The sequence below is a fragment of the Maylandia zebra genome, linkage group LG1 (assembly GCF_041146795.1).
Source record: "Maylandia zebra isolate NMK-2024a linkage group LG1, Mzebra_GT3a, whole genome shotgun sequence".
Lineage (NCBI taxonomy): Eukaryota > Metazoa > Chordata > Actinopteri > Cichliformes > Cichlidae > Maylandia > Maylandia zebra.
In genome coordinates this window covers 36,660,442-36,804,620 of record NC_135167.1, presented here as the reverse complement: position 1 = coordinate 36,804,620, position 144,179 = coordinate 36,660,442, and the positions used below count along the sequence as shown (strand labels likewise).

At 43.0% G+C, this 144,179-nt stretch overlaps 4 protein-coding genes across 5 annotated transcripts; 2 read left to right on the top strand and 2 right to left on the bottom strand.

The window, feature by feature from the left end:
- Window positions 1-43,035: 43,035 nt before the first annotated feature.
- Window positions 43,036-45,746, bottom strand: cartl (cocaine- and amphetamine-regulated transcript-like). Its single transcript, XM_004566390.4, has 3 exons — window positions 45,275-45,746; window positions 43,890-43,967; window positions 43,036-43,304 (listed from the first exon to the last, which is right to left on the bottom strand). The coding sequence occupies exons 1-3, from the start codon at window positions 45,530-45,532 to the stop codon at window positions 43,197-43,199; spliced, it is 444 nt and encodes a 147-aa protein (XP_004566447.3). The 5' UTR covers window positions 45,533-45,746; the 3' UTR covers window positions 43,036-43,196.
- Window positions 45,747-52,565: 6,819 nt separating this feature from the next.
- iqgap1 (IQ motif containing GTPase activating protein 1) lies at window positions 52,566-95,239 on the top strand. Its single transcript, XM_004566364.6, has 37 exons — window positions 52,566-52,842; window positions 53,910-54,012; window positions 73,013-73,169; window positions 73,268-73,345; window positions 74,747-74,823; window positions 75,765-75,832; window positions 76,428-76,541; window positions 77,042-77,220; window positions 77,521-77,608; window positions 77,696-77,853; window positions 77,934-78,018; window positions 78,090-78,253; window positions 79,050-79,210; window positions 79,316-79,440; window positions 80,429-80,592; window positions 83,879-83,969; window positions 84,042-84,209; window positions 84,864-85,006; window positions 85,090-85,260; window positions 85,357-85,440; window positions 85,521-85,592; window positions 85,879-85,948; window positions 86,028-86,392; window positions 86,634-86,797; window positions 86,880-87,104; window positions 87,258-87,398; window positions 87,481-87,565; window positions 88,494-88,726; window positions 88,839-88,971; window positions 89,119-89,221; window positions 91,210-91,345; window positions 91,439-91,526; window positions 91,901-92,110; window positions 92,189-92,355; window positions 93,316-93,438; window positions 93,550-93,658; window positions 93,752-95,239. Exons 1-37 carry the CDS (start codon window positions 52,797-52,799, stop codon window positions 93,863-93,865), a joined length of 4,962 nt encoding a protein of 1,653 aa, XP_004566421.1. The 5' UTR covers window positions 52,566-52,796; the 3' UTR covers window positions 93,866-95,239.
- Window positions 95,240-97,000: 1,761 nt separating this feature from the next.
- On the top strand, window positions 97,001-143,413 carry crtc3 (CREB regulated transcription coactivator 3). Of its 2 annotated transcripts, XM_076885607.1 has the most exons (15): window positions 97,001-98,244; window positions 102,485-102,595; window positions 109,920-110,051; window positions 114,066-114,124; window positions 123,715-123,777; window positions 127,662-127,765; window positions 133,225-133,263; window positions 133,344-133,429; window positions 134,753-134,802; window positions 135,502-135,722; window positions 138,316-138,551; window positions 138,833-138,994; window positions 139,469-139,552; window positions 139,885-140,092; window positions 140,974-143,413. In XM_076885607.1, exons 1-15 carry the CDS (start codon window positions 98,113-98,115, stop codon window positions 141,177-141,179), a joined length of 1,893 nt encoding a protein of 630 aa, XP_076741722.1. In that variant the 5' UTR covers window positions 97,001-98,112; the 3' UTR covers window positions 141,180-143,413. The 2 variants fall into 2 exon arrangements, with proteins under 2 accessions (XP_076741722.1, XP_076741723.1); XM_076885608.1 differs by lacking the exon at window positions 123,715-123,777.
- LOC106675243 (E3 SUMO-protein ligase ZBED1) lies at window positions 106,014-107,332 on the bottom strand. Its single transcript, XM_076885611.1, has 2 exons — window positions 106,917-107,332; window positions 106,014-106,762 (listed from the first exon to the last, which is right to left on the bottom strand). The coding sequence occupies exons 1-2, from the start codon at window positions 107,085-107,087 to the stop codon at window positions 106,346-106,348; spliced, it is 588 nt and encodes a 195-aa protein (XP_076741726.1). The 5' UTR covers window positions 107,088-107,332; the 3' UTR covers window positions 106,014-106,345.
- Window positions 143,414-144,179: the final 766 nt, after the last annotated feature.

Genomic DNA, 144,179 nt, shown 5'->3' with positions numbered 1-144,179 from the left:
TGCAGATCTCAAAATGCTGGTGTGCCCCTGATAGTTTTATTACAGAAGCTCTCTCATTCTAGTCTAAACAACAGTGTCTCAGTAACTTTCCACCAGAGATGGTCCCCTCTTATCTACTTTTTCCCAGGCAACCGTGAGCGAGAGTCTGCAGCTTTCTACTCCCCTGTGTCCACTTAATACTACTACATGACTTTATAATACTTATTAATAAAAAAGCATAGCAATATTGAAGCACTGCAAATCATTTTATCTCAACAGTGATTAGATCAGAACAAAATAATAAGCCGTCCTTGCTCTGTCGAGACACTTACAGGTCAACTGGAGCATCCTACAGCTGACTCCAAGAGTCAATCATCTTTGCACCAAGTGTGACAAGAGTGTGTTTAACACAGCAGGAGGCAGCTCTGGTGTTCACACCATGGTCATAATTATCTGACAGACGGTTTTCTGTAGCAGTAACCTTGAACAGTAACAACACGGCCCAATTAGACATGACTCAAAGAACACGCCACTTTTCCTGTGTCCTGGAGCAAGACGTGCAGGTCAGCCTTAAATAAAATCTTAAAGATTCAAAAGCGAGCTCCAGCAAATGTCCTCGCCTCTTTTTGTTATCATTTGCTATTAAACAGCTTTGACTGCCTCCTGTCACAATGACTCTCCTCACTCGATCTGTCACATTGGTATTTTTGCATTTCACACAATGTCTGTAAAATGTCCTTATTTGACATAATCTGTATCATTAACATAGGGAGTATCTGTTGCAAAGCTGTGTGGGTGGAGGAGATGATTAATGCAAAGCCTGTCAGTTCCCACCATGAAATCATAATGCTTGGTCCCTTAAAGGCTGCCCGGTACACTAAAGACACAGGATGTTTCGAGCGTGGGCAGCAGAGTCTGTTTTAAACTGTCTGTCATGTTGCAGAACATTTCAAGCGTGTTAAAGGGATGATGAAGCAGCTTTGATCTTCCCTCACTGGGATTAATATTTCAACTTTTATGAAGTGCAAAAAAATGTTAAAGAGCAAAATATCAAAGGAGAGAGATAATAATGACATTGCATGAATAATAAAGTATTCATGAGGGAAAGCGTCGTACTCCACCTTTTTCTTTGGAACCGAGAGGACAAAAGGCACAGCTCCGAGTTCACTGGATCGGTAAATAACATATACTTGGACAAGTTCAGTCTGTCAGCCCAGCATCCTTCAGATTCGCTCTCGTGCGTCACTGTGAGGTAATTGAGGGTGTGGGTTCGGGACCTTTCTGCTTCTGTCTGCCTACACGGCGTACATTTGTCCTTAAATAATGCACACTATTCTCTCTGCTGTAATTGCAGTGTAGAGAAACAGTGACGGCTTTTTCGTTTGGCTTTTTTTGCAGCAATGATTTCCCCTCATCTCTGCAGCTTCTCTGCATGTGTGTGTTTTAGACTCATGCATACAGCTGCAACGCGTCTATAAAATCTCATCATTAACTGCACTTTAAAGCGTTTCTGTCCTTTGGAGTTCACGGCTCGTAACATTTACGCCGAGTCTGGTTAGGACTTTTAGAACCTTTTAATCTGAGCTGATTAATTATTAGCCTGTTAATCAATTAGTCCACAATTAACCAGAGTAATTAGAAAACGAGTCAGCAACAAGCCTATTGCTCAAAAGTTTGTGAGTACTTTGAAATGTCCTAATTTGTGAACGATTTTTTAAAATAATATTGAACTGACAGAAACATTTATGATTTCTAATGAAATACCTACAGTGCAATTGCAGCAGCACATTATGTTGCATCATTAGAAAAACCCTGTGAGACACACCTGAATACTGCAGTAAATATTAAAGCAGCAATAAAACGTTGTTACTGAGAGTGTGAAGAATCAGCCTTTGTTGGTTTCACAGCACTTTTGCACGTTTGTTAATGAACCAAAGTGTTGAACAATACTGTCACATTTTCGGACTTGGTCACAGCAGATGGCCCCGCCCCTCCCTGAGCCTGGTTCTGCCGGAGGTTTCTTCCTGTTAAAAGGGAGTTTTTCCTTCCCACTGTCGCCAAAGTGCTTGCTCATAGGGGGTCATATGACTGTTGGGTTTTTCTCTGTATGTATTATTATAGGATATACTGTATAATATAAAGCGCCTTGAGGTGACTTTTGTTGTGATTTGGCGCTGCATAAATAACATTGAATTGAATGATGTTATTAGTGGAAAAGTTAAGAAATGTTCAACAGTGTCTTGATCCTGAGAGCTACAAGGATATCTCAGACAGATTTCACTAGACTTCACAAACTTGTGACATATTAAAGCAGGGGTGTCAAACTCCAGGCCTCGAGGGCCAGTGTCCTGCAGGTTTTAGATCTCACCCAGGGTCAACACACCTGAATCAAAGGATTAGTTCATTAACAGGCTTCTGGAGAACTTCAAGACATGTTGAGGAGGTAATTTAGCCATTTAAATCAGCTGTGTTGGTTCAAGGACACATCTAAAACCTGCAGGGACACCGGCCCTCGAGGCCTGGAGTTGCCCACCCCTGGTCTAGACAAAATGTCAGCGGGGCAGCAGAGTCAGACCGTGCTCCTGTACTAAGGTTGCTTATGCAAACAGCTGATTATGAACCATGCTCTGGTGAAAACATCTTCTAGTAGCTCCTTTTAACAGTGGACAGTGAAGCCAACGTGGAAGTGACTGAAACCTGCAGTGTTTTTATTTGTCAGCAGAAGCAGCTCCTAGCTGCTGTAGACGTCCACAGGAAACAACCCTCAGCTCCCTCGCTCTGTGACGTTGTTAAACGTTTTCCTGATGTCAAGTCAGGTGGCTTTATTGTCTTTGAAACCATGAGCAGTGGTACAGCGCACACTGAAGTCAGACAGGGTTCCTCCAAGACCACAGTGCTACATGTAGCAGACAATCAATGCAGTGCAACACCAGACAGAACAGAGCAGAAACAAGTGCAATAGAAAAATGCAACAATGACAGCGGGTTGTGCAAAAGGTGTGTTTATGGACTCAATCCAGTTTCATAAAATTAGTAAAACATGCAGTACCTATCACGAGTAAACTCATTCAAAACACAATGATGGTGGCGGCTAAAAAGCTCCAGGCTTCCCAACAGGATTTCACGAACCTGTGGGTGACGTCGTGGCAGCCCATCCTTTAACTACAGTCTATGCCTTGAGACCATATCCTGTTTTTATCCAAATCCGATCTTTTCTCTAAACCTAGTTAAGTTGTTTGTTTGTCTAAACATAGGAACCATGTCCCATCAGATGGGATTTGTTGGGATCCACGTTCTGGATACTTATGAAGGTGTCTAAACAATTTTTGTGGATCCAGTCGGGCCAAAAGACTAAAATTAACATTGAGAGAAGACTGAGCAAGCGACAACATGTAAGCATTTAGACTCACAGTTTCTAAAGAGTTGATGCCATCAGGAAGAAAAAGGTAGAGGATACCAAACAGCTGTAAATTTTCTTTAGTGCCATTCTCAGTTAAACTACTGATGGCAAAAGGTGAATTGTGACATCATATGTGTGTGTGTGAATTTAGTTTTCAGTTTTAATTTTATCCCATTTGTCCAAAACAAATGTCTCTTTTCAAACTAATCTAATCTGCTAATACAGTCCTGACCACTGTAATATTAACTCTTACTGTTAGAAATATCATATGTGGCCTCTTAAAGTACAAAATTCAGCCACTGAAGATGAGTCAGTCTCTGCCTACATAGATGGTTATTTGTTCAACATTCATCATTAGTGTCATATTATGTAACAAACTGATAAATCATTAAAATTTTGCAGTGTCTTAAATGCACCTGGGCTCCCCGGGGACTTAAATCAATTCCAATCTGAAGTTTCTGTGATTGTCAAAAGTGGATACAAAGTCACTGCTTGCCAGTCAAGATGGGAAAAGAAGAAAAATCGATAAAGTCTGAACTATTGCAGGCTTTTCACAGCCATAACGTGGCAACTGGAAGTGACAAGGGAGGTCAGATGGAAGAAGAGACCGGGCTGCACAGTGTTGTACAGACTGACTGTCTGCACCACCTTCGTTTTATTAATGTTTAACACAGAGCAGCGTGAACAAGCAGGCTGTGCTTTTCAGCAGTTTTCCAAATAAATGCCAAACAACGGTCTTCTTTTAAAAGGAATCCTGTTGTGTTGTGCTTCAACACAAACAATATGCTGTCTGATACAGTGGCAGCAAAAAAAAACAATAAAATATTTTTGGCAACACTTCCATGACTTCAGTTGGGATCATGTGTTATGTAAAATTTGTTCATCAAATGTTTTTAAAAAGCATTTTGCATAAGAATGTGAAGAATTGCATTTTGTTTTGCTTATTTTTAACTGACATTATCCATAAAAAACAAGATAATTATGGCATTTATGGCTTCAGTGTAACAAACTGGAACAACAGCATACACGTTTCTTCTGCCACATTTTGTGTTTTTCCATCACCATGAGTTCCAATACTTCTGTCTACTCACCATACATTTTCTCCTTGCCTTCCTGAATAATAACGTGAACATTTTCTTTGTGAGAATGATCAGAACGAGCCGCCCAATTTATCCTGTGTAAGCCATTCTGCTTGTAATCTGAATTTCAAATTCTGTGTTCATTTTACGGTTTTTAAGACTCTGTTTGATCTTCAAGGAACACCAATCCAGCCAAACCTCTCAGCAGGAGAGCTGCTAGTGCGTCAAGTCGGACAGAAAAAAGCGGAGTGGTTAACCGCGACCACTGGAAGTTTTTTAAAGATAGATTCAAATTTCTTAGTTGAGAAGACAACGAGGAGTGAGGTCAGAAGCAGAATAAATCGGTATTAAAAACATTAGGAGGGGAAATGGCACTCAAAGAAACATTAACTGAAATATATCACCTGCACGGTGGCACGGTGGTCAGCACTGTGTGGAGTTTTCATGTTCTCCCCGTGTTTGCGTGGGTTCCCTCCGGGTACTTCAGCTTCCTCCCACCGTCCAAAGACATGCAGTTAGTGGGGATAGGTTAATTGGTTAATCCAATTTGCCCATAGGTGTGAATGCGGGAGTGAATGTGAGCGAGAATGGTTGTCTGTCCCTGTGTGTCTGCGACAGACTGGCGACTTGTCCAGGGTGTACCCCGCCTCTTGCCCTATGACAGCTGGGATAGGCTCTAGTGGCCCCACAACGCTGAAAAGGTCCCTAAAGAACCAAACAACACCACCCATCCATCCTCTTCCACTTATCCTTGTCAGCGTCGCAGGGGGGCTGGAGCCCGTCCCAGCAGTCTGGACGAGGGGGAGGGGGGGTGTACACCCTGGACAGGTCGCCAGTCTGTCGCAGACACCAATGTTCACAAGCTTCTGGTTTGCCAGCCTGTTGTTGTGCATGTGTCTGTTAACATAGACTGAACATCTGATTTGCTTTTGCTGTGTTCTACTGGATGCACATGTTTTAACCGTGTCCATTTAATCCCTGAAAGCTGAGATTGTAATTGAGATTAAAATTTGATTAATTGTAATTTGCTAGAGTTAATGATTGAGCCATCAGCAGTAATGTTGTGCATTGCATAGGTAACAAATATGTTGGTTGAAAGTTGCTGAATCTTTCAAGCTTTTGAGCATTTGATTGGTCCGTACATGGAAACAAGTTACAAGCTATTTTTAACCATTCATTGTAAGCACTTTATCTGCTTCTCATTTGTGGATAATTTGAAATCATCATTTATCCGAACTTTCATGTCTTTGGATTGTGGGAGGAAGGGTACCCACAGGGAGAACATGAAACGTCCACACAGAGAAGGCCCCGGCTGGCCCACACACCTGAAACCAGACCTTCATGCTGTGAGGAAACTGTGTTAACCACTGCACCATGTTTATGTTCCAGTGACGATGGGAATCTCTCCCTATTTATTTAGAATGTAATTTCCAAATAGCCTGAAGGAATTTCACATCTGGTTGTCACGATGCAAGAAGGGCTTTGACTAAAATCAAAAGATTGTGAGTAACTGAAACACACTCTGGCTCTGTTTTTGAAGGAACAACTACATCAGCTGTTCCAAAGTCCACCCTGTATTCCCTTCATTTGGCATAAAGATCTTCAAAGACCAAATCTAGCCTTAAAAATTTAGAGCAAATGAGCAACGTGTAGTAAAATAATTACAGTTCTTGTGCTAAGTTTCCATGGGAAAGGGAACAAAAAGCTGTGAAAACTATTTGGCCTGTGCTCGGGCTTTAAAGTATCTACTGGAGGGCAGGTGGAGGTAGGACAAACAGTCTTATCCACTAATCGCTTCCTGTCATGTCCTGTGCAGTGTGATGCTTACCTCATGATGCAGCTGGATTCTCATGAGATTTGTAAAGTCATGAGAGAGAGCGTCTTCTAAGATTCTAAGTGTTTCTATTCAAACAACAACTCTTCTGTTAGGAGTGATTGAGGTTATATTTCCTCCCTCTCTTTCTTTTCCTCAAATATCGACTGTTTTTTAATGAGAACTGATGTGTGATTAAAATGTATTGAGGGTCAGCCGTACCCTGAGGTCTCAAACAGACTCTCTGTGAGGTGCATAAGCAGCAGAACTTTAATCAACAGAATCGGTCTCAAGCATGAAAAGCATCACAGCTGAAGGAATTGGAAGTCATCATAGAGATGTCAGCTGGCTTTAGCATACACAACTTTATACTCAGGAACTTTTAAACAACATCTCTTTTACTTCATTTTTGGAGGGAACTGGACATGCTGGGAGGAAAATTACTGGGATGCACTTTTACTCCTAAGCTTGCTAGCATCCCTGCCAGCAACTTTACACACTATGGGGCAGTGGTGCGGCACATAGGTGTGCTGTGAGAAATGATCAGGTGTGCTGTGGAAGATTATCTGCTTCCACCTGATTAATACTCTAAGCGACCAGCATGAGTAACAGGCAGAACAATTACATTCTCTTCCACTAGAGGGCAGTACAACTACCTGCTCTAATTCAATGAGTTGCCAACTGCCAGGAAAACAGAAGAAGATGAAGATGAAATGACATAATAGTCATGCTGTAAGATGAGGCAGTGCTAATAGCAATAGATAAATATTTGAAAATTAAAAGTGTTCAGTCTGAGCTGGTCCTGGTCCTAGCATGAGTAGTGGTCAGAAGAAAGCAACAAAGGTATACTGGGGACAAACCGAGCCAATTCTAAATTATCCAAAACTAGTTCATGCATTTATTACTTCCAGGCTGGACGACTGTAATTCATTATTATCAGGAAGTCCTAAAAACTCGCTGAAAAGCCTTCGGTTAATCCAAAATGCTGCAGCAAGAGTCCTGACAGGGACTAGAAAGAGAGAGCAGATTTCTCCTGTATTGGCTTCCCTTCTTTGGCTTCCTGTTAAATCCAGAATTCAAAATCCTGCTCCTCACATACAAGGTCTTAAATAATCAGGCCCCATCTTATCTTAATGACCTTGTAGTACCATATCACCCTATTAGAGCACTTCGCTCTCGCTCTGCAGGCCTACTTGTTGTTCCTAGAATATTTAAAAGTAGAATGGGAGGCAGAGCCTTCAGTTTTCAGGCCCCTCTTCTGTGGAACCAGCTTCCAGTTTGGATTCAGGAGACAGACACTATCTCTACTTTCAAGATTAGGCTTCAAACTTCCTTTTTGCTAAAGCATATAGTTAGGGCTGGACCAGGTGACCCTGGATCCTCCTTTAGTTATGCTGCAATAGACGTAGGCTGCTGGGGGGTTCATGATGCACTGGGTGTTTCTTCTTCACTCACTATGTGTTAAATGGTAAATGATCTGTATTTGTTTAGCGCTTTACTTGGTCCTAAGGACCCCAAAGCGCTTTACACTATACACAATCATCCACCCATTCACACACTGGTGATGGCAGCTACATTGTAGCCACAGCCGCCCTGGGGCGCACTGACAGAGGAGAGGCTGCCGGACACTGGCGCCACCGGGCCCTCTGACCACCACCAGTAGGTGGCAACGGGTGAAGTGTCTTGCCCAAGGACACAACGACCGAGACTGTCAGAGCCGGGGCTCGAACCGGCAACCTTCCGATTACAAGACGAACTGCCAACTCTTGAGCCACAATCGCTCAATCGCCTTGAGCCACAAAGGTTAACAGACCTCTCTGCACTGAATCATATCTGTTATTAATCTCTGTCTTTCCTCCACAGCATGTCTTTATCCTGTCTTCCTTCTCTCACCCCAACCAATCACAGCAGATGGCCCCGCCCCTCCCTGAGCCTGGTTCTGCTGGAGGTTTCTTCCTGTTAAAAGGGAGTTTTTCCTTCCCACTGTCACCAAAGTGCTTGCTCATAGGGGGTCATATGATTGTTGGGTTTTTCTCTGCATGTATTATTGTAGGGTCTACTGTATAATATAAAGCTCCTTGAGGTGACTGTTGTTGTGATTTGACGCTGCATAAATAACATTGAATTGAATTGAGTTGTGTTATACCTGGTGTTCTTGGGTAAATGATCAATATGCTTTTTGTGACATTTTTGTTTGGTGGTGTGCCGTGGGATTTTTCTAGTGTGAAATATGTGCCGTGGCTCCAAGAGGTTGAGAAACACTGCTATAGGTTTATCCACTTAGACTTAACTAGTGTATAACAGGTTTGGATGACTTCTATAAGAAACTGAAAGGACATTTGTGTAGCATGAGTGTGACAACAGGTAAAAGGTGATTAAATGGATAATTTAAATATTTTCCAAACAGTGACAGCCCCAGGTGGCTCCAGGTAAACCATGTGATACATCGGAATGATGTTGCCTCATGTCAATGATTTTCATAGCATTTAGGATAAAGTGAGATTTTAACTCCGGACCAAAGTTGCCAAACCAGGCTACAACACCATATCCAAAGATTTTCCTCTACTGCACAGTAAAACATTTTTGGATTGGACAGAATTGAAGCTGTTGGTTCTGTAGAACCTGTGTTCAGCATTTCTCAGGTTAACAATCAATGTCCAGTCTGTGGAGAAAGCACAATGCCGGTGAACTAGAACAGACCATCAAGTCCACACCATAACTTTTAACAACCAAATTCAGCCATTATGTTTGCCTGAGTGGATGCTTTGGGTTTCTGATGTCCTACTGAAGTGAGCAAGCTCCTCTCAGCCTAGTGCAGGTTCAACAGGTGCTGTGCTGTCCTGCATTGATAGACAAGCTGAATACACTCTGTAATCTTATCTTCCACCTGTTCACACACAGTATTATCAGTGGTAAATATTGGCAGTGGATGCATGCGGCATGAGGAATCATAATCCATTAGGCTGGGCCCGTTTTACAGAAAAAACTACACTGGATAAAGATCCATAACGTATGCATTACTATTGCTTGTAGGCAGAGATCTGATCAGATTTATCCCTGACATTTATGCAAATAGTGGGATATTTTTACATTTTCGTGACCACAATCAGTGTGGACAGATAAAGGAAGGCACAGGTGTACCTAATCCTTTGTGTCTAGAGTGATGAGCAGCAGATGTTTCCTTGGAAGACATGTCAGATGTTTCCTATATACAGAATCTCATAGTCAGCTGTTTCCCTACAGCTGAGAAAAGGTAAAAGATCTAAAGTCCCCTGAGTATAGAGCTGAAGTTATATTTGAGCAGAGCAGATATACTTTGATTGGACAAAAGTGCTCCTCATTGTTCAGTAATGTCAGGAAACTTGTAAAATGTGCTGACATTCACTTCTGGAGTCACTTAATAAAAACACTTCCTCAGCACAGACTTAGCTAAGCTCAGTTTTCTCCTCATGCTTTCAGCTTGTTCCTCCTCCTGAGTGGTTCAATGGCAGCTGTTTCATTCATCACGTTACGTCAGAGAGGGGAAAGTTGGGCCTGTGCTCACTCAGTCACTGCCATTTAAAGCTGTAACCAACCACACAGTGACATCAATGTGGCAAAGGTCAGTGATTTCTGTCCTTGTGCAGACACTGAAAACATAATTGGTTTAAGGAACTCAGTAATCCTGGAAAGGGTCAAAATGAATATATTATCACCTGCTGGGTGATAATCAGCTACGGGAGGGATGCAGCACACGTTTCTATGGTTTCTATGGTTTATGATACTACTTGCAAGAAACATATAACTTTCACTCATAGTCACTTTGCTGACTTGCAAAATATGGTATCTCCCAGATCTGGACAATGACACAATGATTGAGGTGCAGACCTTCAGAAACAAGAACAAAACAAAAGTATTGCATTAACTGTTTAAGAAAAGCCATTTTTATACATGGTGCTCATTTTTGAAGCTTAAAAGTAACTGGGCGATCGATTGGCCCGGCCTGTTACCTCATTAATCTAGAGTTCATTCCAAATTTGAAACTTGCATTTGGGAGATGTTTAACTCTCAATATGAACTCCAAAGAGATGCTGACGTAACATTAGATTAGATTGAAAACCCAAAAATAAATCATCGGAGAGATGGCACACACTTCTGTTCAGTTTTATTTATACAACAACATTCAGCTCTTTATACTATAACACAGCTAGGGGTGGGTTTGAAAAATTATTATTTCCCAATTCAAATCGATTTTAGTTTGAGTAACGTGATATCAATTCATTATTCCTGAATCGATTTGTTTTGCCAGAAACGCCAGAATATCAGGTAACAGTTCACAAAACTATTTCAACAACCGCCAAACAGCTAAAACAGCAACGATTAAAGAGCAGGTCAACGGAAAAAGACGTAAACACCTACACGGACACGCCGTCGTCGCCGACCGCTCACAGATCCTGATGCTGCAGGTTTCGTCACTCTCTGACCAAAATTCACTGAACCAGCAGCAAAACAAGATCCAAACTTCATGCTTGATAAACATTGTCATGAATTTACCAGTTTACCATCTCAAATCTCTGTATTATTCACTTGTTTATTATCTATTATCTATTGTCTATTATAATGTCAATGCAGCATCAGGTAAGGTTCATATGTTGATTCGTGGTTTTATTCAGTTTTTTAATTACTGCAGAATATTTTTAATGTTATCTGCTATACGAAGCCAGGAGAGGAAAATCTGCTTCAAGTTTTTCTGTTTTATATCTTTAGTTACTTTGACACACCTGCTGTGATGCTGAGAGAGAACTGTGACGATACCCTGCCCTAAATACAGAAGAGGAAACCTCAACATTCATATGACCCCCTATGAGCAAGCACTTTGGTGACAGTGGGAAGGAAAAACTCCCTTTTAACTGGCAGTAGATCAGAGGAATAGGGAAGGATGTGTCTGTGTGTTTCAGTTTGGTTTAGCTGTAGGCCTGAGAGTGTGTGATTGTGTAGCAGGAGAGGAATTTATGGACACTGGGGGTCTGCCTGTCATAAAAGGAGACAGGAAGCTACAGTTGGGGATGCTGATGCTGATGCTTGTCCCTGAATGTAATAAAAGCTCATAATTGTCATAACTTAGAAGTAGGTTTGCAGGAGACTCTCCACATGCTTAGCTGTAAGAGTAAGACAACAAGAGGCCAGTGGGTGTAGAGTGGGGGTCTCAGTGCTTGTAATCTGTTAACTATGTTTTGTAGAGGAATTTGGTGTAGCTTGGATGAGGGGAGATTGACTTTTATGACCAACAGGAAGTCACATATACTGACACGCACATTCATTCACGTACACACACACACACACACACACACACAGGGCCTTGCACGTCTCCCCTTCTAGAAGGTGCATGCGTAACTGAAGATGGTTTTGTGAAATGACTGCTGAGCTTGGTGTCGTCTCTGGAGGCCTGAGGAATAAAAAAGAACCGGGGTGAAACTGCTTTACCTAACACCTCTCTGAGTATACTCTAGGAGGAGAATATTCTAGGACTTTTGAAAACTTTAGGAGAGGGCAAATCAACAGTCTGTTAAATGCTTAAAGAAAATACACTGGCCAGCTCAGAAAGACCCAAAGGCCTGAAAGATCAGAGACAAAGTGGATAATTACAGAATTCTTTCTGTGCTAAAGCATATAGTTACGCCAGGGAGCCAGGTGTATCGCTGTCTACAACCCAGAGACGCCTTCATGTTTTAAACCTTCAGTACACAAGGTTTAAAACAAGGTGCACACCACTGATGATACTGACGAACAAGAAGGAAAGGTCAGACTGCACAAAACATCCAAAATAACACACAGTTCTGGAAAAATTCTCTGCACAGATGAAACTAAGATTGACTTGCACCACAATAATAGGAAGAGAAAAGTTAGCAGTTTTTATTAATGATGTGATCAATTCTGCTATATTCTATGTTCAGATTCAGCCAAGTGCTACAAAATTGCTCAGACAGCACGGAGCAAACGGATAACGACCCAGAGTATACTGCCAAAGCAAAGAGTCTCAAGGCAAAGACATGAGATATTCTTCAGGGAAAGTTACCTGATCTCAACCACAACAGAGCTTCTCAGTTACTGAGAACAAAACTAAAGGCTGAGAGACGCATAAGCACTCACACTACACCCATTGTACACTCAGTGTTACTTTTTTCATGATGTGCTGGTCCACTGAAGCTGATAATGGTAGCAGTGTGAAAATGGTAGCACTGTGGTGAAAAGCAATATAATCACTATACATGACTGTAATGCATTATACATATAATATATTATATTAAACAAAATTCTATGTAAAGGATAGGACTAAGCTAAATGAAAGGGCTGCAGCCTCTAACTGTGAGAGCATGGTCAGGCTCCAAAATGAGACCAAAGTTAGACAAATGGTAAAACAGAGAGTGTAAGATAAACAGGGATGAGTTAATGTTACAATTAGAAGGGCAACAAGTTCAATTGTGGCAGGTAAGTGTTATGTAATGAGCGAGTATAGATATTAATCTAATACACGTGGGCAGAATTTAAACTGTGCATGCAGCTTAAGTAATGCCACGCAGAAGAGAATGAAAATATTAAAGTGGGATTAAGGTAAATTTAGACTTTGCACAGCCTGTGGTTAAAAAGACAGCAAAGAAAGCTTCTCCTCGTCTCAGTTCTGCCTGCAGAGGCGTTTGCCTGAATGCAGCCAGTAGAAAAGTATATGGCTCGGGTGAAACGTGTCAGCAGTGATCTGTTTCGCCCCAGGCCTGCATCATTGGGTGTAGATGACCTGCAGGTCTGTCTAATGAGCTGTTATATGCAACTCCGACAAGTACAGTAGCATTAAAGAATGTTTAGTGTATGGCATTAAAGAGTGAATTTCCTCAGTTGCTGAGGTGGTTGCTTTCTGCAGTGGAGATGTGAATAGTTCAGGCCAGGGCCTCAAAAATATACACATGAAGATATTTGGAACTGCTGACTCATCCCACAAAAGGCCAGTGGAGCCTGAGTGGGATGGAGTTAGATTCTGAGCTGATTTTGTCTTATCCACAATAATCTCCTTGGATCCACAGAAATGACACCTTCACGTTTTTTCAGGTAGGCAGAGTCATCCTCATTAGAGACCAAGGCTACCACCGCTGAGTCATCGGCAAATTTTACACTGGTACTGGAGCTGTGCAGGAGCAGCACTATTAACGATGCTGCAAGCATCATCACCTGGTGTCCCCACCTGTGGAGTGCAAGTCCATGACACAGTCACAGAGGAAGAGGCACAATTTCAGACCCCTCAGCTTGGTGCACAGGCAAAAGGAACTACAGTAGTGAAGACTTTAATGACAGTATAGCTGCAGAAGGAGAGAGTTGCATAAATGTCCCTACAATGTTCACATCAGAAATAGTAGAATGAAAGACTGTAGCAATGAAACCAAGTGGATTTCAGTTAGCCTTCAGTTTTCTTCCAAACTACAGGTTGCTTATAGTCCCCAGCCTGCTGCAGCAGAGGGCAGCAGAGCTTCCTTCCTGTTAAAAGGGAGTTTTTCCTTCCCACCCTCATCAAGTCCTTGCTTGTACGGGGCTGTGTAATCACTGGATTTTCTCTTGATTCTTTGTCTTTGTTCATGTTGTTTAATATTACAGGGTCACCTTGAGGCAACAGTTTATGTGAATTGGTGCTGTAAATAAAAATTGGTGCGACAGGACAGAAAAACCAGTTAATGCAGTAACTCTGCAGTATTTCAAATGCTAGTACTAAAGTTTTCTATGCTGCTAATTTTTGCTGCATTGCTAATTTCTTCGATCTTCCAATGATAATCAAATTTCTGCTCTCTCTACACTGCCTCGGGCACCAGTATCAACGCCCATATAGATTATGGGAATTATTCTTAACCCTGTCATGCATGAATTATGGCAAAATCCATCAGGATTTTTTTATTCATCTTGAAAAAAAGATTTTTGAACTTTATTTTTTAAACATGTATTTTTCAAATAGTTTTTACATGTCCACTTAGGTGGACAACATCCCCTTTGGAGTAGGTGGCAGGTATGGAGGGACACATCAGTGTCCAATGTAGTGATTTATGTGCAAGTACACCATCAACACTGACACAAGAACCTTTGAACAGCTGCCCACTGTAGTGACCACGGCGTGTGAAAGGGTTAAAAGACTCAAATTAAATATATTATGTGTACAAACGCAGACATCTACATATACATGCGTGTTGTTGATATGTAAGCGTACGTCATTGTTTATAAATAAGTGTTTTTGGTGCAGTGGCTCTCTGCAGTGGGGTGACTGGAATGTGTGGTCATGCATATCTATAGATATGATGGACAGTGATAGTGCCTGTAACTGATTACTTGGTCTTACACAATAAACGTGTAGCTTGTAAAAAAGAACAACTAGTATACTCATTTCTAATATTAATTTCTTTGGTGTTTATGAACAGGTGTTTTTGCCGTCTATATACAGTGACACAGTGAAGATAAAAAGAACAACACGATGAATTTAAAGTTGTGTCTGTGTTTTAATTCATGCCCAGAAGTTCAAAGACAACCTGAACTTGCAAAGAAATATGAGTGCTGATCTACAATAATCATGTTTGGTGTCACCACATAAACCCATGTAAGTAACATTACCCATACTGTTGGTTTCATCTTTTTCATTTAACACTTAAGTGCAAACACAGCTGTTGAATTCACTCTGCAGAGGGAGAGACGATGCACATATCAGACTGATCACCTGCCTCGTCCCTGAGCTGATAGAGTGGCAGAGCTGAGGTTTTGGTTCAGCAGAACTAGTTTGACCAAAGGGGAAACGAGCAGCCATCCAAAACTGCAGCACGAAGACAGACGGACAAGAGCAAGCACGTCCCTAAAGAGCAAAACCCAAAAATCGCTTCTAGTCAAGTCTGGACTGTTTAGAGATTCTTGCCACTTCCAAGTATGGATTTCAAAACCGACTTATACGTGCTTTTCTGTCACAGCTCGGTTTAATAAATAAAGCCTGGAAGTCTGACCTCAGAACCAGAGCTGTGGTCTCACCCCATCCTGAACAAATGAATGTTAAAACTGAGGTTTGTTTAGGTTAGACGTAGTCACAGTGAAGATGTTACGGAAACGTCTGACATCCCTTTAAATGAAAGGACACCATTCTTCATAGTCACATTTGTGTGTGGACACACCTTCATACCTCAAATCCAAATAAACTTGCTCGGTGTGAAATCGGTGAATGGTTCAAATTAGGTTCAACTCTCAAAAACCTGTCACCTTTTCTGTTTGAATGCTCTTTCAGTGATGATGCAGAAACAACACAGACACTGCAGAGGGAACGTTTGAACACATTTAGTATTAATAGGCATTTCCTGTTCATATTAAATAAATCCAGCTTCACCTGTTATTCAGGCTCCTGGCATCAAAGTCAATGTTCAATAAACCAATCAGTGCAGGGTGGTCAGGTTGTATCTGTTACACATGTGTTGTGAGGAAATAGTCAGCGCTTCTTTATTTACGAGCCAATAAAACATTTCTATTCTCTTCCCATTTCTACACCACTTCATAAAAAAGGAAAAAAACTGTCCAACAAGCTCCTAAAACTAATTAGAGTTCCTAAATAATTAATCCTGGAGTGCAAAGTAGCTGTTATTAGAGCTGTTGTAATGACTCACATTAGTCACCCAGGTTTTCTTTGTTTGCTGATGGACCAGTGTAATGTCTTTCTGCTTGACAATCAAACCAGAGTAATGTGCCAGCGGGAAAAATTACTTCAGGATCAAGAGGTCAGAAGTGACCATCTTTAATCTCCTGTTGTCCACTGATAAGGGAGTCGTGCCAGACTCGCTCCCATACGTCAAAATGAAACCTTTATATGAAGAAATGAAAGCACAGTTATTATTCAGCCGGCTGGAAGTGATGATTAATGCTTCATATGAGGAATTATTACAAAAAACACACCAGCTTTACATCACTCCTGATATTAGAAATGCTGAGATTGACATTTCGTAATGTCAAAGCAGCGACTTCTTTACTTTTAAAAACATGCCACTTTTCTTTTTAAGTAGTTTTCATAACTGCCGGGACCTTCACAGGTCATTATAAAAGCTTCAGTTTGGCACTTCCTTTGGCATATTCACATATATAATTACAGTTCCAGTTACAATTGTGAAAATTGGCTGCATAACGTACAAGATGACCATATAAGGTTTTTCAGAGTTCACACTTTGAATCATTCTTACTTTTTGAGACGCAGCTGAGTGGAGGTGTGAGCATCTGGCTTAAAACAAGACATATTAGCTGCATTTAACCTTCAGTTACTCTTTATATAGTTAGGTAGGAGTCAGGCCATGTTTCTTTTTAGCTGAAAAACATTACACCAGGTAACCTGCAGTGTTGAAAACTTGTTTCCCGACAATGTTAGCTACCCTACAATCCGTCCTGCTCTGTAGTAAAATCAGCTACATTTGACTGTCCTGTTGCTCCCATTGACATTTATACAGCCTATTTAAAATCTAAAACTTAACATTGTCCGTAGCCTGCTGCTGTTACCACTGTCCTGTTTGAAATGGAAAGAGAGAAGCTGGTTATTTTGTCATATGTGCCAATATGATACCCAGAAGCAACATTCAGGTAAAAGTGTAAGAACAAATGATCTGTCAATAAAGGATAATGTTGGATCAGTGTTTCAATATTTATATCTTTTATTAGATGTACATGTGGTTGGGTTATTTGCCTTTTGGTTGAAAGTACACTGAGAGAGGACTTTTTTTTTTACTAGTGATCTTAATAATATTTTTTTTTCACATTAATGTAATTTTTTCATCTAATTGAATACAATCTATTTGTGTATTATTGTCAGTCCAAAGAGGGAAAGAGGTATGGGGGGAACGTGAGGAGAGAGTACAAGGTCAGGAAGAACCAGGTATGAAAACAGACAGGGACACCTGGCTGAGAAGGACCATGGGTCAAAGCAGACTCCAGCACCTGGCTGTGATGTCAGTTGAGAGAGTTGAGCACCAAAAGTGACAGATTTGCCAACTTCAAGGTGAGGCAACATAGGTTAAAATAAAATGAAAAAATCTGCAGAGTCATAGTAGCATCTGCAGTAAAGATCTTTTCATACATTGTACCATTGGCGACATTGCTTCCATTTTTATACATTTTTTTAATCAATATTTTGTACATTTGTACATTTCAAGGACTCTATTTTTGGAGTGTATTTTTATGTATCTGTATTATATCATACATACACTTTAAAAGTGAATCTCTGTCCAAAAAATGCACTCAGTTTACTTTTTGCTCACTGTGAGCATCATTTTCATCATCAGTTTGTTTGTTTTTTTATTCCAATCCATTCTTCTTCTGCAGCATTTAAATAACCTTTATCAGATTTGATGGTTTTGTTACAGACTTTTAAAAAGTGTTTTGCTTTTCTTTCACAAATGTGGGATTAAATTGTGTTAAAATGTACAAAACAATGATGTCATGTTTTGTGATGAGGACCCAGGCACAGAGAGACTTGATGAATTTAAGAATCTTTTGATTTAATAAAGAAATTTGCAGACTTGCACAGAGATGGTAAAATGATGATGACTGATAATGGAGATGAAGACAACAGACGATGAGGACAGGGAGGAACAGGGGTTTAAATGCACCAAGGAGACAGTCAGAGAGAACTCGGGAGACATTTAAGGATGCAGGGACTGACAGAGACGGGGAAGAAGTCTCATCTTGAAGTTTATCTTGCCTGGCTGGGCAGCTCTCTGGGTGCTCAGCACCCCCAAAGCTCTGATCCTAGAATCGCCCCTGCTTTCAGTTATATCACATGCACTTCATCTGCAGATGACGTCTGTCCAACTATTCTAGATGTTCACATTTTCAATCCTTTAAGATTGCTGAGACATCCTGTATTCATTGTGAGACAGTGCACCTGCACCACGGGGATAATGACTCTGTACTGTGTTACAAAAGTGACAAATGAATTTTAAAAAGCTGCCCTTTGTTCCATTCTCTGTCAGTGAGCCCACACTGCTTCAGTAATAGAAAGCATGTAAAGCTTTTTTATAGCACTGTGAACGAGTATTTGCCCCCTTCCTGATTTCTTTCTTTCTTTTCTTTTCTTTTTTTTTTGCAATTTTGTCATATTTTCTGACCATCAAATTAAAAGATTAAAGAAAAAGTGTGGTTAATCAATGCTAATTTATCATTTCAAAGGGGGTATTTTGCATTTATTCAGGTTATCTTTGTCTACTATTACCATTTGTTTGATGATCTGAAAAATGCAAATGTGAAAAAAAGTGTAATCCAACCCTTTCTAAAATAAAGAGCAGTCACAAAGTCCTTTACAAAGGGATCAGTAAGAAGCAGCCTATGTCAGAGACAAAACACAAACACTACAAACACTGTCTGTGTTGAAGCTGCTTTTTAAAAGTGTGAACACGTTTTGGAACGAATGTGCAGAAGGCACAATCCACAACCGACGGTGAACCTTAAGAAAGCCCCTGTTTGAGGACCTGAAACCCAGAGATGGAGCAGTTGAGTAATGCAGGAGGGGCCCTCACCTCGTAAGGCCGTACAAGTAAGAACCCTGATGTGTCAAGATTTATGAGTGAGTTGAAAGACTTACAGCAGCAGTATGAACAGACTGGAGGTGACTAACATGTGCTTTACTCATACAAGAAAACAATAATCCAGTATCTCCAGTTCACTTTTTGAAACAACAGTCTTGTTTAGCAATATTTCATGTGCACAACGGTGTCATTTTAAATACACATCTAAACTAAGAAACAGAACTTTTCAGAAGAAAATGTTTGCTGACAATGAGCCATGATCCCTGATCGACAGGGTGAATGGGAAAACTGACACCCAGTAAAACCAGTGTCTTCTAGCACCAGTAAAACTACTCTTCAGGGCTTTGTTAAATAAATCTGAGAGTTTTTTCATTGTAGTAAAAAGATTCATGTGATGGAGTTGCAGCAGATGGCCCCGCCCCTCCCGGAGCCTGGTTCTGCTGGAGGTTTCTTCCTGTTAAAAGGGAGTTTTTCCTTCACACGGTCGCCAAGTACTTGCTCATGGAGGGTAGTCTGATTTGTGGGGTTTCTCACTAGGGCAGTTACTTTATGATATAAAGCACTTTGATTGCTGTTGTGATTTGATGTAATATAAACCAAACTGAATTCAACTTAATTAAATTCAAGTAAAGTGTCTGGAAACTGAAACACCGAGCCACTGCTGATAACCACTGCAATCCAAATATGCTTCCATCCATACAAAAGCATGTCACGTTCCTGGGTCTGTTGACCCAGCGTTTTGAGTTTTAGTTTATTTTGATGTTTATGGTTTATTTTTTAGTTCATTAGGTTATCTAAGCTCATTTGTTTATTTAGATTCCCCTTGTGTCTTCTACCCCTGTGTTTTAGTCTCCCTTTTCCCCTTAAATGTTCAAGCTGCATGTCTTTCACTTCCCCTAATCACCCTTGTGTGTATTTAGTCTGTGTGTTTCTGTTCATTCTTTGTCAGGTCGTCTGTTGTTCATGCCAAGGTTTTCATGTCATGTTTCATGTCTAGGTTTTTCTTGTTGTTTATTTTGCTCTTCCAGTTTAGGTTGATGTTGACAGTTTACTTCAGTTTGCCTTGCCCTTTCTTTGTACCTTTTTTTTTTTTTTACCAGCCTTATTAAACGGCTCGCTTTTTGTTAACATTCAAGTTCTGTTCCCTGTTCCTTGGAGTCTGCGTTTTGGGTCCTTTTTTTTCTATTCATACAGTCTGCCTCCCCCAGACTGTGACAAAGCAGGCACTGAGTGCTGAGCCGATGCAGGATTTCTTCTAAACAAACACAGCAACACCAGATTTAAGTGACTGACACGTGTTCACACAGAGAGCAGAGCCTAATTAGTGAAATCAGCTGCTGCACTGATGTGACAGTCCTGGAGTGTGGTTTCAAACATTTGTTCAGAGTCCTGCTGGTTCTCTCTCTGCTTTCAGCCACATGACCCAGTCTGATTAGAGGGGAAATGATGGACATTTGTTAAGAAACAGCACCATCTCCTGGTCTCTGGAAAAGCTTTAAAGGACAATTCCTAGTTGTTGTGGCCATTTGTAGCAAGCGGTTGCATCCTTCTAGCAGCTGTTTCATTGACAAAATAAAACTGCGGAGATTTTGATCTTTATAGCTCAAACAGGAAGGTGCATCTACGGCTCTGGTAGAGGAAAGCCATTCACTTTAGAAACAGTCTGCTTATGAAAACAACTGCTCCATGATCAAAACTTGACCTCTCTATAAGATCGTTGTACCAGTATCTTTCTAGTATTGCCATTCCCCATTAAGAGTTTAGGCAAGTTAAATTAGCATCATCGCTTTGGATGCTAAAAAGAGAGACTCATTCAAAATGCTGTAGGCTTACTGTATCCACACATGTGTCCTCACTTCCTGGGTCTGACTCCATCATTTCTCTTTGAAAGTGAAACAACTGTTTGATCTCACTAACTTCTTCAGTACTTTGGTTATCCTACATCACTTGAAGCCAGTGAATGTACTGGTATGTGTCACCACTCATCCTAGACCTGAAGCTAGTAATAAGGAACAGCAAGTGACTGTAGTGATGGAGCCAAACAGACTACAACAGGAGAGAGAGAGATGATCTGTGTTTGTCCCAACTGAAGGTTCTCGTTGCGTTTTCTCTCCTCTACCTCCTTCACCTCCACATTTCAACAGGACCAGTGTTCATCATTCCAGAAAACTCCTCAGTGGTCCTGCTCTTTATCATATCCACTCCATCATCATCATTTCAGTATGATGTGTAACAAAGTAACAAAGTGGTCCTATCACCTCAGGCTTCTTAAATGATTCTTATTTTTTTCCTCATTGTTCACTTTGTGTCAAATTAATGATTGAAGTAGCTGTTGATGGCCTGTGCCACACAGTGATCCGTGTTATTTGCCAGATAATTGCAGTAAAACAAAACAAGTCCCCAACAGCTCAAATCCTGTCATGAGGTCCACTTTAGTGGGTCGGATTACCAGAAGCAACGCCTAGCAAAGAGCTCCCAGCTACAGTGGCCTGTGCTGCTACACTTGTTAGTCAAGGTAGTCATTCCCTTATCTTAAAGCATTAACAGAAGGGTGAATTATATAAAAACATCACCCGTAAACTTGTTATGAAGGCAGAAATTAAACTAGGAGACTAAAAGGGTCTTTTTATAAGGCTGTAAACATGTTACGTCCAAGATGGTCTGATACGGAGACCTTTCATTTTTACAGTATTTTGTCATTTTACTTTACTGTGTGTGTGTGTGTGTGTGTGTGTGTGTGTGTGTGTGTGTTCCTGTCTAGCTATCTTTGTGAGGACTGAAATCTGCATTCTACTATACTTGTGAGAACCAACAGTCACTTGTGAGGACAGACGCACCGGTCCTCACAAGTTTGAAGGCCTTTTTGAGGCTCAAAATGTGGTTTTAGTGTCAGGGTTACAATTATGGGGCTAGGGAAACCATTATGTCAATGAAGATAGCTGATAACTAAGATAGCTGAACAGGCGTGTGTGTAAATGGACTGATGGACAGCGCTTTTCTACTCTCCCGGAGTGCTCAAAGCACTCTATACAACATGCCTCATTCACCCAATCACACCCACTCATGCAAGCACTTCTACACGCAAGTGCTAATCTACATTCACACACAGTCACACTCCAATGAACGCATCGGAGGGCAAGTTGGAGTTGCCCAAGGACACTTGACATGCAGACTGGGGAAGCCTAGGATCAAACCACCAACCTTCCGATCAGTAGCTGATCTGCTCTACCACCTGAGCTGTTTTTATGATCCTTCGGCAAAGAGTCAACACAGCCATTTCTCTTGGGCCTGCGACTTTATTCTCTCAGGTAATCAGGTCCAGAAGAATCTCATTAACATCTGGTCTATGCAGTGATGTTGGTGCCAGACACAGATTGTGTTCCATTTCCCTGCAGGTTATTGGTAATCCAATAAAATTATCTGCAATCAGAGCAGTGCTCCTGGGAACTGGGGAGTAATTGCATTTTCTTTCTTGTTCACGACTCTGATGTTTTATGTGTCTGTCCATAAAACACACTCAAGCAAAAAGATCGAAAATGAAAATGAAGGTTGGACGCCCAGAGGTATAATTGAATAACATCTCATTCTGATGGATTTCCATTTATGTTACTGTGGTAGCACAACGGAAAGTATGGCGGCCAGTTTTGGGGTTTTGCCCACAGAGCTGCATGATGGATCATTTTCATAAACCTCACAGCAAAACGAATGTGAATAGAAACAGATTAATAACAGAAGAAGTCAAAACTGCTGTGTTTCTCATGTTGAGAGTAATTAAACCGCATTTTATAATCGTGTTTATTAGATTGTTATATAAGTGACATATTTTATTTCATATTTTTAGACTTAAAATCACACACATCGGTGCCAAATAGCCCACAGCTGTCCTGAGGATGAGATGCTTCCCTTTCGTCTGCACTCAGTGTCGGTCAGTTCACATTATATTAAACTGGTAAAAATGGGAATAAACTCTGTGGGATTCATTTGGCATTCACACTTATTAGTGTGCACTTCTAACACTAACAGCTGTGCTGCTGCTCTTCTCTTCAGTGCTTGAGTCCATCCTACGTCTCTTGCACCACATTTGCAAATATTTCTCAAAGAAACCACTCTGCATTATTTTGAGTGACTTTCTATACCAGGTGCAGTCATAAGGTTTGAGAAAACCACCCATAAAGAAAAAAAAAAACCCAAACCCAGTCCTGATTGAACTTCAATTATCCCCTTCAGGGAGGGCATGTCCTTCCATCACTGCTGCCGTTTTCCCTTGAAGACCGTGGAGATCCCATCTAACATCTTTGTGTTATGTTTACACATACCTGTGGGGTGGGCTCTCTGATGGGGTAAGAGATTAGTGAAATCAAAACATCCGTGGACTTAGAGGCTTACCTCAGCTGTGCAAAGCAGCAGTGCAGTACTGCACATAGATGCAAGATGGGACGCATGCAGCTGGCTGAGATAGCGTTCAGGTACCCCTCCATGTGTCATGACTTAGAAAAATAGCATCAGTTAAGGAGCTGTTGAGTGATCAACCGACAAGAAGCAGAACTGTAAAAATGACTCTGCACACATACACATCTTATATTTTCATTTCATACTATTAGTCACTGCAGCCCACACAGTGGGTGCATATATGACAGATAAAACTGTGGGACAGAGGGAGTTTTCACTCTCTGGAAGATATGCAGTCTTTACTAAACTCTGGAGTTTACAAGGTGGCAGCCACTGGAGCTGAAACTAGTAAACATGGAGGTGCTACAGTTCCCCGAGTGGCCAGTGAGTCTGCTTCCAGATGTCAAAAACTTCCTCCGGGATGAAGACTTTTCAGTGACATATTATTGCTTGTAGACTTCTGATTGGCCAGCATTACTGTTTGCTGAGGGATGCATCACCACCTATTGCTATGGTGACCTCTTGACATGATTTTATTTATTTATTTTGCATTTTCATGTGAATTTGCAAAAGATCCTTGTGTGTTAAGCACATTATCAAAATACTGTATGTCTCTCCATTATGTGTAAACATTCACGATCATCCATGTGTGTGAATCAGAGTCCAGACTCCCCATCAGTCATCAGGTAATACTGAACGAGTCTTTTCACTGAGGAGGAACCTCGTACTATTCTATGCTTCTGTCTGGATTTGTGCCTGGCCCACTGTGACATCAGAGCACTGGTGCATCACTAATCCTGTCCAAACACTGAGTGCAGACAGGACCTTATAGCTCAGTGTAATTAAATCACTCCACTAATTGAAAATGAAAGAAACTCTAAAGAGTCGTGAATCAAGTTTTTCACCTGCCTCTACAGTTCCCTTCAATCCTACAGAGCTACTGTCTTTATAAGAAACTTTGTTTTGATGTAATGACCAAAAACTTTTGTATTTTTTTCACTTTTGCTGCTCATTAACCACATTTATTTCCACAACAGGTGTCAGAAAAGCTCCCCTAAGCCCAGTGTGCACTGCCTGCTCAGCATCAGATGGCAGACAAAGTTAGCAGCTAACTGGTGAAGACAGAGGATTAAAAACACAAAGATATTTCCCCGGGGAGTTTGTGTAGAGTGAAGCAGTATTTGCTTTACATGTGTCACATGGCCAAATACACAGCTACAAATGAAGGCTGCTATCCGACTGTTGTTAGTAATCACTTTACAAGCTGGTAACACGTACTTGTCTGGTTCCACTTGTTTCCCTTCTCACATGTGGTCGGAAAAATCCACTATAGCTATGGTAACATATAAAAGTATATCGCCAACGTGCTGGAATTGTCATCCATCCATTTCCATCCATTCGCTTCCGCTTATCCTTTTCAGGGTCGCGGGGGGCGCTGGAGCCTATCCCAGCTGTCATAGGGCGAGAGGCGGGGTACACCCTGGACAGGTCGCCAGTCTGTCGCAGGGTCAACACACAGGGACAAACAACCATTCGCGCTCACATTCACTCACACATTCACACCTAGTGACAATTTGGATTATCCAATTAACCTATCCCCACAAGCTGCATGTCTTTGGACAGTGGGAGAAAGCCGGAGTACCCAGAGGGAACCCACGCAAACACGGGGAGAACATGCAAACTCCACACAGAAAGACCCCGGCCTGATGGTGGAATTGAACGCAGGACCTTCTTGCTGTGCGGCAACAGTGCTAACTACCATGCCGCCGTGCTGCCATAGGCTTACAGCACCAGGTATTCCCAGGCAGTCTCCCATCCAAGTACTAACCAAAAAGCGCTTTACAATGCCACTATTCATTCACTCTCACATTCATACACTGGTGGAGGCAAGCTACAGCTGCCCTGGGGCAGACTGACAGAAGCGAGGCTGCCATATCGCACCATCGGCCCCTCTGGCCAACAATAGTAGGCGGTAGGGTAAAGTGTCTTGCCCAAGGACACAACGACCAGGACAGAGAGCCCAGGGATTGAACCAGCAACCTTCCAGTTACAGATGCGCTTCCCAACCCCCTGAGCCACATTCACCCCATATGAAAAGTTTCCGTTTTCAGCATTAACCACAATTTTAGTTTTTTTTAAAAAAAATGTCTGTATATAAAACAGTAATAATTTTGAATGAGCCTCTACTTTTTCTACATAGAAAAGGACTGAAAAAAATGAGAAAATTAGACTTTTTAAAAATGAATAGCTGTAGGTGTTAATTTAATGATAAAACTGACATGTGGTTTTATGTTACTGTAATAAATACTTGCTAAGCATTACAGATATACCTTCATTTTGTAGAAGGCCTTGACTCGGCTGGTATGCATGAGTTTGCAGATCATTGTTGGATTTATCAAATGTGTAACCAACTGTGAGTGTGAAGACAGCCTGAAAGGCAAAAAAACAAAAAAGTAAAAAACCCCATAATAGGGGGAAATCAGCTGGTGATTTATCTTATAGAAGGGTTAAGACTAACAGCTGAGCCCCGTCTGTCTTCTGGACAGTCACTGAATGACACTTAAACTGCTCTCATCTCAGACAGGATCCTGGATTTGAAGCTGTAAACTGAAGGGCTGCTGGCTGTTGAATGTTGTGAGTGCACAGGTTGGAGGTTAAAAGAGAAAAACTAATTCTGAAGTAAGGTGGATAAAGTAGTATGGAGTGTCTCCATCAGGGAGAGACTGGTGAATGGAACAGACTTTGATGGGCATTAAAAAAAATAGGTAAAAAAAAAAAAACACGAGATAATCAAGAAGATGAAGAAAGTAGAAAGTAGAAATGCTGGGAGACATAGGCAGACAGCAGAAAGAGAGGTCACAAAAGCTTAGAGTGAGTCCTGTGTAAGGCTGCACACTAAGGAAGGAGAAAAGGAGGTATCAACAGGCTGGACAGACAGATTGAGCGGGTAAGGAATAGGTGAGGGTGGTAAAGGTCAGCGATGGAAGTCAAGAAGACTTCATCGCTGCCAAAGGTACTTTACCTGTCACAGTGACTGTGTGGCTGGCAGAGGTTGGACCCAAACACAGGACTCAGAAACTCAAGGAATGAACTCATTGGTCTTTTTATTAAACTAAAATAAAATACAAAATAACAAAACCAGGAAAATCAAACCTTTGCATCTACAAGGAAAAGGTACTTTGAGGGAGAACACATGGAATATGTGTGTGTGTGTGTGTGTGTGTATATATATATATATATATATATATATATATATATTCCAGATGCAGACGGACAAAATGGTGGTGGCTAACCAACCGGACATAGTGGTGGTAGACAAACAGAAGAAGACGGCCGTAGTGATCGATGTAGCGGTTCCGAATGACAGCAATATCAGGAAGAAGGAACACGAGAAGCTGGAGAAATACCAAGGGCTCAGAGAAGAGCTCGAGAGGATGTGGAGGGTGAAGGTAATGGTGGTCCCCGTGGCAATCGGAGCACTAGGTGCGGTGACTCCCAAGCTAGGCGAGTGGCTCCAGCAGATCCCGGGAACAACATCGGAGATCTCTGTCCAGAATAGCACAGTCCTGGGAACAGCTAAGATACTGCGCAGGACCCTCAAGCTCTCAGGCCTCTGGTAGAAGACCCGAGCTTGAAGGATAAACCGCCCGCAGGGGCGTGCTGGGTGTTTTTTTATATATATATATATATATATATATATATATATATATATATATATATATATATATATATATATATATATATACATATGTATACATACATACATCCATCCATCTTCATCCGCTTTATCCGAGGCCGGGTCGCGGGGGCAGCAGCCTAAGCAAAGAGACCCAGACCTCCCTCTCCCCAGCCACCTCCTCCAGCTCATCCGGGGGAATACCAAGGCGTTCCCAGGCCAGCCGAGAGATATAATCTCTCCAGCGTGTCCTGGGTCTGCCCCGGGGCCTCCTCCCGGTGGGACATGCCTGGAACACCGCGCCCAGGGGGCCTCCTTGTCAGATGCCCGAACCACCTCAGCTGGCTCCTTTCGATGTGGAGCAGCAGCGGCTCTACTCTGAGCCCCTCGCGGATGGCCGAACTTCTCACCCTATCTCTAAGGGAGAGGCCAGCCAACCTTCAGAGGAAGCTCATTTCTTGTATCCGCGATCTCGTTCTTTCGGTCACTACCCACAGCTCGTGGCCATAGGTGAGGGTAGGGACGTAGATGGACCGGTAAATTGAGAGCTTCGCTTTTACACTCAGCTCCCTCTTCACCACGACGGACCGGTGCAGCGTCCGCATTACTGCAGCTGCAGCCCCAATCCGTCTGTCGATCTCCGGCTCCCTTCTCCCATCACTCGCGAACAAGACCCCGAGATACTTGAACTCCTCCACTTGGGGCAGGAACTCATCCCCGACCCGGAGTGGGCACTCCACCCTTTTCCGGCTGAGAACCATGGCCTCAGATTTGGAGGTGCTGATCCTCATTCCCGCTGCTTCACACTCGGCTGCGAACCGTTCCAGTGCGAGCTGGAGGCCCTCACCCGATGAAGCCAACAGAACCACATCATCCGCAAAAATCAGAGATGAGATTCTGAGGCCACCAAAGCGAAAGCCCTCCGCCACTTGGCTGCGCCTAGAAATCCTGTCCATAAAAATTATGAACAGAACCGGAGACAAAGGGCAGCCCTGGCGGAGCCCATCACCCACCGGGAACGAGTCCGACTCATTGCCGGCAATGCGAACCAAACTCTTGCAACGGTTGTATAGGGATCGAATGGCCCGTAGCAATGGGCCAGACACCCCATACTCCCGCAACACCTCCCACAGGACACCCCGAGGGACACGGTCGAATGCCTTCTCCAAGTCCACAAAACACATGTAGACTGGTTGGGCAAACTCCCATGCACCCTCAAGTATCCTCGAGAGGATAAAGAGCTGGTCCAGTGTTCCGCGACCAGGACGAAAACCGCATTGTTCCTCCTGTATCCGAGGTTCGACTAACGGACGAACTCTCCTTTCCAGCACCCTGGCATAGACTTTCCCAGGGAGGCTGAGGAGTGTGATCCCCCTGTAGTTGGAACACACCCTCCGGTCCCCCTTCTTAAATATGGGGACCACCACCCCGGTCTGCCAGTCCAAGGGTACTGCCCCTGATCTCCACGCAACATTGCAGAGGCGTGTCAACCAGGACAGCCCTACAACGTCCAGAGCCTTCAGGAACTCGGGGCGGACCTCATCAACACCAGGGGCTCTGCCACCAAGGAGTTGTTTAACTGCCTCAGTGACCTCGCCCCCGGAAATTGGCGGGTCATTCCCCTCATCCCCAGACTCTGCTTCCTCCTCGGAAGACGTGTCAGTGGGATTAAGGAGGTCCTCGAAGTATTCCTTCCACCGCCTGACAATTTTCTCAGTCGACGTCAGCAGCGCTCCGCCAGCACTATACACAGTACAGGTAGAGCACCGCTTTCCCCTTCTGAGACGCCTGACGGTTTGCCAGAATCTCTTCGAGGCAGTCCGAAAGTCTTTTTCCATGGCCTCTCCGAACTCCTCCCACACCCGAGTTTTTGCTTCAGCCACTGCCCGAGCCGCATTCTGCTTGGCCTGTCGATACTACCTCTGGAGTCCCACAGGCTAACCAAGCCAGATAGGACTCCTTCTTCAGCCTGGTGGCTCCCTTCACCTCTGGTGTCCATCATTTGGTTCGGGGATTACCACCACGGCAGGCACCAACCACCTTGCGGCCGCAGCTCAATGCAGCAGCTTCGGCAATGGAGACGCTGAACATGGTCCATTCGGACTCAATGTCCCCAGTCTCCCTCGGAATGCTGTTGAAGCTCTGCCGGAGGTGTGCATTGAAGATCTCGCGGACTGGGGCCTCTGCTAGACGTTCCCAGCACACCCTCACTACACGTTTAGGTGCACCAGGTCTGTCCAGCGTCCTCCCCCGCCACCTGATCCAACTCACCACCAGGTGGTGATCAGTTGACAGCTCAGCCCCTCTCTTTACCCGAGTGTCCAGAACATATGGTCGCAGGTCTGGTGATATGATTACAAAATCGATCAGCCTAGAGCGTCCTGGCGCCACGTGCACTTATGGACACTCTTATGTTCGAACAGGGTGTTCGTTATGGCCAAACTGTGATTAGCACAGAAGTCCAATAACAAAGCACCGCTCGGGTTCAGATCAGGGAGGCCGTTCCTCCCAATCACGCCCCTCCAGGTCTCGCTGTCGTTACCCACGTGAGCATTGAAGTCTCCCAGCAGGACAACAGAGTCTCCAGGTGGAGCACCTTCCAGCACCCCGCCCAGGGACTCTAAGAAGGCTGGGTACTCTGAATTGCCACTCGGCGCATAAGCGCAGATGACAGTCAGGACCCGTTCCCCAACCCTAAGGCGCAGGGAACAAACCCTCTCGTCCACCGGGAAAAACCCCAACGTACCGGCAGCAAGGGGATATTAGAATACCCACCCCAGCCCGCCGCCTCTCACCAGAGGCAACTCCAGACTGAGACAGAGTCCAGCCCCTCTCCAGGAGACTGGTTCCAGAGCCCAAGCCATGCGTAGAGGTGAGCCCGACTATATCTAGCCGGTACCTCTCAACCTCACACACTAACTCAGGCTCCTTCCCCACCAGAGAGGTGACATTCCATGTCCCTATTGCCAGTCTTGGCAGCCGGGGGTCAGTCCGCCAGGGCCTATATATATATATATATATATATATATATATACACATATATACATATATACATATATATATGTGTGTGTGTGTGTGTGTGTGTGTGTGTGTGTGTGTGTGTGTGTGTGTGTGTGTGTGGTCCGCGTCAGGTGATGAGGAACCAGGGCACCCTGACGAGAAGTGGGCTACTGGAACAAGAAGGCATCGGTGGGCAAGAGACGAAAACAGGGCGCTGTTGGAATGCTACTACGCAAGTAACCCCGGCGGAAGGGGCTACATGAATAGGATGATTCTTCTATGGATTCTTCGATACCCAACATCCACAATAACGGCGAAACAACTAGTAGCTCAGTGTTCCAACATTCGAAAGAAGGGACTGCTCTCACAGCTAGAGATTGACGAGGTACAACATAAATGCTACGGCAAGGAGGAGTCAAGGTTCAAGGTTCAAGGTTCAAGGTTCTTTATTATTTGTCACATGCATAGTTATACAAGTATAACACACAGTGAAATGTAGCCTGACACGCTCCTCGACATGTGCAAAAATTGGGGGGGGGGGGGGGGGGGGGGGGGGGTGTAGAGGAAGAACATTATATATATATATATATATATATATATATATATATATATATATATATATATATATATATATATACAGTGGGGCAAAAAAGTATTTAGTCAGCCACCGATTGTGCAAGTTCCCCCACTTAAAATGATGACAGAGGTCAGTAATTTGCACCAGAGGTACACTTCAACTGTGAGAGACAGAATGTGAAAAAAAAATCCATGAATCCACATGGTAGGATTTGTAAAGAATTTATTCGTAAATCAGGGTGGAAAATAAGTATTTGGTCACCTCAAACAAGGAAAATCTCTGGCTCTCACAGACCTGTAACGTCTTCTGTAAGAAGCTTTTCTGTCCCCCACTCGTTACCTGTATGAATGGCACCTGTTTGAACTCATCATCTGTATAAAAGACACCTGTCCACAGCCTCAAACAGTCAGACTCCAAACTCCGCCATGGCCAAGACCAAAGAGCTTTGGAAGGACACCAGGAAAAGTATTGTAGACCTGCACCAGACTGGGAAGAGTGAATCTACAATAGGCAAGCAGCTTGGTGTGAAAAAATCAACTGTGGGAGCAATCATCAGAAAATGGAAGACATACAAGACCACTGATAATCTCCCTCGATCTGGGGCTCCACGCAAGATCTCATCCCGTGGGGTCAAAATGATCATGAGAACGGTGAGCAAAGATCCCAGAACCACACGGGGGGACCTGGTGAATGACCTGCAGAGAGCTGGGACCAAAGTAACAAAGGTCACCATCAGTAACACACTACAACGGCAGGGAATCAAATCCCGCAGTTCCAGACGTGTTCCGCTGCTGAAGCCAGTGCATGTCCAGGCCCGTCTGAAGTTTGCCAGAGAGCACATGGATGATACAGCAGAGGATTGGGAGAATGTCATGTGGTCAGATGAAACCAAACTAGAACTTTTTGGTATAAACTCAACTCGTCGTGTTTGGAGGAAGAAGAATACTGAGAAGCATCCCAAGAACACCATATCTACTGTGAAGCATGGGAATGGAAACATCATGCTATGGGGCTGTATTTCTGGCAAGGGGACAGGACGACTGATCCGTGTTAAGGACAGAATGAATGGGGCCATGTATCGTGAGATTTTGAGCCAAAACCTCCTTCCATCAGTGAGAACTTTGAAGATGAAACGAGGCTGGGTCTTCCAACATGACAATGATCCAAAACACACCGCCCGGGCAACAAAGGAGTGGCTCCGTAAGAAGCATTTGAAAGTCCTGGAGTGGCCTAGCCAGTCTCCAGACCTCAACCCCATAGAAAATCTGTGGCGGGAGTTGAAAGTCCGTGTTGCTCTGCGACAGCCCCAAAACATCACTGCTCTCGAGAAGATCTGCATGGAGGAATGGGCCAAAATACCAGCTACTGTGTGTGCAAACCTGGTAAAGACCTATAGTAAACGTTTGACCTCTGTTATTGCCAACAAAGGTTATGTTACAAAGTATTGAGTTGTATTTTTGTTATTGACCAAATACTTATTTTCCACCCTGATTTACGAATAAATTCTTTACAAATCCTACCATGTGGATTCATGGATTTTTTTTTTCACATTCTGTCTCTCACAGTTGAAGTGTACCTCTGGTGCAAATTACTGACCTCTGTCATCATTTTAGGTGGGGGAACTTGCACAGTCGGTGGCTGACTAAATACTTTTTTGCCCCACTGTATATATTAGGGGTGCAACGATATTCGTATCGATATTGAACCGTTCGATACAGTGCTTTCGGTTCGGTACGCATATGTATCGAACAATACAATTTTTTTCAATTTTTTTTTTTTTTTTTTTTTTTTTTTTTGTGTCCCGTTTGGATCTATAGCCATCAGAATTGTTGTCTTGAGGCCAAGAAAGATGCCAAGAGGATTTATTTTAAGTGGATCATCATATTGGTCCATTTGATTGACCTTTATTATAATTATGAATTTATTTTATTTTCAGTTGCAAACGGGACAGACATGACTGTGGGATAGGACAGGGGGAAAGAATGAAAGAAAGAGGGGGAGAGAAAGAAAGAAAACCAAAGGGGAGGAAAAAAAAGAACAATACAAAATTTGTAATTTATTTTATCAACTTTCCTTCTGACGATGCTGTCTGTGTTGAGCGCTCAGTGAATCTGCATTTGACTACTCCGCCTAGGCTCGAGAGTGCAGCCTAGGCGGAGTAGTCGAACGCAGATTCACTGAGCACTCAACACAGACAGCATAGTCAGAAGGAAGAGCGCAGGGCAGAAGTGGACCTCCCCACCCTCATTCAGATCTGGCGTTTGGAATTATTTTGGTTTTCATGTGACGTATGACCCTGAAGGTAAGCGAGTCATGGACTAAAGTAAAACAGTATGTTGGATGTGCCATGCAATGCTCAATTACATGGGTGGGAGCTAGTGTGTTAGCGCAGTTAGCTCGTTAACGTGTTGGCCGTCTAGCCCCTCTGTATAGGGTAGCTCGTTAACGGAGATTTGCCGTGTTGTGGCGTTAAGGTTATTTCAACGAGATTAACCTGAAAGCACTAGTGGGAACACAACGAATATGACTGCACATTTACACCGACATCATCCTAGTGCAAAGACAAAAACAACAAGCATGCTACTAACTTTAGCCGAGTTAGCACAGACAGCTGTTAGCACAGGATTCTCCTTATGGAGACCTGATATGTTTAATATGCTGCTGAGAATATAGCCCAGAAGAAGCGGATAGTATAGCTTTTATTTTGGAAAGAGACATTTCTCTGTAATAAACTCTCTTTTCCAAAGATGAGTGATTCCTCAATCAGATACAGGGCTCGCAATATCGCTAGCTTGACGTCCCGGAGCTAGCGATTTTTTCAGTCGGGCTACCAAAATCTATCTCTGCCCTGCCTGTCGGGCTATTGTAGGAAGGAAAAATATATGTCAATGCTTTTGCATTCTTTCAGAAATGTAGCTGGGTAATTATGTCATTGGGTGAGCCACTGTCAATATGTGACATATTGAAATCGTGTTTGAATTTGCGCTTGTTTTTTTGCTTTCACTTTGCAATCGCGCGAACTGTGTATAGAGAGCGACAGCACTGATCTGTGAGTGATGATAATTTGTGCACCAATTCCTCTGACATCGTCTTATTAATTGTTAGCTTACTATGCAAACATGACAAGTGAAATCTCCCGCAGCAAGCTTAAACATGTGAGAGGTTGATCGCGCAGAGAATCGCTGAGCTTATGTGAGTGCGTGTGTAAAAGCAGCAGGATTTATATTTGACTACGATGACCTGGATGACTGAGAACCTTCACAGACAGATATATATTTTAGTTCTGCTGAGCCAAATAAGACAGGTCAGGGTGAAGAAGTGACAGCCAAAGAAAAGCTTACCACAAAACGGAGAAGTTATGACAAATCAGACTATAAGGCAAAAAGAAAGTGCAGCTTTATGGTTTCATGGACAAAAGAATTTCTGTGGCTGCAATATGACGAGCTAAAAAACAACACGCACAAGGGTTAGGGTTAAATTTAAAAACTGTACTTTTGTGTTAAAATATATATTTATAATTTTAATAAATGACAAATTAAAAAGGCATGAACATTTTTTTTTGTATTGAAAAAATATCGAACCGTGACACCAAAGTATCGAACCGAACCGAACCGTGAATTTTGTGTATCGTTGCACCCCTAATATATATGTGTATATATATATATATATATATATATATATATATATATATATATATATATATATATATATATATATATATATTGTTACGACCCAGTGATGTGTGTGTTGTGTTATGCTTCCCACGGGGGGGATGGCTGTGGGTATCTTTCCCCTTTTTCTCTCCTAGGAGGTGGAAACCTGGGCGTGGCTGCTGGGTATCCGGGTGGAGTCTCTGCCTGTCCTGTGTGGATCCTGTGTGGATAATTGATGAACCACCTCCGGTACTTAAGGACTTAACGACAGCCACCTGGAAGCCCTCCCCGAGCCTCCACCACTCAACCAAGAACCTGTGTGATGATCTATGTTAGTGCAGTGTAGAGTTTTGAGTGTATATCTGGTTGGGATGTCTACTTGGTTGTAAATAGTGTAAATAGTATATCTGGGTGGGATGGCTATTATGTTGTAAATAATTGTAAATAGATTGTCAAGTAGTGATCACGGGTTGGTTCACCTGATATATCACTGTCACTGCCGCAGCCTAGTAGGCGTGAGAAGCCGTTTTCTTTTGTTGAGCAAGTTTTCTCCTGTTTTTCGTTAGATAGTTAGGTAAGTGACTTGTCTTTTGTTTTGGCTTCTTTTTATTTTGGTGTAGGGAAGAGTAGGGATTGTTTTATAGGGAGTTTTGTTTATTGTTTTGGCATTGCTCACTGCCGATGAAAATAAATGGCTGCTTAAATACTTGAAAAAGGTGTCGTTGTTGGGGTTTGTGCGTGGGTGGGAAGTGAGTGGGGCAAACTATTTGTTACGTTTATTTACTTGCCGGGACCAGAACGTAACAATATATATATATTTAACCTTCCTGCCTTCTTGGGACCTTTTTGTGCCACTGCTATGTGTTAAATGGCTGCCATTTCCACTGTGTTCAGTGGAATATAACCAAACTTGCCACAGGATAGTTTTTACCTGTCAATGTTAATATTCCAGTGTGAATTCCTTAAATCAGCCTAAAATGGCTGAGCAGCAGAAATCCCCACACCCATCACCCTGGGGACCATTTTCTGCCCATTGACTTCCATTATAAACGCTATTTTTCAACCCCAAATTATCATCATATGATTTTATTTTTTCTTCTTTTCTTGGATGTCAATGAAGACTCAGGGCCTTGAAGTTTTAATTTTTAAATTGCAAAAAAAATGCAAAAAAAATAATGGCAGGTCAAAATGTATGTTGGTGCCGATCTTTGGTCCATCTAAAGGCCTACTTATAATGACAATCACATATTACTTCAACTGGTTTTTTGTGGAAATATTTAGTTTCGTTTTTTGGTTTTTGGGGCTTATAACACAGGGCGCTCATGTAATAACACTGGGATTTGAAGGGTTAAAACAACGAAAATATAATTAAAACTTTACATGAATATTTCAGGGAGAAGTAGTTTTACAAGGTTGGCTAATTTAAAGTGGAATAAAATATGGATATATGGTCTTTTTATGGCGTGGCTGAGAATGGTCCCTAGGGTGATGGGTGTGAGTTTTTTAAAGGATGGCAGGAGGGATATATATATATATATATATATATATATATATATATATATATATATATATATATATATATATATATATATATATACACATATAGTATATACACTGGGTGAATGTGCAGTAGTAGCAGCAAGCAGGTGAATTCTGTACATTAATATGAATAGATATCTGACTATTTTACAGGATAGACAATATAAACATATTTAAAATTAAAGGAATTGAAATGTACATTGTGCCTTGGTTTAGTGTCTGGAAGAGTCCTGTCTCAGTCAATTATAGATGCTGTGATGATGTGAGAGGGCGGGTGTGTGTGTTTAGGGCACGGATGGCTTGGGGATAGAAGCTCCTCTTGAGTCTCTCTGTCCTTGCCCGGAAGATGCGGAACCTTCTACCAGATTGCAGAAGTTGGAACAGTTTGTTGCCAGGATGGGACGGGTCCTTCAGTATCTGCGCTGCTCTAGTCCGGCATCTCCTGGTGTAGGTGTCCTGAAGCGGGGGGAGAGCAATCCTGCAGCAGCGTTCTGCTGTACGGATCACTCTCTGGAGAGCTTTATGGTCCTTCACACAGCTGTTCCCAAACCACGATGTCATGTTCTGTGTGAGGATGCTCTCCACAGCGCCTGTATAGAAAATCCTGAGGATCTTTGGAGAGACCCTGAACTTCCTCAGTTGTCGTAGGTGATACAGGCGCTGCCTAGCCTTTTTGGTCTGGACCTGAATGTGGGCAGCCCATGTCAGGTCTGAGGAGATGTGGACACCAAGATACTTGAAGGACTGCACCCTCTCCACTGGAGCTCCATTGATGATAATGGGCTTGTAGTCTCTGTGCTGACCCCTTCTGAAGTCCACCACCAGCTCCTTGGTCTTGCTGACGTTCAGCTGGAGGTGGTTGTCCTGGCACCATGATGCCAGATTCTTCACTTCATCCATGTAGGCCGCCTCATCGTTGTTGGAGATGGCACCCAACACCACTGTGTCGTCAGCAAACTTCACAATGGTGTTGGAGCCATGGGTGGCCACACAGTCTGAAGTGTAGAGGGAGTAGAGCAGTGGCGAGAGGACACATCCCTGAGGTGCTCCTGTGTTGATGGTGATGCTGTTGGAGAAGCACCTGCCCACCCTCACCACCTGAGTTCTGCCAGTGAGGAAGTCCAACACCCATGCACACAGACGGCTAGTCAGGACGCCAGGTCAGGGAGGAGATATCATCACCCCCACCCGAGATTGGCTACATAGCCCCAAGTGCGATAGGAGAAGGATCGTTGAGTGCGAGAGGAACTGACCTGAAAAATAGGATCATGGCCAAGCTTGACGCGGACCACACACACACACACACACACACACACACACACACACATATATACATATTTACCCTCAGAAGGTCTGCTAGATGATGTTAATGCAGCACTACGGACAATACCTACAACCACGATTACCGACACTAACAAGCTGATCTACAATACGGCAGCAGTGATCAGTGAGATGCTTGGCTACAAGTTGAACAGCCACAAGGGGCAGTACCCTCCATGGAGAAGGAGGCTAGAGGGCAAGATCAAAGTAGCACGGATATATCTGTATATGTATATATGTAAATATATATATATATATATACATATATATGTAAATATATATATATGTATATATATATATATATATATTTACATATATATGTATATATATATGTAAATATATATATATACATATATATGTAAATATATATAGGCGCTCGTGTATAGCGCCTAAATACGTTTATGTAGATATATGTTTTCTATATTTTAAATGAAGCTTTTATTGAGTGTTTTTTTGTAAATCCCTTTTCCATTTGAACTATTTATGAATGGATTAATAGCTCATTTAGAAACATTTATACTTCCTAATTTTTGCTGACAATCCAGTGTTTAAATAATAAATTGCTTCATTAGTGTATAAATAAGTATTAGACATCAAAACTTAATTTATGAATGAATATAAAGTGAATAATTGTTTCACAATTAATAATTCATTCTTAAAATACTTTATGTTAATGTGCGTGACTCTCCATATGTACCGCGCACGTCATGCATCAACGTACTTTGTGTGTAACTGGGACACACCAGCCGCTTTAACAAAAGCCCATTATGTTATACAGTGGGCCTGATAATGGCCTGAGGTAACTCTGAGGTAATGTTAGATACTGATAACATTACGTAGGTCAAAAACTTACATCATCACGAGCACTGCTCCATGTGATCTAGTGATCACTGATCCTGATTCTGATCCTGATCCTGATCCTGATTCTGATCCTGATCCTGATCCTGATCCTGATGGGCTCAGTGAGCACTGTGGTATTTAAGGCTGCCCTGGATTATTATAGCTAATGCAGGGATGTTGTGTATTTCATCTGACAATCTAATCTACACAAATGTAGCCAGTGATCATTAATCATGTAATTCAGATTAAAGTCAGCATGAACACATTTGCTCATTTCTTGCAGGCAGATGCATCTCTTCTGCTCTGTGGCTGCCATTGCTGTAAATGTATGAATTATAACATGAATAAAACTTTCTAAAAAAAGAAAATCCAAGCCAAGTCATCTACATAACATTTTGCAGTTGTTCGTTAGTCCCAGATCTAAAAGCACACGCAGCGATGATGTGTTTCTTACAGACTAAAGACTTTCAACATCACAGACAAAGAATAATAGTGACTTTTATTTCTTTTTATGTTTCATGTGAGTCATTGTAGCAGTTAGTTTATTATCTTTGAATCACGCCATCTAGTCGGGAACGGATCACATTACCTGGGTGGGGAGTGGAAACAACAGCTTTCTGTCTGCTGTAAAACAGCTCTCTCTATTGTGCTTCACAACTGTACAAAAAAAGAGCTTTTTTCATCAAGTTGGCACCACTTTAAGAGAACCCAGGGGAGTCATGAGGCTGGAAGAAACCAGGACAGAGTGAATGTGGTGTAACAGATTTAATGCTGGAAAAAAAACCTTATTTGAAACATCACTGGGGTTGTGACGACAGCAGCCACTGTCCCAGTACAGTCCAGCACACAATAATTTTGGGCAATAGGACACAGATATATAGATTCCTTATCAGGCAGGATGTTGCTTTAATAAGAACTTTAACAATATTTCCAGGTGCTGAAGAGTATAAGGGCACCACAGAGAGCGATGTGAAGTCTGAAAACTACAAACTAAAACAGTGTGTGAAACTGTGAGCTTTCCAGACCTTTTTAGTCCTCCTGCAGGCCAGATTACTACTCCGAGGCTACATTAGGCCCTGCTACTGGTAACGGTGGGCTGTTAGCAGAAGAGAGGGCCTCCTCCGCAGTGATGTCAGAGACATGATACAGTCATACAGAATATCATCACTTCAACTAAACATGGTTCTACAATCTACTGAATCGTGGGGTGTTCTTGGTTTTTCACAGACCCCTGTGAAAACATTTACGTGGCTTACATTTTAAGTCAGTGTGGAAGTACCAAAACATGTGGTTCCTCTAATGAGACTTCAGGCTAATTTTAAAAGGCAGTGCATCTCCCATGTTACATGTTAAAATTCACAGGTAAGGTTGCCTTATTGGGGACACATGGTACACACTGTTTGCAATAATTAAAAACAGAAGCTTTTCATCCACTGTTGATTGACTTGTTTTTTAATGCAGGTTAAATTTCTTCAGCCGTTGGACAGGGGACGCATTACAGGGCTGTTTGTCTGCTATCTCTTCAACAGAAGCAGAGGAAGCCAAAGAACTTTAAATGAGCTCCTCGGTTTTTCATGGCGGATTAGGAGGATGAATGAAAAGCATGTATCTGTTGGCTGCAGGCCACATGTTTGCAGCATTACTGTACATATCTTTGGCGCAGCTGGACAGTGTGCTTTTATTTGTCACAGTTTGTGACTAAATACAGCCAAATATTATGAACACACTACATTTGTTCCAAGCTGTGGTTAAATGTGTCACGCAGCAGGGTGCACAGGCTCTGGAAAGAGCAAGAATAAAAGTTTAGGAAAGGGCAGTTATAAATAAGCATTTATAAATGATGAGCCGTCACGCTGATTTGTTTTTCTTTGGTCTGTTTCCACTTTGGGCTTAATAAGCATGTTGCACTTGGCTCCAGCCCAAGCAGCATCAGCCAGCAGAGGGTCTCCATCAACCTTTAAAGCCACAGTCCTGCAGGAGTCCAGTGCAGGAGCTGTTTAATGGCTCCTGCACTGGAGGGTTAAAAACAAAACATGAAGACAACTGCTTGTAGAAGTTATGTGACACACCCTGTAATACACTGCAGAAATATTCTGCTTCAAATTCTGACTTATTTTATAAATGAATATCTACCAAACAGTATATTAACAATATAATAATAACAATGATCCAGATAGACTGTGTGGAAGAGGCTTCCCCTCGTCAGGAACACAAGTTGTCCTTGTGTCTGCAGCACTATGGGGGGTTTAAGCCTTTTAACTCTTAAAAAAGTAATCGTTGTACCCAATCACTGCAGCTCACAGGCGGAGCCAGTGAAGGGTAAAAGGCTGTACACGGTGTGGACGTTGTGTCAGGCCACATCTCTTACTGAGTCCAGACATTTTCAGTCTCATTGCCACAGGTATCAACTCCAGCTTGTAGCCATGCAGCCGTTGCCAACATGTTTCAAAGAATGTGTTTTTGAATTCTGGCATGGTCCTGTAAGACGGTGCCACCAGTTTGTGAAATTTAGATGTTTCACAGTCGTTTAGGAGCAGCTTAGCCAAGAAGTGACTGATCATATAAAATTATAGAGTTTTGTTGCAGAGGTGTATAGTGCATACAAGTTGCCAACGCTCTGCTGACTCACTAACTGCAGATTTCCAAACACAAAAAGTGTGTGCCTCGAACATCATAGCAGGGTTTCCATTGCCAAACAACTCCTGTAGGTGTAATGTGTAGTTATCTACACAGTGTACTTGGGTGGTGATGCTAATAGAGCAAAAACAAGAGTGAATATTGGGTTTAAAGTAATCATCTGCATTGAAATATGATTCCAGATGATTGATGGTGTTGTTGTGATTCTGCTGGAAATAATGAACATCTTCACTATCATTCTCATTGTCATTGTATATTACAGTTTGTGTTTGTGTGTTTATAGACTTTTTTTTTTTTTACTGATTTAAGTGCTCATTTTCAATTCCCATGAATATTCCCAGAAATATATAAAAACAACAACAAAAGAGCTCTGAGTCAATGGTAACTGCACAGTATGTCGTGCCTGTTATAAGCTGTGGTTACTTAGAAATGGCAGTGTGTGCTACCAACTTTATTCTGGCAACAGTTCGTCTTTTAATCGTCTTCTTTGTTACACGAAGTTAAAACACCTTTAACACACCTGACACTAATGTGAGTCTAAGTTGTATTCTGTTTACATTATACATGCTTCCCTTAGGCAGCATCATTAGAAGACATAGCATAAATTTTCACTGCTATGCAGATGACACCCAGCTCTATCTATCTATGAAGCCAGATAACACACACCAATTAGTTAAACTGCAGGAATGTCTTAAAGACATAAAGACCTGGATGGCCGCTAACTTTCTGCTTCTTAATTCAGATCAAACTGAGGTTATTGTACTCGGCCCCGAAAATCTTAGAAATATGGTATCTAACCAGATTCTTACTCTGGATGGCATTACCTTGGCCTCCAGTAACACTGTGAGGAACCTTGGAGTCATTTTTGACCAGGACATGTCCTTCAATGCACATATTAAACAAATATTCAAAGGAGCTTGCAAAGAAAAGCGTCCGGACTTCTTTAAGTTACTTGAAGACGTTTCACCTCTCATCCGAGAAGTTTCTTCAGTTCTAAGGTCAAATGGTGGAGAGTCCCAGATATAAACCTAGTGGGAGTGACCCCCCACAGAAGGACAAAAGGACCCCCTGATGATCCTCTAATCGCCTGAGCCAACGTGTCGAACTCGGCGTGGGTCCCAATCAGTCAGAGTTTCGGGTGAGTTCATTGTGAAACCTGGCCCCACCTTATCATGCGAATTCCTGAGGTCAGATGGCCCAGGATGTGAGTGGGCGTTAAGGCGTCTGGGAAGGATCTCAAAACTGGATTATAGATGGCAGACAGTTGGTGTCGTAAACCCCCGCCTCTGTTCAAAGATGGTCGCTCACAGTGGACATAGATGGCTTCTTTCACTCCTCTTTCAAACCATCTGTCCTCTCTGTCCAAAATGTGAACATTGGCATCCTTGAAAGGGAGAGAGCAGATTTCTCCTGTATTGGCTTCCCTTCATTGGCTCCCTGTTAAATCCAGAATTCAAAATCCTGCTCCTCACATACAAGGTCTTAAATAATCAGGCCCCATCTTATCTTAATGACCTTGTAGTACCATATCACCCTATTAGAGCACTTCGCTCTCGCTCTGCAGGCCTACTTGTTGTTCCTAGAGTATTTAAAAGTAGAATGGGAGGCAGAGCCTTCAGTTTTCAGGCCCCTCTTCTGTGGAACCAGCTTCCAGTTTAGATTCAGGAGACAGACACTATCTCTACTTTCAAGATTAGGCTTCAAACTTTCCTTTTTGCTAAAGCATATAGTTAGGGCTGGACCAGGTGACCCTGAATCCTCCCTTAATTATGCTGCAATAGACGTAGGCTGCCGGGGATTCCCATGATGCATTGAGTTTTTCCTTTCCAGTCACCTTTCTCCCTCACTATGTATTAATATACCTCTCTGCATTGAATCATATCTGTTATTAACCTCTGTCTCTCTTCCACAGCATGTCTTTATCCTGTCTCTACTTCTCTCACCCCAACCGGTCGCAGCAGATGGCCCCGCCCCTCCCTGAGCCTGGTTCTGCTGGAGGTTTCTTCCTGTTAAAAGGGAGTTTTTCCTTCCCACTGTCACCAAAGTGCTTGCTCATATAGGGGGTCATATGATTGTTGGGTTTTTCTCTGTATCTATTATTATAGGATATACTGTACAATATAAAGCGCCTTGGGGCGACTGTTGTTGTGATTTGACGCTATATAAATAAAACTGAATTGAATTGAAGTTTCTACATAAACAAATAAACCAGCGTGTCAGTACATTATACTTTTAAGGCTTTTCCCAAGTTTGAAACCTCCTACGTATGCATTCTCCACTGGCCCGAAAGGCCTCTGAAACCAGAATAAATGTGTATCGTTACTGGACACACTCCAGCTACATTGAAGAGCTTGAATTTGCACAGTGCTGTCCTTCCAGCTGAGCAAACTTCCTGTGTAGTGTAATGGCTGCAGTGCCAATAAAAACGAATCCAAACAAGCTTTATACAACATGTTCTCATCTCCAATATAAAAACACACAGTAACCTGAATGACAAAGGGCGAGCGACACGGACCAAGAAATAACAAAAAAAACAAATTATATGTTGACGTGTTTATTGAAGATGAAACATTTACATTAAACACAACATATTCAGTACTGTCAGCAGTACAAAATCCATGCTTATCCTCAGGCGACAACTGTTTAACAACAGCTATGACTATAAATGAAAGGGTTGGTTTATGGGAGCTGTGCTGAAGGATGTGTTTGGCATAGCAGAGGTGACAAATTAAAGGAGAGCCCTGGGCGGTTTAGATGCACTTGAGGAGGTAGGAGTTGCAGTTGGCTCCTCTTCCACAGTCGCAGAGCTTCCCGATGCGAGGCCCGTACTTCATGGCACACCGGTTCCCCAACCCGCACTGAGGGGAGCAGGAAGACACAGACTTGTTACTCTGAGCGAGTTTACTTATTTATCTTTGAATGTGGAAACAGCTGCAAAAAGAACTATGAGCTTTCACATCTGTCAGGGAGGATATTTATTTTTTATTCTGTTATTTGCGCACAAAAACTTCATTACTTTGCGAACAGTTATTCAATTTATTTAACAGAAAGAAGAAGATGAATCATTCTTCAGCGCTGTAATTAAATGCCATCCATTACCTCCAGCTGGGCCTGTAGGAAACAGGCTGACTTATTTTGTGTGAGGAGACAGGAGGATTGAAAGCTGTTTGCAGCTTTCCAGTTTCCCTCTCTCAGCTAATTGGAGTTGGGCAGCAGCCTTGATTAGTCTGTAATTGCACTGAATGAAAGAGTGTTGTTGGCATTCCCTTGTTATCTTTTAATTACTGGCAGGTATATTTTCCATACGCTTTAATTAAACAGCAGTGGAGTGATGTACGCAGTACATATTAATGACTCGTCTTACAAGCCGAGACTAAATGACGTCCTTAGAGCCACGGTGCATTAATGTTAAAACCGTGGGGGGGGGGGGGGAGTGACGTTACCAGTGGGATGCTTCCTCTTTTCTCAGGGGAGGAGACTTGATTATGGTTTCTGCCCAGGAGCACGTCCAGTGCCTCTAGCTGCTCAGCACAGAACAACAGAAAAAGTTTGATTTAAATAACATTCATCCACTTTTTGATACTTTTGCACATTTATTCGTGCTCAAACTTTTTAATGAAGCCAGAAGATACACAATAAAAACAAAAGTGTCAAACTAACTGTGATAGAGTGTTAACGCTACACTATGAGCTGTGTTACCCTTTCAGTCAGTTTCACTCAGGTTAGAGTTAAATGTTAAACGTGTTAGCATTTGTAACACTGCACTGTCAGCGTTATTCATGTTAATAACACAATTATGTTACAGAGTTACTACTAAGACTACAGTGAGATAATTTTTTGATACTGTAACTTTATTCCAGCAAACTAAAACATGTCCAGGTTCATTTGAATCATATGAATCATGAATTTATGAGTTTATATGTTTGCAGTTGGAAAAAAAATTAGACACATGACAAAGGATACAAATGCAATTAAATAGAAAGAACGCAATTTACTAAATTTCAACTGAACTCTCTGAAAAGCTGTTCAGCTTTTATAATAAAGCTTTTGTTTATTATGCTTATCATGCCATATGCTAAATGGCAAAACGTTCATAACTAACCACAGCAACAACTTATGATGATAAACAGGCAAAACAGACAAAAGTGACCATTATAATCACCTCTCAGTTTGACGTTATTTACAGCGTGACTATTAATATAACGAGCCGTTGTGCAGTACATGTGTTGATAATTTAATGTAACTTTTTTTTTCTTTCTATTAAAAAAAATACTTCATCATTATTCACGGATCAAAGAAAAACATGGTTCTAATTATTGACAACGTGAGCCATCATTTTGGCCACCAGAAACCACCGAGGGTCAAGTAAATCACACTTAAGTTTCACGAAAAAAAAAACAAACAAAAAAAAACTGTGACGTGCAGCTGCATCCCCACTGAAACCCAAAGACATACAGCAGACAGAAAAGCAGCTGATGTGACAGTTAACAGTTGCTGTCATAGGAAATCCGGGAATATTGCATAAGTCTGCAAACTTTTACTTCTGTTTATTCTGATTGTGTTTAAGCAGCGTGGAAGTGAGAGAATCGCATGCAAATGAAATGCGCTTTATTTGGATCCTACGTGTTTATGTTGATTTGAGTATTTGTGCCTCACAAACAGTTTATACCTCACATGTAGTTTACAGCATCCGTCCAGAATTCTGAGTTTGTACTCAAAACGATATTTTCTTTTCTTAGTTATTTGGCGTCTCTCAGCTTTATCATTAAACTGCTCCCTCCCTCACTGTGGCCTTCCTCCATAAACTCACAGCTCTGCAGATACTCACCAGGTCTCTGTCTACAGCTGCTTCTTGTTTCTTCTCTCCAAAGTCTTCTGCGGAGACTTCCCGTGATGCCTGGCCGTGGCACAGGACGGACAGCAGGCCGACGAGCAGCAGCCCGCGGAGCATCCCGGAGCTATCCATGGTGCTGGTGGCGGTGAAGCGGGAGGGCGGAGGTCCCAGTGGGAGGCAGCAGATTAGAGGCTGAGGAGCACAGTGTCGCAGCAGGTCTACAGGTGACTCTCCCTCCACCCTCCGGACCATGTCCCCTCTTATACCGGTTCACACAGCCCCGCCCGGGAGGCCGCTGCGAGACTACCATACCGGAAAATACTGAAGGGGGGGGGGGGGGGGGGGGGGCAGAAGCACGAGAAGCCCACTCTCCTCCCTCTTTTGGTTAGACCACGAGGAACTCACACATCATGTGTAAACACACACACACGTTTAAATGTCTAGAAACCTCATCCCTCCAGCATCATCCCTGATTACCTGCTTACTTCATTTCCTGTGTGATAAAGGAAGGAGGGATTTTCATTCTGAACGTCTTTGCCCATCAAAATAACTTTTACTGTTGTAGCACCGCCATGTATCACAACGAAGTTATCATTTAGTCACATCAAATTACATCCTGAATAAAATATTCATATTTTAAATATTTATTTTCATATGAATTGTGTTGTAGGGCAGGTACTTATATATAAATATATATTTTAGATTACATCAGAAAACATCACACACAGTTGAGAGAATTACCTTCAACACCACTGTGTGTAAAACTGCCACTTCTGCATTCTTACTTCAAGTCTAACAAACACAAGTAAGAAATTCTTCCTCGGTAAGAAGAGCAGAAGCGTTTTCATGGAGCTGTGGCCTGAAACGGCCCTGGATCAAACTGTTATGGCTGGATTATTTCTCCTTAACTCTTTAGGCAGAGGTGAGCAGTGTTACAGTTTATATCCCTGCTTCCACCCTGCAGAGGCCCTCAGTCTCCTCCCAGTCACCTGTCTGACACACCCACTCCACCTTATCCCAGTTTCTCTACCTGCACCTCACTCATCATTCCTTTGTTTCCTGTAAACTCACCTCTCACCCTTTCAAACATGTTTAGTCGCCTGTCTACCAACCTGACTGCCACCCAGCAAGATCATCTTTTAAATAATAATTTGCGGAGTGCATCAGAGCAGTGACAGTACAAGAAGCAATACAGGCCAAAAGATCCATAACTGTTAGAGGCTGAGAAGCAGAAGCAAAAATGAGAGCCTCTGTGTGTGTGTGTGTGTGTGTGTGTGTGTGTGTGTGTGTGTGTGTGTGTGTGTGTGTGTGTGTGTGTGTGTGTGTGTGTGTGTGAGAGAGAGAGAGAGAGAGAGAGAGAGGGGTTTGGGGTCAATACTATTGAGCGTTTATTTTACATTACACTGACAAAACAAAGACTGGCTCTCTGTACTGATGATACAAGTCGGTGAGAATTACAACCCCACAAATAGCTGCAAGTCATCCTGCTGCAGATGTGACAGCCTGTTAACTGTGAATACTGTAAATGAAGCCATTACTCAGGCTGTTGGCCCCACAGGAAAGATGTGCCCCTGCAGAGTGTAGAACAACACCGATCAGACCCAAACCTTCAGCCCATTGATTTACATTTCTGCTGAGTGTGTGTGTGAGTAGAGAAACAGCTCATCCAGTGTCAGGGGGGCCTTATTGGAGCTCTGCGTCTTTTAGTAAATAGAGCTGTGTAGGTTACAACCTTAGGGCATGGTGATGCCTTACAGCAACAAGGACCTGGGTTTGAATCCACCATCTGACCCAGCACCACCCGGGACTGGCTCCAGCCGCTTTCCTACACCCTGAATAGGATAAGTGGAAAAGAAGGGATCAATTGGAGGAATATTATTTTTTGAGTGCACCATTATTACTAGTTTATTCATGTCCCACCCCCCTTTTTTTTGGGGGGGGGGGGGGGGGGGGGGGGGGGCATAATAAAAGCTTGTTGGAACGTTTGACTGCCTTTTTAAAAAGTTGCTTCAACTCTAAACAAACAAGCTTTTTTATCCATGCTTTGATTTTTCCAGGCCCCCTTTTCCAAAGAAACTTGTCATTGCTGTCCTGGCTGATTTTGGAGAACGAAGACAAACTTGACAGTGATTTCCACGTGTGTTTAAATAAGTATCAGGAATATTTAAGTGTTTCTACAAGGAGGATGACACAAAAGCTATATTTTTGAAGTGTATTTGGCCACAGTCTTAACAAAAATTGTACCATAATGGTTGTTTTCAAGAGACATTTTGACACGTCACAGCAGGACCTGATAACACTGACAGTGGGTATAATAGTGATATTAATCAGGTGTGGGGAAGCTGTATTTATGAAATTCTTTTTTTTTTTTTTTTTTTTATTAACATTTTAGAATCACTATACAATACCATCAACTTCAGCTATCTTTCAGTACATATATATTTTTCTTTTTTTCTATATTTAAACAACTAAAATATCCATACAATAAGAAGAAAAGAAAAAGAAGAAAAGAAAAAGAAGCAAAACAGGAAACAACAAACAACATAAATAAAAAATACATAAGGAAAAAGAAAAAGGAAAGAAAAATAAATAAATAAATATAGGGAGTGTTTTTGTTTCCATTAATGTAACTAATATTTCCTCTAGTCTTCTAGTAGTTAACAAAGTCAAAATCTAAAGCAAAAGCAAAAACTGCCCTGCGTTTTCTAATGTAGTCCATCCATTTCTTCCATCGTGATACAAACAGGTCCCTCTTGTAGTTCACATCTGCTGTCATTTTCTCCATTCTGTAAATGTCCAATGTGATGTTCATCCACATGTTCATAGTTGGGCTCTCTGAAGAAAGCCATTTTTTGTGATGGCTTTTTTGCCAGCTGCCAGTAAAATATTAAACAAGTATTTATCGTTCTTTGTCCATCCTTCTGGCATAAGTCCAAAAAATAGAGTTTTACTTTCCAAAGGTAAATATCTTCCAAATGTCTCTTGTATTGCTGCATGTATTCCCTTCCAATAAGTTTTAATAACATGACAGTCCCAGAAAATATGATAGTGATTGCATTTGTATTTCCACAATTTCTCCAGCAAGAGGGAGGGTTACCTTCATAGTGAGATTTTTGGTGAGGTGTAATAAAATATCTTATCAGGCATTTCCACCCAAATTCCCTCCAGCTCTGTGAGCTGCTACATTTCCATTGATATGCCCATATTGTTGTCCATTCTTCCCCCTCTATCTCCATTCCTCCCTCCATTTCCCATTTTGTTTTGATATACAAGGTTGAGTGTAATTTCATATTTGTTAATCCTTTATAGAGGTCACCTATAATACCTCTATTTTTATTTGAACTATATGCCCTTTTAAATACGTCTAGCAGCTGTTTACTTAATTCAGCCTTAGCTTTTATCGTTTTATTGACAAAATGCCTCATCTGTAGATATCTATAAAAATCCTGTGTTTCTAATGAATATTTATCTTTCATTTTATCAAAACTAATTAGTCTCCCTTCCTCCATTACCATACATAAAGCTGTTAATCCTTTATATGTCCAATCTTTGAATCTGGTGTCCAATTTATTTGGAGCAAAATGTGTGTCATATGCACACCACTTAAGAACTGCTATATCCTCTTCTAGTTTATATTCTTTTATTACTGTTTCCCAAATTTTAAAAGTCAACTTGATCCATGGATTTTCAATAGTTTTTATTAAATTTTGCAAGCTTCTGTCTGCTATAATAGCTTGTATGGGGATGGAAGTCAGACCCTCCTCAATGGCTTTCCATTGAGCATCGTATGAAGGATTACACCAGCATATCATAGGCCTTAATTGTGCTGCCCAATAATATTCCCTAAGAGAAGGTAAGCCCCACCCCCCTTTTCCTTTGTTAAGTTGTAGGGTTTTAAATCTAATTCGGGGCCTAAAGGCATAAAAGAAAAACAACACAGGACATATTGGAGGAAATTAGGAAAACAAGAAATGAAATAAATGATTTGACCACATATGAAATTTAAAAAAATTAATGTTTCTTAAACAAAGGTATTATGAGGGAGGATCAAAAGCAATGAATGTATTAGCCTGGAAACTAAAAAAGAAAATAGCAGATAATACAGTTCACAAAATCAAACATCCAGTGACAAAACTAATAAAAAATAAACCAATAGAAGTTCAGAGTGCATTTGAAACATTTTATAAGACTCTTTATGCTAATAACACAGAGAGTAGTATAGTTGAAATTAACAGTTTTTTAGCTTCTCTTGATTTACCAGTACTGAATGAAGAACAGAATAAAACTTTGATTGAAGATATAACAGAAAAGGAACTAAGAATAGCAATAAGTAAAGTTAAAATAAATAAATCTCCAGGATCAGATGGATATACGTCAGAATGGTACAAGGAGCTAAAAGAAGAATTAATACCAGTGATGCTTCTAACAATGAATTGGATCCTAAAGAAGGCTCAAGTACCTTCTAGCTGGAAAGAAGCGATTATCTCTGCCATCCCAAAAGAAAATAAGGAAAAATTAGAATGTGCGTCATATAGACCAATATCTGTTCTTAATACAGATTACAAGCTGTTTACATCTATCATGACTAGACGACTAGAAAATTTCTTACCTAATCTAATTCATAATGATCAAACAGGTTTTATCCGAGAGCGCCAAATACAAGATAATGTACGACGGACATTACAAAGTATTAATCATATTCAAAAGAATGAAATAGAAGCAATGGTAATCAGTATCGATGCAGAAAAAGCATTCAATTCAGTTAATTGGAACTTTCTTTACCGAGTCTTGCATAGATTTGGCTTTCACAAAAATATAATTAAGACAATACAGGCACTTTATGATAACCCTACGGCAAGGATTAAAATTAATGGCTACCTATGGCTGTGCGTGCTCACCATTATTATTTGCGTTATATCTGGAACCATTGGCTCAATATATAAGACAAAATAAAGAAGTAGAAGGTATTAATATCCATGAAAAGGAGCATAAATTAGCCTGCTATGCAGATGATAGTTTAATATTTTTGGGTCAACCATCAAATTCTTTACCTAAATTAATGCAATCATTTGAATACTTTGGTCGACTATCTGGATATAGGGTTAATATGAGTAAAACACAATTGCTTAAGTACAATTATATTCCATCAGAAGAAATTAAAAATAAGTATCAATTAGCATGGCAAACAGAGTACTTTAAATATCTAGGAGTCATAATACCGAAGGATCTTACAGAACTATTAGAACGAAATTATTTACCAATACAAAAAAAAATTAAGGAAGATATAGCGAGATGGAATCTAATTCCATATTTAAGTTTATATTCGAGAATAGACTCAATTAAAATTAATATTCTTCCTAAATTATTATATTTATTCCAAACATTACCAATAGAAATTAACCAGAAACAGTTTAATGAATGGGATAAAATTTTGTCAAGATACATATGGCAAGGAAAATTTATGAAATTCTTAATTCAGCATGAATATAAATATCTGTTGTTTGTTGTTTGTTATCATTATTATCGTCCACATAACAGAATCTATTCCTAACGGCGTCGACGACATGCTTCAGTCTATCACAATAATACGTTTTAAATACAATTTTATGAAATATTTTAGAAAAAAAATGTAAATGGTTTAACGATAAAGCTTTCATCCTTCTAAAGAAGACTGTGTGTTTGCATCGATTCCTACAAGCTGAGTCCAACTTGTGTCTGCTTTTCACCATCGTTTGATTGGAACTGTAACTCAACAAAAGCTCTGAGCTCCAGCGAGTCGTGTGTGTGTGCACCATGGGCCTCGTTTTTCAGTGAATGTATCGGCCACCGAAACTCAAAAGTCTGCTGCTGACAGCGGCCTCTCAGGGGAGGCTTACTGCACTGCTGGAAAACCCCTTTAAATTTAGTAACAGAGAAAAATGAGTCAGCAGCTGACCTTGTAGTTATGCACAAAGAAGGAATTATAAGAAGGCTTGTTGTTCTGTGGTTTATTAATAAGAGTTATCGCTCTGCTCTGCACTAACGTAACACTTCTATCATGTCTGCTCACAATGACATTTAACTAAAATTGCTCACATAAGAAGATCTTTACTTTAAGTGCCAGCTTGCGACTGATAAGTGGACTTGAATTTCCATAGAAACAGTATAACTGCAAGTTTGTTTGTTTGTTTGTTTTTTGTTTTTTTTTTAATCTGATAACTGTTTTAGCCAATTAGCCTGTGAGACTTTATACAAACATGTATTTTATCTTATTATATAGATAGGTAGATATGGTGGTTAGCACTGTTGCCTCACAGTAAAAAGATCCTGGTTTGAACCGTCCAGAGTCTTTTTACGTCTTTGCACATTTTAAAATCCAAACTTATTAAAACGTGACTATTATGGATCAAGCTACCCAGAAGTATTTCAGTCATTAAAATCATCTCCCCTGCAACATTAAAGTAACACACATATATAAATATATTTTAGAGTGCCTCACAATTACCACATGTTTGCACTCAAACCAAGGGTCCAAATACTTTGTGAAACAATGTGAATTCAAAGGAATGTTTAAACTCGTGTGCAGTGCCACAGACGCACTCCTGCAGCCTGATAATAAAGTATTTATAACATTATACATACATAAAAAGAACAAATACATTTGTCACAAACCTAATATTTCACTGTGGTTTTTCCCTTTTGGTGAAAGACAGAAAAAGATTCTAGCGGTTGTGCACATTCGCCAACCATTTTTATCATTGTCATTCTGATTGTATTTGGTATGTTATTCTAGTTTATCTTATTTTATTCTATGGGGGGGGGGGGGGGGGGGGTTTTCTTAATTTTTGCTGCTCTTAACTTTGCACTGTCCACTTTCTGCTGTGAACAAACAAATTTCCCACGTGTGGCACTAATAAAGGTTTATCTTATCTTATTGTGTCTATTACTCCAGCTTTCTACTGTAAATACATCGTTATCCCAGTAACTGAAAGTCACAGCATCCTTCCCCCCCCCCCCAGTGTTTGTTGCAGATGAACACTTGGGTCAAATCCGCATTAACACATGCTGACTTATATGTACTGCCCATGATTACAGGTTGGACGGGAAGGTTCTTGGAAAATGCAACATTTTGTCATGTCATTGCGATTTCCCCGGTCCCCTGGGGTCCCCGGACCTCCGCTTGGGAACCTCCCTGCACTATCCCGCCTTCGAGTGGACGGCAGGGGGCGCTGCGCCTGCAGCTTGGCCGGCCCCAGGCTGCTAAACCGTGTTTCCTGAAACGCATACTTCAGGATTATGAAGAACACACCCAGTGACATCAGTGAGGTTTGAAGAAGAAGAAGAAAAAAAAGCTCGCAACTCAAACTGTGCAGAGGAGGAACAAGAGGGCCGAAAGGTCCTGTGCGCTTTTCTTTCGGCTCTTTCTCGGCGTGTTGCTCTTTTCAAAGTTCTGTTGAGTTTGGGACTGAAGTTGCGCTTCAACTTTTCTTCGTGACTGCAGTGGAGCGCAGAGAGTCGCGTTTCTCGACAGAGGAGGATGTCAACTTCAGAGGAGGGAGACGGGCCCCGGCCCAGATATGGCTGTAAGTTATGCGCTTTCCCCCCGTGCTCACCTTGAGATGCCAGGCAGGAAGGCTTCCTTTAACCGCACACAGCCCCGGACCACAGTGGACACTGCGCTCACGCAAGACTCCTCCAAAAGTCCCGAAACAGACGTTGTATGTTAGTAGAAAGCGCTCACGGCGAGCTTGGCTCTTTATTTCTGACGGCATGATACAGCCTAATCATGACTTCCGCGTTTTAATAGCAAGGCATCGTAGAGCGGGGAAGCAGTTTCCCCGACTTTTTCCTTCTTAAATGCCGCTTTACGTCCAAGTTAGTTCGTACGTGGACGTGGGATGGGGACTGGACCTGGTGGAAACGGGACAGACGGCGATAGTCCAAAGTTTTGCGTCCTCGCACACATGAAGCGAACAGCTACCAACTTAACAACCACCGCCCATAAACTCAGACCTTTTGAGGCAACGTGTGGTGATTGCACTGTGACACTTTATCCACGTAGTGTGGAAAATGTGAAGTGGTTTGCTTAGCCGATGGTATGTCATTTATGAGTGGATACCAAACCTGGTTCCAAACAGGAGGCCGTTTCTGAAGTCTTAGCCCCGTATGTTCCGTTTCTGCTGAAAGCTGTTTTACCTGCTGAGGTGGTCCCTCCCCTCCTCTCGTCCCCATCCCCCTCCCATCATTATGTGGGAAAAACCCCACGGCTGTAGGGACTCGTGCTCTGTGCAGGCCTCTGTGTAATCTCACGGGGAATCGCCCTGTGACTTCCTCTGCATTGTGTGGGTTACTGTTTGCCATCTCCACACACATGCATTCCCTAAAGTTACACGCACCTGTGTTCATGTGTGAAGCACAGATGACTTACAAACACGCTGGCTTTATGGAGAAAGTTAGAGGCCACGCTGCTGGTTGGAAAGATTTCCATAGTTATGCAAGCAAAACAAAAATTGATGAGGTGAACATTGTGTAAACGCTGTTTGTGAATAGCCACACTGTGAGGCTCTTTGTGCAGCAACACAGCCATAGTTTCTTATTTCCCATGTATTCCTGCTGTTTCAAAAGCATTCCTTGTGTTTCCTGCCTCCAGCTGTACTGGATGGCGTGGAGCGGCTCACAGCCGAGGAGATGGATGAGCGGCGCCAGCAGAACATGGCCTATGAGTACCTGTGCCACCTGGAGGAAGCCAAAAGGTAAGAAAGTCACTTCATCTGCAAGTCAGCTGAGCCTGCAGAGGCAGCAGGGTTCATGAGTAAGAGCTGTGAGTCAGCTCGCAATGAGCCCCTGCACCTAGTGTCAGATTATATACACAGAGAATTATGTAGAAAACTACCAGTTTCCAAAAAGCTACAGAAAACAGACCAGAGACGACTCATAAGAAGGTCAAAGTGATCGGCCTTGTTGCCTTTTTTTTTCTTTTTAAAGAATGTATGTCCAGTCTGAACTTGTTGCCAGTAAAGCTGGGCTGAAGCAACAAAAACACCCGGGACAGCATCCCAGACTGGATTCAAAATCAGCGTCCAGAGTCTTTCAGGGCAGGGAGCTCGTCACCTCTCTGGGAAATGCTGTGATAGTGAAGGTCAAATGATCTGTGACACATGACATCACGGCTGTAAGCATTGCTGCACGGCTGTGATGTTCAGGCCTTCAGACAATTCTACATGTAAAAAAAGAAAAGGTGTTAATCATTTGTTGGGCTGAAGACCACTTGTGAAAACCACTTTCGCTGAACACAGTTCATCACTGTGTTCAACGAGCTCAAACCATGAAAACCATCCAGAAACAGTCTGTGGGTCCCATCCCCATTTAAATGGACTGAGGCAGAATATCAGACTGTCCTGTAATCTAACAACAAATATCAGAGAGGCTCAAACACTTTGTGTCAGTCACAGACTGAGGGGGACGGCCCGGGTTGTTATAGTTTAAATGCCAGCGTCCACGATAGTATCAGGGTACATTAGTGCATGTGGCACGGGTGAAGTGCTTATCTGTGAAGCCACTGATGACACATTAGGATACATACGAGGGTTATGTGTGTCTTTTAGGAAAGGCCATGATTGTTTCAGTGACACTGTGTCAACCCACAGTCTGTACATATTAAAGCAAGCCCGGCTCTGAAGTGAAAGAGTCTGGGTCGCCCACTGAAAACATTCAGCTCAATTTAAAACGAAGAATATTAGAACCAAACTGAGTTTAGTCGCTCTCGGTCCCCAAAACCCAGAGAATGTGGTTAAATGTTGCAACACAGTGAGAAAAATCCCGCCTGTCGTCCAAATGACTGAAAAGTGTTTCTGGCTTTAAAGAAAGGGAGAAAATGTCTTATCTGCGGCAGAACTCGTTCATGGCTTGTACGGCGGTGTCATCGTTTTCATTTCTGGCTAATCTGCCATCTGTTAACGCTTTATCGCTCACGACAGGCAGGCTGCACTTATTTAGTAATTTTGGCTCAAGATGTTTGAGGAGTTATGGTAATGTGAAGCATGCACGGGAAAATCTGAATAGCCAGAGCAAGTCACTGATTTGGTTCCTAATTCAACTGTATGTCTGCCCTCATGTAACCTGTGAGTATGAGATGTAACATTTGCTAGAAAGAAAGCAGGAGTCTATTTATTGACTGAAGCGTATCACAGCTTGACTGTTGTGTGCAGCGGAGACGTGTCATCGTTTAATCTCAACCTGTGCTGAAGTTACAGTTTGGAGAGAACAAGCAGCTTGGAAGTGACGTCTCTGAATGGCGGTGGTTTTGGTGCTGACTGCGTAACAGCGCGTCGCAATCCAATGTGATCCTTTCAGTGACTCTTTGATCTGACGGGTAAAACGTTTAGCTTTGGGGAACACTTGCTTTTTCTTAGGTGGATGTCATGTGTGGTGCTCCACTCAGTGACCAGCGTTGAAATGTTGGAAGAAGTTCTAATGATCTGTATGCTAACAAGCCCTACTTTCAAACATGTAGTGATGCTGGAGGTCTGTGGTTTCACTGGAGTAAAAGCCACAGGCGTACTCTGTTTACTTCTTTTCTTTGCTGTGTTGTCTGAGCAACACCCTGTGACCCCAACAGAAAGTCTCTATGAGGACCCTTGCAGTATGACTGGATACCTCAGTCGTCAGGGTGAGCGTACTTGAACATTAATTGCTAAATGCAGATCATCACACTTGAAAAGGTTCAAGCAGCCACACCTCATAACTTTATGTTGAGCCGACTTCTTGTTTTGGGGGTGATTTCGTTAGTACATTCATGACGAAATAGGTGAGGTCTGTTCTTTCTCTTAGACGTGTGTGTGTGTGTGTGTGTGTGTGTGTGTGTGTGTGTGTGTGTGTGTGTGAAAGGTGGCGGTTGCCCGAGCTTGTCAGCAGCCACGTATGTTTGCTTTCAGTGTGTGTGGAGTCAGCGCGGGCTCATGGGTTCAAAAGAGGAAGGATTGTGTTAGACAGGAAGTGACTCAGTCCCTGTTGATTTTAATATCTCCCACTGTTGCCACAGAAACCCACAGTTGTCATAGCAACAGGTTCCGGTGTGAGTGGAGCCGGGTTGCTGCGAGGCTGCGTGCACTCTGATTCTGTGTGATTGTACTTCTGCAGTGAAGGTGTGTGTTGCCCCTCGTCCCTCACCGGCTCACACGGGCGGGCATCAGGAAATCCTTGGAATGATTTCGGAGTATCTGACATTTCTGCTTCAGTTGGGCGGCTTTTTTTTTACCCCTGAAATGCTTTCTAGGATTTGTAAATTTGGTAAATCAGGACACTTGAGAGGAAAAGAGCACATTTTAGGTGAGCAAAGCACTAAGTATGAAATGTGGGGTCACATGAGTTTCCTGTGTTTTTCACACTGCGTTGCTGGAGGAAAGCATATGTGAGACCATATTGGTAAATTCGATATTTAGCTAAGTTCTTGCCTTAGTTTGGGAACCTAAACTACTTCAAGTTGTCAGCATTAATATGCTAATAATATAAGATCACACCATTCAACATGTGACACTTGTTCATTTTTCTTACACATTTGCTGTGAACTACAAGACTTCACTCTGATGGCACAGCCTGCTGATCGCACAGATTGTCACAGAGCTGTCATTACACAGTTCAGAATGAACCCGATTATATAAATATAAAAATATGCCACAGCGTGCTGCTTTTTGGTTGGGATTGTCAGTCTGAAGGAATCAAGGGACGTTACATCAGTCTTTGAGAGGGGGGGCTTTTGGACGAGGACGAGCCCTGAAAGCCCTGCAGCTGTGTTCTCTGCGCTTCCATCCACATGCACTTCATCAATGTAGTTGGCTGAAAGAGTTCACAAATGCTGCTGGTGGTAAGTGAAGACTAAAACCAGATGCTGCTACTACAACTTTCTCCCACGAGGACTCAAAACTCCCTCAGGAAAATGAGTGAAAATCATTGTCGGATTGTAAAAGAAGGAAAATATTAGACACTGTTCAGCTGGATGCTAAACGATGTGCTCACTGCCCCGATCCCGGAGGAAGCAGACAGTCTTCCTGGTCAGGCAGCTCAGCAATTCCCAAGAGCTCAGTGTGATGCAGGCATGTCTGATACACACAGTGGCCTGGAGAAGCGTTTGGGCCTGTAATTATGGGCCACGTTTCTGTGCGTCAACATGAAACTTACTCTGATATAAAACTGGAGGAGGACTGTATGACGGCAGTCATTACTAATCTTTGAAATTACCATTAGTAATAGACTTTTTATCATAAAATGAAAGTTACAAACTGACCTCTACCAGCTGAATGAAAGTGGAGCTTTTAACCAGCACAGCCTCCCAGTTGGCATCGAGGAGCAGGTGCTGCAAAGACACGCCTGCCTGTGTCTGTTTGAATAGCGGTTATGTTACGTTGGCTTCGACTCATTAACACAGGACTTTTTGTCTCACTGTGAGCTCCAAGATCATTCCAACTGTTTCACTACCCATCCTGCATTGCAACAATGGCCTATGAGTGTGAAAATATATTTCAATATTTTGAAATCTTTGATATTATTTTGAAATCAGATTTCAATTTCTGATGTTGATGTTACTGTAATAGTGAGGTAGCAATCATCAAATGTAAAAGCCTCATCAATTATAGTGATAGTGACCACAGTGATCCTGACTGATGCTCATTTCTGCTGTAAGCTCCTTTTACTTGGGAGCGTTTGGGAATTGACTCGTTTCTAGAACAGCCTCAAGTGGCCATTGCAGGTACTGCAGCTGTTAGCACTTGTGTCTTGGCTTCATATCTCAGGCCTGAAGGCAGGACGCCCTGTTTTCTTAAAATTAACAAACATGATTTTTCAACATTTCTCTGGTTTGTGAATATCAGACAAACCTGGAGGAAAGGATTCAGTAACGCGTGCGTGTGTGTCTGTGTGTGCGTGCGGTCCTGGATAAACCAGTCTGGGTTATTTCCCGTCTTCACATTCGTTTCTACCAGACTTAATCCAACTGCCCCACTAGCTGATCACAGCTTTGTTTCAAGGGAAGTCTACGATGTTTGATGAAGACACAATTCCTCTGTTGATTTAAATAGTCTGTTGCCAGTAGCAGCACAGTATTTGCTCTTGACCTCTACAAGAACGACTCCTCTGAGTGACGGTGTCCCGGGCCGTTGGTGGCAGGAATCTGTTACAGTTGTTACATCAGAGTTTCAGGCAGTGAAGCGACTCCATGTAGGGAACACCTGCAGAGAAAGGCCGGGGCACAGGAATGCTGGGAGTGTGTGTGGTATGATATGAATGTATGTGACAGATGCACAGCAGGGCGTGAGCCTGTACCTGGCTGTGGGAATGCACTGCCACCGCTCCAACACTACTACTGTCAGATGTGCATTCAAGTGTCGATACAGATACAAGTGCCCGTTTCATACCTGCCAGCCCGGCAGACGGATGCAAACGACAGCAGGTTTTATCGCTCTTATCTTCATGTTCCCATTAAATGCACAGAAGCAAGCAGTGAGGCTCAGGCAACCTGCTCTTTATCACACCATATTTGAATGGTAAGTGAGTCGCGCACCTCTGCTGAGCTCCGTTCACTGGAGAGGCCATGATTATTATGATTATTTTCATTGTCTAGTAATCAAGCAGCTGCCCCCCCCCCCCCCCCCCCCCCCCCCAAAGGTTTCATGAAAAAGAAAAAATCCAAAGTAGAAATCCAGTCGTCCTGTTTGAGAAGTTGAAAGCAGCGTGTTTGGATAACATTTACATAAGAAGAAACTTATCTTGTATCTAATGTTTCTGAAGTTTCGCTTCAATTTTCTTTCACTTTTTGCTCCTTTCGTGCAGTGTGCAGTGGGAATGCAGTCAGACATGTTTTCAGTGTGATACTATTTTTATTGATCCAGGCTACACATTCAGACATTTCATACATTGCCACAAGAAGAAAACAATTTCAAGTAGTCTCAGTGCACAGATGGCACATAGTGTCATGTGGGCTACAATTTTTTTTTTTTTCTCATGATCATTTCCTGTCTGTATGTTCTGCAGTGTAGTGAAGCTGGGTACGAGTCACGCACTCAGCATATGTTTTCTGCAGATCACGATGTTGTGTTTGGGGTGTAGGAGCGGGTCGTGACAGGTTACCCCCCCCAAAGCTGATGGCACCATGCGCAGCATACTGTAGGCAGCAGAGGAGCATGTGTTTGTTTTGGCTGAAGAAGAGGGGCAGAGGTTACCTGTTTGATTTTACAGTATGGGCTGGTAAACAGATAGTATAGCTGGGTTTTTCCAGTTCAAAATTGGCCTTTAGCAGAGTGACTATACAAAAGGCATGTGTTACCTAATTGGACAAAAATGTGTGTGTTCCGATGTTATTTCTGTCCATTTGTTACAAAAAAATCAGTACTAGGGCTGCTCAATTAATCGAATTTTAATCACGATTACGATCTGGGCTTTCAACGATCATTAAAAATGACTGAGCCGATTATTAGCCCCTCCCTCATTTATCCGCGACACCTTAAAGGCCGGTCCGTGAAAATATTGTCGGGCATAAACCGGTCCGTGGCGCAAAAAAGGTTGGAGACCGCTGATTAAGAGGACCCGAGGGAAGCTCGGAAAGCTAAGCAGAAGTTATTTGGAGAGGAGAGTGACTGCCGTTGGTTGAAAAGAGAGGTAAAAAAAACTTCAGTGGTGTTGCACACTATTTTATATTGTTAACCCTTTAAAGCCGGTCAGAGCTGCACGCTCCGTGTTGTGTAACTATTTTTAAATCCCTGTAGAACCTGAACCGTGTAAGCTAGCACAATAATTTGTTTTGCATATGAAACTGGAGGAGTTTTACTTACATCTTATGCCATCAGCTTGTCCTCGGCCACGGTTTCCTTCCACATAAAGCTTTGCAAAAATTGCATAAAAAGCGCTTGCAGGAACAAAAACATAATATTCCAGAAACACGCTTTGCCGATCTGATCAGCTGTTCGTAACACTTCCCACATTGAAACAGACGTCAGCGCGAACTATCACATGTCCGCCATTTCCTGGCCGAAACCGGAAGTGACGTCATTTTCGCGGAAATGTAGTTTTTTACTTGTAGGCCTTAAAAGCCTATACTGGTCATGTTTGACTTTTCTGAATAGTTTCTGGGAGCTTAGAACTCAAACATCACTGCTGGAAATAGTTTATTTTGATGCACCTGCTGTTTTCTTTGCAAATTTGCATCATAGGATTGTTTTTTTTGTTTTTCCTGCAGTGTATAAAAATTGGTGTATCTCCAAAATAAAACTATGAAGACACTCAAAAGAAGTTTCCTGTTGTTGTAAACTATTTTGTGCAACTTTTTTGTTTTTAAAGTTTTGAGGGATAAACCTCTTAAATTTCTCCAAGTAGAAATATATGTAAAAAACAAAAACGATTTTCAATTTTTTTGTAGTTTATTGCACTTTTTTGCAATTAATGTAGTTACTATGGACTTAATGCATACATATTATTAAAATATGGGCTATAACAGTTGTATAGCAACTTGAAATGCTCCCACAAATGGCACTACCACATATAAAAAAAATAATATAATCTCTGGCGGACTTGGTTCTATAGTAGGTCTTAAAGGGTTAAATAAATATCGTCAAATAATCGAGATCTCAATTTCAGTAAAAATAATCGTGATTATCATTTTTGCCATAATCGAGCAGCCCTAATCAGTACCTTTATATGATATAGTTTATTTATTCCAGATTTGGAAAATAATCTTGTTACAACAATAACAAAAAAATTTAAAATGTTTTGGGGGGAAAAAAGGAATTTAAAAGAAAACATTGAGTGGCAGTTATTTTAGGAAGGAAAAACTTTGTCATCTTCCAACTTGAGTTTCTTCTAATTTGTCCATTGGACATGAATTCTTGTTTTGTTTTGTTTTTATTAAAACTCACAGCCTGTTCAAAAGAACAAGGAGGAAGTGATAAAACTATTGTCCAGGCGTAGGTGGAATCCTGACTGACTTTTATGGTCAGATCAGAGATCAGACTCACCTGTCAGGTTAAAGAAGTAAAACGACAACAAACAATTCTTTTACCCGCAGACACCACGTGCATCACTCACCATGAAAATGTTATAATTGATAACAGAGGTGTGGGTACGTAGTCAGTTTGTGCTTCGTACCTTCTCAGAAGCACTTCAGTCACCAGGTCAGTGTGTACCACCGATGTCGTCCAGCTGCCATCTGTGGTATTAGTCCTGCCGCTGACAGCGCGCTGAGATGGCGAGATTAAGAACAGGAAGGTGTCTGGCTTTGTTTTCTTTTGTGAGAGTGTGGTTCATTTTCAGGTCTATTAACAGCTCACAGAAGTCAGAGAGGATGTCTCGTACGTATTTACATGACAGTTTTCCTGCAAAATGTTAGAAAGGATTTGGATTTGAAAACTGAAAAGAAATGGCAGTGCAGTTATGTAAATGACTGAAACAGGTTGCAATGACTCGTTGCTGGAACTTTCCGTTATAAAGCTTAGATTAAACCAGTTTTGAGTCCCTCTTTGATTTGGAGCTCAAGAGGCGGTCGTGCTTTGGTTGTTGGACAGACGAACAAATGAAATGTGAGAATTCGTGGCACTGATTAGGTGCTATGCTAACGGTTTCCCCGCTGGTCTCAGTACTAAGCTAACCTCGCTGGCTGCTGGTTATGTTCAGCACACACAAACGAGAGTGAACTCTGCAAGAAACCGAACATGTGAATCTAAAAAAATACTCCAACGATTTAAGCATTTTTAGGAAAGTTACATCGAATCTAACTTAGCGCTGTAGCTTACTTTCCATAACAGCCACTCGTCATGTGTAGCCCACATAACTGCTCTAAGATCATTTATTGTATCCATTATGTTTAATTCACCGCAAATGATGAACCCAGTCATTGTTCTTTATTGATTCCCCTTCTCTGATCTTTTTCCTCCCACACACACTTCGCAAACAGAATTTGGGTATGCTTTGCACGAGAGTTGAACCTTTACTCTGAATAAGACAGCACAAAGGTCAAATGATGCTGTGAAGCTCTTAGTGTAATGCTACCAGGTCTCGTACACAACGACAAACAAGTTTCTTTCTACTATTCAACCTCAAAGCCAGCCATACTGCTGTGATGTAACTGTAGATACCTGTGTGCAGGTGTTGTGCTCCAAAATACTGCACAGTTGTAGTTGATTAGTTTGGGATTTTTTCATGGACTTTGGTAATAAATTTGAAGGTGAACTAACAAAAAAAACCTAACTTGTTGCCATGACGACAGCAGAGTTTACCTGTGATTTCACCCTCGCTGACACTGACTGACATGCTGCACTCAGGCTGTTTTTGCTCAGATGAAATCCATCCTTCAGGTCATAGTAAATGCTGTTTGACAGCAAAGGTGTGTCACCTCTTAAAATGGGGAAAACATTTCGCCCATCACTTAAGAGCGATGAGAATTTCTTCACAGACGAGGTGGTCGACAGTGGGGAGAGATATCACAAGTGGCACAGTGAGGTGGTTGTTGGGTTACATCATTGGCAGCTGACGGCCACTAAGCTCTTGTTATACGAGTGGAAATCTTTGGGATTTTTGTGTAATCTGTTTAAATCCTTGTACTTTATTCAGCATAAATTCTATAGCAATAACTCTATATTGAAAATCAAACTGCTCTGCTCCCTTTCAATTAGAGAAGTAACTAGTTCAGTCAACCTCACGGCAGATATGAGCTGACGGTGCAGTCAACGAATGCGACTGCCGCTAACAACATCCATTTTTCCTTCTTTCTTTTTGTGGCTGCTGCTACTTCTCTCCCACACTAAGAAACTCTCTTCCCGCAACACAAAATCCACTCACACAGGCGCATTAAGCTGTATCTACCTTCATTTGCTTAATGAATTAAAATGCTCTTGGTGCAGATTGTGTGTTTCTCTCTGCTTTCACAATGCTCTAAGCTAATGCTAGCCTTTCTGCTAACCAGAGGTGTGGCTGAGTCACTGCAACAACAATTCACTGACGCTTTTCTTCATGAAGGTTTAGCCAAGTATGTTTATTATTATTTGTCTTGTTAAAGAAAGCAATAAAATTAATAATTGTGTTGTCCTGTTAATGCTATGCAGTGAGTGTTAATTTTATCAGTAGCTCAATAGCCACATTAGATTTTACAGCTAATTAGCTTTGACAGCTAATGTGGCTATTGGGTAACTGACAATAGCTAAAAGGCTAATATTAATGTGTGCGCTGGATACATTAATATTTATGACAGCCAGAGCTTCACTGACATCTCAAAGTTCCTCATGTTGTTAAGTCTTGTGAACGTCTATTCTTCAAGGGTTCGAGGTGTTGGGTGAAAGTGAAAGAGGCCAAAGATGTATTTATCAATTAACATATATCTTCTTTTTTTCAGGCGAACTTGCATAAAAGGTTATAAGCTTTATTCTTGGCCACGGCAAGAGACTAGGAATCATTCTTTTATATGTAAGGCAACAACAGATGTCAGGTTGATATAGTGGATTGTCATTTATGCTTAGAAATATCTACTCATATATGCTTAGAGTTTTATAATCACTGTCATGTTGGTAGAGGTTTGATCCTTAGTAGTCTGTGGAGACTCTGTGTGCCTCCCAGAGCACTCTGGCATGCACACAACTTAAGGTCTGGAGAGAGGTTATATCTGCTCTTACTGATATATGGTATAGCAAACACACGTACATCTGTTTAAGTCTAAGTGCCTTTTGTTTAGATGAACGGCTGGACTTCCAGACCAGCAGGTTTAGGGAAGTCGTTTATGGGGTCACACACTGACACACCCCCCCCCCACAAGGTATTCTTTGTGTGTATGTAGATGTCATATGTTAATGAACCTATGTAAATTCATGTAACCTCAATAAAAGAGCAGTGTTACGGGGGAGCGGACGAGAGCGACTGGGGTCAAGCGAAGGGACGGCGTTTGTCCAGTTCTCTCCCGTGCACGAGAGACATAAAGAACTTTGCCTAGTCGTGTCTTGCTTTTGCTGTGTAATTAAATTGTCTTCAACATTCCAGCGAATAGGTTCAAGCTACAAACCTATCAACAGACAAGACTGTTTTCCTAACTTTATAAAATAAAATTTAAGACATGAATAAATCCGCGAACATAATTTTACTGAAGTGATATTTGATTAGTAAAATAAAAAAATGACATGTTGGTGTTGTTTATTTGGACTACATTTATTTTAGCTCTGTGTGAGTCTTTCACTGCACGCTGCTCACATTTACACTCACACTAGTTTTCTGTTCCCTGCTCTCGGTATCACTGAGTGCACCCCTCACAGCTGTGCTGAAGAGAAATTAATCTAAATTAAGGTTGACACAACACATTATGTTACATGGAGTTATCACATTATGTGACCTGTAAACTCTTGACCCTTTGCTATTAGCTTGCCTCATGCTGTGTTAGCATAGTGTTGAATATATGATATGAGAGAGAGATCTGTGGAGTGCAGAATATCTCATCACACATTAACCCGTGACGCGATAAAGTTTCTTTCTTATTGTCTTCTTAATACGTGGGAATGGTGCGACGCCACTGTCTTTTAATCTTAGCTCAAGAGAAGCCAGTCGAATAAACCACCTATCATGCTAAACACAAGGATCCTCTGTGTTTTATCTTTTATCTGAGCTTATCTGACACCCACAGTACTGAAAAGAAGATTTTAGGAAGTTTATGCTTAAAAAAGGAAAACGAACATCGATTGCATGGACGAGGAGAATTGAAGCAACAGCAATGAAAGGCTTTAAACTGTAAATCTGTATTTTGGTGTTGAAGTTAAGATTAGGACTGTCCCCATGCCGAGCGTCATGTTGCAGTGTAAAACAGAAGCCCGGTGTTCTCACCCTTCAAGAGCAGCACAGTTCCTCCTAAAGCTTCGGCCAACTGCCTGCAGTTTCCTGTTTTCAAAAGTTTCCCAACGCTGTTGTGTACAGCTGCTGCTGCTGCTGCAATACCTGTTACGTAATGTCACAGCCAGCGTAGGAGGTGAAAAATGGCCTCTTCGATGCCATTACAGTCGTCAGGTGACTAAACCTGAAGGCTCAGCTGATGTGCTGATTCCATATAAATGAAAAGCTTCCAAGGATGACATTTTTGTTTTATTCATTCTGAGCAAAGTTTTATTTTTGTTGATGAAATTTCAGTTAAAAACACTTGTTTACTAGTTTCTTCTCTTTTTCTTTGCTTGGTTGTTTTAACAGGAAACTCAGCTTTCCTCTGCTCTTTGTGCCTTTTGAGACATGAGTCTTCATCGTAGTATTCAGTGTAGTATTTTGGGTATTTGTGTAAATACTACCTGCTGCCTGTTTCCTGGGAGACAGCGAGGCGTCCCAGAAAACAGGCCTGAGTCACTCGGCTGGCAGTAAACAGTTGAGAATGAGGGAATGAGATGGGAATGAAAGGGAGAGGGATTAGTGCTCCATAAAGGCCCTGCGGGAAAGGTCCCGCCCTACCTCCACCTGTGAAACCTGAGACTGCAAGTTACACTCTGGACTTCACAATAGTTTCGTCCCTGCTCACCAACCCCCTGCTGTACTGTACATCAGCTGTTATTTGACCTCAGGTGACCTCGTCTGGGACTCGAGTAAAAGCAGGTCGGACGTGCTGGGACTCTTGGGCTCTACGAGAGCTGCTTTGCATACTTCACAGTTCCAAGTCGTCCTTATTTTTCGGATAAGTTTGTTCATCTTCTGTCTTAAAAAGGCTTTTTGAGTCCTGATAACGATAAGGTTTCAGCAGCAGCTGTTTGGGGACCGCTGCCTTAGATAACTGCATTATCTACATTAGCTCTCTCTAACATCATACAGAGTCAAGGACAGGAAAAAGTGTCTGAAACAAAGCAGCTGGTGTAGCCTGAATCTTGAGCTTTTGTTGCACATACCTGCATATGTGCTGAGCTCACGTTTATCACGAGAATGCAGCAGAATGTCCAAGGTGGCAAATAATAAATCCATCAAAGCCTTCTGTAGCATAAAGGACAGCAGAGGGTTGTGTGGAGCAGGCGTGGGTGAGTGCAGGGTAACGTGGTTGGCTTTGCTGTCACAGACAGGACAGGCTGTTTGACTGTGAGTGGGGAAAGTGCAAGGTCACTTGGTGCACAGATTCCAGTGTTGCAGCAAAGCATGTAATGGACAACTTGGCTTTGACTCATCTTTCTTTGTATTCCCTCCTGTCATTTCTCTCCTCGTCTCCCTCCATCACTCACAGCCTCGTTTTCCATGAAACGCAGTCAGATTCCCGCTGGGCTGGATTGGCCTGTGGTGTTAGAGTTGTGGCTGAGCATACACACCTTCCTTTAGCTTCACAGAGCAGGACATAGAGGCCACGTGTGCCTTGACATTGTGCTGCTGCTAGATAAGGCTCACCACACATCATTTGCCTTTCCAGCTATTATGTAAACACCACTTCCTACCCTTCTCTTTTCAGGCACACACAGAAATAGGTCTGTAATGCTGGGGAACAATGCGAGACTGAGAGCACGTCGATAAGTGCCGAAGCTTGGCGCTGTCGCCACTCAGCCTTTTCCTGCTTTTCTCCACAGCTCGGTCCATCCACGGGCTAAAAGTGGCCCAATGTTAGGCCTGGTGATGCATGTGTTTCTGCTCATCGCACCAATGAATACGTGTGTCGCAGGGATCGTTCTCCACAGGGGCATTCCCATTTTAACCAGGATGGTAATCCTGCAAACTGCCAATGATTTGATGAGGTCCCAGATATTTCTCCTGTTGGATTGGGTGTCACAGTAAAATAGCATAGAAATCAAACCTGCTGCACAGCACGGTTATTGCATGTATTACATGACGGAACTAAATGTCCAACCACGCCGGGCTCGTCTGGTTTGGGAGGTTTCAGTCAAATGCTGCATTCATGACACGAAGAAGATTTCAGGTGGAGTGAGCATCGTTGGACAAACAGCGGCTGCTGTGGTTTGGTAAAAACGTGGTCACGTTTTCTGTGATTGTTATTCAACAGCCACTCCTTTCTTGTTTGGCTTTCATCACAGAGCCCTCAAACAGAAGCTCTCATCGAGCTGTAGCTATGCAGACTCCTGTCACAGCATTCATCTATACGTTTCCCCTACACTGTGACCACAACACTGTGCAATCAGTTCAAGTGATTCATGGCTACTCAGCTAATTCAGTTCACTTGCATTAGAACCAAATAAACCGTATCAGCATTCCCAGGTTTAGCCAATCCAGGATTATCCAGTTAATCCTGGATCTTTTAAGCGATGTAAAAAGAACAAGCTCCATAGGTGTGGACGTGAGGCTTTACTGGTGCTTGGCTCACTAAACCAAAACTTATTCTTACAGTTCTGTCACAATATAACATATAAACTACAATTTGATCAAAGGTTTCTTTTGTAATCAGCAGGAAATGTATTTAACATAAATGAACTAGTTAGACTAACCATAAAAGCTTTGAGCGGCTGTCTCGCTGTCTCTGACCTCAGTTGCTGAATTTTCTAGTGTTACTAGCACTCAGGATTTAGTTGGACTCCCATGTGAAATAATCTGGTTATAAGTGGTAAAAAAATTAAAAGCATGAAATGAAGAAAGATCCTCAACCAGGTGTGAGATCATAATAAAACAGCACTGAGTGTGGTTCATGCTATCATAAGCAAACATATAGACTTCTTTTGATCATGTGACTAAAATGCTGAATTGTCATTTCCTGTGGCAGTGCTTGACTTCCCCTTTTTAGTAGGATTGTCCTCATAAAGGACTTTTTATTTTCCCCTCAAACATCCAATTTCTAAATGCTGGTTTCTTAATTACGGTTCATCAGTGTAATTACCTGCCTCACATTAGACACATGTCTATCATGCTAAACCAATATAATTTCACTAATGTGCACACTCGACTCACTGAAGCACATTATCGTTCTTTATAGCCCTGACCTAACTGTTCCAAACAATGAGGCATTGAAACCTATGAGGCCGCTCCCTGAGAGGCATCGGGCAGCAGTGACTCAGCTATACAGTAACCAGGCGTGTGGCCTGCACAGCCTATATTTCTGAGCTGTTATCAAACGTTAACGGTGTGTCTGTGTCCAAAAGTGAAACCTGGGGAAAAGGGAAGCGGCTGAAGTTAGCTTATGTTATTAACGCTCCGCCTCAATCTCAAACCCACCATCCTAGCAAAGAGAGTGCAGGGCAAGTATAGGCCGTTTGATTTAAGTCATGCAGGAAAACAAGAGGAAGCTCCTCGATAGCAGGCAGAGGCGTGGTCGGTGTGTCTTCCTGGAGTAACAGCGGTCAGTAGCAGACCTCTTCCTATGAGACTGACCTCTGAACTCAGCACTGACATCGGCTTCCTGAAAGCGTGCAGGATCTGAGGAGGAATGAGACAATAATTCCTGCAGTTTCCCTCTGTGTCCTGTGCTGTTAGAGTAGAATAGTCTTTGTCTTTATACAAGGACAACAACATAACTGCTGTGATCAGCAAAATAACATTAAGTATAAATATTAAAAATGATAAATAGATTATTTAACCTGAGACAGTGCTTATATAGGGGTACATGAGTGTCCTGACAGTTATCAGTGCACCTCGTTGTATGTGGAGGGGTGGGGCTGATGGAGGCCACAGCCCGAGGAAGAAGCTGCTCTTGGTCTGTTTGTGTGGGATTGTATTAGTCTGTGGTGTGGGCTCTCCAGCCGTACGGCCCTGCCACAGTCCAGCAGCAGCTGTGCAGCTTCTGCACCGCACTGTGATGCAGTCTGTGAGGATGCTCTCTATGGTGGTCCTGGAGAAGTTGAGCAGCAGTTTCTGGGGCTGGAGCTGTGCTTCCTAAGGAAGGACAGCTGTCTGCTTTTTCAAAAGAAAAGGTTCCTTTCAAAACAAAGATCTACGGGTCCAGCAGCAGATGTTCAGCTCGAGGCTGATTATTTGCAGTGCTGGGGACTAACAGAGTACATGTACTGCCGTTACTATTTAAAATACAAAATATGAGTAACTGTATTCTGTTACAGTTACCGTTTAAAAAGGTGGTATTCAGAATACAGTTACTTTGCTGAAATAAATGGATTACACGGCGGTCTTTTCCTGTTTCATATGTTGGGCTATGCCCTCTCTGTTTTTGGGGCTCTAGAGGCTCTGATGTCTGTGTCTCAGTCTCGTGGCCCATGTCACCTCTACTTGCAGCAGCATAATGATGTGAAGAAATATTTAAAAAAATTATTCACAAAAATGATTTAATATGAAGGCAACAGGCAGAGTGTTACAGGCATCGCCCTAAAGCATGTAGCCTGATGGGCAGTGTAGTCCGTGCTGCAGCGAAAATGGACTGTCATACCCGTGATGTGTCTGTGAGCGAGGGAGGGAGAAAAAGGGAAAGTACGAGCTGTCACCGAGCAGAAACGGGAGCTGGAAGCATGTAAATATAATAATAACCACTGCAGCCAAAAAGAGAGCCCGACGAGCCCAGCTGTAAGTAAGCTATTAAGACTCGACTGTACACTGTGTTCGTGTTTTCCTCTGAAACAAGAAGTTCAGTTGGAGCAGCCTTTCAGCCTCTCTCTGTCTCTCGCTAGCAAAGTTGACCCAGACAACAAAGTAAAGCTAGTTTTCAGCTACGAGCCCAACACGAACCCGACGTATTAGCCAGAGGTCCCTTTACTACGGTTCGGAGCCGCGGACCTATTTTATATTCGCGACGAATCGTTTTCTATACGAGATCGCTGCAGAAAGTGCAGCCTTACCTAATGTCCACCTACTGTTACTCATTTATATTAAGATTTAAACATCTAGTTGGTATGACGAGTAACCTTCAGTAATAGTAATAAATCACACAGCAATAGTACATTCATGTAGTTGTAAACAGCATGATAATATATTAAGTGATCCAAAGTATTCAGAATACGTTACTGTCATTGAGTAACGTAACGGAATAAGTTACAAAATACATTTTGGGGCATGTAATCTGTAGTGGAATACACTTTAAAAGTAACCTCCCAACACTGGTTATTTGGCCTTGTAGTTTATTCTGCATATTACTGTTACATTCACAAACTTCTACAGCTCCACAGATGAGATTTATTATCAGAATGTAACAACTTTAGAATTCCTGTCTTTAAAAAATCGTCCATGTCTGAATCACAGCAGTGTAACGTTATTGTCATCATTATGAAACCACACTCATGTAGATTGATTTAGTTTGATGTCTTCTTACCATTTTAAAAAAGTAACCTGAGCTTGAGCCTGGTTTTCACACACTGCATTACATCATGTTAGCTGTCTGTGCCATTAGCCATTAGCCATTAGCCACTCCTTTGGTTTTACAGAAGTGATTAAACTGAAACTTAAGTAAAAGCAGGACGATGAGCATCAAACATCTGCAGTTCTTTGTGAATACGTATATTCAGTGTGAGTGTCAGCACTGAATGTTAGTGCTTTTCAACAGAAATCATTAAACTGGTACTTCCAGTGTAAACTGTTGCTAGCTAGTATACATACTGAAAGCTGTCTCCTAAATAAGGACCTTGTTGGAAAAAGTATTAAAAATAATCTTAATTGTCACTAATTTGCTTTGTCTCATGCTTTTAGTATCGGTCCAATATTATCATTGAAGTGTGATGTGTGAACATTTGATTTGGTTTCGTTTCACAAACATGAATCCTGACTTAATGTCCGTGTGAAAGCGTGCAGCTCTTAAACTGTTTTGTCGAGTGGGACAAAAAAACTTGATATCAGAAGTTTTCTAATGGTGATCTTTTTGGTATGACATGAATGTAGCTTTAGCCTTCGATGAGCTTGTCCCAGAGGACGTTCTTGAACCGTCACGTCTTTGATAAGACTGTTTACAGCCACTTTAGAGACTTCAGATAACATTTTCATATTTGTGGTTATTTTTTGAATTGTAGACACGCCTGTAAATGTCACACGGATCATTTTTGGCAGCTCTTTGCCATAATTGACGACAAACAATTCAGAGATCCCATTCATGGCCGCCGTCCTTCCCAGTTAAGTGGAGGGTGTGTCTGTGTTTGGGGGAAAAGGGGAATGTGTATAGCCTTGATAAAAGAGCCATTACTGAGCAGCCTTTGTGGAGCCTTTCACTGCTCCCATGTGCAGTGAAAGGGGGGGCTTGTTCCTGCCTGGCAGGCCCGAGCCCTGCGCTGTGGGTCCATCACCTCAGCCTCAATAGCAGGCCTGTCTGGAGACCCTGTGTCACGACTTCCTGAGAGGGAAGTTGTTTCAGCTGGTGGTTCGCTGGCTTCTCACGTTGGAAAATGTTGCTGTGAATGTTTCGTCACACAAGTGTTTTAACAAGAGCTTAGACGTGGATATTGCCTAAAAATGAGCCTCTGTACTTTGTATTTGATTGAATAAAGTCAGAGACAGTTTTCACAAGTGTGTGTGCGTGCGTGCGTGTGTGTGTGTGCGTGTGCGTGCGTGCGTGCGTGTGCGTGCGTGCGTGTGTGTGTGTGTGTGTTAAGGACAGTCTGTCTGTAGGAAGAAAGGAATCTTGTAATCAGCGTAGAGTTAACCTTGTGCTGTTTCTGAAGAGTGGGAGTGTTTCCTTAGCGAATGCAAACACAGGCTGTCTGTTCACAAGAACACATTTCATTTCACTGCCTTCACACTGTGACGTTACACAGATAAAACTCAGAGTAGTTTCATAACCAGTGTTAGAGCAGAAAAGTTCACCATGCTGTTACACGCCGCCATGATGCTTTGCTGCAGGGATCATTCCTCCTTTAATGAGTGTAAACTGACCCGTATTTAAGAGAATGAAAGGAGATGACAGGGTGATTTAAATTACATACTAACATTGGCTGGCTTCATATGTTGTTACTGGTAAGTGACATTTGCTGGTGGAATCTAGTCCACCAGTTGCGTCCCAGTGAGAGAGCTCAGCGTGTCTGCTCTGTGGCCCGGGGCTGACACTGTCACTCAGCGGGAATGCGCCTCCACAGTGTGACCTGGAAGAAATGAAATGTCACGCGTGAGGAATGCTGAGGGGTTAGCAGCACTAACCAGGTTAGGGGGGTTTGTTGTCTTGGAGCTGCAGAGAATTAATACTGATGTGTGAAACGGATCAACACAGGAAGGAAAGCTGTGCTCTTTCCCCCTGAGATCAAGTCAAGACACTAGTTGGATCCTTTTTAACTGTGAGGTTGGACCTTTTGGACCTGCGGCATTAATATTAAACCCGAGCAGGGCTTACTCCTTATTCATAATAACCAATGAATCAGGCTATGGTAGGAAAATGTTTCTGTGGAAACTTCTGATGGCCGATGTGTTTATATTTTAATGGCATTTATCCTGAAATAAAACTTGCTATACAAAAAGAACCGTTTTAGATGAAAGTGTTTTGCTCTTATTCTAATAGCAGGGGTGGCAGTCATGGAGGTGCAGTGTTGCTATCTGCACGTGCTAACACTAGCGTGCATTACATACAAAAAGTTGTTTGTGCTTTGGGTTAAAAACCAAAACTTCTCAGCTGTACTTCAGAGCAGGTTTCTGAGTATTTGCCAGAAAATGATCTCGAGAGCGGTCTTGCTAAGTGTGTTGAATTAGCTTATAGCTATCGGCTATGGTTAGCTTTGTCGCCTTTAAACCTATTGGGGGAAATCTAAACATCAAGACCAAATGTTCTTTGCATGCATCTGTGATATTTGCTTTTAAATGCTGTGAGCAATGACTCACTTTGTTTCATGGCCTTTAAGAGGCACTGCAGTGTTTCCATCTTCACTTGAAGTTGTGCTTTTTGTTGACTGTAATGCATGATACGTGTTTGTGCTGCCCTCCTTGCAGATGGATGGAGGCCTGCCTGGATGAGGACTTGCCTCCAACAACAGAGCTGGAGGAGGGGCTGAGAAACGGCGTTTATCTGGCCAAACTGGGCAACTTCTTTGCGCCGCAGACAGTTTCCCTCAAGAAGATTTATGACCGTGAGCAGACACGTTACAAGGTGAAAACATGCAGATGTTTATGCATTTGTCATTTATTTACTGTAATTTGTTACTGTGAGCCTTTGTTCTCCTCTGATGTAATACGTCTCTCTTACAGGCGACTGGTCTTCATTTTAGACACACAGACAATGTCATCCAGTGGCTCAACGCCATGGCAGAGAAGGGACTGCCAAAGGTAAGGCCGGCTCAAAGCCCACAGGGGACACAAATGTGCACAAACTGTCAGTTAAGCATTTACAACAGAGACTTACTGGATTGTGTTGGTTTTGCATATTGTCAGCCAGTTACGTGATGCCAGTGCTCACATTCAAAGCACATGCTTTGTTTGACATTTCAATTTCTCACCCTCAAGACATCAAATGATCCCAGGTAGCCTGAGCTAAGCTTGCAAAGAAGTGTGCTAGAGATGACGTTACAGTAAATATATGACAGGGTGTCGGTCCTGCAGCCAGTGACTGTTAAGAGTAGTTCTTTGTCAGATTTAAATAAGCGGCTTAAGTCCTACAGTATTAATGCTGCCGTGTCAGTGTTGGGGGGTGGGGGGCCATTCCTCCGACCTTGTTGTTTTCATGCGTTTGTCAGAATGGGAAACTGCTGGGACATTAAAAGTCACACAGTTTTAGTTTATTGCTCAGAATGTTTGGAGACACTTACTTTACCTGATGAGCTTTTTTTTTTATCAACCAAGGTCATGATAGCAGCTACAGGTAATATAAGATTACAAATAAGATGCCAACCCCACAAAAAAGCAGTTCTTTATTTTTACTTTGTTCTTGCATTTGAGTGGGATGTCAGAAACTCTGTAATTTAAATTTCCTCAGGCATTGAGCTGTTTGTCTGACCTGAGTGGGTGTGGGTTTTTTTTCCTGATAATTCAAACCAAACGAATGAACAATCGGATGGAAAAAGAGCTCGATGGCCACGGCTGCCAGACGACAGAGAAGGATCCTCAGAGCAGCGCTGAAGTGCAGCTCACCAATACTCAGTTTAAAGAGCACTGCCGTCCCTGTGCATCGTGACAGAACGGTGCTTTACCCTCGTGTCAAATGTTTAAAATGAATCACTAAATGTAGCTTTTATATGAAAAGAATGAGTTTTAGGTTGATTCCCATTTTTGATGACAGCAGCGTTTTTCAGAGTGACTGATTGCTTCAAACAAGCTTTCCCTTCAGTGGACGTTGACTTTGATACTGTGGTCTGAACTCCTCGGACGCTCGGGGTGCTTTGGAGAAGTTGGCAGGTTTGTAAACTGTCCATTCAGGACAGTAAAGGAGCACTCAGCCTAAAATGAGGAAACACTGGCCTGTTGTAGTAACGAGGCTCCTTTGTGAGAAATTTCCACATGAGCAAACTGGCAGCGGGTCATTTAGTTGGACGTGAATAAAATCGACTATCAGACATGAAAATGACCCGCTGGTAGCTGTGTTAAATGTTTCATTCCAGTTGTGCCACAGAGGCAGCGCCAGGGCGTGTGAATAGAAGAGCTGCATTGAGTAATCCCACCATTGAGCTAATATACTGAGTCACTCCTGCACACATGCTGCGACATGATGAAGCCGTTGTCTCTGTGTTTCAGATCTTCTACCCTGAGACCACAGACATATATGACCGGAAGAACATGCCACGCTGCATCTACTGCATACATGCACTCAGGTTTGTGTCTCGTCCTTTGAGTTTGATTTGACAATAAGGACCCAGCTTTAGCTGCCCTGCAGTTCAGACTGCTGCTGAGGCTCTTTTTTTAAAAGCATTAAAGCCTGGAGCGCTCAGCATATGGCGTGACTTTTGAAAAAGGCTCCAACAATGGGTCTGTGACACTGAGGTATCCAGCGGCACAGAGTATGTGCTCATTTGTTTTGATTGCACGCTCAGGTGTAAAGGATGTTGATGCCTTCAAAGCCAGCAGAGCAGATGTTGTCATTGCTCTGAGCTCTGTAATTACCCTCCTAAAGAAAACGCACACATGCACTGCCACAGAAATGTGCTCTACTGTAAACACTGAAGTGTGTGGTTTGTCCAACTGGTGCTGTGAGCAGCTGTACAGCAGCTTGTAAACCTTCACGGTTACTGTGGTGGTCGGTGTGTTAAGGCGGCTCTGAAACATCTTCTCAGATTAAGACATGGTGCCTCTGAAAACTGCCATCCCAAATCCTTCTTCTTCATCCTCTTGTGCTGCTGCTCTACTTCACAGCAAAACTAACTTTCCTACCTGTAACCTTCAGAGTTCACTTTTACACATCGCTGTTGTTCAGTCTAAATATCCTTTTAGCCCCAGGTCAGCTGAGATCATTTATAGGCACATGCTGAATAATCACGTCTCCTTGGTTTGAACCTCTTCACAGTGATAATTAAAAGTAGTATTTCCAGCCTTTAGCAAAGGCACATACAGTACTTTTCATATATTTCATACATATTGGCTGTTCACTATTTGTCGATTGCGTAACCAAAAATAAAACGAGTAGTAAAATCCTGGAGTTGTTGGAGGTGTCAGCCAAGCGCTGGTGTTTATATGCGTTCCTGTGGTGACGCTCATCTCTTCTTCTGCACATCTTCACTCATGTTTATACTCACTTCTTTTCTCCCCTGTGTTGCAGTCTGTACTTGTTCAAGTTGGGTCTGGCACCTCAGATCCAGGACCTGTATGGAAAAGTCGATTTCACTGGTAAGAGTGCGAGCCTGAACGTGCGCATCTGTTTTCCTCGTTTGCTTCTTATTAACGTCCTTATGTCGTCTTAAATCCAGACCACTGCCAAAGTTAGCGTGCCGCTTACAGGTAACCTGTGGTGCTCATTCTGTATTGTTATGGTTAAACATCACGCTGCTGGGTTTCTTCTGATTGGCTTCCACTTGTAAACAAAAGCTTGGAGCCGCTATGCAGGGAATACTTGTACACTTCCCCTGACCTCATCACGTGATGCTAAATGTCATGTCATTGCTATGAGCCTCCACCACTGTAACAACATACAGTAATATGTAAATCATGGTGAAACTGCCGTCAGCCTGAGAGCAGCACTGGCAGCGCTGTGAGTAAAGAGCGGAGGAGCTCCTGGAAATGTGAAAGTCATTAGTAACTGTCAGAGGGTTTCCTGTCAGCCCAGCTCAGCTCGCTGTCCCTGAGCCAGTCTCCAAAATCTGATTATCACACATGAGCCAGGAACAGTCTGTCTCTGCCCCCCCAACCCTACTCCTTTCTCTCTTTTTCCCTCTCCGCTGCGATCCGTGGATCTGTTCCATCTGCTCTGTCTTCTCTCTCCCAGAGGAGGAGATCAACAACATGAAGAGCGAGCTGGAAAAGTATGGAATCCAGATGCCCGCCTTCAGCAAGATTGGTGGGATCCTGGCCAATGAGCTCTCAGTGGATGAAGCGGCATGTAAGCAGGGGCTCGGGTGTCGCTGGGAGGGGGCGGGCTCTCAGAGCTTCTAATAAATGCTTTAATGAAACGGATGCATTTCTTCCCATCCGTCTCAGGATTATTCCAACTCAGGAATTTAGGACGTTTGATTGTTGATTAAGTAAGAAACCGTCGGCCTGCCTTTGTTTACTTCAGTCCAGTCCAAAGCCAACCTGACATCACTGCGTCAGACGGCATCTCTACAGCCACAGACAATCAGAAACAAACACGTCACGTTTGTGAATTCTTCCAATAAATGATTTCTTAAATGGAGACGTGATCGATAAAGATCTGTTGATGAGTGACGTCTTTACTGTGTCGTATATAACACCAGTTGAAAAGTGACTTCATTTAGTCAGCTGTGGCTCAAAGGACACAATTTTAACAGCCTGGTAAGGCAGCGATGTTACAATCCCACGTTTCAAAGTTTTTCCACAAAAACTAACAAAGTAAACGGTGTGACTGCTTCTCCTCCTCAGTGCACGCTGCTGTGATTGCCATAAATGAGGCCATTGACCAGGGCGTACCAGAGGGCACGCTGGCCGCTATGCAAAACCCCAACGCCATGCTGGTCAAACTGGATCCCAGCTGTGCTCAGCAGTACCACGACACGTTGTACCAGGCCAAAGGGAAGAAGGTGGCCAACTCACGCAAGCGGGTAACTGGATTTACCGTCCACTGCTTTCATAGCAGCCTGAGGCACATTATTTTATAATTAAAGATGAAGGGAGCTCATAGCAGTCGCGTCTGCTTTTTGATTAGAAAATAATTGAAGGTTCAGCCTGAAGATGGAAGAAAATGTTGGCATTAGTCTGCGATGTGCTGAGAATGGCTAAAACGAAGCACTGCCATACTGATGCACTTTGAATGCATGGCCCAAACATCCCTTTAAGCGCACAAACATCTTATTCTAGTATCATGCAGTGCAAACGTGTAACGTGCTGCTCTGCTCTCACAGCAAATGGAGAACGCCGAGGCAGAGAGGGACATCTACGATGAGCTTCTTACCCAGGCAGAAATCCAAGGCAATGTCAATAAGGTCAACGGTAAGCTACATCAGCACACACACACACTCTGTGGTATTTACTGGATTCTGTGGTGCACTCGTGGAAATGCCGACCTCTCTCCAACAGTGAACAATGCTTTGAGTGAAGCTGAACAGGCCTTGCTGAGTGGAGATGAGGATAAGTTGTATGAGGCGCTGAAGGCCATGGGCATTCAGAACCTGCAGCCCCAGAACAAAGCCTGGTACCTGAAACAGCTGCAGGGTGACCGAGAGAACAAAGAGCAGGTGGGGTCAACAGTCTAACAGCCACCACTGTAGCAAGCCTGCGTCCCTCTTTCCACATTAACCTGGTTTCTCCTTCTTAGACGTCTCCAGGAGAAGCCCTGACTAAGGACGAGCTGCAGAGCGGCGTGGACGTGGCCAACGGGATAGCAGAGAGCTACCTAAAGAGTACGACTGTAACAACTGTGTTATAAAAAAGTTATCTATGCGTTTGTAACTCGGTTCCTGTCTCTGTGCAGTGCTGAAAGCAGTGGAACGGATCAATAATGCAATCAGAGAAGGTGTGCCAGAAAAGACGGTGGAGGAGCTCATGAACCCTGACGCACAGCTGCCTGAGGTCTACCCGAGCGCTGCAGACCTCTACCAGAGAGAGCTAGTCAGCCTGCAGCAGCAGAGCCAAGAGGTACCCGGACCCAAAGCTCAGTGAATAATGTGAACGCTCACTGACACAGTTCTCAGCAGAGAAACGTGTTCGTGTGGCTTTAATGCCAATTACAGCAGCAGCTGACAGTCTTCCAGTTTATATCACAACAGGTGCTCTATTGGGATCCAGCCTGCTCTGATGATAGCACAGTTTATTTTATTTTTCACTGAGACGTACACAAAACAGAAAGGACACTAAAGTCTGCACAGACCGAGGTAGGAAGTACTCCTAACCCAAGTTCTCATCTATGTGAGAATATACTTTTTTTTTTTTCCCCCAAAAAGTTTTTTCGTGTGTTTTCCACGACAGACATCAGAATCCGTCTTTTGTAGCACAGCATGTGCTCACCGTGATGGCAGCCATTGGGTTGTGAACTTGTCGTTGCCGTGTCTCCTTTGGCGCCAATCGTGACCTCATTGTGTGAGAGCGTCAACCACTAACCTATTAGCTAATGCTAGCAAGCCTGGTTAGCAAGCATAAAATGTGCAGGTGCAGTGTTGTCGTATCAAACTCACCGTACCAGTTTCTGTAACTAAGAAAGATTTTATTTATTTCCACATGGAATACTTTGGTCCTGTTTTCCATGCTCCATGTTTGAATTCCCATTTCCTACCCGAGCATGGAGCCATGCTTGGTGTATATTTATTATATACTGGACTGGAAGCGGTGTGTATCTTACGACCTCCTTCATGACCGAGTAAACAGTGTAGTTGATTATTTTAGTAGCAATAATGGTAGTTTTACATATGAAGCGCTTTATGTTTCTGTCCCGCAGGGTAACCTTACCCACCCCGAGCTGCTCGTTGCCGTGGAGATGCTGTCATCGGTGGTGCTAATGAACGAGGCGCTGGACGTCGGAGACCGAGGGGCTCTCTGGAAACAACTGTCCAGCACCGTAACTGGACTCAGCAATGTTGAGGATGAGTACGCTCAGAGGTGAGCGCCTACGCCTGGCGTCATCAACACGTCCTTTGTCAAGTCTTGAGTGTTTCTGCGTGAACAAAAGCAGACGTGCAAACTCTTTACCCCTGTGCTCCTCAGATACATGGATGAACTGATGCGTCTCAAAGCAGCAGCCAGAGAGGAAGGGTCCGACTATCTGACCTGGAACGACATTCAGGCCTGCATCGACCAGGTCAACCTGGCTGTGCAGGAGGAGCATGAACGTAAGAGGCCACACGATCGCATCCATTCACGTCTTTGTCAGAAACTTGTGGCTGCTCGCTTGTTCACAGGTGTCTCACCTGGTAGATCGGTGTGTTTGCTGATCTCGTGTGTCCTCCCAGGATCAAACCACCACACCATGGAGCCACGATATTTCAGCAAAGTTTGAGATGATGTTCCTGATGCCATCCAAAAAATGCTGAACATCCTTCTGTTTTAAGGAGTTTCTGTCATTGATGACAGTCTTCCTAATTAAAAGTGTGATTTAGTGCCACGGTCTCAGACGTGCTCGTGCAGCAAACATAAACGCGTGGCGCTGCTAGATCATCGGTTTGACACTTTGATATAAAGTTTTTAAACCAACATCACCGTGGATGGCTCCACTGAACTGCCAATTATTGTACTTCCTCAAATGGCAGTCTAACAAACGCAGCCACGCCCCATAAACTCGCTGGTTAAAATGCTGCAGCTACATAAATGCTACATAAACATGAAAAGCTTTGTTCCAATTTCCCATCCATGGTAACAATACAACATATAGAGCCAGGTCAGGTAGAGCGAGCTGGAAACTTGGCGCTCGCGTCTCTCACCCCGTGTCATCACTTCTGCTCCCTCCCCGTAGTTATAAAAAAATAGATGGCTATGGACTCGAGACACCAGTCCACAAACAAATGAACAGAGTTTCTGGGTAAAACACAAACATACCCATGAATAGAACAGAATGATCTAAGCTCTGATCCATAAAATGTTTTCTTATTTGTTGTATGATATGTTCAAGTTTAAGAACATTTCAGCACCTTTATTAGTTATATTCCTTAGCTTTAGTTTAGTTATAGTGCACCTTTTTGTTAAATACTGCCACATCTTGACTTATCATTCAAGATGTGGCAGTATTTAACAAAAAGGTGCTTTTCCGTTGTCGTCCTATGAGAATCACACGTTTACAGACAGCCCAACACTTTCTGTGTGTGTCTGCTTCTGCATTTGTAGGAATTGCTGCCATTGGGTTGATCAATGAAGCCCTGGATGAGGGAGATCCTACGAAGACGCTGTCCATGCTGCAGAGCCCGTCAGCCAAGCTCACAGACGTGGACCCGTCGATTGCTCAGCACTACCATGACAAACTGCTGGAGGCCCGCAGGGAGAAGGCTCATGTAAGGACCTCATGTTCCTGATTTCTGCTGCGCAAAACTGAATAACGTGTTCGGCTGCATCTGCTAAGCATGGGCTGTGGATGGCAATTACTGCGTCACTCAGCCTCTATTTGCTTTTTGTGTGTATTCCTGTGAACATTATGCAAACAGGCTACAGTTTTAACTGCAGCTTAGACAGTTACAGCTTGGTTTTGGTTTTCTTTGACGTGACATGCGACGCATGTAGAAGACTTTAATCAACTTACTGACTTGTTTATATGAACTTAGTGCAATGTTGAGTCTTATTCAGATGGGATGGACTTGCTACTCTTGGGTCGACTAATGATCCTGGGCTATGCGAGGAGTGTTTGATTGTTCACACATCGTACTGTGTCACTAAAACACAGCTGTTGCAAATATTGCATGATTTAGTGTGTGTGTGTGTGTGGGGGGGGGGTGCACAAGAAGCTCACCAGGTGTCGTTCATGTGACTCTGTCCTCGGAGCGGTGCTTGATTCGAGTGGACGCTGATGTCATGTGTACCATCCCCCCTTACTTCCTGTCACACGTCTGTGTGCGCTTGTCTCCTTGCTCTCACTCTTTCCTGAGGCCTGACACGTCGTTTCTGTTGCTCCTCTTTGGTTGATCATTGATGGAGAGGCACCCGTGCTCTCTTTGACTCATTTGCCTGTGTTATCGTTACTGGATGGATGATGAGTCTGTGGAGGTTCTTGTGTGTTTGTGCGCGCTTGTGGTGAGGCAGTCAGTTTGCATATGATGTCACAGAACACTTGTGCTGTTTTCCTGTTGAAGCTGAAGCTCAGCTGCAGGAGCTGGTTAGAGCTTTACTGCCGTGCACAAAGGAAGTCCGCACTGACCAAAGGTCCCCTCCAGATTTCTCGAGCGTGGACTCGGTGCATTGCTTTTAGAAAGTAGTCTGTTTTTGCTCCAGCATAAACACTGATAAGGGAAATGTTCTTATCAAGTCACTGCCCACATTGTTTTCAAAGTCAACATCATCAGGTTCATCTAAAATCTGTAAAAACATCATATGGGAACTCACTTTGAGTACAGTCACCAGAAAAAGAGAAGCTGGGGAGGAAAAAAACCTGGATGGGAAAAGCAGCCAGCTATTTTCCTGCTGATTTCACAGGCATAGGAAATAACAAGCCAGTCTCAGTCGTTTGCTTCCATAAAAGGGCAGAAAGTTGACCGCTGCATTACAGACCCGCGGGCACTCTGACCGTGCTCGTCGTGTCAGCGGGCGAGTGCGGCTGATTGAAGTAACGAGCTGAAGACAGGAAGCGGTTAAAGCTTCCTGTTGGGTTTCAAAGGGTCGAAGTCAATGAGGTATTTCCCTGCCGCTGATGTCTCCAAGGGGCAGGGAATAGTGGGAATGTAAGGTGGCTGTTTCCAAGTAACGTGAGGTCAGGGCTTGCTTTGTTTTTTGCTGGATGTTGAGTTTGCGACTAGCTTCTTAGTGTCGCTCCTTTAACTCTGCAGAACAGTTAGTGAGAAGATATTTGGGCAGAAGCTGGCGTCTGTTGTGGGCAGAGGGCTGTGCCTAGATAAACAGCAGGAAGTCCTGCCCAGACTCCACTGACTAACAAGCTAAATATTCTCTCCTCATCCTCTTCATGTGATTGTAGCTGCAGTGTTTACAGTGTGCAGACTGTACTGTAGTTCTGCATGTGTGTGTTTCTCACGAGAGAGATTCATGTTTTCTAAGTATAGAAGAAAAGTCTAGATGGATGAATTATGGCCTCCCCCCCACCACCCCCCAGCTTTCACTTCCTCCCTTTCCACAGTGGGCTTGTATTGTGTGACAAACTTCATAAAGCTTTCACCCAAGTCCTCCTCCTCCACCCGCTGCCCACTCTGCCACCACACCCTGTCTAGCACCTCCTGCTAACTGCAGTGACTCATCGCCTGCAATCACCAGTTACAGCGCCAAAATGCAAACACACAAACAGTCATCGGCACCATCCCAGCTACGACTTTATTTACTATAACGACGGGGCTGGTTCGACTCCACACATGTGCGTGCTGCACAAGATGCGGGACCAGATTTTATCCGCCCTCTTCTTTCACACCTCCTGTTAATGCGTGGCACTAAATGTGAAGAGGCGGGGCGCACCAAGGAGGTGGGGGTGTTGTTGCCAAATGAGCTGCCTGCTCTCACCAGGCTCTGAAAAGCAGCGGGAACAAGCAGCAGCCAGCTCCTGCACTCTTTATACAGAGGCAGAGAGCGCCATCTGGATGCTGCTGTTTGCCACTGCATCTCATAACATTGTAGAAGTCGAGGTCTTGGAGTGGTTTGTATGGTGAACAAATGGCATGCTGGGCTACAGCTGTGAATGATTGCACTATGCAAATGTTCCATAAAGTAAAAATATGCACGGCAGGAGTTACATAAGATAAAAATATCACAGATAAATGACAGCGGCTTTCTGGGATTAACAAAGCATCTCTACAAAATCTGCTGTTCAGCTGTTGTGAAAATAATCTGTTTTTCTGAAAATGTATCTTTTAAATGCAATATTTAACCATTTTTGTGTCTCATTTAACTCTCAACATGCTGATATATGAAGGCAATTCTTTTCTGGTTGAGCAAAACCTACAAAGGGGCCGTAGTGTACTTTATTTTTTGTCATGTATGCTGGATTAGAATATTTCATATAATCAGGTCAGCATATAATAATAATAATAATAATAATAATAATACATTTTATTTAAATAGCGCCTTTCAAAGCACCCAAGGACACTGTACAACAGATAAAGACTGGAAATATACACAATGATAAAAATAGAAGATAAAAGTTAAAACATACAGAAATTTAAGAATAGGCAATTTTAAACAGATGAGTTTTAAGGGTGGACTTAAAAAGAGAGAATGAACTAATATTTCTGAGGTCCGGGGGTAGGGAATTCCAAAGTCGAGGGGCAGAGCAGCTAAAGGCCCTCCCTCCCATTGTGATCAGACGAGCAGAGGGAACAGAGAGAGAAAGAGAAGATGAAGATCTGAGGCAGCGGGATGGGAGCTTCATCTGTAATAATATGTAGAATAAATCCCTGTGAGCCAAAAGCTCAGGCTTTTTTTGTATTCTTGGCTCTTTGTCATGTCATAGATCGGGGATGTCCCTAATATGGTCATCATCTCAGATCCAAGCATGCACTTCCTGCTGTTAGCACTCTTCATCCTTATGTTGTGAGCAGCTCAGAGAGAGGTGACGGGAGCTCAAAGTGGCGTGTTTATGATTGGATTTGCTGTGTTTGTCTCAAAACATATTTTCATGTGTTCATCCAGGAGACACAGGATCCTTCTGCTGTGCTGTGGCTGGATGAGATCCAGGATGCCATTCTGAAAGCCAACCAGGACACAAAAGAGGCTTTGCAGTGTAAGAATACGTACATTTATGCCACACTTGTCTTCAGTAGTCTAGAGAGAACTAAAGCCTATCTATCTGCAGTCTCTCAGGCCATCCAGGCTGTTAACGAGGCGGTGGACAGCGGAGATGCAGCTCAGACGTTGGCCGCTCTGCGTGGTCCTGGAGCAGGACTGTATGGCGTCACGTCCGAGTGTGCGCAGACCTATCAGGACGACCTGGCCAAGATCAAACAGGAGAAAAAGAAGGAAGGTGAGGAGCCTGAGACGGATTAGTGATGTGGCGTTTTGATGAAACTCGCAACACTTGAAATAAGTAACACAGACTGTATATAAACGATGGAGACACCGCGATGTGCATAGTGAGGTCTTAGCGTTAGGAGGGTGGAGTACAAAGCCATCAGCTGCACAGGTGCACAGACTTACCTGCTGATTATTTCTAAGACACAAATATAGTGATAGAATTACTGATGGGGAGGTGGGTATTACTTTATCAGTGCCCTTAATATCTATTAAATATCTATTAAAAGGGGAACATCGACTTCGGGCTCAAGTGACTGTTAGAGGACCTGCAGCTTTCTGCACGAGCATTTCGTGTGGCTTTTCATGAACTCACGACTCTTTCTGTCTGTGTCAGAACCATGTAGAAATGGTTTGTTCCAGTCAGGCAATTGAATTTTTGCAAGGAAACACAAAAACCAAAAGAAGTGACTTTAGTGTCTGCTTTATGCTCGCAAAAAACACAAACCTGTTGGCCTTCATGTAAAATGCATACAGTTGAAGGCTCAGGCTGCCATAAGAAATGTGTTAGGGCTAATAAATAAAGTGCTAGCACATTACTACACTTCACAGCACAACTACGAGAGGAAACTTGCTTTTATCTTGCTTCTGTCCATCCTGTGTCTAGGTGATAATGGCAGTGAGTGGGTGAAACACTGGGTCAAGGGAGGACACAACTACTACTACAACCTGCAAACCAAGGAGGGCACCTGGGTGGAGCCAGAGAACTTCATTCAGAACAACACTCAGCTCAACAAGGAGGACATCCAGGTCGGCGTCTCTCCCAGGGAAGCTCTGCGGGTTCCCGGCTGTTTAACACACCTTTTAACTCTTTATTTTCTTCTGCCTGTCAGGGCGTGGTCTCTGGGGTAACCACGGCCTACAATCGAGAGCAGCTGTGGCTGGCCAATGAAACTCTAATAACCAAGTTACAAGCCCGCTGCCGTGGCTATCTGGTCCGAAAAGGCCAAAAGGAGAGGATGGAGTTCCTGAAATCCCAAGACCCTGCTGTTACCTGTATACAGGTGATATAGCCATGTTTACTGCCATCACGTTTGTGTGTAGATGGAAAGATGAGCCTGATGGAAGAAGTCATCATTTTTGGTCTCACTCGTTCTCAGGCTCACTGGAAAGGCTGCAAACAGAGGAAGGCGTTCAAAGACCGTAAGGAGTACCTGAAAGACCACACTGCTGAGGCCGTCAAGGTAAGCTTAGTGTGGGGCTCAATTCGTCTGCGTGTGATTAAATACGTGTGAAACTAACACATTCCTTTTATCTCTCTCAGATCCAGTCCATGGTTCGGATGCATCAAGCTCGTAAGAAGTATAAGGATCGTCTGAAGTACTTTGAAGATCACGTTAGTATTATTTGTTTCAGCCTCTGTCGTTTCAAATGAGCTGCCGCGGGACGCTCGAGAGAAGTCATTGTTCATCCTCTGCCACAATTTACATTGACGTAAACAAATTACTTGTTATTTAATGAAAGCTTTTTTACCGGGATATAAATCTCCTCTGACATTTCCTCTGGCTCCTGTGGCGTTCCAGGCGGTGGCTCATTTAGCACTTTGACACATGTGACCCTCTGCGGGTCCCTTTGGAGCTGTTTGTAATGAGCACCTTTGATCAAGCGGTTGTCACTTACAGATCAATGATGTGGTGAAGATTCAGGCTTTCATCAGAGCCAACAAGGCCAGGGACGACTACAAGACTTTGAGTAAGCAGGACCTGGGCTGTCAAACCAACTTTTCACGATTTAGGGGGGGCCACCTGACATGTTCCTTATTTGTCTCCAGTCAGCGCTGACAATCCTCCGATGGGGGTGGTGAGGAAGTTCGTCCACCTGCTGGACCACAGCGACCAGGACTTCCAGGAGGAGTTGGAACTGATGCGGCTCCGTGAGGAGGTGGTCACCAACATCCGTTCCAACCAGCAGCTGGAGAACGACCTGAACCTGATGGACATCAAGATCGGCCTGCTGGTGAAGAACAAGATCACGTTGCAGGAGGTGGTGTCCCACAGTAAAAAGCTGACCAAGAAGAACAAGGGCCAGCTGTCGGACATGATGATGATGACCAAGCAGAAGGGAGGCCTGAAGGCTCTAAGCAAGGAAAAGCGGCTTAAACTGGAAGCCTACCAGTACCTCTTCTACCTGTTACAGGTAAGAACCCAGGACATCGCTGCACTTTGTTGTCTTTGCTACAGGACACTGATGCACAGAGGGAGGAGAAGTTTCCACCAGTTTGACTTCTCAGAGTCGCTTCTTTAGATGAATGAGAGTAATGTAAACAGATCTGACATTTTTCCTGTAAAGATACAAAGCACTGAGCATCACAGTATCCTCACAGCGTGTTACCGTGGATACATACTGTAAGGTTGTTAAATTTTCTGCGTCCTTTCAGACCAACCCCACGTATCTCGCCAAGCTGATCTTCCAGATGCCACAGAATAAATCCACCAAGTTCATGGACTCTGTAATCTTCACTCTGTATAACTATGCATCAAACCAGAGAGAGGAGTACCTGCTACTCAAGCTCTTCAAGACCGCCCTGCAGGAGGAGATCAAGTGAGAAGCCCGATGACCTTTCTAATTCACAAAGAAATGTCTTAAATTCAATAAAAGACTTGTCATCAACAACTGTGTGCAGGTCAAAAGTGGACCAAATGAAGGAGATCGTCACTGGAAATCCTACCGTAATCAAGATGGTAGTGAGCTTCCACAGAGGTGCACGGGGGCAGAATGCACTGCGGCAGATCCTGGCGCCAGTTGTCAAGGAGATCATGGATGACAAAACGCTAAACATCAAGACCGACCCAGTGGACATCTACAAGGGCTGGGTGAACCAGATGGAGTCTCAGACTGGAGAGGCCAGGTGAGGTGGAGGTGTCCTCCAGCATCTTGTTCTCCGAAAACTCAGAGACACCACCTGGAGCGGCACAATAACAAGATTTTAAAGAACACTACCTTGCACATATAGGTACATTAACCTTATTCTATGTATCCTCCCTCATACTGTTGTTTACAGTAAGCTGCCTTATGACGTCACTCCGGAGCAGGCCATGAGCCACGAGGAGGTGAGGACCAGACTGGAAGCCTCCATCAAGAACATGAAGACAATCACTGACAAATTCCTGTCTGCCATAATCGTCTCTGTGGAAAAGATTCCGTACGTTGCTCCCAACATCGCTTTTTTCTTCTTCAGTGCCCACCTCTGGCTTGTGTCACAGCATCTGTGTGTTTTATTTCAGATACGGGATGCGGTTCATCTCCAAAGTGCTGAAGGACACTCTGCATGAGAAGTTCCCAGATGCTACGGAGGATGAGCTGCTCAAGGTTTGCATCAGTCATTTGCAAGCTTAATGCTCTTGTTTATCCATGAGGGGCAGCCAATCAGGAGAAGGTTATCTCACACGGTGGGAGGAGCAGCTTAAATGTTGTGTTTCAGACAGGACGAAGCATGTTAGCACTATGCTAACACCCAGCAGGTGTTATTTTGAAGTGTGAATCATGCAGACTACTTTAGTCGTGTTCAAGAACATCGGCATGTCTGTGCCTGTGCCGACTGTGCCTGTGTAAAACTGACAGTGCTACTGACACAGAGATGTGTGGCCCTAAGAGCATTACATGTTCAACCATGCTACACAGAAAGCACTCTGCATACAGCTCACTCTTTCACACTCTGACCTTTGACCTGGATCTTTCATAAGCCTCTCTTCTCCAGCCTTCTTCATCAATCATTTGCTTCGCTCTACTTTCACTGTTTGTTTCACACTCTTTCTTTTTTTCCCCTCCGTACTCTGCTGTTGCTCTTCTCTCCCCGCCTCACCAACCAGCTCCATCCTTCCTTTCCATGTTACGGCCGACTGCTGACGCAAAGGTGAGCCATGCCACTCTTCTGGCTCTCCTTCTCTTACTGCTCCACTTGTTCCTTACACTTTTAAGCGCTCTTCTGCATGACACACTAGCACTTATCCTGGGAGTCTGTTCATTACCCTCATGACTAATGATCCTAAAGTAGAGGGGTTCCAACCATAACAGCATATACAGTCTTGGGTTAAGGCCGCCTTTCTATATAATTAACATTAAATCCGATGAAGTCATACCTGTTGATACCTGTTGTTGCTCAGTTAGTGTTTTCCAGTCTGAGGTTTTAGATCCCAAACTTTCTTTGTCTAATAGTTTTCTTCATAATAGAGACAAAGCTTTGAAATGCTGCTGATTTTTCTGGTGGTGATCATTACGTTTACTTTGAAACTTTCAGATTGTGGGCAACCTTTTGTATTACCGCTACATGAACCCGGCCATCGTGGCTCCCGATGCCTTTGACATCATCGAGATGTCTGCTGGTGGTCAGCTGACCACCGAGCAGCGACGGAACCTGGGCTCTGTGGCCAAGATGCTGCAGCACGCTGCGTCCAACAAGATGTTCCTGGGAGATAACGCCCACCTCAATCCCATCAACGAATACCTTAGCACCTCCTACCAGAAGTTCAGGTCTGATACGATTATGAATGTGTGCACGTAGAACAGCTAAATAACAACCAAAACTGTTACTTTGTTACCGTTTCTGTTCCCCGTGACATTCTCCTCCTGTCTTCTGTCACAGGCGCTTCTTTCTGGCAGCGTGCGACGTCCCATCGCTCGAAGACAAGTTCAACGTGGATCAATACTCAGACTTGGTCACAGTCACCAAACCTGTCATCTACATCTCCATCGGAGAGATTATTAACACTCACACAGTGAGTTTGACTCACCTCATTCATCCATTTATCTCTCACTGACTGAGACTGAGGTGCCAAAGCGCTCGCTTTAAGGTGGTCTTGAAAAGTTTTGCCTGTACAGTACGAACACTGATCGGGTACTTGTACTTGAACTTGTATCCTTAGCTGCTGCTGGACCATCAGGATGCCATCGCCCCAGAGCACAATGACCCCATCCATGAGCTGCTTGAGGACCTAGGCGAGGTTCCCACTGTGGAGTCCCTCATTGGTGAGCTTTGTCGTTTTTTTTATAATATTTAGGAATTAACAGTAATAAGACAAAACAAAATGAACAAAACCACTGGAAGTGGCAAACTGCTATATATGTATATTAGGGGTGCAACTATACTCGTATCGATATTGAACCGTTCGATACAGTGCTTTCGGTTCGGTACGCATATGTATCGAACAATACAACATTTTTAATTTATTTGATCAACTTTTCTTCTGACGATGCTGTCTGTGTTGAGCGCTCAGTGGATCTGCATTCGACTACTCCGCCTAGGCTGCACTCTCGAGTGCAGATCCACTGAGCGCAGCGCAAGCTAGCGAGACAGAAGCTAAGCTCGTTGCAACATGGCAAATTGAACCTGCCCCACCCTCATTCAGATCTGGCGTTTGGAACTATTTTGGTTTTCATGTGACGTATGACCCTGAAGGTAAGCGCGTCATGGACAAAAGTAAAACAGTATGTTGGATGTGCCACGCAATGCTCAATTACATGGGTGGGAACTACTGCGTTAGCGCAGTTTGCTTGTTAACGTGTTGACGCCGTCCAGCCCCACGCACGGGGCGATCCGCGGTAGCTCGTTAACGGAGATTTGCCACGTTATGGCGTTAACGTCATTTCAACGAGATTAACGCTGACAGCACTAGTGGGAACACAACGAATATGACTGCACATTTACGCCGACATCATCCTAGTGCAAAGACAAAAACAACAAGCAGCATGCTACAAACTTTACCCGAGTCATTTAGACAGCCGTTAGCACATGATTCTCCTTATGGGGACCTGATATGTTTAATATGCTGCTGAGAATATAGCCCAGAAGAAGCGTATGGTATAGCTTTTATTTTTGAAAGAGCCATTTCTCTGTAATAAACTCTCTTTTCCAAAGATGAGTGATTTCTTGATCAGATTTATTATTTTATCCCTTTGTTGTTTCAGCAACATTAAATTTAAAAACTGTACGTTTGAGTTAAAATATATATTTATAATTTTAATAAATGACAAATTAAAAAGGCATGAACATTTTTTTTGTATCAAAAAAATATCGAACCGTGACACCAAAGTATCGAACCGAACCGTGAATTTTGTGTATCGTTGCACCCCTAATATATATATAATATAATAATATAACATAATATAATGTATATAACTGGTGAATAGCAAATATTTAAATGAACAACAAAAAAACTTGTTTTTACAGACTAAGGTTCATTAATGTTTGCTCATTCTTATCGTGGGCTGTAAGCTTGATGCCAAACACACCACATGCCTCTGTACAATAGGTACACCTATGGTATGTTTTTATTATTTAACATGAATTGCATATGCTCACATTAACTAGCTATAGTGTGTTAGTGTGAGGTGTGCATTCACACTCTGGGTGGCAAAGCAGACAGGCTGATTGATCTTCAAAGGACGATCACAGGGAGGGTGCAATCACAAGAACGAGTATGTGAGGTTAGCTATAAGGTTGTAGCACTTAGGTTTAGAGAGTCCTTCATGGAAAGAAATTTAAAGACATTTGTAGAAATATAAAACATCCAAGAAACGGCTGAAAACTTCCAAATCATTTCAAATCTATAAGAAACCCCTGGGTTGCAAAACCCTGTGAAACATATTTGTGACTAAGAGGAAGCGTCTGTCTGGGTCAAGCTTTCAAGGCCAACTAAATGTTTCAGTTTACAGGACCTTAAATGTTGGTAGAGTGGAATCGATCCCTAAATGACTTCAAATGTGTTGCTGAGCGTGGCTGCACCGTAAAACGTAACCACAGAACATTTTCCTCCAATGTTCTGTGGTTTTCATTTTGGTTTTCATATCCTGGCTTTTGGACTTCCTCTGGCCTAAAATATGCTGGCAGGGAACGTTTGTGTGAAAACAACAGGTCTGTCTGAAACGGTGGCTGTCTAAACCCTGCCTCCACTCTGCAGGTCACGGGTCAGGAACTCGTCAGTAGTTTACGATGCCTTGTTTTCTGTTGCACTCAGGTGAAAATCCTCTCCCCGCTGACGACCCCAACAAAGAGCTGATGGGCAAAACCGAAGTGTCGCTCACTCTCACGAATAAATTCGATGTCCCCGGTGAGGCCAACGCTGAGATGGACGCAAAGACGCTCCTGCTAAAGTGAGTTCAGACCGCAGAGTCCAAGTCAGCAGCTTGCTGTTTGTCGGATCTCTTTGACTTCTCACATCTCTGTCTTTGTGTTTCTCTCTCCAGCACCAAGAGGCTCATTGTGGATGTGATCCGGTTCCAGCCTGGGGAGACTCTGACCGAGATCCTGGACTCAACAGCCAGCCCAGAGCAGGTGGGGAGTGCATGACGTTGTGTGTTTCTGCACCAGGTCTCAGTAATCTGGATGGGTGATGACTGTAACCAAGTCAACATCTCAGCAGATGGTCCTGAGACATGTCTACTCAGCATGTTGTATCTGAGCGGAAAACTACTGAGCTGCCTTACGACCCAAAACAGGAACTGACTTTTACACATGACTCTTTGTCCTGTAGTTGGTGAATTACTAACACAAAACTGCAATAGCCACATATTTGGTAACATCCTCTTTCAATCAAAAGGAGTGAAGTTTATGGGAAATTAAAAACTCACTACAACTACTAGTGTAACAGTATTACTGCTGCCACTTCTGTTAATGACAGTTTTAAAGACTCTGAACATAATGTGCAGGAGGCAGAGTACCAGCGGGCCATGCAGAGGAGAGCAATCAGAGATGCCAACACGCCTGAGAAGATGAAGCAGGTCAAACCGGTGGTGGACGACAGCCTGACGCTGCAGGGCAAGAAGGACAAGATCAAGAGTAACCTGCAGAGGCTGGCAGAGCTGGGGAAGGTCCACCCAGAGAACCGCTATCAGGACCTCATCAATGACATCGCCAAGGTAAAATAAACTGCTCGTCCCTTCAATGGACAAATAAGAGAGAGGCTGCCTCACGGGTTGTCGTTTCAATGTCTGCAGGACATCAGGAATCAGAGACGGTATCGGCAGCGGAGGAAAGCCGAGCTGGTGAAGCTTCAGCAGACCAACGCCGCCCTGAATTCAAAGAGCAACTTTTACAACGTGCAGATCGACTCCTACAATCAGTACATCAAGACCTGCATGGACAACCTGGCCAGCAAGGGCAAGTGAGTGACCTCCACTGTCTGCTGGTTGTTACTGCTGTCATGAGCTGCACTGCTGCTGGGGATACGGCGAAGTTTGTCACCTACATGTTGGTAAAGTTGTGCGTTTGTCAGTGCAAACCTCAGTACCACATCTGAAACATACCGCACTCAAACGTCCAGCGTAAATGGGCTTCAGACGTGACCTGAAAATGTCACATCCTGTATCCTTTCCCTCCGCAGACGAGCTTACAGCTCACGTCTGATTTGTGTCAAAACCAAAAATAGGAGCCAGTCTCTCACACTGGTCCTTGGACTCCTTGTTTTTGGGTTTTAATCTCTAATCACTGAGTGTTTTATAGCTGCCAGATTTTTTTAATGGACCATCGTTGCCTCTGAAGGTTCGAGGCAGGTTGAGCTTCATAATCTTTTCCTGGGGGATCAAAGATGTTCTTGGCCTGCCCGGCATCTTCTCTCACTGTTGGTGTGGCAGAAAGACCTCTTGATTGTGCCACATGTCTTCCCTCGGCAGACCTGGGGGGGACAAAGAAACAGAAACTGAACATGCACTTGACCTGATGGGCAACCTTCGGGCTTGTTCTCATCCTCAGCTCAGTGTGAGCGTTCGTTAGCACAAGCTGATGTTTGAGGCTCGTATCCGCCCATAACAGAAACACAGGCAGTGGCGTGGGCTGCTCGGTCAAATTTAAATCACGAAGCTGTCTTTTTGTTCGTCTTTTGGCTGTTTGAACTCTGTGAATGTGATGAAATTGCTGTTGTTACATACAGCATAAATCTTTGTTCTTTTCCTCCATTTAAATGCACGTTGGCGACTTGCGATGCGTCGTCTGCTGCATGGTGACCGTGCAGCATTGGCTTCAGTGTTTTTAAAGTCTGCATGTCACAGCCTAGAATACAATAGTGAGCCTTGAAGTCTGTGCTGAGAGCTGCTTTTATTGTACACTTGTGTGTCTTTCTTCTCAGGTTGTCAAAGAAACCAGGCGACAACAAGGCTAAGAAGAGCAAACAGGTTTCTCAGAAATACACAGCCGCCCGCCTGCACGAAAAGGGCGTGCTGATCTCCATAGAGGACCTGCAGCCCAACCAGTGAGTTGTGCAGCTGATCACGTATACAGTTAGCTTCATGAACAGCCCAAGGTTAGAAGTCTGCCGTTCCTCTGCTTTAAACAGCCGTCTTCTGCTCTTTTCTCATCGCAGGTTCAAGAATGCCATTTTTGAGATTTCCCCATCGGAGACGGTCGGAGTGTTTGACGTGAAGGCCAAGTTCATGGGCGTCCACTTGGAGACGTTACAGTTAGAATATCAGGTAGCGTTGCCTTTCTCAGCTTCGTTGGCTCTTCTCGTAGTAGCTTGACCAGCGACGTATTTTGTTTGAGCTCTTTGGGTTTTTGTTTCACAGGATCTGCTCCAGCTGCAGTATGAAGGCGTGGCAGTGATGAAGCTCTTCGACCGGGCCACCATTAACGTCAACCTGCTCATTTTCCTGCTCAACAAGAAATTTTATGGGAAATAGAAGAAAAAAAAGAGGAGAAAAAAGGGCTAGAGACACTGAAACCACAACCCCCCCTCTGAGGGTTGCTTTAAAGCCCTGACCAGAACCATGCTGTCTTACCTACACATTTCCTCCAGCACGTCTCCACTGTGCCTATACAAGTTTATGCATTATGTTTTATTACATGGATATGTAGTATCCTTTATTCTTAATGCAAAACCTCCATTACCCAAGTTTTTTCCTAGTGCCTCATCTCTCATTGAGGCTCGGTCAGAGGTTTAAGATTTGTAATTTCTGTTTTTGCTCTAAATACTCTGAATATGTTGTGCATGGGCTTAGATCTAAAAAGAAAAAAGTGTATTTTTTTTTTATGTAAAGAGAGTTTTACGTCTTTTTCAGCTGTTAGTTCATCCGCTCACCTGACTGAGAAAAGCCCGATGAACATCATCGATGTGCATGCGCACTTTTCAGCAGGGTTGTAGTACACGGCACTTTGTCCAGGAAAAACTGAGAGAAAAGAAAACGATGGGCTCCTTATCTTTGATCGTGTGTTTATGGTGAAAGCGCTGCAGCCGTCTCTCTCTCTGATCATCTTCTCCTGGCTTTACTGTGACATCAGTCACCAAAATGTCCAATTCTAACACTGAGCTGCAGGAGTGTGATGTTACCTCTGAAGTCCAGGCTGCACTGGTGCTGATCTGGCTCTGAGGCCTTTCCTGTCTACAGACGGGTCAGTGGTTTTGAGTGGACTGAGCTGGCCGTGACTGCAGCCCTGCTGCTTCTCAGAACTGACCTGCCGTGCATTTGTGCTTCTGGCTCCCGCAAGAGAAGCAAGCGAAACGTGGAATCACACGAAACTGGGCAGACGTGCCGCTTTGCTGGCTTTCTCAGATAACTTACTGGAAATCATTATTTTTCTTTTTATCTTGTAGAACGATTTGTTACGTTATAAAATGGGTAAGCACAACATGATGCCTGATGAATTGTAAAACAAGATGGGATTTGGACTTGTAAGCTGAGCAGATGTTAAATACTGAGAATGCTTCTAGCGTTGAAAATACCTGGTCGCCATTATTTATATTTTATATGTTTTCAGTCTGCTGGAGCTGATGGTTGCACCATCACCCAACGAGCTCCAGTGTGCGGTGCAGTGTTACAGCACCTTGTGGGCCCACTAGATGTCACTCTGCGCTGTCACGTCGTGGCGTTTGAGTGGTCCTTGAAGCGATTGTTTCAGCCAGGCTGAAAATCTGTGCAGACTTGGTGAAATCGATTTTGCTTCTCACGCAGACTCACTTTGATCGGAGGTGGCCACCTTGTGCTCGCTTCATTATTTGTTCTTCATTTGATGAAATGTGCTTGTTCCAGTTTCAGAATAAAGCTCTACCAATGCGCTGCCTTTTTCCTAATCTTACAGTTTTCGTGCAGGAAGAGAAGGCGTTTTCCCAAATGAGCATTTCCATTTTATGTTACAACCACCTGTAAACCCACCTCCACTACACACACAACCAGAAGGAATGTGTAGTGAAATTACAACCCGCTTCCCATAAAGTTTGGATGTTGCGCAAAATGTTAATAAAATGGTGATTTTCAAATCTAGATTTGATTGACAATTAAAAAGAAAACATTAAACAGAAAATGTAACACTTTCAGAAAACGTTCAGTCCATTCTGACTACGGCAGCAGCGACATGCCTCAACAAAGTAACAGACTGAGTATAAAAGGAGCATCTTGGAGAGGCAGAGGTTCAGCACTGCAGATCGCTCTTCCTCACTGTAGAATTGCAAAGACTTTGATGATCTCATCATCTGTGCTATGTAATAATATCTACATATTCTAGGAAGCTGAAGAATTCTCTGTGCAAGGATTTCTGAGCCCTCAGGCGGCACTTCAGTAAAAACCGATGTGATTCTGTCAGGGACACTTCCAGACATCACGGTGTCGTCTATTGATGCAGGTTCAAGCCCTGCGATGCGCAGACAAAGCCATACGTGAACCGGAAACACTGCTGTCTTAACATGGACCGAGGAAAAGTGGAAAACTGTTCTGTGGCCAGACAAATAGAAAATGTGAAATTTGTTTTGGAATACAAGGATGCTGCATCCTCTGGGATAAAGAGGAGAGGGACCTTCTGCTTCTCTGCACTACATTAGTGTTTCCACACGAGTGCTGAAAGGTAAAGGCAGGATTTGGAGCTCACATACTGCATCTATTACAACAGCGTGGCGTCACAATGGCAAAGTCCAGGTGCTAAACTTGCTCGCCTGCATTCCAAAGCTTCCATCAGCAGAAAACATTTGACGCATCGTGAAACGAAAGACATGACAAAGACGAACCAGGACTGCTGTGTCCTTTCCCAACAGCTGGTCTCTCTGCCCAGAAGTCTATGGAGTAATGCTATTGTGCACAAGATATGCACGACATGCATTCTGTTTTTATTTACCTGTTATACACAGTATTCCAACTTTTTTGGAAATGGATTTGTAAATGTGTCATACTACTGTGTCATACCCGCAGTTTTCAGTAATTTGATGTATTGTAGCTAAATGCTGAGTGTTCTCAGTGTCTGCAGGCTCGACAGCAGTGTGGAGTTTTCCTGCACAGATGTTTCTGTGTGTTTGAAAACTGGGTGCCCTGCATAAACCTGAGACACACACCAAACTTTGTTTCCTGTTTGACTGATTGGATTGTTCACATATCATTAAGATTCTGATTTACACAACCTTTTGTTCCAACAGAACAACAGGACAGTCCAGCTCCTGAATTCTTTTACTTTCCATCATGATATGTGCAAAATCTGGATTTCTAATAGGTGAATTGTAGAGCACAGTGTACTCATGTTTATGGTACATTCATGCACGATGTACATTTTAAGGGTGTTTTTCATGTGTATTTCAGAGCACGATTTGTACATAGCTTATTCCAAGAAACACAGCGTTTTATTATTCTATTTCATAGAAACATGAAAATTAATTTGATAAATGCAATACTTGCATATCTAAATAGCGCATTTAAGAAAATCTTGTAAGCACAGAAGTAGTTTTCTTGATCTATAGCTATAGCCAGTGATGTTCCATGTTTTGTTTTTACTTTTTCTTGCGGCTGCGTAAGGTAAGGGCGTGGTGACTTTGTCGCCCCCTTGTGGATACCACAGGTACACACCGCCTTTGACGAGGTAATGTTTTTCTCGCAGTAGTATGAGGATAACAAGCCAGCCGATCTGAGTTGCTGTTACTCGCTCCCTCAACCAAGGACGAATAAGCTAAAAACATTTTTTCCGAGAGACATTTTTTCGGCGACGGGGAAACCACCGTTTTTTTTCTTCCCTGTCGGCGCTGTTTGTTTTATCTTCACGGAGTCGCTCGGCTGGAGTTTGTCTTCGGTCTCTATGCTGTCCATGGATTAACACTAGAGTCGACTCCGAAGCGCTGTCATATCAGCTAAAGTGTCAAACTGTGGATTGTGATCCTTACGTCACTTGCCAATATTCAGCGGCTGCTTTCCCCGGTTTGGTTGGAAACAAAGTGGAACTACAGCTAAGTCTATGCAAAACGAGCGGAAACTTGTTGAAATACAATTCGGCGAGTAAACCTTTGGCCAACTGCGGGTCAGCTTTACTAGCGGGAGTGGAGAGATTTAGCTAACGAGGCTATCAACTTTCTCTGACCGCAGCTGTAAATATTTAGGTGGAAGTTTCCTCTAAAAGATACCGACAGCGGGTAGCTGTCGACAAGCAGATAAAGTGCATTTGTCGGAATTAAAATGGCACTGACAGTAGCTTAGCCGACTAGCTGTCGCTGTTGCTCTCCGTTCACTTCCAACGCTATGTTAGCAGTGACAGCTAACGCCATGTTAACGTTAGATTCAAACAAGTGGTTCGCTGGAAGAGTGTCAGCGTGAAGTTACAGCTTAACTTTAACCCATTGTCGCCTCGCAGTTTGCCTAGAAAGTCAGAGTAAATATATACTTTGCAAAGTTTTTATTTTGTCCGCTTTTTAGTCACACTTAAACAACTTTTATTAAAGGGAGCTTTGAGTGTTAGCCTAGCCGCGTTAGCTTGCCTGTTGCCTTGTAAAAGCATTGAGACAGTGCAGCCAGCCGAGCTACGTCTGAAGTGACTTTAGTTTAACCGATAACGCGAGGTGTGCTCTTAAAATTCTCATGGGTTTGCTACAACGCTTGCTGAGAGACTTTGCAAAATAAGACCCCACCAGCACAGTCTTCCACTCAAAACAAGTAGCTGAAGTTGTTGAACTGCGGCCCGCACCATGTCCAGCTCCCCAGGCACAGGTGGCTCGAACCCCAGGAAGTTCAGCGAAAAGATAGCGCTGCACAACCAGAAGCAAGCAGAGGAGACGCGGGCCTTTGAACAGCTGATGACGGACCTCAATGTCTCAAGGGTAAATGCGCTTCACTTTCAGCTTGTTGACATTTATTGCTCTCTTGTCTTCTACGCGGATGTGGTCATATACCTCATTCACACCGGAGCTGTCAGGCTTCATCTGCCGGCGGAGATTTCTGGTATTCAACCAGTACTTCTCGTTTCTCTTGAGCAGCCGTAAATCACACCCGTCGATACTCGGCTTATGTAATTCTACTCAAGAGCCAAATATTAAGCAACTTGCGACTTTGGGTGCAGCGATTGACGTACAGCCTTTTTAAACTGCAGTCGGCGGTGAGACAGGAATGGAGAAATTGGCTCCTTAATATTTGCACCAACCGCTTAAAAGCCGTCCTGTTTGTCATGGGCGTGTACAGGATTTTTCTTGAATGGGATAGCACGGGGAGGGGGCACAGGAAGTTTTTGGGTTTTTTTTAGCACAAATAAATAAAGTGTACACATTAGGCACAGAAAACATGGGCACAGTTTTCCAGCTTCTGTGTAACCCCGTGATGCCGTTATATGAAACATTCTCTTTTTAGACTTACTTTTTACTAAAGTCATAAACCTACTTTATTTTCTTATATATTGTTAATTTTAATATAATATTTTATTAAAAACATATCTAACACAACCGTATAAAAGTTTGAGCACAAGAATAAAGTAACTAAAGTAAAAGCACTCATTATGCAGAATCATATACATAATGATTTTGTCTCATAAGTATTTATGCATTTGTGTATCAGATGAGTTTGACTCCTTACTTAATGACTTTTATCTGTATTTATATAGCATCATTCATTAGAGTTATATTTTTAAACATGCAAAATAAGACATAACTAAGCTTTACAATATAAGTACAATATATTAATCTATATTATAGTGGAGCAGAAGTAGAGACATAGAAGTACTTAAAGTACCAGTGAAGTAAAAGTACACGAGTACTTTTTCCCCCCAGACTGTGCTCTCGCTCGTTGGCGCTGGCGTTGTAAGAGTTAACACTACCATATGCTGATGGCGTTGGCAGCCGGCCTTCCAGGCCCCCTTCTGGACATGCTCCGGCTTCATAAACACTGAAGGAGTTTCCTGTTCAGAAATGCAGAGTTTACACGTTGTCAGTGTATTTCTTGAAAATGCTTTCACAGGTTCAACCTGATGCTTACTGTCTCATGTAATACGAATTTGAAAAGAGAAATCCGACTAGGGCGAACTAAAGAGGCTCGTGATGTCGGCACATTAGTTACATAGTCTCAGTCTTTGTGTCAGTCAGTGCTTCGCTTCACTTTCTTCACTTGTCACATTTGTATACTTGTAAACATGTGATGACCAGTGTTGGGTTACAATGTAACAATTAGAGTAACGCATTGCTGTAGTCACATTACATTTTTCAGTAACTCGGTAACACATTACTGTACTTAGTTCAGTAAGTACACGGCTGTAACCATTATATTGTTACTTGCATTAGTGTTTTTTCAGTGTGCCGCCTTTTCCAGTGAACTGTTACTGATGACAGTACCTAATTCAACGTGTGACTCTAGTTTAACAAGTTGCGAGCAGCAGCAGGTTTGTAGTGCAATAGTAGTGACAAAGCAAAGTATCCAAAACATCCAGTGACATGGCACAAGTCAAAATATAAGCAGTCTGGGTCGTGTTTTCTCAGGAAATTTAAAGTAAAAGTATCAAATAACTGTGTAACACGTTAGTATAACAATAACTAAAGTAACCTTGTAACTCTTCAGCAGCCTGCACAGTATTTGCCACATAGTAACATTGAAAGTGAAACAATTTTCTGCCTGGCACGTTGAACATTTGAGTGTTTTAACCTGTTGCTTACAGCTCCACTATGCAACTACGTCAGTAATTTCCATCTGTCGTTGGCGCTTCCTGTCATATGGACTGCAACCATGGCTCCATATGACAACCGATGCTCCAGCCATGCTCGGTTGATTCATTTGTTTACATTTGGGTTGCACATTACCTGCTGGTAGCATCTTTTCCTCCTTCGTAGTCTGGTGGGGGTTTTTTGTTTTGTTTTTGTTGCAAATGGTGAAACATGTTTGTTATTTTGGCCTTTATTTTCCAAAGTGCTGTGCTTTGTTGGAGGTTGCTAAGTAGTGCTCTTTTAAGTTGTTGTCAGAGTCTGGCAAGCAGCTCTTGCTCTCAGACATTCCATGACTTGCCTTGTTATGCACACTAGGGAAGTCATGGTGTTGCTATAACAATGATGTTCTGATATTACACTATTTCAATGTCACAACATTTGTCTTTAGGCCAACCGAAGTCAATAAGGCTGCTGTTGGCAGATGTTGTTGCACGTCCCTGACATGACCACCTCATGTACTCTAGGAACTGTGCTCAGTGACTGAAAAGATGATCAGAACGTAATTCTGAATTGTAACTCAAACAAAGACAGATTGATTCTCATGCGATGCTACAAAAAATAAAGAGAAAATGATTAAAAAATAGATGAAAACGTTTCTGTTATTTCCGGACGGATGCCAAACGTTAACATTAGGAGCTGGTAATGGCTCCTGTTGTAGCTGCTCTGTCTGAGAAAAGACACGCTTGTTGTTTAGTGGTTAAACAGCTCTCCACACCAACACTAAAGCCCCATCCCAGCTGTGAAGCATTAGGGTTTGGAGGTGCTTTGCTACCTTAGACCTGCATGCGTTGCAGGTGCAATTATGTCAGAATTGAGATGGGAAGTTTTCTTAGTTACTGAAGACATTAAATGTACAGTGTTTGTGTATTATTTGCTAGATTGTTTAGATTTGTGACTAGGATGATATCAGACCACACATAAACCTGGAAAATTCATTTTCCTGTGACTGTAAACCTTATGCATTCCAAGTCATAAAAACTCCTTGGATGATATAAAGGCCTTTTCACATTATTCTCATTCCATCCACTGACAGTGGGCTCTTTCTGTGCGAGCGAGAGTCCTGAATGGCTAGTCAAAGAGGATGTGGTTTTGAGGCGACACTGAGTTAAGTTTGCCATAAGATGTGAACTGTAAGTGACCTCTGAGACAGAAAAGCCCAGTCAGTGGCCAGGCCACAGGGCACACTTGAAGCAAACAGCTGAAATTAGAAATAGCTGCTTCAGCATTTACACCAACCATAAAGTCTTACTATCAACCCCTGAGAAGCTCTGCAGAACTCTGCATTGTAGCGAGTACACCAAGAGGCTTAAGTCTGCACCCTTCACATACATAAATATATGTAGATGTTACATAAAGGCTGACCCAGACACTCTAAGAGAGGCAATATTTTTTTCATGTGTCCTACATTAATAATCAATGTTACTGAAATTTGAGGCTAGAAACCCTCTGACATTAAATACCAGTTGTTGGCAGTAAAAGTTTCTGAGTTGGCTTGAGGAAGCCTGTGTTTACCAACTTTTCTGTCGTGTATATCACAGACCCATTGGTTACTGACCACCAGCACCTCTAAACACCGTACCACTGTCTGCTGTGCTGTGTGTGCTGAATCAGAACAGTCTTTCGCCCACACTGCACAGAAACTGATACATTTTGTGCCAAAAGATAAGGTTTTTAGTCCAGTGGTCCTAGCTCGCCCCGAATTTCTTGCCAACTTCAGTCTCTTTGTAAACTCTTATACAACACGATACAATCAAACAAGGCCAGTCTTTGAAATTTAAATTTTGTCCTTTCGGCACTCTAAGGGAAGTTGGCCCTCTGATTTGCCTATCCCCGATCACAGCTAAGGGCCGGCCCTGTTTACCTTGGCAGAACAAGCTGCCTTCTGTTTTCTGCGAGGTAATCATTGTGGCGTCTTTGCAGTAGGCTGCTAATGTGGACGCCAAGCTGCCCATTTCCTAGAATGTGTCCCCAGTGTCCAGTGGATATGGCTGCTTTTTAATCAGACAGACAGTTTTTAATGCATTTATACATTACGCCTGTCTCTCTGTTCACTTCCAAAATGTAGATGGTAAAATCAGATTAAATAATAAGAGCACAGCTGTGCTAAAGCATCTGGAGTGGCTGCTTGCACTACGATATTGCTTCAAACTGATTGAAAACCATAAATCCATTTGATGAGACATGCAAAGAAAAAAAATGCAATTTGAGGAGCAGTGACAGTATAACAGGAGTGGGCCCCAAGTGACATTTTAGACATCCGCAGGATATTGCAGAATTTGAAGTATGATATAAGGTCGGTTGCTCAAATTCATTTCTCATTCAGAACTTGTTCTCTACGTGCCCAGACGATCAACACGTGACTCTGTTTTTGTCGTAGGTCCAGTTTCAGAAGATCCAGCAGCTTCGCTTGTCTCAGTCAAGGGCACAGTACTACGGAGGCTCTCTGCCCAACGTCAATCAAATCGGCAACACCAGCACTGAATTTCAGGTGGGAACTCGTCACCATCAAAATATACAGCACCCACACAGACTGCATTCAAAATGTAATAACACCTCTCTAAGACTTTAAGCAAAATGAAATATCATGGACTTGATAAGGTCTGTATGAAATCTGTGTGGAAAAAAAGCCCAGAGGTTTAACAGAAATACTCATTGTGCACTTGGGCCAATTCTTGTGCAGTTATGCTGCAGTGAAGTTGAGCCAAATTCAACTCTTTCACTAGACGAGCCTTATTTCTGTCTTTCTTTATATATGTATGTTTGGTCTTGGTGGAGCTCTGCATTAGCGCTGCAGCTGCATCAGTGCAGCATTGTTGTTCAAACCTATTAAGGAGGCCTCACAGGGCTAATGTCAGTTTGAACATGGCCTCAGGACATACTGGTGCAGAAACACGGGAGGTTTTAGTCGGTTTGAAGTTTTGAAGTTAAGCTAAAAAAGATTTCTTATTAAAAGAAAAGAAAAAGATGTGTGCTTTCCTTGAAATTGCAGTCCATCATGTGTAAGCTCTCGTTTTCATTGAGGGGTTGTTCAAGGTCAGCTGTGTTTGATGCCCACTTTTGATGTGCGGCTCAACTGCAAAAGCAGCAAAACTGTGTGCTGGATCTTTAGAAGTGCAAACAAGCTGCTCTCGAGAGCATTAAATAATTCACTCGAGTTTCTGCAGACTGGAAGAAAAACCAGGATAAAACATCAATGCTGCAGTTCTAACAGAGCTTTTCTGTCACACTGGGACGTGTATCAGTTCTCTGAGGAGTATCTGTCCTAAGATACACAAAGTCCAGGTAAAGGTGTCCCTGTTAGCTGAAAGAATGGCCTTTTGAGGTGGAGCTTTCCCCTCACTGACGGATAAAGCCTCCCTCACTGATCGAGTGCATTCGTCTCTACTGGGACTCAAACTAAATGGCTTCTAGCTCTTACTCGATTGTGATCATTTGTTAGCCCTAATTCAATTAAATGAGTGCAGAGTGCTTAATGTAATACTTGCCAAGGCTTTCTTAATCAGACAGAATTAACCCATTTAATCCCAACTTTTCCCAAACACCACAATACTACCATCACGTGTTAAGCCTTAACGAGAGGTAGAGCAGGGCGATATGGCCAAAAATATTTATCACGATATATATTTGAAAATTTGCGATAACGATATAACTGACGATATAATTGACGCAAGACAAAACAGAACTCCATACTAGCGAAAAAAAACCCCATCCATTTCTTTTCACTTAAACAAGCAGCTGTTTTTTATGTGCATTAAAGCTATATAAACATTTAACAGTGTAAAAGTAAATTCCTTGCTGAAAGTTTAACCAAAAGGCATTTCCAGTAGAAATGCGCTGACATATCCTGAGCATAACCATGTATAATATCCACTGAAGTTAAAAAGAGGTGCTTTGCTACATTAAACTGCATAAAAAAGTCAAATATGTATTTTTCGGACCATAAGGTGCACGGGATTATTAGGCACATTAAGCGAAACAAAGCAGTCAGATAAATCAAACTTTATTCAACTCACACTTCTTGCTTCCTCCACTTCTGTACTATTGATTCCTTAATGCTGTATTCTCTCACAGCTGCTCTATTCCCATGTTGTTGCAGTATATTAATGACTAACCTTGTATTGTGGATGGATTATCTCAGTTGTTCTCCTGACTGAAGTTTGGTCCATTTACAGCATCCTGCCATGCGATTGCATTTGTCTCTAACCATCAGGAACCTTCACGTTAACTTTTATCGAGTGGAAAAAAGTTAGCGTTCATCCTCCAGCTTCACTGTTTATATTATGCTAACATAGCTGTGTCGCTAGCGATCACGTAGCACATCATTATATACCAGCTAGCCCAACTTCAGTAACCCTACAAACGTCACTGCTGTTTAGTTTTCTGTCTTCATTTATGTTGGAAGTGATAGCAGAGCTGTACGTTTGAATTTTTTCAGAAATCTCCCTGCCAGAACATGCTATATCATGCTTAGGTAACTAGCGAAACTAGCGAGCTAACTTCCGCTAACTTCCTGCTAACTTCTAACTCCGTTAAATGTAATAAATTCTGTTTTCATGGATGCCTGGATGTTAAACTTCATAGTTACACCTGGTAAAGCAGCAACACTGATCGTTTTATTAAAGATGAAAGAATTTAGACAGTTTTTAACTCTCAGTGATGCTGCAGTGTTCGTTTGACTTTGGGACCTGGAATGGGCGGAGTTTAGGACCCAGATTGCTCCCAGAATTACAAGCACCTTAGTCCAACAAATACGGCAATAACGACAGCCCGCTTGCATGTTCTACAAAAAAAGTGCTTTGTTGTGTATCTGATGGACAAACACCAAACCAGTTCCGCATCACTGAAGTGGCAGCATTTTTACAAACTAATTCTAGTTCATCTGTTTCACTCAACGATCCGCTTTTTCCCTTCTCATTCTCTGTTGCCACCATGCTTTTTCGGCCATGTGCGTATGAAAACAAAGGCACTGCGCATGCGCGTTTCACCCATATTATGTTGCGATATTTCATTTTCTTATCGTTGCCTAACATTGTACCGGTATTACTGTGAACGGTATAATATGGCCCAGCCCTAACGAGAGGTGGAAATGTCCTCTGCTTGATCTCAGCTGACTGGGGTGATAATCTGTATACTGAACTGATTTATTTCTCCACTAAAGTGCGACCTCTTAAACTCCAAAATTCCTTTCATAAGACCTGAATACTGCAAGCATACAAAACCTAACCAATGCAATAATGCAACACTACTATCGGTAGCGTGGAGAGGATGTCACACAGGCTTAGTACAGCTGAGCATATAGCAAAGGTCCGTTGGGAGCATCTGGCTGAGGCCTCGGGCAGTGAGGTCTTTAAATCCCATCCTCAGTCAGAATCTCAACAATATTCCAAGGAGATCCTGAGTGCAGTAAGGTCTATGTCAGGGTGCTGGAGAGGGGAGTCTATCCGTTAGTTGAAGCTTGGATTCTGGAAGAACGATTTGGTTTTCGTTCAGCTCTTTCTCAAGGATATTCAAGCATTTGTGGGAGTTTTCCCAACTTATCTCCATATGTACACACAAAACACAACTAGTAAACTTGGAGATGGGATCCAGTTGCATTTCGGGATGTTTTGGGAAGTTGGGGTATGTGGTATTCCTATCATGTCCCTGTACAGTGGGAGCTTGGTTCATATTGTTAGCTACAAGTCAGACTTGTTCTCGGCGGGTTTGACTTTGCCAGGACTGCCCTTCATCACGGACTCTGATGTAATTTTTAGTGCTGTCAAGAGATTAAAAAAAAATAGAGATTAATTAATTATGATTTTTAATTAATTGATCTAATTAATCTCTTTTTTAATCTCACCTAAAAATAGCTGAGGAAAGCCCTCAACTTATTGTGGCAGACCAAAAGACTGATATAACAAAGAAAGTGACTTTATAAAGTCATTTATTGTTTAACAAACGTTAAACAGATGCAACCATTTACATACTGTTGTATTCTTTTGTAAAATAAGTGGAAAAATAAATACAAATAAAATCAAATAAATTAAGTGCTGCAAGTTAGCACATCAGAGTTGCTCTTTTCTGAGCAATACAGCACTGAAATTCCTCTGCTTCAGATAATGAAAAATAAAACTGACATTGCAGTGCTGCAAGTTAGCACATCAAAGTATTCTTCCATCACAAAAAAAAGTGCTGAACATCAAGCAATCTATTCTAGTAGGCTACAAATGACACAGCAGCTATGCTGACCACATGTGTCTCATTTCTTCTTCCTCAGCCAGTCGCTAAGACACACCAGCCTGGTAACATTTTCTGGAAGCAAGGCTGCCCTTTTCTTTTGCACTATGTGGCCTGCAAGGCTAAAGAGTCTCTCACAGGGTACAGAGGTAGCTGGGGAGGCCAGGTACTTTTGTGCTAGGACTGACAGCTTTTCATAGACTCCTGAGTGAGCATACCACCACTGCAGGGGACAGTCATCAATACTGATGCTGGGTTCTGCTCTGTAGCGCTGCAGCTCTCCAGACTCAATTCCATCTTCTGAGTCAGAGTCAGACCCCAGAAGGAGTTCGCTCCTCCTCTTCTTCTGAGCTGGTCCATCATCCTCTGTGGAGGGCTGGAGACTATCTGCTCTTCTGGGCTCTGCTGCCTGGAGCATATTCTCCAGAATGGTCCACACCTGAATGAATGAATGAATGAATGTGATTAAAACTAAGTGCTTTTTATTTTATTTTATTTAATCTTGTAAAGAACTTTGTGTTCCATATAATAAATAAAAGTTTGATTTGATAATGAATTGGACTCATTAGTCCAGCTTAACCTTATTGTCCTACCTGTTCCCTCTTTTCTCTTGGAAGACATTTCAAATCCTTAAACCGTGGATCCAATGCTGTGGCCACCTCGAACCATATCTCGTTGCCATTAGCTCGTCGTGCTGCCAGATCCTTCTGGAAGGCATTCTTGAACTTCACCACGTAGGCAGGATCATCATCAGTAATGTCCATGACACGGTACAGATGGCGAAAAGCAGGCAGCACTACAGAGCAAGAGACGTAGGCCTCACCACCCAGCAGCTCTGTCACATACCTGCAGAGGTGGAGAGGTTTGCTAAATAAACCTAGCTGGATTCATTTAAATCAAAGTGTAACTGATTTCCAATTTAATTGTCCTTAAAAGTTCCTTGTTATGTTCATTAATTTTGATTTTACACATGTAACAGTAGTTTATATAATTAAAATGGGAAGGTGTTTATTTGAACTTCAAGCAGGAGCTCCAGCCTCTGCAGTTTCGCCCACTCAGCTTCGGTTGGCAAGACCAACCTGTGGTTCTGTTGGTCCAACGTAGCCTGGACAGCCTCTCGGTTACATAGGAGGCGTGAGACCATTGCGAGAGTCGAGTTCCACCTGGTGGGTACATCCTGTATAAGTTGATCGCTCTTCTTTCCGAGTGCTACTTCTTGTTGGTTAAGTTCTGTGGTACTCGCAGGGCTTTGTTTAAAATGACCAACAATCTTGCGGCACTTTGCCAGTACACCGACAAAACCACTGCTATCGAGACATACCGTGATGGTCCTCTGGAGAATGTGAGCATTGCAGGCGATGTGCTCATATGGAAGTGCTCTCATAGCAGCCAGCATGTTTGCTGCGCTGTCTGTGCCAATGGTGGATATCTTGTTTTCAATACCCCAGTCATTTGCTACCTTGAGGAACTGTTCGGCGCATTTATCAGCAAAGTGCCTGGTTTCTGTTCTCATGACGGTCAGTGCAAATGAGTTGAGGTTCCACTCACTATCAATAAAGTGTCCAGTCACCCCAAAATAGCTGTGGTTGCCAGCTGAGGTCCAGTGATCTCCGGTTATAGCAACACAGTTGGGAGAATCCTCTGCCAAAATCTCAAGTTTGTTTTTCTTTTCGCCGTCGTACATTTTGCTGATTTTGGTCGTTACTGTAGTCCTGCACGGCGGCTTGTATGACGGGTCATTGGACGCAATTTGCAACACCTCTGTCAATCCTTCGTCCTCTACTATATTTATCGGCCTACAGTTCATCGCTATCCACTTGGCAATAACATTAGTCAGCCTGTCGGTCGCAGACTTGCTCATACGAGGGGTATTCTCTAGTTTTGTTTGGCGAAAAGCTTTGCTCTGGCTTGCTATATTGCTAACGTCTTCACTGCTAGCTGTTGCTGCACTCGCGGCTGGGTGCTTTGCGTTGAGGTGATAGGCCAAACTTGAGCTGCTTCGGTGGTAAGCAAACTCCTTCTTACACTCTAGGCAGACCACTTTACCTTTGTCAATGGTGCCGTCGGGGCGTTTATGAAATACAAATTTCCCGTTCATTGGGCCAACAACTCTCAGATGCGCCTCCATATCCACACTGTAAGCTAATCACCACTTCTCACCTTGACCTCACGACGTGACTCCACCCCCAACAAGTCAAGCACAAGGAGCCCAGCACATAAAAACGGATTTTATAACATAGCAACTCTCATACAAAATCAATGACGTCAAGAGATTAAAAATTAGATTAACGAGATTAAAAAACATAACGCGCTAAATAGCATTGTAATTAATTAATCGCAATTAACGCGATAATTTGACACCCCTAGTAATTTTATAGACTCTCTAGGTGCTCTCTTTCTAGTGCAGGCATGGGATGGAAGGTGTTGAGTTCAGCTATTTCAGGATCTCATCTCTGCTTTGGGTAAATAATGTGGTCTTGTTGACTTCATCGAGCAATGACTGCTAATTTGCACTGAGGCGGTTTGCTTTATGCTCTATATCTGACCCATTGCTCTCACAAATCACTGAGGATAGTGGTTGTGGTTCTCTAGGTGCTCTATGTCAGTGGTCCCCAACCCCCGGGCCTCGGACCGGTATCGGTCCGTGAGTCGTTTGGTACCGGGCCGCGAGAGTTGAGGCTCAGGTGTGAAATGTATGGTTTTCAGGGTTTTTAATCGGTTTCAGCGTTATTTTGTGCTCTGTTACCTGCCGCTCACTGTTAATGTCTGTAAGATGTTTAGTCTTAGTGTTTTAATTCTATGACCACATACCTGTGGTCAGAGCTGCATATATAGCCATAACTACCAGACACTTTAAAGATGACTTGTATGAAAACAGATGGTTCGATCTTTATGTTAACATAGTTGAGTAACATGTCTGGGTTTCAGCCAGGGAATAAACAGCTCTAAACTGTTAAACATGTGACATTACATGTATTTCACTGTGGCACTTTATGTGATGAAAATGCATGGGTACATATTGGTCTCTGACAGTGTTTGTAGACTTTTAAAGGGGACCTATTGTGTGTATCTGTCACATTTTTCAATGTTGACTTTTAAATTACACACATGGCTAAAGTTTCAGATAATCTGGCTGCAGACTGCTCCATATGCTCGCTGTCAGGTAGTTGTTTTTTATGCACAGCAGCATGAGATGTCATAGAGAAGGGATATCTCTGCGTTGGTCATCTAAGGCCCACAAACCCAATCGACCTGCTGTTTAAACCGCTGGTTTGGGAGGGGCTTCCAATCAGAAGAAAGTCATCTTAACCAGAGGGGAAAGGGGAGGAGCTACTACTGAGGGCCAGTGACTGTGGCATAACTGCTCTAATAGTGTACAAGAGTGAAAATATGGAGCACAGTGAGGTGTAAAAGGTGTTAGTGATCACATTAAGTCTGTTCTGTTTAGGTGTACAACCTTAATTAACATGATTACTAAACGGCTCATTTCAGTTCTGCAGCACCTTTCACCAAGTGTCAGCAGCTCTAACTACATTTCAGGAAACAGCTTTTTGATGTGTGTGATGTGAACAGTTCCTTTGCTGTGTCCTTTACAGGGTGGCTTCCCTTCAGGTTTGGACTCTGTGAGAGGGACTCGCCACCACGGGCTGGTCGAGAGGGTCCACAGGGACCGCAACCGTATCAACTCTCCCCATCGCCGACCCCTCGACAAGCACGGCCGGCAGATATCCTTTAAAGCCTGAACGAACGATAGTTTCTGTGCAATACGGATGTTGTCATCATCATGAAAGGTTAATCGACGATGAGAAAGTGGGTGCTGTGGCTTCCAGGTGGTTTTTGTTTTGTTTGTTAATGGTTTGTGTTCATAGTGAGCTTTAATGTGACGACACTTACTGGTGTAGGCAGATGTTCTCTAGCCTCAGGAGCAGAATTAGTCATTATGCTAATTTCAAGTGTGACGCAGAGACGATGTGCTTGCTTTTTCCTAATAGACACTGACAGCAGGAGATTCTCAGCATCGTCTGAGAGCACACTGAAGGTGTGGGTACATATGTGTGTGTTTTGCATGCACGTGTCGCAGTAAGTGAGACTTTCATGGTGAAGATGCAGGAGCAGAGCGGTGATTGTTTGACTCGTAGCTGCGACCTTCATCTCATCATGGAGTCTCATCACAGCTGAAATGAGCAAGAGAAGAGAAATCATTTCGTTTTATACGTCCTTGTAGATTTCACGGTCGGCAGTGAAATAATTCAGGATTTGTACGATTTTACGATGCACAGTTAATTATTGTGATTGTTTTTAGCAGTCAGCAATTACATGCGCGGTGTTTGTCAGGATGCATAACAGCTGCGTAGGCAGTTCACGTATAATAATTTAACTCATGATGAGCAACCATTATAAGAGATGAGAGAAGTAACTTGGACAGACTGTTCTAAAAATGAATTTGCAGTGCAGGAGAGACGGCCCGATTCCTTTTTAGACTGAGCCTGTTGTGTGCTGTTATCATTATCCAACATGCAATCGCACAAAAACAGTAGCTGCTTCTAACCGATGACTGAAACATGAGTTTCTTGATGTGGATTCATTCACACCCAGTTTTTTATATTTAAATTAAGCATTTGTTCACACTTCTAGCAGCCCTACTTGTTTCTTCTTTCCCTGCCTCTGCACAGATGTTGAAGAGAAGCTCTTTATATATAAAAGTTTATATATCTATACTAACTGACTTTAGTAAGATTGCCAAAATAAAATCAATACTCTGGTTTGAATCAATACCAAAGTTGTTGTGCATCTGTTACACTATAATGAAACAAGTGGTAACTTGTGGGGTGGCTGCATGCCAAATATCCTTGGGCAAGATACCAACCTAGAGTTGCTCTGTGATGTGTCCACTGGAGTGTGAATGCTGGATAGAAAAGCACCTGCGTAGAAAAAAAACAACAACCTAGAAAAACGTGCTCGTACAGATGGGTGTGAAAAGCTAAATGAGCCCAGTGTAGAAAAGTGCGATATAAGGACCAGTCCATTTACTTTGTTAAGTTCTAACTTGGCCCTGTGACAGACTGGTGAAGACATTGTATGGATGGACACGTAGATGTGTCCACTGTTTCCCAGGCATCGTTTTCACTTGGACCCATTTATATCAACAGCAGCTCAACATATTTGGTGATTTCTTTGTATCTGAGCAAACAATGCTATCCGTAATCGATTTGCTAGTAGATGCCCTCATTCTTCTTTGAACCTTTTAGTCACTGCTAACCAGCTAGCTGCAGTCCTTCACACCCTGTGCTTCTCTATTGGCTGACCAAGTTGCTGTTGTGGTGGTGCTTGACATCATTTAGTGGCTTTTTCTAGAAGCTCCACAGTTATCTTCCTGCTGCTCTGGAGCGAGCTGGGCCCTCTAACCACAACCTGCAGGTAGACTGGTTCCTGTGGGCCTAAGTAAATATAACTCCGCACCAGTAGGCGGCAGGGTAAAGTGTCTTGCCCAAGGACACAACAACCAGGACAGAGAGCCCGGGGATCGAACCGGCAACCTTCCGGTTACAGATGCGCTTCCCAACCCGTGTTGCTAAAGACTGAAACACACCACACCTCTTCCAAAGCTTACGACAGCTTCATTAACTGCTGTATGAACACTGCCTTCAAAATATACACATTACATATACTCTCTATTTCAGTTAAGTTTTGCAGCTGTACATTTCCAGATAGGAGCATAAGCTGCACTTCCTTTTGATCACTTTTGTTTGACATAAAACAATAAAGTTGAGCCCAGTTTGCAGACCTTTGTTCTGCTTAACAGTTAAAGAGCTGTGATTGTGGTTCACATCAGCGAGCAGTAGAACAGGATGAGAGATTAGGATGGATAGCTTTGTTTGTTTTCTAATTTTAATGAAAGTTGTATACTGTAATGTAACATGTAACCTGGGTGGGGCCCCCGTGTTGATGTTTGATCTCGTAGTATCAAAACAAAAGCGGTGGTGTCAGTTCTGTGCATTGGTGTCTGCAAAGGTCAATAATGAGGTGTTTGTTGCTCAGAATGGGCCCTGTGGGACAGGAGGCCATCTAAGCACCTGTGCTTCATGGTCACATGGTGTCATAGCCTTCCTGTTTAATATCTGATTATTTCAATAGTAAAAATGTACATCGCAGTAGCGGAAATGAAACTTTAGTCAACAACACTGGTTAGAACTGCTGAGAGCCAAATCTGCCACTGTGCAGATAAAAAGCTGGGGGGAGGAGACATGTCATCGTTGCCCTATTAGGATTGAACAGTAATCTTTCTGTCAGCTAGGCTACTGATGATTGGTTGAACTTGAGCTGGAAAGTCGACCTTCTACTTACTCTTTACTTGTTACGTGGTGATTACAGGGGGCAGCACATCACCTTCAAAATAAAAATGACAAATTTGATGTCAGTCTGATCCTGACTATGAAAGTTGGAGATGCTGTCATCGTGACAATGGGACAAACTATGAGCCTGATCTGTTTGATTCAGTCATCAGCAGTGTAGCTCAGGTTGAAGGTATTCCAGTTGCTTTTGTCTTAGGCACAGTCAGGTCGTGTGTGTTGATACTGCTGGAAAGATCCGAGGACGACCTGTGCTGCACACTCTCTTTTTCTGTTTGTTACGTTAAGCAGCTTTCTCACCTTCATCGATACGCACATATATACACTCCACCTTTCATGTCAGCTCTACTGTTCACATTGCATGCATATGTTTGAGGAGGTGCACTCACACTGAGACTTGGAGCAGTGAAAGGAGAAACTAGCGTGACTGTAAATGACAGCTTAATGAATGCAGACTCACGCTGAGACTGGACCATTAGTTAAAATCACAAAAACATGTAATGAAGTGTGTCTGTATCAAACGACACCTGAAGCCGAGACACTTGTAGTGGATTGTTCTTCTGTTTTTAACAGTGGCAAATCTTTAAAATGTGATGGTGGCTCCAGTAGGCCAGAGAAATGCAGGGTGGGCTGATTTTGAATGATTTTCCCATTTCAGGCTCACTGCTCATATAGAAGAAGGTTGTTCATTCATTTTTCCTCTTTGTGCGCTCCGGGCTGGACTCCTCCATTGTAGCTGTTGAAAGGTGTTAATCCAGTTTGACTGGATCATGGCCTCTCTGCTCTGTATCTGGGCCTGTCCGATGTTTTGTGTGAGAACTGATGAATGACACCAAGTATCTAGATTGTAAATCTGCCCCATGTCAATAATAATCCATGTGATACAGATTCTCCTGGAACAGCCGTCAGTCTCGCGTGGCTTTGCTTGAATTAAGCAGCTACCCCGTATTTCCAAAACAAAAGACCTCAACTCGCTGAAAGAGTAACTGTTGGCAAGACGAAGCGCCACCCTGCCCTCTCGCAGACAAAGCCAGGAACTCTGCATCAGCATTCAGGAGTAAATCAAATAATGCTGCCATTGTTTCATGTTGTTCAGCAGTCAGGTTGTTGGACAGCATGTTAGAGCATCCAGGATGGCGTGCCCTCTCTACTGTGCACCACAGCGTGTGTATAAAGGCAAACATGTCTTTCTTAAATGTTGTTTCACTGAGTGTTTTGGGACGGTCGGTTCTGTTGTTCACACCTTTTCTCTGCTGTACATCACTTCAGCAGGGCTTTGACCTGCTTCTTATAGACAGAACACATCTGCATATCTTTTATAATGAGGTTTAATTCTGACTGTTGTGTTATGGTGTTGATGTGTCACTCGTTTCCTTGACCAAAGCCTACATAGAGAGCTCTCCGTATGGAGCGGTGTACCTGTCGCCACCTCCGGACAACAACTGGAGAAGGTGAGTAGAGCCTCCGAGCTCCTGACAGAATGCTTATCGTCTTTTCTTCTTCCTCTAACTGGATCATTTTACAACAGGAACCATTTGCTCCTGCCAGTGTATTTCCCATATCAAGTCTGTCTGTGTGCTAGCTGTTATTTTCTTTTAAAGTCCAGACCCCAGCTATCTCGATTGAACACAGATCAGTGAGTAATGGCTGAGTGAGGTGCTGGAGCAGGCTGTTGGGTGGAGTTGTTGGCCTCGACTGTTTCTGCACAAATGTTTCAAGTGTGAAAATGCTGCGTTGGCCCTGAGAAGCCTGCGCCTCACTGAAGGTGTCTGACAGATAGCCTTTTGTTTTAAAGGTCATGCCCAGCAGCAGTCATCCTACTGCTAAGGGATTTGTGTTGTCGCTGCCCCGTGGTGCAGAATCACCAACTTAGCTGAAACTCTGTCTCGGCATCTGCTGGAAGACTGAGCTCTGATCGTGGCTGCGTAGAGCAGTCAGTGTGCTGGTAGACAGCTTTTTCTCTGTGTTTACAAGGGAGTGAATTATGGGCCTGTAATAGAAGAGCTGAGCCAAGCTCCTCCCTTCTCACTCTTTCAGTCTTGCTGTGTTTCCACACTTTGTGTTTTGTATGCCGTCTTGGCCGGCTGCCGATCAGCCTGCCTCGTTTTCTTCCACAGCAGCGACGCAGACATTGGCTCTGCGTTGCAGTGTACTATAACAGCTTGCGCCGAAGAACTGAATAAGGCCCACGCCCTTGCGTCATTGTTGATAGCACAAAACAGGTTGGCTGACAAACGTCCTCGCGGAGCAGCCAGACGTCAGCGCACTCGGAGTGGGCGTGTTTCTTACTGAGCCATGTGGCACAAAGAACTAAAAGCAGATTCGTGCATATAATTTCGGCACCGCTGCTTTTGTCTCAGACCTGTTCATGGTGAATGGTTGAGCTTGTGAATTTAGAGTATGAGCAAACGTGACGATCATTTTGACGTGATTCAGTCACTGGACCTTCTGGCATGAAGGCGCACACAAGTCTATGAACGATAATGTGAACTCATCAATCGATTGAATGAGTCTTCAATGGGTTGTGACTCAGTTGTGCTAGAGGATTTTTTTCATAGTTTCTCTGTTTATAGGTGCAAAGTACTCAATCTAAAATCCAAATACTCTTATGTAAACTGCCAAAAAACCCTTTGTTATGCTTGTGGTCATTTTTCCTTTCGTTTTCTTTTCCTGTTCCCTCTTCGTGCCCCTCTGCAGCTCCATCAAGTCTCTGCAGGCCAAATCGAGCCTCCTGCTCCAACCTGCAGCAGATTGCTGTCACAGTGTGTAACAGGGATAAGCTTCCCCCTCAGCAGTGGATTTTGGCCTACTTTACTGTCACAGGCAGAGGAACTACGAGTACCATAATGCTGGTTATAAGGCGTACCATAAGTGGAAGCACATTGGGCAAACTCTGCTGCCCAGTTTGTCTCAGTAGAGCTTGAAAGCTCAGAGAGCATCCCTGTCCCCCTGCTTAATGTTCGCATGTTCACCTGACATCCGAGGGCTTTACATGTGTTTTCATTTGCTTTTTAGTTCTAATGATGTAGTTCATCATTCTGAGATTTGTATATCTGGCTGAGCCAAGACAAACAACAACAAAATGCTAAGTAGCCTTCCTGAATTTTACTTATCACAGTTTCCAGATTGTGGGTTTTGAAAAGCTGATAAGAAGTTTAAACGTTGACTTAATCCATCAGTTTATTATCCCAATTTGAAAACAAAAGGTTCAGAATATTGAATCTGGCATCGTAATAATACTCGGAAGATGCTTATAACCGTCCATGAATGAGGTTAATCAAGGTTCAAGGTTCTTTAATACAAGAGCATTTAAGATTTAAGCTACAAAGATCCAATTTCAAATCCCTTTGAGGATCAGGGGCACGCTGTGGTCTCATGCCAGTGCCACTGCTGAAAATGAAAAACTGTAACGTAATCAGATCTTTGCAATCAGAATAAGTTGCTCTCAATGTTTCATATGATTTAAGACTGAAATCGATGAAGTAAAGCTGTTTCTGCTGCTCTTCTCTTTGATCAATATATGATGTTAGATCAGAGTAAAGTGCTTGGGAGCCATAAATAAGGACCCATATTAGCCCGTCCCCTCTTAGTTTTCGTTTTTCTTAAACATACCGGTATGCATATTTGTACTTAAACAATGGAGAAGTACTTCTCTTTTTTGACTCTGCACACAACCACGTTTTCATAGTCACTTGTTGTCATTTGCACGTGTCTGCGTTTGAGACGCCTCGAGAAGCGACAGCGGTCATCTCTTGATGATAATGCAGCCATAGCTATTTTACAAATCAGGTCACGGTCCTTGGACCACCTGCGTTTGGCAAGTGTCCTCGTTCTGTAAGCTGTCTGTGTGGACCAAATAAGTGAACACAACACAAGCTCCCCTCTGCACTGTCACTGTTATGCTTTTCCTCTCAGCCTGCTGACGGATATGTAGCTTGGATAAAGACATAACACATGATTGGAGGGGAAACAGGAAGTGTGTTTGGCCTGAACTTGTGTCACATTTGGGAAGCTCTTCTTCAACTGGTTGGCCAGGAAGTCCCATTGAAGAAATTTTGTGTGTTGCAATCCTTTGCAAGAGGCTAATGTTCATTTGTTTTCCATATTTAAACCCACTCAGTCTCATCCAAAGACCCCATCTGTGGCTAAGGTTAATAAGCATTCATGGAAAGAGTCTCAGGCCCTTGTGTTGTTACAGTCAGAAGCAGATCCTCCAGCTAGACTGTCTCAGGGGAGAGTGGGGTGGTAAGTGTTTACAGCGCCAGCTACATCTGCACTACATTACTGTTAGTCAGTTGTGGAGAAGAGCCACAAAACACTTTAACCGTTTCGTTGCATTAGCTCAGCAGTGTGTTCGGTTTCACTGCTTAAAATCAGCCGCTCAGAAAGGACACACAGCAACCAGGAGAAATCTCATCATATTTTGCTGAGTTTTTGGTTTGATGTCATGTGCTGCACTGAGTAAAAGTTTGACAACAAGCCCAAACATGTTGGCAGAGTAATAAAGAGCAATGGTGAGGGCCAAGAAGAGCAACATGATTCAGTCCTGAGCATGTGATGGTAGAACACGGTCTACATGTAATGTATCTACATACAACCTTGAGTTGGTATACGCTGTGGAGAGACCTGTGTTCGATTGTAACCCAGCTTCTATAAACGTTCAAACCAAAAAGCAAAGCAACAATAAGAGGTAAGGTGCTATTACAGGGGAAAAGATCACTGTTAATTCAAATATCCACATGTCAGTTTGGGCCACTGTGTTTTTGTGGTGGTATAAAACTAACAGCTATAAAGCTGTGAATACGTTAATGTTTGAAAGTGTCAGAGCTAGCTACAGTAGCTTTCTGACAGCTAACATATAGGGCGCTAAAATAATCCTTAAGGTGTTTCGGAGCTTAGTTGCAAAGAATGGATCCAAATTAGGGAAACTTGATTTCCCGGGAATTGTGTGTGCGGCGCTGTCGGCCTCCGCAGAGCCCGATCTTAGAGTACTTGAAGAGAAAATCTCCAGATGAACTGTGGCAGGTCTGGATAAAGTGTGTACACAGCACAGAGTACACACTTTACCAGCCGCTGTTAGAAATAAGATGGTGTTTTAATAAAAGCTGCTTTTCATGAAGATGATTGAAAAATATATATTTGCATTCATTAGCACATCTGTCCTCTTGTAAACAGATGACTGATGTTGAGGTTTACAGACTCTGTTACATAAGCTGAGGGATTGCCAGGCATGAGAGAAATGCAGGGGAACAGAGCTGTTCACATAGCCTTTAACCGCCCAGTGACCAGCAGTCTGGCCAAAGGAATATTTTATAATCTCTCTGGATTTTCTTTTTCTCTGAGGGGAAAAAGAGTTGTATCCTAATGCGTCCATCTGTAGTGAGTTGAGCCAGGGTTTTTGATATCCACCATCTGTCCTTCCTACACACCGACACCTTTCTGAACAGTCCAGTGTTAAAAAGGTGCGTTGTTTTTTTTGTGTGTGGGAAGACTGCTCTTAAAGGGGGTTAGTTCCTACAGATGCTTCAGGCATAAAACCTGAGTACAGCTCTGGGTCCCTTTGGAGACCATCTGCTTCAGGGTCAGAGCATCAATGCAGTCCCACGCTCTGCTTCTCTTCCATGCACCCATCTTTGGCCTGCTGTTCCTGTACCAGCCTCTCTCGGGATGAAATCTCAGCCCAGGCTCCCAGGAGGCTGCAGTGCAGAGAAGAGGACTTAAATTCCACCGCAGTCTCTGTCGGAGATGTTTTGTGACGATTGCTAAGGGATTGTGCCCTCGGTCTGATGGCCCTGGTGGCTGCTGCTTTTTCTATGCATTTATTGAATGAGCTGTGGGTTTTTTGTGTATTTGTTTCAACTAAACAACTGCTGTCTCACCTGAAAACTGCGTCATGCTGCTGCTGTTTAACACAAACGCCGGTTGGCATTCACATGTACAACATGGCATTAACATAACCCGTCTTGGATGAATTTAGACCGGTCTGCCCTTTTTAACAATCACACGTATTTGTGCAAGTTAAATATTTGTTGTGGGATGGGTGGGATGCCACAGCTCATCTGCATTCCTTTGCCTACGTCATATCTAAATATAGCTACAGGTTGTACTCCCTGCAGTAACAGCCAGGTAATGTCGCACACGTAGTGTTGTAGCTTTTTGTTTGTTGTTTTTACAGTTGCATGAATGCAGTAAGTTGTCAGGTAAGTCTGGAGGTTTGCAGACCTTTATACTCACAAAGCTTAATAGTAACACTAATCGTGTTTCCAGCACGGCACTCTGGGTGTTGGTTTCCTGAGACGCTTCTGTCACAGACTGTTGGAGGTCAGAGGTTTGTCTTAAACTGTCAGTGTTGCTAACATGAGTAAGTGTTGCGTGAACATTTGTGCTGATTTGAGAAAACATGATTCCAGCCTACATCATTGTAGAGACATCCTATGATACGATATTGTCACAATACTTCACTCACAATGTGATATTATTGCGATTTTTAATGTTTTGCAATATACCAAGAATTGTAGTAACCACAAAATTATGGAGTCAGTCTGCTATAAGTCTATTAGATGGGGTCAAGTCGGCAATTACATGCAATCTATGTGTGATACATGATTGACAATCACACGTGTGTTGCTGTCTACACAGACGGAAATTCTCATTTTACTGTTAAATTTGTGCTCAGTTACCTTCCTGCTCAACCGCAGCCTGTTGAAACTCACTCAGCCTGATGGCAACATGCTGGCAATCTGTGTGCGTTTATAAATGAGAAGTTATTTGCATCAACAAGCTCTGAGTGAGCGTAGTCAGTCAGACTGCAACTGTTTGCCTCGTGTCAGGCGTGATGAGCCTCTTCAGGGCTTGCAAAATCGCTAGCCCGACGTCCTGGGGCTAGTGATTTTTCCAGTCGGGCTACCAAAATCTACCAAAATCTGCCTTGCCTGTCGGGCTATCATAGGAAGGAAAAATATATGTCAATGCTTTTGCATTCTTTCAGAAATGTAGCTGGGTAATTATGTCATTGGCATCGGTGAGCCACTGTCAATATGTGACATATTGAAATCGCGTTTGAATTTGCGCTTGTTTTTTGCTTTCACTTTGCAATCGTGCGAACTGTGTATAGAGAGCGACAGCACTGATTGGTGAGTGACGATAATTTGCGCACCAATTCCTCTGACATCGTCTTATCAATCGTTAGCTTACTATGCAAACATGACAAGTGAAATCTCCCGCAGCAAGCTTAAACATGTGAGAGGTTGATCGCGCAGAGAATCGCTGAGCTTATGTGAGTGCGTGTGTAAAAGCATTTCAGTTCTGCTGAGCCAAATAAGACAGGTCAGGGTGAAGAAGTGACAGCCAAATAAAAGCTTACCACAAAACGGAAAAGTTATGACAAATCAGACTATAAGGCAAAAAGAAAGTGCAGCTTTATGGTTTCATGGACAAAATAATTTCTGTGGCTGCAATATGACGAGCTAAATAACCAGGCCTGCACATAAGTGGTCCGCAGGTGCGCATTCGCTGTCAAAATAAAAAACGCGCACAAGATAAGAAGTTGCAACGCGTGTTTGCGTACATAGGATTTTCTGGAGGAGGACAGACATTTGTTTAGAACTCTTAAAGATGTCGAAGAAGCTCCTTTAAGCAATTACTTTGGTTTTCCTCCACCTCCAAACAAATGTCAGAAAGAGTCCGAACCACAAAAGAAGCATGTATTCTCGGAAAAGTGGTTGCAGGAGGTGAGCTGGCTTCAAACAAATGATGAATGCACAGAGATGTGGTGCAGAATGTGCCGTGAAAATCCCACTCTAGCGGACAACAACAGTGCTTTTTATATGGACGCAAACGCACGTTACAACTTCTTATCTGGTGCGCGTCTTTTATTTTGACAGCGAATGCGCACATGCAGACCACTTATGTGCACCCGTGTAAATAACATAATGTTCTACCGGGTGTGTTGTTGGTTTTATTCGATTTCTGAGTCGACAAGCGCCTTTGTTACTGGGACCAGTCATTTTAAGAAAGGCCCCCATTAGAACCCATGAGAAATGCAAGTAATGCATTATTGCTCAGTCTGCAATATCTTTCCCAGAACAAACACCAATTGCAAATAACATACTAAAAATAAACCTGAAAAATCTGTTTAGAACCGCGTACTATGTTGCAAAGAGTGAACTACCACTGGCAAAATTTAGCAGTCTTTGCAAACTTCAAAAAGCAAACGGCCTCGATCTTGGTTCCACTTGTCTCTTATCCGTGAGTTCAGTGGAAATTTCAAATTCAGGATCTGACACAGACTGATTCATGTCCTACACAGTTCTTACAAGTTCATAGAAATTTCTGTTCAATTAGAACCAAGTATTTGAGTTGATGATTGTAATTTTTATACAATGTTGTAATTTGTGTTTCAACAATTTTTTGATTAATGTTTTGTTTCCGTTACAATATTATACATTAAAGTATAATATTGTAACGGAAACAAAACATTAATCAAAAAATTGCTCTCTTTTTTTATTCGGGCTACTTAAATGTATTTTGGGCTACCAAAAACTGAAGAGTCCCTGCCCGAAGGGCTACCAGGGATTTTGAAATTTTGCGAGCCCTGCTCTTGTTTGTAGTGCTCCCAAAGTATTTTCATGTATTTAATAAAATCGATATTTGATGTCCCTGCATTGACATAGTATTGCCACCAAAAAGTCTCACTGAACATATTGTAATGTTCACTTTGAAGTTATTGCCCACATTAAAGTTGGAAAGAGGATGGGCAGCTTGCTAGCTTTGGAGCAATGCTAGCTTTGCAGTGTGCTCCACTGGTTTCCAGTCAGATCCACCCTGGATTTTTTTTAATATCCACTTTTAAAAAACCAAGACAGTCGGCTTGAGACGTCACGTAGGGAACCCAGTCAGTGTTGTCACAGGTCTGCACTGGTGCCCTTTGAGAACCAGCCCACATTATGTCAGTTCTGAGAACTGATTGTTATGTAGCCACAGTAGCAGAGGTCGAATTCCTCAGAGAAAAAAGTCACAGCGGGCTCTCAGCTATATCTTAAGCCTAACTTGGACAGTGAGAGGAAACGTTAGCCTTCACACAGACAAAGTCCACTCAGAGATTCACTGCCCAGCAGGTTCGAACCCAGGCTCACACGTCGGGCAGTTAAATTCTGTCTCCCTGTACTGAAAGTGAAGATGTGGCTAAACAGCTTGTTAACAAAGTGCCTGACGTCATTGTGTTTCTGGTTGCTTTGATTTTTGGTTTTCCAACTATTTCTTTGATGGCAGCTGAAAAACAGGAGCATGTTGTTAATATATAACGCTAGTGGTGCAACAGATCAAATATCTCACGGATCAGATCAATTTTCGGATCAGCAAAAATGAGAAAAAAAAAAGACAAAAATTTGACTCGCCATTTACTCATTTAAGTATTTTTTGCCTATTAAAAAACATTAAATTCAAGACTCATTCCACGCACTTATATAAAAATAAATTAAGGTGCAATATGGACATTATGGACCATGCTGGGCATCCTCTGCACACGGTCATAAACAACCAGAGGAGTCTGTTCAGTGACAGGTTGCTTCTCCCAAAGTCAAGAACCAGCAGACTTAAAAACTCCTTTGTCCCACACGCCATCAAACTGGGAGGGGAAACGGGGACAGAGGAGGGGGGAACAAGTAAGCTGTAGTGCCTTTTCACTGTGCAATAGTTTTTGTTAATATCCAACGGTGTAATAGACTCACAATACTTGAAATGTGCCGATCCCTTGTATTCTTATTCTTATTCCTGTTTATACTATTTATCCCCTTTGTATTCTCTGTATTTATATATGTGTAAATATGGTATATTTCTGCTCACATTCTGCAACTTCTGTTGCAGAATTTCCTGGAGGAACCCACCCGAGGGATAAATAAAGTTTCATCTAATCTTATGTAATCTATAGGGCAGGGCTTTGTATCTACCACTCCGCTGTGATATAACAACGATATAATAAAGGTCACGTAGCTTTCCGTTGCCCTGGAGGTCCACCCATTTGTAGTTAGGGCAGCAGAAGATGTCTGTGACAGTTCAGCCATAACTTTAAACTTTTCCTGCTCACACATGCTTGGAGCGATCTTGTCACTGAAGTGGACGCACAACAGGATATCATAGCATGGCTCAAGCACGTTCATCACAGTTTAAACCCCTTGTTTTGCACAACAGAATACGGCCTCCCGTCTGCAGCTAAACACCCCAATAGCTTCTGTAATAGCTTTAGCCCGGTCGGACTGGGCAGCAAAGGGCTGCTTAAATACCGCAAACTCCTCTGCTCCTCCACTCTACCGCTTGACAGACTGACCACCATACACATTTTTTTCTTTCTTCTTTTTCGAATCTTCGGATCACGTGCATGCCGAACCGTGGAGTGGGATCGGTTCGGATTACGGATCAACCGTGATCCGTTGCACCACTATATAACGCTAAGAAAGCATTCCACAAACATCCCAGCCAGCATGACTGGAGAGAGGGTGGTCTAGTTTATTATTTATTTATTTTTAGTTTTTAGTTCTTTCCATCACAGTTTAGTATTTTTAGAAGAGTAGCTGTGCCAGTTGGAGAAAAACAAACTGTTACTACTTCCTTTTACGTAGAAGTCAGGACCCTTTTTGATGAGCGCTTTAGGACGAAATCTACTCAGTCAGCGTTCCCACTCCATCGTTTCAGGCTTTGACGACTCTGTTTCTCGTCGTTTCCTCAGAGTGCTGGTTGCACGTGTGAGAGGTTTATAAACCTAGCTTGCTTCTTGTCTTTGTCTTCATTTTTCCTTCCCATCAGTCTTCAGCCTGTTTTGAATTTATCCCCTCTTTCCATTTTCCTCCGAAATAAAGGACTTTTGTGCTGGGTCTTGAGTGTTTTCCGAGGTCTTTCTTCTTTCCATGTGTATGCCAATGCAAATATGTCACATTTTTTACAGGGATATTTTCTCCTCTTGCAGAACTTTAAGGCTGGAGCCAGGGGTCTCTGCTTTTACCCATTAAATGTGTCTGTCATGCTTTTCCTCTGTCTGTCTTCGAAGGGAACAGCAGCCATGGACTGAGGAAAAACGGCCGGGGTTTAGATTAATATCACAACTCAACAGGTGACCCCTTGACCCCATCCCTCTCTTTCTCAGTCTTTTTCCCCTCTTTCACTCGGCCTGCCTTATCCCTCGCTTACAGTGGCAAACAATTCTGTTCTTTGTCTTTTTGCAATCCGTCTTGTCTACATCGTGTCCTAGTTTCTATCTGTTGTAAATCTCTGCCTGATTTGTAACATCTCAATAATCCCCTTCTTCTTTCTTCCTTTGAAGCACTGGAATAGAGGACCCGAGTCTCAGCTCCAGAGTCTTATCACTCATTTCTTTGTAGCTTTCCACTCCTGTTTTCAGTCTGTAACATTAGGTACTCACTAACCAGCTTTAGGACTCTTTGCAGTCTAACATCAAGGTCCCTTACTCACATTTTCTGACTCTCAGCCTTTTTACATCATCTCTGAAATGTTGTATTGTCTTTGGGTTCTCTGATTTTTCTGGAGTCAGTTTGTGTTGGCGGCAGTTGCAGGAAAAGGTTGAGAACATGTTGGAATTAAAGCGAGTTCTGCATTGATTACTCATAAAATGTGGTCTGATCTTAATCTCTTTCACAGCTCTGGACCAACACAATGTGACCAAAGCAATAACAAACCAACAGCTGCACTGTACTCGATTGTTGCGGGGAGCAGCGGCTTCCTTAGCACCATTCTTCTTTACTGTTTGTCTGATTGGATTTCTTATTATAAGAGAACAGGATTAAAAACACACAAGTGGAATATGTAGAAAAGAATAAAATGGCACACATTGCAAAGTGCTTGAGTGCTTTCTACAAGTATTACCTCGCTGTGACCGTTGGCTTCTGTGAAACACCGAATTGCAGCTCTCGAGGTACAGACTGGATGGGATATATGAAATATCTGCGCACATACACTCGTAAAATGGCACCAGATCAATTTTATACCATCTCCAATGTGGCGTTCCCATCTTCATTCAGCATGATATTTTTCCATAACCAACTTTGAGTATCAGCCTCCAGGTCATCACCACGGAGAATAGTTTGTCTAAAATACACATTTTTAGGTTTGCACCAGCGGATTATCAGAAAACGGTGTTTCTGTTACTATGACAACAACATTAAATTGGATCAATCAGTCAATCAACTTGTTTTTCTTTGGGGTTTTTTGGCAGATTGATCACGACGTGTTGGCAATCCGTCTGCATTTGTAAATGAGATGGCAGTTTTTTTGCACACCTTCACCAGTCTGAGAATAACTGTAACCAGCTGAAGCTGGATCACGATTGTTTGGAGACAGGTTGCCTCCCATTATGAGATTTGTGCGATTGCCTTGTGAATAAAAATGGTTGTCCAGACTGTGACACACTCTCAGTCTATGAATGAACACTTGGTTGCTGCAGTTGACCGCCAAATATGGAAATAAATTGCAAATATCACAGTAGCAAGGACGTTGAAGTTTGTTTTTTAACGTATAAAAATGAGGACACTTACTCAATACTTTGATTTTATTTTAATTTTGTAAGTAAAAGGCAGCTTCAATGAGTCAGTTAACTGTAATAACGTCAGCTGTGAAAGGGTTTAAATCTGACTTAAAGACTGAACACACGACCACATTTGATGAGTACTGAGTGCAGAAGTCTGGATCTCCTACAACAGGGGAAAAATGAAAATGACATGTCTGAATTTTAAATGCTTTGAAGATAATTCAATGTTTTGTTTTATTTTTTTCTAAATTTGCAATCAAAATGTTTGTAAATGCACCTGTTTGCTATGAATGGGGGCAGATCACAGAGTCTCCACCCTGTGCTTGTTTAACTGTTGTTTAAAGGCTATTTCCTAACTTAGAATGTATTACTGTGTGTAATGTGAATGTGTGTGTGAATGGGTGGATGACTGGATGTGTAAAGCACTTTGGGGTCCTTAGGGACTAGTAAAGTGCTATACAAATACAGGCCATTTACCATAAAGTCAGTGATCATTAGGACTGGGCGATATGACCCAAAATTCATATCTCGATGGTGATATACGATATATATCTCTCCATATTTCTTAAAGCCATAAAGTAAGAACAAAGAGAGAGCTCTTAGTCAAAGCTGTGTCCCAGATCTCACACAGACACTTTTATTAACATACAGCGCAGATGTACGTGCAAGAATTACTCAGAAATAAATTATCAGCATTTAATAATAATGCTCCATAAATAAAATAAACCAATGTTGTTTTTGTGCATAACAAAAAGCTCACAATTGTGCAGTCAAAATGTAAACTAACAGACGCTGAGCATAATAACAAAGACAGATTTCACAGCTGCTCTGTTCCCAACTTCTACTGCGTGACTGACAGCCTGGAGTTTGAAATCCTCTTTGTAACCGTGTCTCTGAACAGGTGCCATTTATGGTCCTTATACACACACAGTACGGTAATATTACGTTGAAGCACAGTACTATCACTCCGCGAGGCTCCTGCCTACGATAGCCGTAATGCTCCGACAATCCATCAAGCGGTGCGGCCTTGTAGCTTAGCAAAGTCGTACTAAAACATTTTTCACAGAATTTTGAGCGCCATGTACCACAGAAAATCGGTTCAATATCAGTGAGCACAACCAGAATTCATACATAAGGCGCGCTGTCAATTTTTGAGAAAATTAAAGGACTTTAGGGCATGCAGCCCCCGTGCGTGGGGCTGCATGGCGTTAGCGCGTTAAAGCATTGCCGCCGTGCAGCCCCACGCACGGGGCGATCCGCGGTAACTCGTTAACGGAGATTTGCCACGTTAACGTCATTTTAATGAGATTAACGCTGCCAGGACTAAAGCATTAATTTCCAAATGTTTTGTTTTTACCGACCAGCTCCTCTTTGATAGCTGCGTGTCCATCTAGTCGTTGCCTGCAGGTGAAGCGATGGGGGAGGCGGAGTAACGCAGCATAGAGACAAAAGTGGACAAGAAGCAAACTTATAATCATAACGTGACATAGACGCTATCGATATAAACGATATTGTCACATCTCTTATCTCGTATAAAAATATATCGATGTATTGAAAAACTCGATGTATCGCCCAGCCCTAGTCATCATTGTAATTGGCACAGTGAAGAAAATGGTCATTTTGATGTGTCTCTGTTATTTTATTTCAAACCACAGCACAGATTTATATTTACAGCCAAAGTGTGTAGATGCATTAGCTTCATTTCGATGTGCTCAATAATCAAACGTACTCGCCTGCCTCAGCCTACAGTAATGGATGGTACAAAGCAGACTTGGAATAAAATCTGGCAGCTTTAAAAGCTTAAACTGGATCAAGTATAAATGGTAAATGGCCTGTATTTGTATAACGCTTTACTAGTCCCTAATGACCCCAAAGCGCTCTACACATCCAGTCACCCACCCATTCACACACACATTCACAGTATAAGTGTGATTACAACACTTTTCTACATTGTGGTGCACAAAAGCAGCTATTTAGGCTTAATGGAGCGCACTAAAGAAAGCTCTCAGCTGAAGCGCTGCAAGACGAAGATGCTGTGTGTGGGCTGGCTCGTGTGTGTATGTTCAGAGATTGCTTCAAGTGAAAGGTGAACATATGTGTGTGAAATGTTGGATTGGGCATCTACCGCCAAGAAAAGCGCAGCTTCAAATCAAATAATCAGATGAAATTGGATTGTTATAACATTCATATTAATCTTAACCATTGCATGGAGTTCCCTGTGTCTCGTTCAGGGTTTAAGGTGATTATGTTACGATGTCCTGCTAAAGATTGAGCTGAGTGCTGTGAGGGTGTTTATGTGTAAGGTCAGCGGGAGCCTGCAGATGAATGTGGCCCATGTGCAGCCAGAGCAGGAATGATTCACTGACCTTACAGCCCTCAGAAACCTTCTGCCTCTGTCCAGGGTGCTGGAATACACACCATAATTTCTTCCTCCTCCTCTTCCTCCTACACAGAACCAACTCAGACTCTGCTCTTCATACAAGTGCTATGAACCCAAACCCTCAGGACCCATTTGGCATGCACCAGCAGATGGGTAGAGGACCCCCACAGCGCAATGGTGAGAGTATCATACGCACACTCATTCAGAGAGCACTTTCTATGCGTCCCTTTTGACAGTGTTTAGTGTTGTAAGTTAGAATTTGACTTAAGAAGACCTGCAATTCATCTCCATCATTAAGACATGCCTTTAAGTTGCAAAATTAAAAAGACATTTGGAGTTTAAAGTAGTCTTATTCCTGTAAATATTACCTATGTTCACAGCAGTTACTTTGCTCTTATTGGCCATCAAAGAACCTGACATCATCAGGCCTCAGTTTGCCTGAAGAGAGACGCAAACAAACCAGAAAATGTCGCCTCTTCACTCCGTGGGTTTTGTGCGTCTGTGCTTCACCGTGAGTTTGTAACTTCTGTGCAGAGTGAGTCACCCGATTCACTTTAAGCTACAAGCAAACAAGATGGTGTTGCATTTGGTTGCACAGGTGTGATATGGAAGTACAGTGCTTAACAAATTTATGAGACCGTCTGTTGTAAAAATAGGAAAACACGCTTTTGGAAAATATGTTTAAAACAAAATAATTTCCTTAACTCAATACACATGTTTAACAACATTATATTCTAGTATTAAAATATCATTTTGATTAAAGAACTTGCACATGCAGATGGTTTAACCATGACACAAACATAAAAATGGTTTTGTTGATTAGCAGTACTGTTATGTTACGGTACCTGTGGTGTAAACCTGGACTAATACATTTGTTAAACTCTCTGTTTGAACATCTTTAAACTTCCCAGCTTTGTGTCTTAAAACACATACTCAGGCTCATTTGAAGCCACGGTCTGCCCCACCAGCTAATTTTAGTTCAAGCAGAATTTGTGAATTAACGTCTAACACAGCGCTGCTAAGCAGGCCGGATTAGCATAATCCCACAACAGCTGAAAAGTGCCACAGGAAGTGGAAGGTTTTGCAGGTGATCTAAGAGTAAATCACCAATTTATGAGAAAAGACGTGACCGAGTCATTTCAGTAATGAGCAACACGAGCTACCACGAGCTGTGCATAACAGGGGGACAAAACTAACGACCGAGGAGAGGGGGCAGAAGGAGAATCGCTGTGTTTTTGGGTAAAATCTTCTGTCAGCCACTGAGAAATGCTGTTCTCCAAATCCCGACAGCTGAGATGGAGTGCAGGATTCATCCAGAGTGAGGCTGCTTTATATTCCCAACCAGAGGGCGGGATGTAAACCTGGAATCTGTCTTTAACAGCTGACCTGTCGGATGTGTAGAAAAACACAGAGCATTAGTCAGATTCTGACCGACTGTGTTTAAATGACTTGAGAAGTACACACTGTTGCCTATATGCGTCCCCTCTCTCTGACCTTTCAAATCAGCTCGGATGCATTAAAACAGCAGTGTTGAGGAGCAGAAATATGCAGGGCTTGGTTCAGAGGGAGCAGTCGTTAAAGACTGAAGGAATGGATCTTACAGCCTTGTGCTTGTTCTAACAATGATTGCTGCAATGACGGACACGGGGCTAAATGATGCCACAAACAGCAGCAGTGACCTCGTCCTCCTGCAAATCTGAGCAAGTCAGAAAGTCCAAGCTGAATTAATCAGCAGGTTCCATCGCTAACCTGTTTGTGTGCCTGCTTTTTGGTGCCAACAGAGGTTTTTATTCTGCCCTGAGCCACTTAATCAGGTCCTAAATCTAACAGGAACCATCACATGAAAGAATCTGAGGAATAACAGTGTGAAACGCTCCACCAAAAGGCCAGGAAACAGTCCAGTGAGACTAATTACAACCCACTCGTGGATTTAGCCTCAAAAACTTAGCCAATGTGTTACACTTCAGAGTAGAAAGCTGGATCACTGCAATACAGAGCTGATGTGTTTTAGTCATATAGAGTAAGCAGACCGCTCCTATACTGGGCTCATTTCATTGTAATCATGCTAGTTTATGATGTTTGTGTTTCTGTTCCCCTGGTCATTTATTAACAGAGAACACAGTCCAACCAGCTGCATTTCAGGCCAGTAAGCCACTCTAGGCTCAGTTACACAACTCACCATCAGCCCTTTGTGGTTTAAAACAGTCTGTTTATACGTCTGTAGCTGAGCCAAAGAGAGAGAGTCGACTCAGAGTCAAAGAGCTGATCGTCCTCTTCTCTGCACTCGTTAGTCCTTCACTTTGTGCTTCTTTGTTATCTCAGTGCTGATGAAGTGTGGAACAGAAGTGCTCCTGCAGTGGATTCCTACTCCTTCTGTTTAGACAACACATTCAAACAGGATATTGCCTCAAGATCTAACCCAAGAAAGAGCTTCATTTATGCACACAGGGTTGCTTTTGCCTGTATGTTAGTTCCAGCTCGCATGCACTGATGGGAGTGGCTACCCGTGGATCCTAGATGGACGTAGCCACTGTGACCCATTAGTTTTTGTGTTTATAGCATATTGGCCGTTGATCAGTGGGTGGAGTACTGAGTTACCAACTGTTGTTAGCAAACTGCATCCATGAAGTGGACACACAGCACACTGAGTAAAATATTACAGCCTTACGCACCAAACCTGAAGCACAGACTTCTTGGATGGTCTGTGCTGCATTTCAGCTGTAACATTTGCTCGTCTGTTAACGTGCTCCAAAATGCACAAACGGCACCCCAGAGGTCCAGTTCAGCGACTCCAGTTAATGGAGGTGAGGCCCAGCATGCAGCTATGGGACTACAGCTGTCAGCACACCCCGTACTTAAACAAAATCCAAACAGGTGTGCTATGAAGGGAGAAATTACCCAAGAAGACCAAAATAACTAAGCGGTAATTTATTTATTTTTTTAAATAATGAAAAAAAAAAAAGAGGTATTTTAAAATGAAACCTTAACATTAAAGCCTCATTTGGCCATTAGAGGAGCTGCAGCTTGAGACTCCATCAGTCAGAATCCATAAGGTTTCTTTAGTCTCCCATCATTGGAATTGTTAAGAGGCTCAAACCACTGAAGGATTTATGTCTATAAATGAATGTGTAATTATGATAATGTCCGTTGACAATAGTTTAAGTAGTTAAACTTTATTCGGTGCATTTATGTCAAACTGATAAATCATTAACTGTATCTGCAAAGAGCTAATTCTGTTTCTCCAACATGAACTAAGAAGTCTGCGGGGGACTATGCACAGTGCAGTCTGCGCTCACAGCCTGTTGTAAATGTAAAATACATGTTGCACATGACCCACAGGCTCTGTGTCGTTTCCTCTGAAAGAGGCCTTGAGATGGAGAAGCCTGGTGTCACGGCCTCCTGCACAAGCGCACAGAGCTGTGAGGCTCCAGGGCCTCATTGACACCTCTCAAGGCTTCGGCGGACTTAGAGTGGTGTTAAGCCCTGGCTGATTAAAGAAGCATCTAACTAGAAATTACAGCTATGAGTCACACTGGAGGAATAGGTGGAAACACTTTGGACAGATCAGTTCAGCTGCAGTCTCTAATCGTGAGATTTCGTTTCTGTTGTTGTCAGTAGAAAAGGAGCAGTCTGTGCAGCTGACAGGGCTCTGATTGCTGCTATGCTGTGGCAGTAGACACTAGTGTTTTTTCTTAATCCTGAGCATTTACAACACCCATACTGAGAGCATTGCACGGCCTGATCCGAGCCAGGGACACCAGCCCAACCATTTTCCATGCCAGTTGTCCCGTTTCCGTCCTAGTTGCAGCATTGAGCTACGGGGACTCGACAACCTTTAAAGGGGAAATGTAGCGATGCCAGACGCTTGTCTTGTCTCATTGCTCCATCTGAATGCTGTCTCTGAATTTGAATGGGCCTCAGAGAGAATGAGAGCACGGAAGGAGTCGGGCTGTGGAGATCCTGAAAAGTCTTTGGAAACATCTGTCCTCAAAGCAAATTACAATTATACTTTAAAGGTTTTATTGGATTTATGCTTCACACTACATGCACTGATATGGTCTAAATCCAATGAAACCAAAACACTTCTGACTTGTTCCAAAGGTTGATTCTGGACGCTTTCAGTGGGAGAAACGTTTCGTCATCATCAGGTGACTTCTTCAGTCTCAGCTGACTGCAGGTTTCCCCAACATGATAAACACTACATTTGCACAATGACTGAAAGTAGCACCACTGAGGGAACGATGGAGGTCAGTTCCTTGATCATTAATATGCAGATTATTATAGCCATTGATCAACAACCACCGATCAACGTCCATGAGTACCATTCACAGAGAGCTGGGCTGCAATCACAGCATTATAAGACGGTGAAAGATGAGTGACAAACACTTCTCCCACTCCCACTATGTCCAGATGAACAGAATCAACGTTTAGGGATTTACTTCAATCAATCAATCAAAATTTATTTATATAGCACATTTTTAAGACCGAAGTACACCAAAGTGCTTTCCATTAAAATCGCAGTACAAATAAAATCACAATAAAATATAAATTACAAATATATAAAATAAGATAATTACATAATCTAAATACAGAGCCAGATGTAAATTACCCTAATTCGCCTTAAATGCCAGATCAAACAAATACGTTTTTAAACGTGATTTAAAAGACTGAATGGAATCTGACGCGCGAATATGAAGAGGGAGAGTATTCCATAGCCTGGGTGCAGCAACGGCAAAGGCACGGTCTCCTCTGGTCTTCAGCCGAGACCTAGGTTGCACCAAGAGCAGTTGGCCCAATGATCTTAGTACTTACCTGGATGATTGAGCACTTCTAACCTGTGGTCACAGGTTTGTGGAGCCTTTGTGTTCTGTGGATTTCAGATGCTGCCTCCATGTATTAGACCAGTGCATCCCATTGGAAGCTGGTGCAGTTTGGAGGCAAAGTCAGTGCCTTGGGCTCTTGATTGTGTTGCTTGAGCTCTGCCTGAGCAGTTGCTCTGGTGTAGTGGGGGGCATAAGCCTGCCGGGGCGAGCCGGCTTCAATTTGGGAAGTGTCTGTGCCAAAGTAGCATTGACATGAATTCCAGATTTTCAGCCCTTAAACTTCTATAATAGCAGTCGTAAAAAAATGACCTAAACTCAAGTTTGATGCATGATGAGCTCTGAAGGAGAAAACGAGAGAAACAAAAACTATTTTCCTAATAAGCAACAGAAGTGTTTCACAGGAAGTGGTGTTGCCCACACGATGACTTGGGCAGAGAAAAGAGAAACGCTGGGTGGACGAGACACAGGCATGTGGATCTGCTGTTAAGTCTGGAGGAGTAGAAAGCATCTTTGAGGCATGAGAAAACAACAGTTGTCTCCCAACTTTTCTTCGCCCTCTCTGATTAATAACACGATGCCAGATGCCCAGCTGTTGTTGTTGAAACTGCACAGTAATTGCAGAATGCCAGAGGGCCTGTTACTGTCAGAGAGGCTAATGAGAGCATCAGGCGTGCTGGGATTATTCAAACAGCTGGTTAATATAGAATATCCTCTAACGTTCCTCCGCCTTTGTTTTCTGTGTCTTTCTTCGTCGATCACGCCACTCGCACTCTGCTTCCTGGTTGTTTGCTTCTGATGGAGGCTGGTGTGCAGCGAGTGTAAATGAGGCCGAGGTGGACGGCTCAGGAGACGGTGAGTTGAACCACATTGCACCATATTATACTTGACATTAGGAAACATGTGTGAATGAACGTGCGCCTTTCTCTCTGCAGTCTTCTCCTTCCCCACCATCCCTAACGAGGAGAACCTCATAGGTGTCAGTAAGCCTCTACCCAAGCAGCTGTGGCAGGCCAAGAAGGTGAGAAGTTTGCTCTCTTTTTACATCACTGACCACAGGCTGGCTTCATCCCTGCACATCTGGTTGCATTCTTTCTATGCTGATAGAAACAAACTTGAAAATGGGACCAACAGCATTTGTCTGTGGCAGCGTAGGTGATCGTGACACCGTGGATTCCTGCCGTGGCTCAGGAGAGACTGCAGGTCAAACCAGTCCTTCCTGTCTGATCGTTAGCAGCCAGAAATGTGAGAGGCAAATATACGGAATCGGGAATGTTGAAATTCACAAAGGAACAAGAAATGATTTAAATACACAGAGAGTATGGTGGTCTTTCTAACCCCTCGAGTCACCAGCTGCACATTTGCACATAACACAGTTGCATGCGTGACATTTACTTTTGCACACTGTGTGTGTTTTAAACGTGGACCTTCAGTCAGAACACTGTCTGTCTGATCACAGCATTCTCAAATGTTATGACCACCCATTGCTCAGTGATTAATGTCCCCATTCTTTTTGCTCAATTCTTGGTATTCAGGGGGATTTCTGCTCATTATTGGATGAATACGCTGTGCTGATGCAAAGAGCCGCTCTCAGCACAGATGCTCTGGTTTTGATGCCTGAGCGATCCTTATTTTACTGCTTTTATTCTCTAAGTGTTTGTTGAAATCATTTCTCTGGAATAGCAACATGTGCACGAGCAATAAGCGGTAGTAGAAAAGTGAAATAATGGCGAGCTTTTTCTGTTGCCTGGCGGTAGTGTTCATGTTTTTAACTTGTGCACATGGATGCGTGTTTAAGTGTTCATCATTTCCAAGATGCAGTTTCTAAACAAAGTTCTTCATCGCTGCTCGTCAAGTGCAGCCTATAAATGGTTTGATGCTCCCTTTGGTGGTGCACGGCCCACAGAGTGGCTGGGAAGTAAAGAAGCCACAGTTTAGCACATCTTGACACCGCTGCAGGACTTTTTCTCCTCTTCCTCTCTCTCATGGCAGTTCTGTTTCAACCTCTAATTGAAGCTGTAAATGCTGTGAACATGCTCTGACATGAACGGGAGGCTCCAACATCTCCATGTTGTTAACATTTTAAATGTTGCCTAATTGCTGATCTTTCATGCTCAGTCAAACGCACCGCGTGGCCTAGCCCTGACTGCAGTCACTGGCTGCTGTTGCGTTGCCTTTTTTTAGCACACTAGGTTGTCTTTGATGCAACCTTGAAATAATTTTAGCATAAAATCAAAATGCAGAATTGTTGTTTCAAGAAGTGTAAATGCATGTTCAGGGTTTTCGTTGCTTTATGTCTCAGTTATGTTTTGCGTGTATCATAGTTTTCCTGTTTCTGTTTCAGGTCCAGTCTCTGGCCTCAAGGCCTAAATCCTGTGAAGTGCCTGGAATCAAGTGAGTCTGAGCAGGGTCACTGTGTGTGTTTTCTGCTGTTTCCCTGTGGTCATAACTGACCTGCTGTGGGTGTTTTCCATGGGCAGTAACAACTGCAGCTGATCTAAGGAAACAAAGGAATGCTAGAAATGAAATGCCACGCATTCCCACTGCTTCAAACAGGACGTCCTTTACACCTTTAACCTTTAGAAGTAAGAGGAAGAGTGTTGTTACGACAATCACATGCCGTTGGCATTGTTTAACCATGTTTTGTTGACACTATTTTCCTTCCACCACAAACGACCTCCGGTGTCGTGAATCTCCATTTTTGCCAGGAATGTATTAGCAGCAGCCTTGTGGTACCGTGTGAGACAGCTCTGACCTATATCTTCTCTTTTCATGATACAGAATGCAGTAACAGCTTCTGCAGAGCGTTCATAGACTTGCCCCAGTTGAACATGGAAATAAGAAAGGGAGAACACTGAGTACCAGGTGCCGAGCTGCTCTGTTTATGGAGGCGATCATTTGCTTTATAGTCTGGGGACAGATGAGGCACAGTTGCTGCCCATATGCTATTATTTGGAAATAATTGAAGAAGCAGAGAGTGGGTGGGGAACAGAAGAGAGTGCTTTTCAATTAGTCGCGTTCGTTACTTTAATCCGAATGGTTTGTGGTCAGCGGCGCAGTGTTGAATCAGTGTTCTGTCTGCCTTTCCTACAGCATATTCCCGTCTCCAGAGCAGAACCCCGGGCTGTCCCACTACCAGGGCTCGTTGAGTACCGGGGGCTCCCTGCCAGACCTCAGCAACCTGCAGTTTCCCTCCCCGCTCTCCACGCCGCTGGACCCTGACGACAACATCGGGTACCCCAACATCAGCGGGGGCAGCAGCACCGGAAACCTGCCAGCTGCAATGATGCACCTGGGCATCGGCAACTCACAAGGTTGTGTGTGTGTGTGTGTGTGTGTGTGTGTGTGTGTGTGTGTGTGTGTGTGCAGGGGCGGATCTAGAGAAATTTTCTTAGGGTGGCATGAGGGTGACAAAGAAATCAAATGGGGTGGCAAAATCAAAGCCCTTTTTTTCCCCCAAACACATATGCAGGTGGTTAAATATGGTTAAAATGATTCAAATACAGTAAGAATACATGTTTTTCATATAAATATAGTCTACAACTTAATTATTGTATGTAGCCCACATAATTACACACTTTAGTTACATAAAACATGTGAGTTTTGATGTTATGTACCGTATAACCTGTATAATAAATAAATATGCAGCCCAATAAGTATAAAAAGCTACACAACATGGGGCGGTTCATTTACAAACACAAGTCTGACTTAAGTTTCACACTGTTTTTTGTCAGAAAACAATCACATTGTTACATGTTAAATTACACAAAATGTCAGAAATCTGCACTGTCATGAACAAAAATTTAAACCTAATTTTTCATGATTTGTTGGATTAACCCTCTGAGGTCTGAAATACAACCGGCCATTTTTGACTCCTTTTGAGTTTACGTTTGTATTTCACCCTCAGATTGTTTCATTTTATTTTTCCCCTTTGCCTGGTTTGGTTTCATTCTTTCAGCTCAACAGCATGTTGTTGTTTTTTTACTGACATACTGCATTAGTATTACTATTACTATTAATAGTTCTATTACTGATCTGAAATCACACAAAGAACTTAAAATCTTAGTAGTATTTTTTACTGTAAAAAAACACAGACATGCTGGGTAAATATAAATTGTACATTTTGTAAACATATACAACTATTTATCTAAAAATGCAGCCAATACACCTGCTGGTTTTTCATTTTCTACAACCATTTAAAAGTATTACTAAAACTAAAGTGAGAGAACAATCAGGTGTCACAATAAGATGCCCCACAAATGATGTGTGTCAGTAAAAAAAAAAAAAAAGTTTGTCCACCAAAAGACAGAACAGCACAGGGATGAACCTGCAGGCCTGACGACAGGTGTATCACTCCGCTGGTTTTCTACTTAGTGACAGTGTTTACATTGCAAATGTGCCTTTGTGACATTCATTAGTGCCCTCACTGACACACAAAACAAAACGACTACACAACAGAACAACTACACAAGACATGTTATAATTTGACGGTGACTTGCGACTAAACCTAACCCTACCCCCACCCATAACCCTAACCATAACCTTAAGAAGTATTCCGGATGGGTGAGAGAAAAAGAAGTTAATTCAGCGTTGGTGTTGTGCGCATGCGCCGCTTCTGCGCAGAAACATTGGGTAGGATGTTTTTTCAGGTAGGATGGATTCCCAGAACACTGTTACCGTCACTCCCCAATAAAAAACAAAAAAAAACCAAAGTTTTTTTTAATATGCAAGTCATTATTGGAGTTTATTTAAAAAAATACAAAGCTTTATTTCTGTAAAAAAAACAAAAATAATCACAAATTAGCAGCTGTTTGTGCAGTTGTGGTCACTGTGGAGCACCCGTGCCTCTCTTGCGCCTGTCGTAGCCATGGTGCTGAATCAACAGTCCACATGTGATAAAGACTCATTTTGACCACGTGGAAATGAGTAAATTACAAACAAATACTTGTTTACACACAAACACAGGACACACACACCAGGGGAAACCTCACAGATACATGGGTGCCTGCCTCCCCTTCTGTTGCTCCTCTTGCCTGATAGCGCAAACTCAAAGTGCCCCCCCTTTCATCACATGACATCACCGCGGACAATCTCTGGCCCGCACACCTCAAACATGTCTGGGACGTTCCAATAATATTGAGCTGTGACCGATCCAAGACCAAAGATGTGAGTCTGCCTGAATTATTCATAAAACACATCACAGCAGTGATTCTGTGGGAGCTCAGTTTAACACAACACTGCTGCTTCCACTTGTCCTTGCAACATTTAGTTGTGGCATACTTGGAGTGAGTAACACGTGCTTTTGATAGATTTTTCTTTGACTTTTAGGACTTTACGCTGAAACAGTCTGGACAGGTGAATAACAGTGCTGATGGGGAAAATACATGAATTTGGGGCTCGAACTGTCCCTTTAACTTAGGAAGCCGAGCTCCGGCACTTTGAGCGAGCTCCAGCTCCATGTCTCTGCCAGCCATACGTTGTTAGTAACTCATTAAAGGCTCTCTCTGTCTCAGAGCTCCCACTGTGAACTCTGCTGCCTGGTCACGCCCATAAATGTCTGTGTATGTTGCGTGTGCGCGTGTGTGTTTGGGCTCCCATGTCGGATACAGTTCAGCTTGGCCGAACACCAAAGTGACAGAGAAACTTTGACCCTCTTTCGGTTCGCTACAAACAGCCCTTTTCTTTCCCCTCAGTTTCCCTCTGTCCTCTCATTTTCCTTTCCTCTGCTCGCCATCTTTCTCTCCCTTCCCAGTCACACAATAAAGTCTAGTGTTGTGAGTCGGGGCCTGGAGAGTATTCTGGAAAAAAGTACATCAGCAGTACCACATACTCTCCTCGTTTACACCGTGCTGGGTCTGAAGCTCGTGTGATTGAGTCCCTGTGTTGCTGTGCTTTCTCTCCCTGCAGGTCTCTCCTCCTCTTTGAGCAACCCTTCAATCCAGGCTTCCCTCAACAACTGTCAGCTGCAGTCTTCGCTCAGCAATCCCTCCATCAACTCGTCCCTGCGCCTGTCCAGCAACTCCCCCCGGCGAAGGCCAGCTCCCATCAGCCCCCTCACCCTGTCTCCTGGGGCCGAGCAGCGCAGGGGTCTGGCCAAGCAGCTGTCTCCGACCATGTCGCCCTCGCTGTCCCCCATCACGCAGGTACACTCACCTCACACACAGGTTTCCCCTGACTAGAGGGAAACACCAGAAAAAGGAGTTATTTCACTGTGTGAACGACTGCTGTCACAAAGAAGGATCCAAAATTCAACGTACGCATAACAAAGCAAAGCATTTCCTCCAAGTTACTCATTTACATTGCAGAAAACACGCTGGTGTCATTGTTCAGAGTAATGAAGTAATGACACTACAGTCAGACTGAATTAGCTTCAGGTCTTTATTGGACTTTAGTGACTCCTGCTGGGTTTCTCTGTTGTGGATAGGGAGTTGCTTTGGATACCAGCAATATGCCAAGGGAGCCTCCGCCGCCCTATCCGCTCTACCAACAACCCCAGCATGTAGTGGACCAGGGCCGCCAACGCCAGCAGCAGCAGCAGCCCGTCTCTCCGCTTCAGAGCATTCCACTAGACTTCAACATGAGCCAAGTGAGTGAAGAGCGTCTTTGTCTGTCTGTGTGTGTCTGTGTGTGTGCAGAATGGTTAGCATGCACACGCGGGGACACAGTCATGTCACTAAACAACAGTGTTTGCAGCGTATTATTGATTTTCATACATTTTTGCTTCAGCATTTGAACTGTAACAGACAAGGCTGAGCCTTTATATCTTATTATGGAGTCTGAACAACAAACAAGCCAGTGCAACACTGAGGCTGTAGTTGGATTTGTCAGTCAGCACTTCATATGCGATCATTTTTATGCAGATGTGTTCAGAAGCAGACACACAAAGCCTCTTTTAGTTTCATTCTGTTTTAGCTTTTTGTCCTTTCCTGTGGTTACAGTTAAAGTGACTGAAGCAACATTATATGTAATAATAATAAAGTCTGATATGTTTTGGCAGCACACGTCATCACGAATGAAATGAACTGATTTCCTTCTCATTGTAATGTTTTCTCCCTGATAGCCCAACAATTTGGCAGCTCTCTTCAGCGACCCGTTCATGGAGCCGCAGTTCTGTAATCGCCAGAACAAGATGGTCCCCTATCAGGTGACCACTGTTAAACCTGCAGATGTGCTATGAGAACCTCGAGTGTTTGGTTATTGACACACAGATTCCAGTGTCTGTAATTGTTAAAAGATTGAAATATCTTCTGGGAACATTTTTCCTAAACAAAATCCTGCAGACTGTATGTGTGAAACCTCAAACAAAGATCAAACCAACAGTAAAGTGAGTGCAGTGTTGACAGGACAGATCAGGAGGATGTGACGTTTTTCTTGTGCTGAGAAAACGTGCTACATGGTACAGTCTGCCAGGGTGAATGTGACACCATCTCAGCTCCTTGATTCTTTCTGTTTTTCTCTCCACCTTCTGCCTGCTAGTTGGATCAGTTTGGTCTGTTGGAAAACACAATGAGCTCCACAGCAGGGGGGTCTTGCTTCGATCCGTCGTCCGCCTCCCTCTATTACTCGCAGGCTGCTCAGTCAGGGATGGGTGGCAGCCACAGCAGCCTGCAGGACCAGATGCACATGAGGTCCAATATGTTGTACTCAAACTGCAGCGGAGGACTGCCCAACATCATACTGACTGGTGAGTCTGACGGGGAGAGAGCCGCTGTCATGTCTGGATTAAAAAAAATAAACATGCGAGTATGTAAAACAAACCGAACAGTCGGTGTTTTCCTGACACGCTGGACTGTTTGGATATCCTGGTGCAGGAATCTGAGCCAGTTACACAGCCCTGTTTTTGTCACCCTTACTGTTTGCTATGATGTCACATTGTTATTAGTCTTACTTTTGTTGCTGTTGCTGTTAGTTTGAGTTAACAGCAGTCAGTGACTTTGGCACAGGGAGTCCTCACCAGGCTGCCTGCTGTTCGATTGGATGCGGTGCCACATTTTGGTGCTACTGTTTTCAAACAAAGTCAACATCTGGCTCATTCACGTTAGCAGAGCTAGCTTCGTCTGTCAGGACGGTCCAGCTGAGAGCTCCTCTGCTGGTCACAAGTTGTTTTACTGCACCTCCCGTTTTCCATCTGTCTTTACTGCTTTCGGTGGATCACGGAGCCCCTCCCATCTGTTAACCTGTCTCTGGCTTGCTAACATGAGCCACTGGCCTGTGCAGTTATGGGTGTTAGAAATCACCTGTTTCACAGGATGTTGTGTATTATGATGTTTGCCGTGTTGCAGAGAGCTGGTGGATGTTGAGCTAATGCGGCGCAGCCTCAGACAGCTGCAGTGATTGTGCTGAACTGCAGTGACATTAGTAAATGTCACGCAGCTGCGACCTCGAATTTTCAGTGTTCATTGAAAGCAAAGAATAGGAGAGCGCCGTGCTGACGTTTCTCACTGAAGGGAGATGAACTCACTTTCATGTACGTGACTTTTACCTGTGCTGCTCTTGTGCTTTTTTTTAATTTCTTTTTGGTCTAAGCAAAAAGATCATTGGGCGTTACCTGCTTCTCTCTCTCAGATGACTCCAACCCCAGTCTGTCCAAGGACATCAGCAGTGCGCTCTCCACGGTGCCCGAATGTTTTGACTCAGAGGTAGGCTTCCCGTTGGAGGACGAGCTGCGCATCGAGCCCCTCAGCCTGGACGGACTGAGCATGCTCAGTGATCCCGACATGGTGCTGCCGGACCCGTCTGTGGAGGATACTTTCCGCAGTGACAGACTCTGAATGTGAAGAGCACCACATGTCTAAAGAAACACACTCACACACACACACAGATTTGCAGTGTATAGTGTACAAATCTGAATCTGCATGCAAACAATCCATGTAGGGCCACTGTGCATGCATCCACTGCCACTAAGATTCATGAAATGTGAAACACGCCCACACGGTCATGCCCACTTCGGAAGAAGGAGACTTGTGAACAGACACTGTTTATGCCTGCTCTGAGCAACGTTCCCCTCATGCACGCTTGAGCCCCCCCGCCCTAACACACACACTCACACACACACACACAGCCCCTCCCGTCTCCACACTCAAAACCTCGAGGACGTCCGACAGGAGCTCGAGTGCTCCCGTCCTTTCACTCATCACCAGCTCACAACACCCTACCCCCACCCCACTCTGCGCCAATCACCATGGTTACGCACCATAGCAACCCCGCCGCTGCTCCAAAAGGCGACGCGAACGCCAGCACGCAATTTACGTTTCTTCAAACGTACGAGTGGAGCTGCGATGAAGTCGAACACCTGCACAACTTTGTTCTGCAGTGAAGTCAGCCGTGGCTGCTTGAACAACAGAAGTGCAGCTCACAGGGATTTGAGCGTCAGATGATTTTGAGATGTTTGCCACAGATTTGTGAATACACGCTTACACACTCGTATACAAGCCTCAGCATCAGTGTGATTAGAATGTATTTACCCACTCGACAAAAAGGGCAAACTGTTTACAAAGAGGACATTTTGATATTGCTACTAAAAAGTTTAGATTTGTGAATTTTCTATCGGAGAAGTCAGATTCTGAGACGTTTTGTTTATTTGCATTTTTGATGGATCTTTCCTGCGTCACACGTGAGCGGCCTGGCACTTCTGTCTGGCACAGCTCGCACAGCTCTGGGCCGAATCCGCTTCAAAGGAACCTGACACATTTTTGCTCATGTGTACGTTCACTGCATATGATTTTATTTTACATTTTGTACCGACTTGTAATGGCGCTTTTTTAAAAAAAGACAAGAAAAAGGGGCGGGGCATGCGCTGTGCTACTGGGTTAATTACGTGTTTGTCTTCTGTAGCAGTACATAGCTCCCCTCCCTCCACCAGCACTCTGTGGCTGAAGCTGCTGAGTCGTTCAGGGGGCTCTCGATCACGTGGACTCCGGACATGGTGTAACGTTGCATTTAACCTCTTTTGCACTAATTGATTCTCATTGTGTAGATTCTTTGTTTAAACCTGCAAACCCAAAGAAACAGAATGAAGCCATCACTGAAGACTTTCTATAGCACACATGCAGTTGTTGCAGAAAAGCACCACGAGTTTAATTTTGATGCGAGATGAGTTTTTGTTTCCTGGGTGAAAAGTTTTTCAGATTTGCAGACGATTATGTAATGAATCAAAGTCATTCGGTGCCCTCTAGTGTTTGTTGTAGTCAAATCGAAGGCTGTCGTTTGCTGCCTGCTCGTTTACCTATGCAACTTTTCAAAGAGTTTCAGAAACCTGTAGAACAGGTGCAACTTGGACTTTATGCAGTGTAACAAGGCTCGCCGGTTGAGTCGATGGGCGGGCTCGAGTTTCCTACAAATTGCGATATTACATCCGTCCGGCGTCCACGGTGGGTGCCGACTCTCGTGAGAGTTTACAGTGATTGATGCAAAGGAACCTGGAGGTGTCCTGCACTGTGTGGACTGTGGCTTCTGTCTGTGTGTCAAAGAGATTCAGTGTCATTATATTTGTCAAAATGAAAATGAAGGGGGGGTGCTGGGGTTACACTGAGGTTGTTTTCTAAAGAGTTTATATTCAGCTACTTGCTCTCTCTTGTTAACTCTGTAAAGACGGTGAGTGAAGGAACCACACAGCAGTTTCTCCTCTCTTCGCTCTGATCCTCCCCGCGTCCCAGCCTGTTTCCTGCTGCCTTACGTCCTTCCTCCCGCGTCAGCTGACTTTAGCTTTAGCTCTGTTTGGTACTGACTGCCTGTGGTTCTTTTCCATCACTATTTAATTCGTTTCTTTTTGGTGTCTTACTTTTTTCTGTTTTTTTGTTTTTTGTTTTTTAGTTGCGTATGAAAATGTACAGTTCTGTTATTTAAAGAATGTTTTTTGTCCACTAGTGTTACTATTTTTTTGTAATGTCATTTGAGTTTTTGTTTTTCCCTAAGATATAAAATTTTATTGGTTTGTATCATACATTATAGTGCTTTTCTTTCTGATTTAATATAAACAATAAAACTCTATACTGTGCATTAAGTATTAATGTTGTCCTGGCGTTTCTGCTCCTGCCACCAGATGGCAGCAGTGTGGTGTACCTCACACTTACAGTCGAACACACGCTCGCTTGAAACCAATATAACTGTACTCTGTAAAGAGACAAGTCCCTTAAAGGGACGTCTGATTTGATTGGTTCCGATGTTTGTAAGCGCTGCACAAACTAACAGCATCACTGCAGGAAGCCTCTTTAAACCACAGCTAGTTCAGCTGATGAGCTCAACACGTGCAGTTTCCTTTGCCCTCATGTTTTCTGTAAGTGGTCTACAAACAACATTTGTTAGTGTCTGTCAGGATTCAAATGCAGATTATTTATTTACAAGTTTCCTCTATGCATTAATGTACACATCCCCACACACCATGATGTCAGAGGTCAGTGGAAAACTGTTTCACACTGATGGAAAGGGTAGCTCTGAATGTACATGTCAGCCCTTAGAGCAGATGTGCTGTTAGAAACAGTCCCCGGTGTGGTTGTTTCCTATCAGAACAGGGAGCTGAGGCTGCAATTTACATGGCATCGCCAAACATCGGAAGATAAATGGTTGGAAAAATGATCATCCACCTGATGTGTCTCAATTTGTGCTGCAACATCTGGATGATGAGGTCAGAATTTGATGTAAACAAATGAAAACACGACTCCTCCTTGTATCAGTGGATCAGGTGCTGTAACGGTGTGGAGGACATTGTCTTTACACACTTCGGGCTCCTTTTTACCAATTAAATCAATCAAACACCACAGCCTACATAAATA

Excerpts from the sequence above, each read along its gene's own strand:
- cartl (XM_004566390.4), bottom strand. The coding sequence starts at position 45,532 with ATGGTCCGGAGGGTGGAGGGAGAGTCACCTGTAGACCTGCTGCGACAC. Across the intron at positions 43,968-45,274 it reads CAGCTGTAGACAGAGACCTG|CTAGAGGCACTGGACGTGCT; the intron begins GTGAGTATCTGC and ends TGTGCTGAGCAG. Across the intron at positions 43,305-43,889 it reads AAAGAGGAAGCATCCCACTG|TGCGGGTTGGGGAACCGGTG; the intron begins GTAACGTCACTC and ends TGCTCCCCTCAG.
- iqgap1 (XM_004566364.6), top strand. The coding sequence starts at position 52,797 with ATGTCAACTTCAGAGGAGGGAGACGGGCCCCGGCCCAGATATGGCT. Across the intron at positions 85,441-85,520 it reads ACACTGCTGAGGCCGTCAAG|ATCCAGTCCATGGTTCGGAT; the intron begins GTAAGCTTAGTG and ends TATCTCTCTCAG. Across the intron at positions 87,399-87,480 it reads GTCTCTGTGGAAAAGATTCC|ATACGGGATGCGGTTCATCT; the intron begins GTACGTTGCTCC and ends GTTTTATTTCAG.
- crtc3 (XM_076885607.1), top strand. The coding sequence starts at position 98,113 with ATGTCCAGCTCCCCAGGCACAGGTGGCTCGAACCCCAGGAAGTTCAGC. Across the intron at positions 102,596-109,919 it reads ACACCAGCACTGAATTTCAG|GGTGGCTTCCCTTCAGGTTT; the intron begins GTGGGAACTCGT and ends TGTCCTTTACAG. Across the intron at positions 127,766-133,224 it reads AGGACCCCCACAGCGCAATG|CGAGTGTAAATGAGGCCGAG; the intron begins GTGAGAGTATCA and ends GCTGGTGTGCAG.
- LOC106675243 (XM_076885611.1), bottom strand. The coding sequence starts at position 107,087 with ATGGACATTACTGATGATGATCCTGCCTACGTGGTGAAGTTCAAGAAT. Across the intron at positions 106,763-106,916 it reads CAAGAGAAAAGAGGGAACAG|GTGTGGACCATTCTGGAGAA; the intron begins GTAGGACAATAA and ends TCATTCATTCAG.